The sequence below is a fragment of the Podarcis cretensis genome (assembly GCF_951804945.1).
Source record: "Podarcis cretensis genome assembly, chromosome: 16".
NCBI classification, from domain to species: domain Eukaryota; kingdom Metazoa; phylum Chordata; class Lepidosauria; order Squamata; family Lacertidae; genus Podarcis; species Podarcis cretensis.
Genome location: NC_137186.1, coordinates 14,448,825 through 14,566,192, shown reverse-complemented (window position 1 = coordinate 14,566,192; position 117,368 = coordinate 14,448,825). Strand labels below are relative to the sequence as shown.

Below are 117,368 nucleotides of genomic sequence, written 5' to 3'. Positions count from 1 at the left end.
AATGTTTTAAAATGAATGAACTCCCTGAATGAACTTTGGCTATGCAAACTCCAATCCCAAACCCTCCAGGTGTCCTTTTCATTCTGCATTCAGGTGTATTCCGCAACCTGTCATTGACACAATAATAGCGTATTGGTGGCGGATTTCGACTGGACTGTCCACTCATCGTTCCACATTATTAGCTGCTCTGCAGTGCTTCTCTGTTATTGCCGTCTGGAGGGGCACAGCATAATAAAAACTTAAACCTGAACAGTTGTGCTATGAAATATTACAGGATTTCAGCAGGGAGTTGCAAGGCATGCACTGACTAGAAATGGCGCAGCATGCCCCCCATGAAACATTTGCAGGCGCAAATAGTGTAACTGCCCTGATAACATCATGAGCACAAATAATCATGAATGCACAACGAAAAGGGCATTACGGAAATTTCCAGTGAGTTCAGAAGAGCAGGAGTCCCTCCAAGTAAATCCAAGACACATTCTACTTTCCCGATGCTTTTTGGACAGGCTCTGAGATGCACAGGTGCATGATCAAATGTGACTCAACACGCCGCAGTGGGGAGCCCGGTCTCTTGCTGCGGCTTCTAAATTGCCACTCAAACCCAAACTCCCCTTCCATTCTCCACTTCCCCCTGGGCACAAAGCACACACTCCTGTAACTGCACACACATCAGAGCCAGGCAAGGCAGCAGGTGTGTGACGGAGGGATTATTTTCCTCTCTCTAATCACTACCTCAGAGGGGCTGAAACAAGAGATATTGTTTGAAGTTCTCTTTAATCTAATCCTGGTCTGGGCGCAGGAGACATCTGATCTCTCGCTGCGGCGGCTGAGCTGGAAATACCTGTCTGGGCTCAAATCCATCCAGGCCTCCCCCCCTTTATTTTGTCAAAGTTTTAAAATATATTTCCCGGCCAAGGAATGCGTTGGAACAGGGCTCAAATTCCATTCACCCAGCCCCTCTAAGCCTTCACAAGTAGGAGCTGCTCTAGGAATCTGCATTTTACCAAATCAGACCAGGGTGCGTCTATCTCAGTATCATCTAACACAAGAGGTTCCCAACCTTTATTTTTTATTTTTTACACACACCTGTAGGGTCACTTGAAAGTTGCTGAGGATTTTGGTGGATCACTTAATTATTATTATTATTATTATTATTATTATTATTATTATTATTATTATTATATTTGCTTTCTGTTTTACAACAGAAAGCAAAAATAATAATAACTGAGTGATCCACCAAAATCCTCAGCAGATAATTGTAATGTGCTGTGCTGGGGCTTCTTTTATTTGTTATATACAGTACTGTATTTTATTGTATAGGATTCAAATTGCATAGGGATCGCTCAGTCGACAGAAGCATGAGGCTCTTAATCTCAGGGTCAGGGGTTTGAGCCCCACGTTGGGCAAAAGATTCCTGTGTTGCAAGGGGTTGGACTAAATGACCCCCCCAGGATCCCTTCCAACTCTGCAGTTCTACGATTTCAAATTGTGATACAATAGAATGCAATATAGGAAATGAAACAAGCAATAAGCGTACAATCAAAATTCAACAGGAGGTATATGCCATCTCCTGCCTTCAGCCACAAATCCACAGACATGCCATGGACCAGCTCCATGAAATTCCCAAACTCCTGGTGGTCTGCAGGCTACGGTTTGGGAACCCCTGGTCTACACAGACCGGAAGTGGCTCTCCATGCTTTTCCAGTCCCATCGATAGATGCAGGGGATTAAACCAATGACATTCTACACGCAACGCAGATGCTCTACCTCTCTTTTAACTATGAATATTGCTGTATATTCAGCCGCATTTTTGTACTATAGCTTTACTCTGCCTTTCCTCCAATGATTAGCGGCTTCGTCCTCATGACAACAACAATGCTGCAAGGGAGGAGGGGCTGGCAGAAAGAGAGAGGAAGGCTAGATCCAGGCACGTCAAAAAAGCGATTCAGTTAAACGCGTTGTAAACTCATACAGTACAGGGAAATCCGGTAGGGAAAGACAGGACTCCACAGTGCCATCTGGTGTCACAGTGTTGTATTGCATATACAACACATCTAAAATGCTTTTCCTTTACCAATCTAGCTGAGTCCAGAGAGAGAGAGAATGTTACTGGTTTATGGGAACCCAACGAGCTTCATGGCTGAACAGGGAAGCCCTTCTGCCCAGGCGAGCTCTGCTGGGTGACTACCTAGTCCTAGTCCAGCGTCCTGTGTCCTCCCCTGTCCAACCAGATGCCTCTTGGGGAGCCCACAAGTAGGGCACAGGGTCAACCCCACTGGGGTTCACCAGCAACTGGAATTCAAGTGGCACCCTGCCTCAGGCCATGGAGGTAAGACATAACTAATGGGATGTAATGGGACTAGTTGGATACAGAGGAATGGTAGGAGGAACCAACTGGGGGGCCACCAAGGGAAGAGGCTCAGAGCCTGGAGAGTGGTGGTGGGACAATGATTAGTGGTTATAGAGAGAAGAGGAAGGGGTGTCAGAAGCTGAAGTGGTAACAGAGCTTAGTGACAGGGGAGTCTCTGGCAGAAAGAAGACCAGAAACAGAGGCAGAAACAGAAGCCAGGGAAGAGGGAGGCCAAGAGAAAGAGATACGTCAGGAGGGTGTCTTCCCCTCCTGCTATGACAAGCATCCCTCGCTCCTGTCTTCCAGAACCAGAAGAGAGCTGAAAGGGGCAGAGCAGTGACAGGCTTCGCACAGGTGCAGTCTCTGATTGCTTGGGAAGAGTCCTGGAGAGGAGGGGACTTTGATGGCTGTGGGGGCTCAGCAACTGATTTATGAGGCAAGACCTACTGGAGATGAACTGCTGTGCTCATTAGGCATATAATGTCCCTGCTCCCTGATCTGCATTTCTTGCGATTTGCTACCAGGCCAAGTTCAAGGAGTTACTATTAGCATATAAAGCCTGTCACAGCCTGGGATCAGTTTACTTGTGGGATTGCTTTGCCTCGTATGTACCCACTTGACAGCTTCGATCGGCAGAACTGGCGCTGTTACAGGGGCCCCATAATACCCCTTCTGTGCTTGTAAGAAATCGATCAGCATCTACACTTTGGAACTCCCTGCCTAGTGACAGAAGGCAGGAACAATCACTGTACTCTTATTGGAGTACATTTTTGTTCAGGCAAGCCTGTTCAGAAACGTAGATGCAACCCAGTCTGATGGGCGGCATAGAATTATCAACACCATCATCTCTTTTTAGCTTCTGATGATTTTAATCTTTTAACTGTTTTTGAACACCTGTCTTTAACTGCTTTTTATTGATAATTTTAACCTTTTGCATTTTTGTTAACCGCTTAGAGCTCCTCTTATGATCCAGCGCTATATAGATTTTGTCCGTGCTTTTTTTTAAAAAAAGAAAAAAAGGTGATAGTACTCAATATGAAGTTGTTACAGTTTGTGCCACTTTTAACATTTTTTTTGGGGGGGGGAAAGATGCCAGCCCTGCGCACCCTTGAGTATCCCCAGAAAAATGCACTGGATTTTGTTAAATAAATAACAATTTTGTTAATTTAAATAACAAGAAAATCAGACCAAGGTTGCAGTATTTCTTTGCTGTAGGTTCCCATTCAAATCAGTGGGTCTCAGCGTAAGCGCTGTGTTTTTATACCCTCAGGTTCATGACTGGACTGAGATCTAGGGGGCTTCTTGGTCCATAAAGGCAGTGACCCTGTTTGGCTTTGGGCAGTCAGCGCCCCTCCAACTTTTGGCAGTGGGCGGAAAAGCCTACGTCACGCAGCCTCTGCCAGGCACCCTCTTAGCTGTGAGCTTGCTGAGGACACGGCTAAAGGTAAGAGGAGTTTAAGAGTAAATAATATTGCAGCTAAGCTGCTTTCATGTATCTCCCACAACAGCCTCAATCAATCCCTTGCAGTTTGGCAGAAGAATCTCGTGGTTCGTAGTGGAGCCAGCCTCTTTTCCTCTCCCCACAGCGGCCCCATTTGCAATAAGTCTCATCTCTCTTTCTCTCTCTGGGTCCTTCTGTGTGTTGCTCCCAGAGCTGGCGTTTTTACAAGCCTGAGCTGTCAAAATGGCAGGTAGCCGGTAATTAGCCTCTGAAAACATAGCAAATCCGGGTTCTGACAGGCTCTCTGCCCATAAACCTGCTGGCTTTTTTTGCCCTGGCTCTGCCCCCAAAATAGGGATGGGGAAGAAATTCAATCCAGTTCGCATTTAAAGGCACGTCCCGAAACAATAAATGAACCGAAAAACAGCCATCCTTTGAAATTTGCAATTCTCCAGATTCTGCGACTCAGTTCTCCAGGCAAGTAATGTATACAGAAATGCATATACAGGACTAGGGAAAGGTGTGCATGAATGCATATGCAAGTAAGAAAGAACAAAAATGCATTACAGTATGGAACTTACGTGTGTGCATGTAAATATATGGTTTGTTTGTGACAGGACTCACTAGTGCAGAATACTGGCATCTCTCTCTCTCTCTCTTTTTTTGCTCCCCATGGCAGCCATTTTGTGCTGGCACCCACGGCAGTTTTTTTTTTTTAAATTTCTTTTTATTGCGTTCTTTTTAAAACAAGAACATAAAGAGTTAAAGAACAAAAACTTACAAGCCAAGAGAAAGCAAACAAAACAACACATGCAAAGAAAAAACAGACGCAAAACAAACCAACATTGATTCATAATATAGCATTGATTGACTTCCCTCCATCTCGGTTTTGGACTATGTAACCACCATACCTTTCTGCAGTATCGTTTTACAACATCTGTACATCGCAGGTTTTATATTACACCTACTGTGATTTTAATATTTCCTAAATTTGCTTCTATGTATGTTATAAATTTATTCCAATCTTTATTAAATTTTACACCTTTTTGATACCTGATTTCTTGTGTCATCTTTGCTAATTCTATATACTCGAATAGTTTGGTTTGCCATTCTCTGACAGTTGGGATATTAGGGGTTTTCCAATTTTGCGCTTACAGAATCCTGGCGGCTACCGTTGCATATTGGAAGATTGTTTGGTCGTCTTTCTTGATCTTTCTTTCTTGATCTTGACCCATGGCAGTTTTAGCATTATACTTTGACTACCGGTATATCATAAGCATAAATGTCTCCAATAAACATTAACTTACTAGGTTGCCAAATAGACAAGTTGGTGTCACTCTTTCTGCTGATTAGGGTTGCCAACTTACTAAAAAAAATGTTTAAAAGTACAAGATGAATTTTAATCATGACACTGGAACCTCATTTTTTTTACCTTTATCTCTGCATGTATATAAACACTGTATACATCAATAAACCATGTTTTTGTCAGATAAGTAGTTTGGGAGTGTGAAAACTTCCAAAAATGATTATGCGCCACCTATGGCCTACCTCATCCTCATAGGTGGCGCTCATAACACATCAGGCTCCAATCCTGACACAAACCCTGTTTCATCCTGTTCCATTTTGGCTCTGCCCCATAGTCATCAAGTTCTACTTCAATTCCACCTTCCTTCTGCCAAAATCTTTTCTGGCTCCACCCCTCAGCCATCAAGCTCCACCCTCATCCCATACCTGCCCTGCTTCTCTCCTGAGTCTTCAGTTTCCATTCTGTCTCTGCCCTTGTTCTGTGAGTTTGCATTCGGGCTTTGCCAGGTTGGCTTCTATGGCTCCAGTACGACCCAGGAACCGGTAATGTAGAAATCACGGCTGGCAACCCTACCTAGCACTCAAAAGGGGCCCCAGAGATTCGCTCTGGTTCATATTTAAGCTCTATGCATGCAAAGATTCCCTTTCCTCCAAGCCACTTAAATGCACAACAACCCTGCAAGGGATCAGGCTGAGAGGTAATGATTTGCTTGTGGGGTATCAGGTGGGTTTAACAGCTGAACAGAACTTCACCTTAGCTCCCAAATCTGCAACTGTCACTGTTATCTGTAGAGCGGGCAACCATCTGGACCCCCAACAGTTATTTTCGTTGGCACAGAATTCACAAGGCCGTCTCCCGCTCCCACGGGTTCCGGAATTGGAACTCAGGTCTCAAAGTCACTTGCCTACTTTTGCAAAACTGGCCCCCAGGGCCTCGAGGCGAGGCAGGAGAGAAGGGAAGGGGAGGCAACGCAAAGCTTTCCAGTTCTGTGAAGGTTTCTTTAGTGGGCAAGAGTTACCTGTCTGTTTGCATTAGCTCACTGAAAGCGAGAGGTGTACAGTGATGACAGCTGGTTGATCACTTTGACAAGCCAGCGAGCCCAACGCCCGAGACCCTGGGGCAGTGCAGGTGGAGCAGCACTTTGGCCAAGCCACGCTGGGATACCATCTGTGGTTAGAGGAACCTGATTCCAGACTTGATGGTATTCTCAGTTGCTGCTGAAACCATTTGTAAAGCCAGCCAGATCATTTGGAGAAACCCTCCCGAAAGTCCCAGAGTTATCTTGTATTCATTTAGTTTCTTCTTTACTTGTTTAAGAAGTATTTTTAAATTAAAAAACTAGCAGCCTCATGCCCAGCAAAACAAAACTATTGCAGTTCTGAAAGCAGTGGGTAGAATCAGGGTGTTTATGGAAGGCCCAGTCCGCCATGTTGATTCAAAATGGCGCCCAACTTTAGATAAAGCTTGTCAACTTTAGATAAACCTGCTCCTTCATCTCATGCGAATCTCCCTTGCGTCAAGAAGGTCCTCAAATGAATCCCTGGCATCTCCAGGTGGGGCTGGAGAATACTCCTGCCTGGTACCCCGGAGAGCCACTGCTGCCAGTCAGAGTAGGAAATGCTGAGCTATATGGACCACTGGTCTGCCTTAGTATAAGGCAGTTTCCTGTGTTCTTGAAAGCCCTGAAAATTGACTAGATATTTGAAACCACTCAACCCCGGTTTTCCCAACCTCCCCTGAGACGCCTGTAGCTGGAAACTGTTCACTGAGTGGGCCTATGGAGGCAGGGGATCACCAAGCAACCAATATAATAGGCAGCTTAATAGGTTCAGGAATCATTTACAGGTAAAGGCTTAGGTTTTTTCAGTCAGCTCTGTGCATTTGTCCTCAAAGGCTGGAATACCAGAAGATGGGAGCAAGTTAAATAATAATAATAATAATAATAATAATAATAATAATAATAATATGATGCCGCCCATCTGACTGGGTTGCCCCAGCCACTCTGGGCAGCTTCCAACCAATTAAAACATCAAACACAGTAAAAAAAATAAATCAAACCGCACTGAGGTTTTTAACAATAAAGCGGTATATAAATTTTATCAAGTAAAAAAAAAAAAAATGAAGTTAGTGAGCAACCTAATACAAACAGCCTGCACCCTTTTTGTTCTATTGCATTTTTTAAAAAAAGGACTGGACACTTTTAAGAGCAAAAAACTGAAATTTCATGAAAGAGGCAAGTTGGAATATTGGGGGTAGGGGGGACTAGACTCCACAAGCCTCAGAAACTCAGTCCCCATAGCTATCATTTTGGCCCTTCTATGTTCCTCTGCACCGTCTCCTTCTCTTTATGCTCTCAGATCCCTCCCTATTGGTATTTCTTCTTTCTCCTACCATGGTTATTCTCAAGTTTGCTCGGTGCTATTTTTTTTCAAGAAAAAGAGGTGGCAGAACTCACCATGAACTTGTCCCCTTATAATGGCAATGGTGGCCCATCTGAGAGCTGCCGGAACTGAGTTTCGGCTGAAAAAAAGCCCTGAATTTGCTAATGCTCCCTGCATTAATGCTCCAGGTCCTTCTGTGTCACCACCCCTCTCTGGGAATAGAGCTGTGGGGCCAAGAGCCTCCAGACACACTTAGGCCTGCTCTGTCCTTCTGTGACGTAAGAGGAGCTCAGCCAATCAGTGCCAGAGGCTCCAGCTTCACAGCTTCATTGGGCATATTACGGCCTCAACTGTTTGTGTCCTGCTATCGTGCTGAGAACGAACATGAAGCGCTCAGGCGGCATGTCTTAAAAATTCCCGCGGGATCACTTTCCTGTGCTCATGCGTTCTCTCCAACCCCCCCCCCCAATCCAAGTTAAAAGCCAGTCTGGTGCACCTCTTATAAAACACGGGAGCAGTTGCGTAACCATCTCAGAGGGAGTTCTACAAAGTCTTCTGCAAGAGAAGAGCTCCTTGCTTCACAGCGTGAGCTTTCTGGAATGGGATCTGAAATTTCAGCCCAGCCTTCCCCCCCTCCACTGTCTCTGTGGGTTTAAAAGGACAGAAGACCTGAGAGAGAATGTTCTGGAAGAAAGCAGCAGCAGCAGGGAGAGGAGAAATGGCCCAGAGCTATTCCTCCCCACGGGCTGCCTCCCCAAGTCATTGTGGCCATTGATAGCTGCCTTCTCTGTGAATTTGCCTAAAGGTAAAGGTAAAAGGGGGGCCCTTTATGGCGCTGTGGGTAAAACCTCAGTGCCTAGGACTCGTAAGGTCGGCGGTTCGAATCCCCGCGGCGGGGTGAGCTCCCGTCGTTCGGTCCCAGCTCCTGCCAACCTAGCAGTTCAAAAGCACGTCAAAGTGCAAGTAGATAAATAGGTACCGCTTTATAGCGGGAAGGTAAACGGTCTTTCCGTGTGTGGCGCTGGTGCTGGCTCGCCAGCTGCAGCTTTGTCATGCTGGCCACGTGGGGCTCAGGAAGTGTCTTCGGACAGCGCCGGCTCCCGGCCTCTTGAGCGAGATGAGCGCGCAACCCTAGAGTTGGTCACGACTGGCCCTGACGGGCAGGGGTACCTTTACCTTTACCTTTAAAGGTAAAAGGACCCCTGACCATTAGGTCCAGTCGTGGCCGAATCTGGGGTTGCAGCGCTCAGCTCGCTTTATTGGCTGAGGGAGCTGGCATACAGCTTCCGGGTCATGTGGCCAGCATGACTAAGCCGCTTCTGGCGAACCAGAGCAGTGCACGGAAACGCTGTTTACCTTCCCACCAGAGTGGTACCTATTGATCTACTTGCATTTTGACGTGCTTTCAAACTGCTAGGCTGGCAGGAGCAGGGACCGAGCAACGGGAGCTCACCCGATCTTGGGGATTCAAACCGCCGACCTTCTGATCGGCAAGCCCTAGGCTCTGTGGTTTCGACCACAGTGCCACCCGCATCCCTCGTGAATTTGCCTAAACCTCTTTTAAAGACATCCACATTGCTGACTATCGCTGCCTCCTGCAGGAGAGTTTCACAGTTGCTAAGTATGCGCCGTGCAAAGTACAAACTTTGTCCTGCATCACCCAATGTGATCAATTCCAATGGATTTTGGAAGCCCGCAAGCAGGACCCGAGGGCAACTTTCCTCGCTTGCGATTCCCAGCAAATGGAGGGAGAATATAGCCAGTGTGACTCGTAGGCCTTAATGGCCTGACCCGCCCCTCCAACCTTCCTCTCCAGTGTCCCCTTCTCCTATCCTCCACCCACCTGTGTAAGGAATGTGTGAAGCAGATGGGAAGAGTAATCAGGAGTTATTAATAATAATAATAAACAGGTTCCAATTAGGGACGATGTTTTGTCTAAAGAGAAAAGGTAACACACAAGCTCCCCCTTCTGGTAGCTTCTAGCCAAAGCACTTCAGAGTGGAGAAACCTTGCTTGGTGTGCTATTTTCCCTTTAGAGATAAAGGTAAAAGGACCCCTGACCATTAGGTCCAGACGTGACCGACTCTGGGGTTGCAGTGCTCATCTCACTTTACAGGCTGAGGGAGCCTGCGTACAGCTTCCGGGTCATGTGGCCAGCATGACTAAGCCGCTTCTGGCGAACCAGAGCAGCACACGGAAACACTGTTTACCTTCCCGCTGGAGCGGTACCTATTTATCTACTTGCACTATAATTTTCCTTATTGTAAATGAAATGCAAAGGTGTGCCCTGGATGGAGGCATGCATGGCTATTGGTTTTTAGTATCCCTGAATTTTACAAACGCTAACTGGGTTCATTTCATTGCTATATAATAACAATCTTATTCAATCAATTATATTATTTGTTTTAAAACGTTTTGTAGACTAAAGTGACAACCCCCTCCTCCATTTAATCACCTCTCCACCCCTGCTGGCATGTGGCCCCTAGAAGGTTTCCCAGAAAGTTATGTGGCCCTTGAGCTGAAAAAATGATTCCCTAGCCCTGCGGTGAAATGGTCAGAGTGCTAGACTAGGACCTGGGAGACCAGGGTTCAAATTCCCACTCAGCCATGAAGCTCACCGGGTGACGTTGGGTCAGTCACTGTCTCTCAACCTGGCCTACCTCATAGGGTTGCTGTGGGGATAAAATGGAGAAGGGGGAACCGTGTACAACTCCTCAGAGGAAGCACTGGGGTGCGAATGTAAGAATAAATAATACAGAATAAAATGAACTGAAAGTGAATATGTACAGTTGTCACCTTTGATCGCCTTTATTTCTGGGCGGTGAAGTGTCAAGACAGGAGAATCTGCTGGCTTGTGACAGAAAAGATCACCCCATGACACTCCTTAAATGCACAGTTTGTAAAATGTCTCCTGACTGCCCATGCTGGCTGTTTCTTCCAGGGTGAAAGGGAAAACTCATTGTTTGCTGCCAACCCTTGCAATGGGGCCCTGGGGCCCTGTTCCCTGAGTATCTGAAACTCCCACAAAAAAAATCAGTCTGTACCCCAAACCAGAAGCCCCCACTAAAGAACTCAAATAATCTCTTTAAAGCATGTGCAGGGAAACATTGGCCCTCCAGATGTCACTGAACTACAACTCCCATAAGCCTTGGCAAGCAGGGCCAACAGCCAGGGGTGATGGGAGTTGTAGTTCAGCAACTCTGGAGGGCCACAGACTGCCTACACCTGCTTCAAACAAGAAAATCAACCAATCAACAAATCAACCGGCCTCTCCATTTGGCAGCCAGATAACTCTCCCCCAGCAACAGGGGTTACGGTAAAGTTAAAATCCCCCGTGGAGTCAACTCAGCAGCCAACGAGTTCCTACTACCCATCCTCATCTCTTCCTCTGGCTATTTGATACGGTGGTGGAACTGGACAACGGCCTTCTCCTGGTCGTGGGTCTCGATGGAGCCTGGCCGCAGCTTGCGGATCTCGTGGATGGCGTCGACACCAGTGATCTTCTGGGTCTTGGCGAGGTAACAGGCCAACATGGTTCCGGTTCTGCCAAATCCCAGCATACAATGCACTGCCACAGCCTGGTGAAGAGAGGGAAAGCCGCAGCGTGAAAGGGCCCCTCCGGCCCGTGAGGAAATTAACATTTGTGAAATTAAAGAGCTCCTGGCACGTCTGCACTCTACTGCCGCATGCTACCCCGACCTCCGAGCGGTGCGAGATCCCAGGAGTTCCAGGCACTTACCCAAGGTTCGTGTTTCCTTCGGAATGAGGCACAGCGGAGACTGTGGTGTATTTATGATATAGGGTTTATTTACATGTATATACAACCTGAGCCTGCATTCACACCCCAAGAGGGCATTGTTTCCTTCATAGCCACAGCCTTGGATTCAAACAGAAATCAAGAATTGCTCTGCCTCTCTCTTGCTTCTAGATCACATCACTGTAGGTTCAACCCTCACCTCTCATCTTTCTAACTACCAGCCAATTGAGGGGCCCCACCCACCTGCCGTCTCACACAGATCCACTTCCTTTGTTCCCTTAATGGCCCATCACCTAGGCCAACTTGGGTCCCCAGCAGTTTTCGGACTACAATTCCCAGCACTTTTCCCCCTAGAAAAATAGGTGCTGGTAACTTACCATGAAGTTGTTACAGTAGTGGCACATTTTTTAACAACAACAAAAAGAGGTGCCGGTACTGTGTACCCTTAAGTATCCCTTGGGGAAAAAACCACTGACAATTCCCACCATCCCTGACCATTGGTCCTGCTAGCTAGGGATGATGGGAGTTGTAGTCCAACAATAGCTGCGGACCCAAGTTTGAAAAACTCTGACCCAGGCTACCACCTCACCAGGAAGCTAGCCTGGCTTGTATTTTAACACTTGCTGGATCCAGGGGTTAGAAGGCGCTCTGCATACAGTCTACTTCTCCCCAACCTGCCCAAACTCATAACAATATATTTAAAGCACTATTATACCACTTTAAACAGGCATGGCTTCCCCCAATGCACTCTGGGAACTGTAGCTTGTTAAAACCTCTATTCCCCTCACAGAACCACTATTCCCAGAGTTTCCTGGGAATGGGGATTGATTGTTAAATCACTCTGGCAATTGTAGCTCTGTGAAGGGAATAGGAGTATCCTAATAACTCTCAGCATCCTTAAAAAAACTATGATTTCCAGGATGCTTAGCCATGATTGTTAAAGTGGTATAATAGTGCTTTAAACTTCAGGTATGGATGGGGGCGTTGCAGATCAGTGCCATTAGTTTTAAGACCTCTCTCGCACCAGTGCAAGAAATCCGCTTGTTAAAAAAGGTGGGGCGTTGTGTGTTTTTTTGGCAATTAGAGAAGCATCAGGAAAATTCACTCGAACAGGAAGACATCAGAAGCCAGGTGGGGTTTCCATCAGGTGGGTCACTGTTGCTTACCAGGAGGGAGACACGAGGTGTTGGATTGGCTCTGCTGGTGCTTTTGCACAGGCCGAACCTCTGCCACCTCCCCACTCTCCCACAGCGACCCACTTGCAGTGAAGCTAGTGAAGCTACTGAGCTGCTTCTTGAAACTACCTATTCCACGCTTTTTGAAACAATGTGCAAATGGGGGGGGGGGGGGAAACAGCCACCCATCAAAATCCGTACCTCTCCAAATTATACAAAGAAGTTTTCCAGTCAAGGAATGTGTACAAATACACAGACACACAAACAAAAGTGTAAAAATGGCACATTACAGTACACTGAAAATAACATACGCAAACACGTTGTATTCGACAAAATTGCTCATAAATTCACACCAAAATTTTCATGGGGAAAAAATTAAAATTCTTAAAATTTGTTTTTTAAAATCGCAAACTGATGTGGAAATGTGGAGACTTAAGGTTGGAAAAGAAACTCAAGGAGATAAGAATCCGGCCCGCTACTCAAAGTCCAGTTCTCCACCCCTGGCATAGAGAACACTAGACCAGCTAGAGAAATCGCCTTGATACCGCAGCGTGAAAACTGACCTCCCCCTTGGCGTTGGCATCGTCCACAATCTGCAGGAAGCGCTGGATTTGCTCAGGCGAAGGTGGGCAGAAGTCGGTGATACGCAGGCGGTGGAGCTGGATGCCGGGGCAGGTGTCGTGGTACGGCGGGCTGCGCTCCGTGAGCGACACCAGATGTCGGATGCCATGCTCGTGCATGTACCGGTAGTGTGCGGGCAGGCGGGGCATGGCCAGCCCCGCCAGCTGGCCTGGCACTACCCAGGAGAAATTGGGTGGCTTGTCGGACGCCATGGACCCTGTGAGCGAGAGGGAGAGAAAAACCAAAGGGGAGGTAGTTCACCGAAAGGCAACTCCCTTCTCCCTGCCGTGTTCTCAAAAGGCTGCTGGAGAATTGGGCGCGGTTCCCCAGCGCCACCCTCTGCGGAAAACTTCGCCTTGGTGCGGTTTGGCCGGAGCTGCCCTGAGTGCAGCCCCAGAGGATTCTGGGAACAGAGCTGCCACCGCCTATCCCTCAACACAGCCAAAGGTATTGGGTTGGGATTAAGCGTTCTTAGAACCAAAGCTGGTGTGTGTGTGGAAATCCGCTGCCCGATTTGGAAAAGAAAACAAAACACAGGATGATCGCTATGCTAACAGAAAAGGGGTGGGGAGGTGCCGGAGAGATCTCCGGCTGTTGTCTTTGCAGGTATTAAAAGCGAACAACACAGGAAAGGGAACAAAAAGGTATTAAGCAAACATTCGCATAGAGAGGCAGCCTTTCTGTGTGTACCAGCTGCTGGAAGACACACAGAGGAAAGTGCTACTGTCTTCACATCCTCTTTTTGGCAGGGCCACTCTCCCGCCTGGGCAATCTTCTGAGGGCCACATGTCAGCGATGACCGGGACCAGATGCAGAATTTCCACCAAGGTCACTGCCTACCTCTGTCTAATGGTAGGACCGGCCATGGGCAAATAGCTGGGATGATCCTGAACCAGTAATATTTGCTCGTTTTGCACCTCACTTACCTCATGGGTTATTGTTGTGAGGAGAAGCCCCTTTCGCAGAGGAGGCAAAAGAAAACTGGAGCGCTGCAAGAGAAAGAAGGAAACACAAGAGATTTTTGTTTTAATTAAGATCCTCTCGGCGGTGCTGACTAATTTACTCCAGCAACCTATTGCAGAGGAAAAACAACAGGGTCTTGGGGCACTGTGGAGACCCTGAGCTCTTCCTGCTGACCTGTTTATTGAGCATTCATCCAGATTTGCTGGTAGAAAGCTTGTGTGGAGGTTATACAATGTCCACGCTTTACTGAGCACTGGCCCTGAGGTGTTCACAGGGAGGACAGACACCATTTTGTCAATTGAAGGTTAACTCAATATTTTTGGTGCCTTCCACCATCACTTTCTTTACTTTCCTTATTTTAAAAAATAAGTTGATATGTTGCACCAGAGGAGCTTTAATTGCACCATCTTAAAGTTCTCAAATATGTGTGAATCCTTCCTGGGGAATACCGGAGGTGTCCTAACATAAAGACTAACTGGCATAAGATTATATGGAGCAAAGTAGTAGAGGAATTCATGATGGATAAAGCTCTCAATAGCTATTAGCCACCAGGACTGGGTTCTCCCCGCACTTGTCAACTAAGCTACCATAAAGAGAGAATATTCACATCAGTTGTTCCACCTGCTTTTGCCTCTAGACCCGCTGGCCATTGGCATGTGGCCCCCAGAAGGTTGCTAAGAAGGAAATGTGGCCCTCAAGCCCCAAAAGCATCTCCACCCCTGCATAAAGGGTCAAAACAGCACTGTAGATTCTGTAGGTCGTATGAGTAATAAAAATGGCCAGAGTCTCTAAACCTTCTCAGAGGTGTCATCTTGTTCTTGTCAAAGGACAAGAAAGGAGATTATTTTTTTTTTAAATCAATTAATTATGGTTTATAGAGAAAAAGAAAACGTAATATATTTCCCCTTTTTAAAAACCAAACCAAGACTTTTATCTAGATACAATAAAAAACAAAGGGGGTGGGGTGGGGGAGCGAGAAAGAAACAGAGAGAGAAAAGAGAGGGTAGAAAAGAGGTTAAAAGAGAATGATAGAAAGTAAGATTCAGAAAGTAAAGGACTTCCGATTCATCATCTGCCTGCTATGTTAATGTTTAATGCTGTATTGTTTTTAATATTCGGTTGGAAGCAGCCCAGAGTGGCTGGGGAAACCCAGCCAGATGGGCGGGGTATAAATAATAAATTATTATTATTTAAATATTATTATTATTTAAATATTATTATTATTATTATTATTATTATTATTATTATTATTATTAAAAAACAATATTCACTTAGTCCAATGAAATATAACAAGAAAGGAGATTGTGACCAAAAGTTTGGAAGACCTTTCTGAGGGGGAGAGCAGTTGGGATTCCCTCAGAAGGTGGACTCTCCTTCCATGGAGAGCAGAGATTGGCTTGGCCACCTGTCAGGGATTCTTGAGCTGAGATTCCTGCATTTTTTGCGGGGAGGGGGGGGTTGGACTAGATGACCCTTGTGCCCTTCCCAACTCTACAGTTCTAGGATTCACCAAGGAGCTCCTGACAAGCTTCCAAGGCCCGTCAAGCACAGAGGCATGATGGGAATCTCTGGCGGCGGCCCACCCTTGGCGCTTAAGAGCGATGACTCAGCGCCTCTTCCCACAGATAACAAAAGCAGGGGGGATTATCTCCTCTGAGGTCACCGGAGTCAATGAGAAAACCTGCAGGGAGGCTCTCCGGGTGGGATCATGTAATCTCTCTGCCGGTGGAACTACCCAGACCTGAAGCTTTGCAAAGCAGAAGCCAATCGCCCAGGGTGCCGCCATCTTTGTTGGCCCTCAGCCCAAGCAGATATTCCCTGGGTGGCCTCCCAGGGGAAGGGGCCTTGGCAGACCCTCCAAATGTCCCTATTTTCTAGGGACAGTCCCGGATTTGCAGAAGCCGTCCCGGTTTCTCATTTGATGCCAGAATGTCCTGCTTTTCCTTAGAAACATTCCTATTTTCATCAAAGAAATGTTGGAGGGTATGGAGTTATGCAACCCCATAGCCCAGGAGATAAGTAACTATATAACCTTTAGAAGACATCTGAGGGCAGCCCTGCATAGGGAAGTTTTTTTTAATGTTTAATGTTTTATTATGTTTTTATATATGCTGGAAACTGCTCAGAGTGGCTGGGGCAACCCACTCAGATGGGTTGAGTATAATAATAATAATAATAATAATAATAATAATAATAATAGAAAAGGACGTCCCTAGTTTCCCCGGAGAAATGTTGGCAGAAAATCTGCTTCAATCTGCTCAGTGGCAGAAAATCTGCTTCAATCCCTGGTGGCATCCGTTTTGGAGCTGTGCAGGGTCTGGTGGGGACTGCGCGAAGGATAAATATATTTAGGGCTGCAGATGTACAGGTTCACTGAGTTCAGTGGGGCTTACTCTCTGGTAAGCATGCCTAGGTTTGCAGATGCAGTTTATAATGCCCTCCAAAATGCAACCTTTGGTGTTACAGCAGCCTCTTGTGGCCATCATTGCTCTGTACAGGAGAAGCCAAAATCTTCCTTGTGAGCTTCTCAACTAGGTATCTGGTTGGCCATTGTGAGGATAGGATGCTGGACTAGAGGGGCTCCCTCCAGCCTGATCTAACAGCATTGCACTTTTCTCTGCCCCCACCTCCTGCAGCCAAGGAAATATAAATTTCCCTAGTAGTTAAAGGGTTAGTGGTGAAGGCGAGTTTAGGTGCTCACTGGGCCAAGACGGTTTGAGCATAGTACACTGATCCTGGCCTGACTGCCAATTAGTTTCAATTCAAGGTGCTGGTTGTGACCTATAAAGCCTTAAGCAGTATCTCAAGGACTGCCTCTCTCCATATGAACCTAAGCAGACGCTGCAATCATCCTTGGACTACTGCAATGCGCTCTACGTGGGGCTACCTTTGAAGGTGACCCGGAAACTACAACTAATCCAGAATGCGGCAGCTAGACTGGTGACTGGGAGTGGCCGCCGAGACAACATAACACCGGTCTTGAAAGACCTACATTGGCTCCCAGTACGTTTCCAAGCACAATTCAAAGTGTTGGTGCTGACCTTTAAAGCCCTAAACAGCCTCGGTCCTGTATACCTGAAGGAGCGTCTCCACCCCCATCGTTCAGCCCAGACACTGAGGTCCAGTGCTGAGGGCCTTCTTGCGGTTCCCTCACTGCGAGAAGCCAAGTTACAGGGAACCAGGCAGAGGGCCTTGTTGGTAGTGGCGCCCACCCTGTGGAACGCCCTCCCACCAGATGTCAAAGAGAACAACAACTACCAGACATCTGAAGGCAGCCCTGTTTAGGGAAGCTTTTAATGTTTGATGCATTACGGTATTTTAATATTTTGTTGGAAGCCACCCAGAGTGGCTGGGGAGCCCAGCCAGATGGGCACGGTATAAATAATAAATCATCATCATCATCATCTGAGGCCCTTCTTTGTGTGCCCCCTTCTTAAGAGGTCTGGAGGGTGGCAACACAAGAACGGGCCTTTTCTACAGTGGCTCCCCATTTGTGGGATGCTCTCCTGAGGGAGGCTCGCCTGGCGCCTTCATTGTACACCTTTAGGTGCCAGGCAAAAATGTTCCACTTTAGGCAGGCCTTTGGATTATTAACATCCTCTGCTCTTTTAAATGTGCTTTTGAGATGTATTCGTTTGTTTTGTTCTTTTTCTTGTTCATATTATCTTTTTTGTGAATTTCACCTTGTACTCTTATTCTGTAAACCACCCTGAGGTCTATGGAAGAAGGGTGGTATATAGATTCAATCAATAAATAACAATAATAACAACAACCTGAGCCCCAGGAAATCTGCCTCCTCCCCTCCACCCATCAACACTACATATCTGAGGATCCTTGGCTCTCTCCAAGCCAGCTTCCAAGTAGTGCATTTCCAACATTATTATTATTATTATTATTTATTAAATTTGTATGCTGTCCTTCTCCCATAGATCTAAGGGCAGTTCACAACATGAAACTGCAATATAAACAACACAAAATACATAATAAAAAACCGGGAAAAAACAAACCATCCCACCCAAGCATAGGCCTTCTATATATGTCTGTTCATCCTTTGGGAAATCACATACCATCCAAGCAAAATATTAAGAGGTGGGCTTCTTCCAATGAAGTACAAATAGAAAATAGTAATTATTATTTGTTTCATACTTTCTGGCATCCCTCTATGGGACAGTCATCCCCAAACCTCTTTCCGAAAGCATTTTATAGGATACACACACACATATATAATTTTATGTAAGGCAGCTTACACCATGGAAAGAATACGTAAGTACAACATAACAAAAGTAGTCACAAACTCCCTGTGGAATCCCCTCCAATCAGATGTCAAAGAGATACAAGAACTATACAACTTTTAGAAGACATCTGAAGGTAGCCCTGTATCTGGAAGTTTTTAATGTTTGATGCTTTTATTATGTTTTATATATACTGTAAGCTGCCCAGAGTGGTTGGGGAAACACAGCCAGATGAGCGGGGTATAAGTAATGAAATTATCATCATCATCACCATCATCATTATCATCATCAACATCAACAATAAGTAAAACATCAAGAAGTATACAACCAAACTGAAAAACTTCAACAGAAATAATGAGCTCTAAAATAAAGATACGAAAAAATAATAACAGCAACAACCACTCCACCTGCAACAAAAACAATAGCTCAGGCCAAGGCTCTGTTCAGCAGCCTCAACTTTTGTAGTTGGAGTCAGTCAGGCCCCTGCCCTCCCAGGCCAGGTGGAAAAGGCTCACAAGGCAGGGAGAAGGTATTCCAGGACTCACAGCCAAGATGGATAAGATTCTCTCTTTTGTCTAATTTCCTCCTCTTTGAAAGCCTTCAGAAGCTAGCAGTAGATAGGGGTAGGCAGCCTGTTTAAATCTCGGGGGCCACACTCCATTCTGGGAAACCTGTTGGGGGCCACATGCCAGAAATATGTGTATCCCGAGGATAAAGCGGGCAGAACATTAGCGGTGTGTCTGTTTCCACACGCATCTCTCTCCACCCTCCAGCCAGGCAAAAGCACTGAAGGGGCAGCGGGGGGAGAGGGGGGCAGGACAGAGCAGGGCCAGTAAGGGGTGAGGTTCTGGAGGATGGGGAAAGTCCTGAGGGCCAGGCAGAGAGGCCTGGAGGGCCACATTTGCCTGAGGTTCCCCATCCCAGGGCTTGTCCCTTTGACAGAGTGCATGAGAGGCAAACATTGTTCCTTCCTGCTAATCTTAATCTTGTATTTTTATAACAAAAAAAAATTCCTTCCAGTAGCACCTTAAAGACCAACTAAGTTAGTTCTTGGTATGAGCTTTCGTGTGCATGCACACTTCTTCAGATACGTGCATGCACACGAAAGCTCATACCAAGAACTAACTTAGTTGGTCTTTAAGGTGCTACTGGAAGGATTTTTTTTTGTTTTGACTATGGCAGACCAACACGGCTACCTATCTGTAACTTGTATTTTTATATTGCTGTAAGCCAGAATCATAAAACTGTAGAGTTGGAAGGGAGTGGGGTGGTTTCTTGGTTGGTTTTTGTTCTAGTCTGCATTCTCGCCCTGGCAGTTATTTTTTATGTTGTGAACTGCCCTGTAATCTTCAGATGACAGGTGGTATACAAATTTAATAAAGGAATAAAATACGTAAAACCTTGTTTGTCAACAAGCTTCGGATCTTAGGACCATCCTACAGTGCAGGAATCACAGCTGCGAACTTTGGGGAAGGGCAGGTAAGATATCCAAATGCTCCTCCAAACAGTACAGTTTTCTCATCACTCTTTTTAAATGTACAGAAAACACATTGAGGGCAGATTTAAAACCACGTACTTCATATACAAGCTGCCTGCTTGTCAGTCCTCGCCCCCCCCCCTTGCTGGACAGCCTAAAAATAACCCTTGGCAAAGAAATCTTGTCCCAGGACGACATTGAGGCTGCCCTCAAACGCCTCTCCCCCCCCATATAGTCCTATAGTGAGTCAAATCATTGGTCCATCTCGTTCAGTATTGTCGACACTGACTGGCAGCAGCTCCCAGGGATTTCAAGCGGGGACATTCTCAGCGCGACCGCAAGATGCCAAGCAGTGAACCTGGGACCTTCTACATGCCAAGCAGGTGTTCTATCACACATCCGGTCCCACCAGGATCCTGTAAAGTCTTCAACTGGTGGGTCGGGGCAAGCGGACCTGATCTAAGGTGGGTCGCAGGAGAAACACTCTCACCCTGCAAATAGATGGGGGAAATTTGCATGTTTGGGTTAAAAGTGGGTCCTGGGTCTGTAAAGATTGGGTGGCTACCAGCTTTGGAGCATCTATAGGCTCGGCATCCGTGCATGTGGATGGGCAGCGAGCCCTGGAATCAAGGCCCCCTGATCTGCTGCCGCTTCCCCCCTTTTTCTGACATTGTTTTGGGTACCCGATTTCCCGCGCAGTACCTGAAACGAAAAGCAGGGTTGCAAAACAGGAGAAAGGAGCCGGCTTGGAAGTCATACCGATGCCAAGGGGCGCACTTCCTGCCCGCACAGTGCAAGCGGAAAGGGAACCTCTGCAAATGCCCGTCCTTTGGAGAGCAGAAGAATGCAAGGGAGCCTCTCCAAATTCCCAACTTTTGCAGCAAGAATCAAGCCGGGCAGATGGAGCCTGCTTTTACGCACGTGTTTGTTATGGTGCGCCCTGTTTGCCACTTACCTCTGCGAGTTTTGCTGCATCGCCGAACACCCACCCGCCCGCGTGTTTTTTCTTCCTGAGAAGTTGCTGAGTCGCTGTGCGGAGCTGATTCCACGTAGCTGGCCCGTGGGGAGGAAAAGGGGAGGCGGACGATCTGGTGCCCCGGGGATCCCTCAAGGGAGATCTGCTGCCCCCCCCCCAATGGCCAAGACCATCATCCTCTGGCCCCTCGGGCTGCTCAGCCTCTCGGGGGTACTGGCGCAGGCAAGTAGGGGGCGGCCGTGGGGGAACGAAGTGGCTCTGTCTGCCAGCCCATAGCTCAGGGGCAGAGCCCCTGCTTGGCCTGCAGAAAGTCCCGGGCTCTGGATTACGCAGAATTAGACAAGCTAACAGGAAGGATCCGAAACCCGTGGGACCAGAGGTTTACCGAAGACTGGACTAATTTACTGAGTATCTGAAAAGTATTTGTGATGATCAGATTACGTTTGTAGGACTACAAGAAGTTCTGTGAGGAGTAATTTAAGAAATATTGTAAAAATGGAAAGGGAGAAATGATTTGTTAGAAAATGTAAAGGCAATATTAAGTTAAGAATTGCAAGATAAATAATCAAGACGGAAGGCTATCAGAGATGCTGAAGGAAGTCCAAACAAGGACATATTTATAATACTTTGTGTGGTATGTCTTTAAAATTTTTGTTAAAAATTAATAAATTTTTTTTGTTAACAATTAATAAAAAATATTATATATATAAAAAAAGAAAGTCCCGGGCTCAGTCCCCGTAGTCGTCCAAGCAGGGTGGGGGAATAGTGGCTCAGTCAATACATTGGTTCATACTGGGACTTGCTGGGACCTGAGAGGAGCTCACAGCCCTGCTCAGGCAAGGGGAGGGTTTCCTTCATCTGTCGTCTGAACCTGGTCTCCGATGGCAGGAACCTTGGGCGTAGCCAAGGGGGGGGGGAGGCAGGGAGTCAGCTCCCCCACCAGCAAGTAAATCAATAAAAATACTTAACTAACTGAGGTTCTGCCTCTCCTAACATGAAGCCCCCCCCCCAATCCTGGCTATGCCCACGTGGGGAACGGCCACTTTATCTCACACAGCAGAACATCTGCTTTGCATGCAGAAGGTCCCAGGTGGGAAAGACCCCCTTCTGCAATCCTGAACCTGCTCCTGCCAATCAGTGTAGACAACACTAGGAGGAAATGTGGGATATATCCGAGCAAGTTAGGAGGGGTGGGGAAGGTGCGGGACAAACTGAAGTGTGAAAGAGTCCTTAATGTAATAATGTTTTTGTATTTTTGTATTTTTAAATTTCTATACCGCTTTATATTTTTAATAAAAAACTCCCAAGTGGTTTACAGCATATTAAATCAATAAAACATTAGCTGGGCGATCTTCCTCCGGCCTCATGAGGAGCCTCTTCAGTAGGGCTGGTGAGTGCAGGCCCCCCTCCTAGGCCAGGCGGAAAGAGCCTTGCAGGTAGTGGCCTTCACATAATAATGAATGCATATAAAATAGGCAGGATCAGAATGCCTAAGAGATGGTTGGGTCACGGAACCTATCTGCTGTTAAGTGGGGAGCTCTTTAGCCCCTCCCCCAGTTTGTGTGCCCTTCTGGGGTCCGTGGGGGGCACGTGCCCCTGGGGATCAAAGTCAGAGGCAGGTGTGGGCCGAGCAAAGAATGGCTTGCTGGGTACAAGCAAATAGGGGTTCTGTAGTTGAGATCAGATGTTTAGATGTTGTTGGACTCTCATCTTCCAACATCGCTTAAGGAAGGGGGCGTGAGAGGCTCCTCAGAGCATATCCTCCCTCTCCACAACTGTCTTGAAAGTGTTTGTAGAACCATGAGTTAGGAAGAAACCAAACAGACTCTCTGTCGCAGGCAAAAGGTCGTTTTTTTTAATTAAACATTTGGTGAATAAAAATGCAAGATCTGCAGATTTATTGATTATTTATTTATTACATTTACTGGTATATACCACCTTTATCTTCCAAGGATATCAAGGAGGTGTACATGGTTCTCCTCCCCATTTCATCCACACAACAACCCTGTGAGGTAGGTTAGGCAAAGATAATGGTGACTGCCCAAGGTTAGTGGCTGAGTGAGTACTGTATATCCCAACAAAGCTTGTTGTTGTTTAGTCGTTTAGTCATGTCCGACTCTTCGTGACTCCATGGACCAGAGCATGCCAGGCACTCCTGTCTTCCACTGCCTCCTGCAGTTTGGTCAAACTCATGTTAGTAGCTTACTCTAAGCTTACTCTAAGCTCTAAGCTTAAAGGTAAAGGTAAAGGTAAAGGTACCCCTGCCCGTATGGGCCAGTCTTGACAGACTCTGGGGTTGTGCGCCCATCTCACTTAAGAGGCCAGGGGCCAGCGCTGTCCGGAGACACTTCCGGGTCACGTGGCCAGCGTGACATCGCTGCTCTGGCGAGCCAGAGCCGCACACGGAAACGCCGTTTACCTTCCCGCTGGTAAGCGGTCCCTATTTATCTACTTGCACTCGGAGGTGCTTTCGAACTGCTAGGTTGGCAGGCGCTGGGACCGAGCAGCGGGAGCGCACCCCGCCGCAAGGATTCGAACCGCCGACCTTTCGATCTTACTCTAAGCTAAATTGCAAGATGAGACTAAATGGGGAGAAAAAGAGATAAAGCAAAGTCTCTTGTCATCCTCCTGCCAAGGTAGGAGTGAGGAGATCTCCACCTCTAAGACAAAAGGACCAGACACAGAGTTTAAAGGAAGTCCACAACAGAGATCTGATGTGAAGAAGCTCTCTTTAGGTGAGGTGTTCAGGTGTAAATGAATTTCCTAAGCTAGAAAAAGGCTTTTGGATCTCGGAAAACAAACTAAGAAGCAAACCCTGAAGTCCACCAGGGAAGTTTCCTTGCCCCTGAGCTATGGCCCTTACCGTCCCACAAAACCTGGCTAAGAAAACTGTCCCAAAAGGCTCTTGGAATCCAAGGGTTGTGAGGAATGGTTTTGAGCTGGAAGGAGTTAAAAAGAGAAACCAGTGCTAGTTGAGGTAGTTTTGAAAGTGGGGGGAGAGGAACAGTTTTGTCAATACATTGGGGAAATCCCTAGGACGTAAGCAACAGGAAACTCAGTTCAGATATAAATGCCGAGAAAGTTTGCAAAATTTCACAATAGCAGATTGACTTTGCTGAGAACAGAAGTTCCCAACAGAAATCAAAAGCAGATTCTGGGGTCGCTTTGACCAGTTTGTTCTGTGTCCAGCCAGAATGGAGATCCTTCACTCCTCTCTCGTCATCCTGGCCTGCCTTTTAGGGTCTCTGGCAGAGGAAGGTGAGTGCCGTGTGGAGCTGTACAGTTGAAATGCCTGTAGCTCTGCACCAGAGCTAAACAGCTGGATCGTCTGCTGTGGAACCACCAGGGCAGGACTTGGGGGCGGGGGGGAATCCTGGAGGGCTCCAATCGGTTCTGCAGCGATAGAACTGCTAGCGCATTGGAGGGACATAGGGCTCTGGAACCTGGGAAGGGAGCCCACGTAGGACAAGGAAAACGCTGATTCTAAACCTCTACTGCCTTGTGGGATATCTTTGGGAGAAGAAAAGGCATGTCCTCTTTTGAGGCTTTTAATGTTGAATAGATTATTGTATTTTAATATTTTGTTGGAAGCCGCCCAGAGTGGCTGGGGAAACCCAGCCAGATGGGCGGGGTATAAATAATAAATAATAATAATTATTATATCCAGAGTGGAGTCCCTTAGGTGGTTGGATGGCACCTTGTATGCCTTCTTCCAGCCACTCCTGCTGCCAAGCTGGTGCCAAGTGTATTGCTCTGCTTTCCTTTGGACCATTTTGGTGAGGCCGAGAGGGGGGGTCTTGTCATCTGGGCAGCCCACGACCACCATACACACTGCCTAGGCTTGCCCCCCTCACTTTGGTGCAGCTAACGCAGCAGTTTGACTTCCCCCACCGGAGGCATACTCCATTGTCTTTCAAGACCAGGGGTTGGCAATCTACGGCCCATGGGCCACAAGCAGCTCATGGGGGTCCTTTAACTGGCCCATGGACCCCCACCACCTGCTCAGTTGATTCCCGTGCGATGGACTAAACTGGCGCGGCGTGGAGCAGAGCAAGGACCGCCTTCTGCAATGCTGGCCGGCTTCCCGTTGGCTGTAGGAAGCTCCTGCACCCAATGGGAAGCTGCGCCGGCAATAGCGTTGGTGCGTGTGTGCGCAGTCCGGCCCACTACGGCGTCTGCGGGATTGTGAGCCAGCGTAAGCCACAAAAACTTTGCCAACCTCTGCTCGAGACAGATGGACGCCAACAGCATTTGCAAAGCTAAGCGGGGTCCGTATTGGTTTCAAATTGGATGGGGGGTGTTGAGATTCCTGACCCTCGGAGTCCATTCCAACCCTCCAGTTCTGTGATCCTATGAATGAGCAGGAGTGGTCCGGGTTGCAGCAGGGCTGATGGTTGAACACATTTGAAGGAAGTGGAATAACACACATTGCCATCTAAAGAACTGCCCCTGACCATAAATCTAGAGTGAAAAGGGTTTTTTTTAGAGAGGAGACCATGAGGCCACCGAGTCAAGACTCGAAAATAGCCACTGTGCCGCTGTTTGTGACTCAGAGGCACTTGGAGGAAGGAGAAGATTTGCATGGGGAAGAGCTGGGGTTTCACAGGTGTGGTGAAAACAAAAACAGCTGTGAGATTACTATCTTGATTAGGCTGCGGGTTATGAACTTGGATTGCCTTTGTTTAAAGAACAGGAGTGTCTGTTGATTCATTGTTAAGAACAATGTGAAGTGCTGGTGCTCATTTTTAAGTAGTAATGAAACAAAGATTTAGTAAAGAAAAATAATAAAATAAAATCTAGTAAAGGAAAATAAAAGAAACAGTAGAGATTGGTTCTTCAGAGCAAATGAAGGTCTTGCACCTTGCACACATGTTCTTGTTCATCTGGGCAAATTACTTGAGATTTTTTTCAGACCCTTACTGTCCGCTGTGGTTCAAATATTTAACTATGCATTCTTGTGATTGTTTACTTGTTTGTTTGTTGTTGTTGTGCCTCAGGTTCTGCTTGTGTGCTTCCCCTAGATAGCTAGTTGGCCAATGTGAGGACAAGATACTTGAGGGCCCACTGGTCCGAAATAGCATCTTATGTGCTTACGCCATTTAATCCTGCTGCTTTTAAAAAAAAAAATATTGTCATTAAATTTATTGTATTTTAATTATTTTCTTCTGACTTTTGCCCATGGATCAGGCTTCCTCAACCTCGGCCCTCCAGATGCTTTGAGACTACAATTCCCATCATCGCTGACCACTGGTTCTGCTAGCTAAGGATCATGGGAGTTGTAGGCCAAAAACATCTGGAGGGCCGAGGTTGAGGAAGTCTGCCATGGATTATCTTACCAATGGCATATTGGTGGTTTATGAACGAAGTGATTCATTAACAATACCAGCACAAAACAATTTTTGCATGTGATTCTGCCAGAGTCGCAGTTCAGCCGTTGGCTAAGATTGTTGGTTTTCTGAGCTCATAATTAAAAACGGTGGAGATCCCACCCAGCCCAGTGTTCAGCCCAGTGTGAGACCCATCTTCTACAGAGGGTGTGATAAAGGTGGAGAAGCAGGGCTGACCAAGGCATTTTGCCACCTGAGGCGAGTCAGAAAATGGTGCCCTCTGCCATGTCTCACTCCTACAGAGGGTTTAATGTCACATGCACCCTCACCAAAACTGCTTCTAAGCTGCAGGGCAGGGCATGAGACAGGGTCAGTTCAATACATTTTGCTGCCTGATGCAAAGGACAAGATGGCGCCCTTCCCCAAAGTCCATACACAAGCCAACTGGACTTAATCTACTCCAATACTGGTGAAAGGACTGTATATTCCGCTGCACCTGAGGGCAGCAGGCTAACACAGGGGGTACAGAGCACTCATAGCTGTGCTTACTCCCTGCTAGGGCTGCCATACGTCTGGAATTTCCTGGACATCGCTGGGATTTGTCCGTCAAAAATGGCGTCCGAGTGAAATTTTGGAAAATACCTTGAAACGTCCGGGAAAACCCAGGCGTATGGCAGCCCATATTGGAAGTGTTGATTTGCGAATTTCCAAACACACACACACACACACACACACACAAACCCAACAACTTTAAAAAGCTCAACAACTTTGGTCAACCCCCCCCCCCAAAGTCTGGATTTTTACTTTCTGAAATATGGCAACCCTACTTCCTGCCCCCTCACCATCTGCTGCCTAAGGCAGCTGCATCCTTGTGCCACATCATAGGGCCAGCCCTTCAAAACAACAAGTCCCATAGAAGTGAAGGCATATTATCATATGACATAGCCTTCTTGCTGATACAGTCATACCTTGGTTCCCGAACAGTTTAGTTGCTGAACAAATTAGCTCCCAAATGCCGCAAACACGGAAGTAAGTGTTCTGGTTTGTGAATGTTTTTTGGAATTTTCCACTTGAGTGTGTCTTTATATGTTATTTTATGTTGTGGTATAGAAATTTAATGAAGAATAATAACAACATACCCTTCAACATTTCTCCAATGAAAACAGGCATGTTCTATTCCATAATAATAACATTTTTATTATTTATACCCTCCCATCTGACTGGGTTGCCCCAGTCACTCTGGATGGCTTCCATCATATATGAAAACACAATAAAACTTCAAACATCAAAAAAACTTCCCTATACAGGGCTACCTTCAGATGTCTTTTAAAGATTGTCATCTCCTTGGCTCGGAGGTTGCATAACTCCATACCCTCCAACATTTCTCTAATAAAAATAGGGCCGTCAAAAGGAAAAGTGGGACATTCCCGGATCAAATCAGAAGCCGGGATGGCTTCTGTAAATCCAGGACCGTTCTTGGAAAATAGGGAAGCTGAGAGGGTCTGAAACAACAACAACAACAACAGGTCTCTAGGGTTGGACCAAAAGTCAGTGAGCTACAGGATATTAAAGCAATCTCTCAGAAGCTTCCGGGTTAGCGCGATCGGATTAATGGCGGATTCCCTCCGAGCTCCGGAGGGAATCGGCTCTGCTGAAGACGGGTCTTACCGCGTCGGCGACGCGGGGACCCTTAGAAACCGCAGGCGCGGAAGCCTGCGGACTTGGTGACTCGGCGGGCACCTTTAAGCGCCTTCCCCGACCCATGAAGAGCCTTTTTAAAGGCTACGGAGAGGGTACGGGGAGCGGCGTGGTGCTGTGAGTAGACTGCTACTTCGACTGAAGGTACCTTCTTCCACCTTTGGTGGACCTGCCCAAAGATTAAGGCCTTCTGGGAAATGATTTATAATGAGATTAAGAAAGTACTTAAATGCACCTTTCATAAGAAACCAGAGGCATTTCTCTTGGGTATGGTCGGCCAGCTGGTGCCGAGGAAGGATAAAAATTTCTTTTTGTACGCTACTACGGCAGCAAGGATTCTTCTAGCAAAGTATTGGAAGACACAAGAGCTACCCACGCTGGAGGAATGGCAGGCGAAAGTGATCGACTTTATGGGACTGGCAGAAATGACCGGCAGAATCCGCGACCAAGAGAAAGAGACTGTGGAAGAAGACTGGAAGAAGTTTAAAATATATCTTAAGAGCTACTATAAAATTGAGGAGTGCTAAAATGCTAAGGGAGAGGAAGACGTAGAATTACAGCGGTAAATTTTGTTTGATTTAGGGTGAAATTGAAAAGGAGAATGAATTTATATTTAATTGGCTAAAAGGGTTGTTGAAAAATTGCTAAAAATAAAAGGATGCAAAAAGGGGAAGGTATGGGGAAGTCCGAGAAAAGAGGCTTATGGAAATAAGGTTAAGAAATTATGATTTTATGTGTTTGTTTCCATGTTGTTTTTGTTGTGTTTGTTAAAAATTGGAAAATTAATAAAAATTTTATTAAAAAAAAGAAAAGAAAAAAAGACCGCTACTTCAGTGGAGCGTAGCCGCGAGCCATGGCCGGAGAGCGCTGACTTTTTCCCCAAAATTCGGACTGGAAAATAAACAACCCGTGAGTAGATTGGAATCTGGACTTTAAAATTTATACCTTTGAATTCGGTACAATCGGGGGATGTGCTAAAGGGAAGTCCGCACCCCCCCTACCTACAAACGATCTAAAGCAAGGATTGGAGAACTAAGGTGGAGAGTATTGTTTTTGGTGTCAGATAAAAGATACTTCAATGAATTTGACAGAAGAAGTCTTTGTGCTGGAGAGAAAGTGAGGAATTTTGGAAGCTTTTGTGTAACCCCCCCCCCCCGAACCCGGGAGTGTCCTGTGCGTAAGCCGGAGGAAAAAGAATAAGGAGTTTGACAGCTGTCAAAGGAGCTGTCAAACGGGCGGTTAAAGTTAAGAACTTTGTTACTTAATAACTCTCTGAATTAAAAGTGTTGCATTTGAACTGAGGTGGTTGGAAACAACGTAGCTATAAACAATAAGTAACGGACCGTTGGAAAAGGACTGTCAAGTAATTGGAATCCCCCTAGGGGGAACTAGAGACATTACAATGGCTGCAGAGGGAAAATTACTGGCAGAGATAGAAAAAATGTTTTTTCTCGTGGGAATCCTGCAAGAGCAGAGTACGGCTATGAACAAAGAACTTATGACCTTGAATTCTAAAACAAACAACTCTGCTGAATGCATAAAGGATTTGACTAATAAGAAATCTGCAGCTGAACCAGAAGAGACATTTTTGGAACAGGTGGAGAGGAAAGAAGGAGCGGAAAAGGAAAATGCCAATCAGAAGCCTATATTGTCAGGAAATAAAGAAGAAGATCTTCGGATTACAAATCTGCGAAAGATGAGAAAGATGAAGGAGGAAGTCCCTGGAGTACCTGGAATACTGGAATTTAAAAGAATAAAGAAATATGATTGGGACTTCCTCTTTGAGTATGGGAGAGCAGCTGACCTTTTGCAGCAACTGCTTTTAAGTATTTTAAGTATTTTAAGAATTTAAACTAAATAAACAGAAAACTAAGGTGTTGGGGAAAAACCTGACAGATGTAGAGTCGGAACAGTTTCAGAGAGAAACAGAACTAACTGTGGTTAAAAAAGTAAAGTACCTAGGGGTAAACATAACAGCAAAAAATCTGAGTCTATTTAAGGATAACTATGAAAAATGTTGGTTTGAAATTAAGAGAGATTTGGATAGTTGGACAAAATTGAAGCTTTCTTTGTTAGGCCGAATTGCTGCTGTCAAGATGAATGTATTGCCAAAGATGTTGTTTTTGTTTCAAACATTGCAGATTGTGGATAAAACAGAGTGCTTCCGGAAGTGGCAGAGAGATATATCTAAATTTGTCTGGCAGGGCAAAAAGCCCAGAATTAAGTTTAAGATACTAACTGATGCGAAAGAAAGAGGGGGCTTTGCCCTGCCGGACCTAAAGTTGTACTATGAAGCCGCAGCCTTTTGCTGGCTAAAAGACTGGCTACTTCTTGAAGACACTGACGTATTGGATTTGGAAGGGTTTAACATTGCTTTTGGTTGGCATGCATACCTATGGTACGATAAGGTTAAGATCAATAAGGTCTTCAAGAACCATATTGTCAGGAAAGCAGTTTTTAATGTCTGGACAAAATACAAAGACTTATTGGAAAACAAAACTCCGAGGTGGCTTTCACCTCTGGAAGCTAAGGCCCGAAAAAGACCCAATATGGAGGCCAAATGGCCAAAATATTGGGAAATATTAGAAAAAGACGGAGACAATTGGAAATTGCAGAGTTTGGAGAAAATGAAGGATAAAGTGCGAGACTGGTTACATTACGCTCAGATTAAAGAAGTTTTTAAAAATGATAAAAAGGTAGGGTTCCAGGTGGAGAAATCGAAGTTGGAAACAGAATTGTTAGAACCAAAAACTAAGGTATTATCAAGAATGTATAACTTGCTGCTGAAATGGAATACACAAGACGAAATGGTTAAATCGGTTATGATAAAGTGGGCTCAGGATATTGGGCATAATATCATGTTTGAGGACTGGGAAAGGTTGTGGGCCACTGGGCTGAACTTCACTGCATGTAATGCTTTGAAGGAAATTGTAATGAAAATGATATATAGATGGTACATGATCCCAGTTAAACTTGCCAAAATATACCATTTGTCTGATAATAAATGTTGGAAATGTAAAGAACATGAAGGAACATTCTTTCACCTCTGGTGGACTTGCCCTAGAGTGAAGGCCTTCTGGGAAATGATATATAATGAGTTGAAAAAGGTATTTAAGTATACCTTCACTAAGAAACCAGAGGCCTTCCTTCTGGGCATTGTCGGCCAGAAGGTGTTAAAGAAGGACCGAACATTTTTTATGTATGCAACAACGGCAGCAAGGATACTTATCGCTAAGAGCTGGAAAACTCAAGATCTACCCACACTGGAAGAGTGGCAGATGCAGCTGATGGACTATATGCAACTGGCCGAGATGACTGGTAGAATTCGAGACCTGGGAGAAGAGAGGGTTGAAGAAGACTGGAAGAAATTCAAGATTTATTTACGAAAGTATTGTAATTTGGTCGAATGCTAAGAAGGATGCTAGATCATAAATAATTGCCTACCATTGAATTAGATTTGAATTTGACGATAAGTGAGATTGAGGAAAATATAAAGCTTTTGGAGATTAGATTAAATTAATTGAACAAGATTTAAGAATATAAATAAGATGATAAATTGCTGGAAAAAATTTACAATGATGTAAGTGGGAGTGGGAGACGTGAGGGAGTCCAAAGAAGTTTTGAAAAATGTGTTATGATATATGTTATATTGTTTATTATTTTTGCATTTTGTATTTTAAAAAAAATCTCAATAAATATTTATTAAAAAAAAAAAAATCTGCGAAAGATGAGAAAGATGAAGGAGGAAGTCCCTGGAGTACCTGGAATACTGGAATTTAAAAGAATAAAGAAATATGATTGGGACTTCCTCTTTGAGTATGGGAGAGCAGCTGACCTTTTGCAGCAACTGCTTTTAAGTATTTTGGATGGAAGAAAACTTGGTGTGACTGCGACTGAACTCCTTCGAGACCTGAGGACCAACAAAAAGGGTTACCAACAAAATCGGCGTAGAGAGACTGACAGAGACTTGAAGGCCTCGGATGTGAGGAATCCGGGCTAGGAACTGTTTCTGTGGACATAAGGGATGGAAACCAGGGTAGGGAGGGAGGGGAGAACAGAATTTTAAAATTTTATGATTTTTGTATTTGGCCATTATGACATATAATTAATTAAAATATAAAGGGAGAAATTTGTGGGAGAGAAATTAGGTCGACCTTAGAAAAAAGATTTAATGTTTATAAGAGAATTGGATAAGTTAAATGTGGATAAGTAAAAAGAGTTAAGTTTTAAAAATAATAATAATATGTTAAAGATGAGAGATAAGAACTTGCTGAATTAATTATTGGAATTGGGATGTATGAAGAGGGGGTGGGGGGAAGTCAAGGAAAGAGGGTAAAGAAAGTAAGAGTATGAAATTATATATGTTTTGTTTTTGTTTTTGTTTTTGTTGTGTGTGTGTGTATAAAATGTGAAAACCTAATAAAATTTTTATAAAAAAATAAAATAAAGCAATCTCTCAGACAACGTTCAAGTAACACCTGCATGCAGTTATAGGTGTGAGGAAAAAACCCTTACTCTCTTCTTTTCCTGCCTCCAGACCTTCAAACGAAGGTATTCATATTCCCAGCGAGTTCAAACACAGCCGCTGTGGTTTTGAATGCCTCGTTCCAGGATCCTTTGACCAGCGTCACAGTCTGCCTGAGAAGCTACACATTGCTGAACCGTGCCTACGGCCTCTTCTCTTATGCCACACGGAAAAGCGACAATGAGCTCCTGATCTTCAAGCTCAAACCCAACCAATACAACTTTTATGTGGGTGGCACATCGGTGACCTTCAGCGTTCCAGAAAGAATGACCTCCGGACCTCAGTGGGAGCACATCTGTATGAGCTGGGAGTCTGCCACGGGGTTGGTGGAGTTCTGGTTGGACGGGCAGCCTCTCCCCCGAATGTGCATGCAGAAGGGTTACTCTATAGGCACAGGGGGATCCCTTCTCCTGGGGCAAGATCAGGATTCCTTTGGGGGTGGCTTTGATATCAACCAGTCCTTTCTAGGAGAGCTTGCAGATGTGTACATGTGGGACCGGGTGCTGACCCCAGATGAGGTGCTTCTCGTCCGCAGTGGCAGCACCCTGTCCAAATATATTTTGAACTGGAGATCCCTGAGCTATCAAATTAAGGGGTATGTTGTAGTTAAGCCTCCCCTGATGTCCATCTACTGAACTAGGGAGCTGTCTTAAATGAAGCCCTTGCCTAAAAAGAAATGGAGTTGTCTTAAAATTATCCAGATTTTCTTCAGGGTGTTTCAGTGGTGACGGTGTTGATCTCAACTCTTTCAGCCTGTGAACAAGTTCCAGGAAATCATACATGCAACTTCTCCTATATCATTGCACTTCTAATAAAAAAAAAAGATTGCATTTTATTTCTTTTTCCTTTTAAAAAAAATGTTTGTATTGCTGAGGAGAGAATGGGACAGATGTCCAACCAGATGTGGGAATGCTGTGGATACTAGGAGAGGATATATTGATTTAATAGTATCCTTCCTCACTCATGCTTGTGAGTCAGCAGCAGCAGAGTGCATTCCCCAATATATAGCAGGAATCTAGTTGGTAGATTCATTTGAATCCCTTTACTTAAGCAATCCAATCTGGCTTTGTCCAGATTGGGTTTTGTTCCTGGGAAGTCCCCTTTTATCCCTCCTAAAGAGAATAAAAACACAACAGCCTTCTTTGTAAGGTATAAGAAGTTTACTTTCATTCAGTTCACAGCTGGATCCCTGAAGTCAGGCTTTAGCTTAGAGTTACAGAAAAGAATGTGGGTTCCACATGAGGATTTGAGGTGTGAGAGCCAGCGGACAGCAAAGTACAACAGTCTCAGCAGAAGAACAGCAAAAGAGAAAGAACGACCAGCCCTTTTTATGTGGTCAGCTAGGGTCACGCCCATCTACCTGGTCACATGCAGGGGGAGGAAGCCCCAGACCAAGTGTGACAGGAAGTCCTCCTGGCTGGAGTAACATCCCCCTGCGTGTCCACTCTGGGCAAACAGGAAGTGTTGTACTTGACTGCTTATGTTACATCCCACACCAGAATGGTCCAGGCAGGTTTTGGGAGGAAAGTCTTTGTTTTGCTTCTCCCAAAATTTGGAGATGGGGAAGTAGAGTTGTGTGCAAAATGGCCTCTTGGCACCCCCCATCCTATTTCAGAAGCAGATCACTTTGGGGTTTTTTTTGGGGGGGGGGCTTTCACAAAATTTCTCCAAGGGTAGGAGAAATCCCCCAATGTTTTCTCAGGGGTGACCTCACCTGCACCATTAGCAGCGGTAGCAGCGCAGCTACCTTCTGGACTGGAGAAAGGGAATAAAATACCGTATTTTTCGCTCTATAAGACACACTTTTCCCCTCCTAAAAAGTAAGGAGAAATGTGTGTGCATCTTATGGAGCGAATGCAGGCTGCACAGCTATCCCAGAAGTCAGAACAGCAAGAGGGATCATTGCTTTCGCTGCTCAGCAATCCCTCTTGCTGTTCTGGCTTCTGGGATTCAGAATCCCCCCCCCTTGTTTTCCTCCTCCAAAAACTAGGTGCATCTTATAGAGCAAAAAAATACGGTAACTGTTTCCACAGATGCATAAAATTGCTTTTACCTCAGTGGGGATATTTAGCAATTTATAGATCTGTATCAAATGGGAACTTCACAGCCAGAACATATTGACAGTAAGAGCAGTTTAACAATAAAAACAATTAAGTAGAGCAGTGGTGGGGAACTTTTCTGGCTCCTCCCAGGCCAACATTGACAGTAGGTTAGTTTTTCTGTACATACTCACAAGCCATTCAATCTTGCATCCAAGCAAGTAAAAGACATCACCACACTTCAAGGACTCATTCTGGCCAAGCAAAGAAGGGGGGTGCAGGGCATATTGCAGATATTAATATTGCGCAGCTTGAAGCAGTAGAATAAAAACTCTTGGAATAAAAATGGTCCAGACCCATCAATATAATTCGAAAGCTTTACTCGAACTTTCTTCAAACAGACTTAAAACAATAAAGAGACATTCAAGTGGTTGCATAATTTAAATGCTTGTCCAAGCATAGGTTCAGCTTCTTTAAAACATAATGCAACTCCAAACAGACCAGAAATTAAAAGTCTTCCTCTCCACACAGACTCCATTAAAGTCTGGAGCTGTTTTCTCCCCAGGCGAGACCCGATTAGTACATATCTCTACTTGGGTGGTTTTTGGACCCACACAAAGTTGTGATTTGCAACCCTCCCGTATATGTCTCTCGAATTGAAAGGGATGGGGATTCAGTCCTTTACAACAGACCACCAACCCTCAGAGTGCTTCACTCCCGATCCAGAATATTCCGCGTCTCGTGCTAAGCCTACAGGTGACCTTTTTTTTTGAAGTAGCAAAGAAGACAATGCACAGTGTGATAAGTCAAGCTCCAGCTCAGGTGGTGGCCACTGGGGGAATTTCCAGACACCCAGCAGTGTTTCAGAGGGCTTTAAACAGAAGAAACACATCTTTGTTTCAGGTAACAGGCACCCTTTGTTTCCAATAAGAGACATTGTTTTGGCCAAGGAGAGCCCTGACAGAGTGGAATCTTGTTCAGACCTCATGTTTCCCCGTTGCCAAATCATGGCTCTGAAATCAGGAGAGGACTTGAACTCCCTCCTTTCTGCTTTTGTCCCTTAATGTAAGGTTACCAGATTTTTTTCAATGAATCCGGGGACACTTTTCAACTTCAATGGATTTTGTATGGGGATTGATTTGTAAATCCGGAGACTGTTCCTGGGAAACGGGGACGTCTGGTAACCTTACGTGGAGTTTTGTCTTCAACACAACTGGAGACCAAACAACCTAAAACTGATAATTTAGTCTAGGAATGGTGGAAGAAATTTGATTTCGTTCACCTTTAAAGGCAAAAGCAATGTATGCAGTGCTTTCCAAAGCAATACGTGAACTGAAACACAGTTTCTGAATTTTGCAATGCCATTCTACGGCCAAGTAATGTGAACAAGAATGCACACTCCTTGGATAGGAGTGGGCATAAACTTGTGCATATTAGTTAATAACATACAAAAATGCATTATATTTGAAAAAATTGCTGTGCAGAACATTGTATGTTAGCCATAATCTTATATAAATGATGGGAAATGGAAATGGACAGATTTGCCCCTCCCCAACACCTCCACAGTGATAAGCAAGAGGCATCATTATAGATCAAGGATATATTCTAGTCAGGTGGGAGACCAGGATAAGCATGGTGAGAAGATTAAAATAATTCACACAAAAAAGTATCAAATGAAGCAGAACTGCAGTGTGCACACCGGCAAGTCACCAGATATCTCTGTTTCTCAAAGAGTGACGTATTTTTGCAATGAAATTTCCCCTAACATAACGCATTCCTGTATTTATTTATTTTTAACTAATAAATGCATTTACATACAGACTTTACCCTAGAGCAGGTGTGGGGAAACTTTGGCCCTTCGCTTGTTTCTGAACTACAATTTCCATTATCCTTAGCAAGTATGGCCAATGGCTAGGCATGATGGGAGCTGTAGTTCAGCAACATCTGGAGGGCTAAAGGTTCCCCACACACGCCTTAGTACACGCCACACAGGACGTGGCAGGATAACTGCATTGCAAAATTCAGAGTACAAATTTCAAAGGATGTTTGGGTTTGGGTTCACATATAGTTTAGGAAAGCGGAAATTAATTATGTTTGTCTTTAAATGTGAACTGAATTGGATTTCTGTCCCTTCGCTAAGTTGGAGGGTGAATGTAGGGAACTTCCCACAGTCTTGGAGGCTTCCTGCACATTTCAGGTTTTCCAGAGAGGCAAAGCCACCTGGTTTGCTCAGAAGGAAGGTGTTAAACCAAGCAAAAGTCCGGTGAAGACTAAGAAACTTGCCTGGGGAGAATCCAAGGGCCAGATAGAGATTCCTGGGGGCCCACATCTGGTCCTTGGGCCTGAGACTTCCCACCCCTGCCCTAGGATCCAAAGAGGAGAACATCAACATAAAAGCACAGAAGTAAATGCCAGAGGTGCTGTTGTGGATTAACGGGGCAGTAATCTTGATTGTTCTGTAAGATTATCCCTAGGATAGGAAATACACTTTAATAAACTTGCCTCTAATCTTTTCAGCAGCCTTGGCAGGCATAAAAAGCCACCTGAGAAGCAACATTTGCCAGAATGGGATAATAGGCAACCTACCTTCTGGACATGTGCTTCTTAAGAACAGGTGCCAGGTAGAAATCAGCAGCCAAGAAGATGGAGTCCCAAGGAGGTTGCCAACAAACACCCTGGAAGGAGACATGAGAGACAAGTGGTGGTGGTCCTATTAAACATATAATTTGTGCTCATATTAAACATAGAAGATTTGCCAAAAACCCTACCTAATTGTGTAACTATGGTGGGTTTGAATTAACATCTAAGAGGGAAGTATCATTCAATCTCCTGGGCATATGAAAAGCTGTGTTCCATGGCTCACCAGCCAAGAACGATGGGAAAATTTTCCCTCCTTGCTCAGAGCACCTTGGGTAGGCGAAGCCAATATGTTCACCCAGACCCATTGACCAGGATTCACCAAGATGCGCATGGCAGGTCCGAAGGACACCCCAAGCTGAAGGCTGTAGAAGGTGGCAGGTTCAAGACTCAAAACCAGTAAAAAGCTGGAGAAAACAAATTTCAACATTTTGTGCCAAATAGCTCACAACGTATGGGAAATAATATAACAATTCAACAAACAGATTCACAAACAATCACACCATATTGATAATAAAAAATGTATCCTTGTGTCCATTAAAAAGCCGAAAGTGCCCCCCATTTTTTCAAGCAAAGAACTGAATCACAAAATTCTGAGAGTTCAGATACATTATTTCATTCAGTGTGATTTCTCCAATGAGAAAGACATTTTGAATTTTGCAGAAAACACATTTCTACCTGAAAATTCTGTATCCTACAAGGTTGTCTGGAAAGCCTCCCGACGTTTGTGTGGGCTAAGAGGGATCGTTTTCATACTGGCAGGGTTTTGCTTTTTAAAAAACCCAGCTGACAACTGATACCACGTTTGGGATGGGAAAAATATTTCCATCTATTTCATGGATTATCCCCCTGCAAATCCCTTGCTGTGCACCTATAAATACCAGAGAGACTCTCCAGTAGCTCCAAATCGGTGACCAGCTTCAACCAGGAAGGAAGTCTCCAAGGCAGATCTGACCATTTCAGAGATCCTTTTCATCCTCCTGGGCAGCCAGCAGCATGGAGATCTTCCATCCCTTTCTCCTCATCCTTGCTGGCCTGTTGGGATCTCTTGCCCAGGAAGGTGGGTACCGCGTTCAGCTGTAAAAGCAACCCAGGGGCATGAGCTGGAAGGCTGGGGCACATTTGTGAAAGTGGCTTTAGAGGAGATAAGACAAATTCATAGAGTAGGATGGGTCTATCAAGGGCTGTTAGGCATGACATCTGGAAACAAAATATTGCAGCAAGGAGTGCAGCTTTTCACAGTTCCAACTCCTTCTTTCGACCCTTTCCACCGTCTCTTTTTTAAAAAAAATCTTTTCTGTTTCTGAGTTGTTCTGTGTTCTGTTCTGCTTCCATCTGTGATTCCCCATAATTTTTTACTGGGAACATAAAAGCAACTATCACTCCCCTGCTCTTTTGACAGAAGCAGATGGAATTTGCAGGTAATCGTTCTAGGCAATACTTTCTACAATTTGAAATACAGTGGTACCTCGGGTTACATACGCTTCAGGTTACAGACTCCACTAACCCAGAAATATTACCTTGGGTTAAGAACTTCGCTTCAGGATGAGAACAGAAATTGTGTGGCGGCAGCGGGAGGCCCCATTAGCTAAAGTGGTGCTTCAGGTTAAGAACAGTTTCAGGTTAAGAACGGACCTCCAGAATGAATTAAGTTCTTAACCCGAGACACCATTGTATAGATATTTTCAAAACTTGTGCTGTCTCTTAATTGGAATCAGTTTGTCTCCCTTTTCTATGATATTCTCTCGACTGGATATATTCACACCAGAATAGAAAATCACCACCTACTGTTTTATTTCTTCTTATGACTGGAAAAAAGTCATCATATACCTAATTAAACTATGGAATTTGCTGGCAGAATCCGGGACCAGGGAAAAGAGACGGCGGAAGAAGAATGGAAGAAATTTAAGGACTATCTTAGGAAAAACTGTAAAATTAATGAGTGCTAGAATGACGTGGGTTCAGAAATTAAGTGGTTTTCAGCGGTATCGATTAAGAAAAAAGAAAGGAAAAGTGAAAATTACTTTGAAAATAAGGGAGAGGATTTGTTGAATTGATAATACAGAAATTGGAATACAGAAAGGGGAGATATGAGGAGGTCGGGGAAGTTAGGTATATGAAAATAAGGGATTGAAATTATACTTGTTTGTTTTTTATCGATGTGTTTTCTTTTTGTGTAATATTTGAAAATATCTTTAAAAAAAAAATAAACTATGGAATTTGCTCCCACGAGAAGTAATGATGACTTCCAGCAGCAGCAGCAGCAGCAGCAGCAGCAACAACAACAACAGTTTTCTTATTTATACCACACCCATCTGGCTGGGTTTTCAGGAGGGCTTTAAAAAAGAAGTAGATGAACTCATGAAGAATGGCTATTGTCAGGGGCCGGCCTGAGGAGGAATGGTGGGAACCGAGAAGAGGAGGACAGTATAGATTTAGAACGGTGGTTTGCAGAAGGTCATAGTTCAGAGGCTGCAGGGGAGAGGAGCTGGGAAATATTGGGACAGACAGCTAACAGACTCAGTGTCTCTTGAAAGCATTCCCAATCCCCCCTCTCCCAGAACCAGGTGTGCCTTGAGGGCAGTAGAACAGAAAGCTCAGAGGCAGAAAGCACAGATAAGCTGGCACAGGAGTGACGTAGAATAGGTGGGACTAAGGGGTGGGACTTTACCTGGAGCAACATCATTATCTAAGAGAGATCGCATCCCTTCGTCTCTCTCTGTGAATGTTGAATAAACTACCCGGTAATAACTCTTCTGGTTTTTCTGCTTCTTGGCATCCCACCGTGAGAGAGATAGGATTCCCTGAACCCTTGACAGCTATCAATGGTTACAAACCATGATGGCTTTGTCCTAACTCCACTGGATGGCTGTATTTTAATATTTTGTTGGGAGCCGTCCAGAGTGGCTGGGGAAGCCCAGCCAGATGGGTAGGGAATGAATGAATGAATGAATGAATAATAGGAGGTAGTCTGCCTTTGAATGCCAGTTGCTGGGAATCACAAGTACAGAGAATGTCATTGAGCTCATGACATGCGTGTGAATTTCTCATTGGTTGGCCACTGCAAGTACATGATGCTGAACTGGATAGACGATGTGACCAACATCCAGACTTCCTTCAGATGAGGCACACGGAGAAACAGAGCCTAACATAATAATGGCACCGTCTTGGTGCCATACTAATCCTTGGGAAAAAATGTCTGCTCCTTTTAAACTGTTCTCTTCCTCCACCCCCCAGATCTTGAAAGGAAGGTCTTCATATTCCCAGAATCATCAGACACCAGCCACGTGGTTTTGAAGGCCACCTCACAGCAGCCTTTGACCAGCTTCACCATCTGCCTGAGATCCTACACGGACATGACCCGGGCTCACACCCTATTCTCTTACGCAACCAAGACGAGTGACAACGAGATCGTGGTCTTCAAATCCAAAACCAACGAGTACAGCCTTTATGTGGGGACTGCAGATGTGATTTTCTTCTTCCCAGAAAAGCTGGTTTCAGAACCTAGCTGGGAGCAGATCTGTATGAGTTGGGAATCTGACACAGGATTAGTGGAGTTCTGGCTTGATGGGCAACCTTTTCCCCGAAATGGTATGATGAAAGGTCATGTTATAAGTCCAGAGGCATCGATTGTCCTGGGGCAAGATCAGGATACCTTTGGGGGTGGCTTTGATATCAACCAGTCCTTTGTAGGGGAGCTCACAGATGTGTACATGTGGGACCGGGTGCTGTCTGGGGACGAAATGTGCCTTGTCTGGGACAACCATGTTCCTTCCAACCCAATAATTAACTGGAGATCGTTAAATTATGTCATGAGAGGCTACACTGTTCTTAAGCCCTACGTGTTTTCCAACTGTAGAGCTGAGTAGGCTTTGCAAACAGACGGAGAGTCTTTAAAAAAACACATTACAGAGGGGTGGACTAAATAATCCTTAGGGTCCCTTCCAACTTTACGATTCTATGCTTCTTTGATTGAAGCCTCCAACAGGGCTTAAAGTTAGGATTGTGGTGGTAGTCCTTAAAAGATCTAGACTTTTGCATGGCAATAGACACTGTTAGTTGCATTGATTTCAGTTCTTTCTGCTGGAATGAGGAGTTCTGTGAAACCCACAAGCTGTCATTTCCATCTATTCCTCCAATAAAAGATTAACTCTTACGTCTGATGTATTATTCAGCAGCGTCTGCCTTCAACAACAACCTTCAGTGGGGAGACTTGAGTTTGTTTCTTCCAAAGTCTGGGGGTGGGATGGGCTTTTAAAACTGATTCTATCTGATTCACACTTTCCAAAACAATGCCTGAACTGTCACACAGCCATCCTCCAAAATCCACACTACTCTGAACCTTGCAATGCCATGTCATGTGTACAGCCAACATATGCAGATACTGGGGTGAAGTGTGCATACAAATGTGTATATTAGTGAAAATCAGCTTACAAAATGCATTATTTCTATTAGGGAAAATTCTTTTTGCCAAATTGTGCATATTAGGCAAAATTGCCTAGCAAAGTGTGTCTATGAGGAGAAATTTGCACTAAAATGCTGATAGATTTGAGTGATAAACCATAATAATAATAATAATAAAGCAAATGAGCGTGTGAAGAACTGAAGTTAAGAATGGAAAAAGGAGAAAATATGAGAAATCAATACACTGGCAGATTTACCCGTCTCTAGAGACATGAGGCTGTGATGGTGGGGGGTGGGGGTGCTGATTAAACTGGGGGCATTTCATTGCCCTTGTAGTTTGACTCGGGGAAGGGAAACAACAACTCAATTCATCTTATTTGGCCCCAGCACAGAATGGCTATGCATCTCTACCATAAACCACCTGCCATCATTTTATGCGTTCACAAATATTTGGACAGTAATCTAAAGACTGTAAAGCTGGGCCTGCAGGGTTGTCATCCCATCCTCCTCAAAGGTTTTATTCAGGAAGCTGAACTTGCTGGCATAAATAAGAAACATAAACCACGTTGTCTCAAGTTTGAAATCAATGCCTTTCTGAAAATGTTCTTGCTTTTGAACTCCTTTGTGAAAAACTTCCCCCTTTGGACTCCTTTGTGAAAAACTGAAAGCAAGGAAACGCTGGTTGCCAGTTCTGAGGTAATCTTTCCCCAAGAGCATTTCCCGAAACATTTCCCTTCATGCCCCTCAAGCGCATATTTGGGACAGAGTTTGAAGCTCTCAGTTGAGAACTGATCTCTTGAAGAGCCTGTTATCTTGACACCCTCTCGCCTCTCTTCGTTCTGCAGTCAGGCAAGATGGAGAAGGCCTTCCTCTCCCTTCTTGTCCTTGTGAGGGTCTTGGGGTCTTTTGGCCAGCAAGGTGGGTGACAACCTCAGCTGCATTGTTGTGTGTGTGTGTGTGTGTGTGTGTGTGTGTAGAAGTGGGTGGGTGACTTCTGTAGCACAGTCTTGCACATACAAAAGCCCCCCCCCTTTTAATTATTTTAGATTTCTGACACAACATCTTCATTCTTTGTTTATTTAAAGGGGTGGGTTGAATCTAGAAGAGGAAGTTGTTTTTTTTAAAAAAGGAAGAAATCAGTGGCGGTTGATGCTTCCACTGCAAAATTCTGTTGCTTCAACTGTCTTGGGGCCAGGGGCGGAGGAAGCTGCTCAGGCGCCTGGTGGGGTGCATCGGGGGGGGGGGGGCAAGCCACCCATGGGGCAGGGCACACCGTGGGGCCTTTGGAGTCTGCCTGCCTCCTCTCCCACTCAGCTGGTCAGCTGGGGGGGGGGAGACAGCAGGGGGACCATTAGGGCATTGTGGAGCCTGTGCGAACCCAAGCCACTGTGTCTCTCCCAGGCCCCACGGTGAGTGCTGCCTGGCATTTTGTCACCCCCCTCAGTGGTGACACCGGTGGGGGGGACTGCACCCCCCTTTCTCTGCCCCTGCTTGGAGCTACCTTCCTCACCGAGCTGAAGACAAGGAAAGGAGATGAAGACTTCTGCAAAGGAGGCATGGCTGGTGGTGGTGGCAGCAAGTTTTGGGGGGACTCTTAGGAAAGGCAGCCTCAAGGGCTTGAAGAACCTAGAACAGGTGAGATGCAGAGAGGGACAAGTATCTCATGCTGCCTTTGATGCAAAGGAAGGCAAAAAGTTTTGATAAGAAAGTTGTGACATTTTCTCTCTTCCTCTGTTTGGGACTATTGCAGATATTGATATTGCACAGCATGAAGCAATTGGATGCATAAAAGCTGGCTCCTTTCGGAATAAAAATTGCCCAGGCTCATAATTAAGATTCAAAGCTTTACTAACCAGAACTTCTTCAAAAACAGGCACAAAACTATCAACAACACATTCTAGAAAGCTGTATAAAGTACATGTATACCCAAGCATAGGTTCTTCTTAAATATATAACTTAATTATGATCAGAGCGGAAATCAGTGCTTTGCCTCTTCCATAGCCTGCATCCAGCCTAAGGCCATGCAGTTCCAGGGAATACCTCTTATCACATCCTTCTTTCACTGTGCCAGGGAACAAAAGGCAAAGGCGGCTTCCTTTCAAAATGGAGAATTTGCAATTGAACACTTTAATCTAAGGTTAAACACTCATGTGAAGGATAATGGTTTAATTTCCTGAAATGGGAATGTTTACTTACGTTGGGTTACTGTGCCTTTTTAATATGGGTTTTTTAAATCTGGCAGAGGCTTTCATGTGATTGGCTGACTGTGAGTCACATGAAAGAGGCATTCCATTCTGTTGTGACTGTTATGCCTGTAACTGTCATTTTTAACCGTTTTTCTACTTCTCTCTCTCTCTCTGAGAGAGGCTACTCAGGATAATGCTGTGGGCAGTGTGTGTGCTGGTGTGATCTATCTGAAGTGAAACAGACAGAGGAAGATCCCTAAATGTTAATAAGGATAAACATGTGCAGGGGCTAGATTGTAAATATATTCTTCTCAACTATATGTTTATGAAAGGAAAGTTCTTTTTGAATATAGTCTGGGCACTGTCTTTACAAAGAAGTTTTCAACTACTCAGAATAGTTATTTAGCTTCCTAGCTGTAAGCTACTTTGCATGTTATCAAAATTTACACACACACACACACACACACACACACACACACACACACACAGGCTAGCAGAGAACATCAGTAGTTAATTATCAACAGGTTAGAACGTTTCAGCTCCCGAGTGATTGAAAACCAGAAGTAAGTGTTCTGGTTTTTGAACATTCTCTCAGAAGCTGAACATCTGACGGGGCTTCCACGGCTTCCAATCAGAAGCTGCACTTTGGTTTTCAAGCGTTTTGGAAGTCGAGCGGAGTTCCGGAACGGAATTCTGTTCGACTTCTGAGGTACGACTGTATGCTTCAGAGGAATTTTTCAACGTGAAACCCTTAGCAACATACATGCAGGCATTCTCCATTTCAGTGTGCAATTAAACAATTATATTTACGGTAACATGTGGCACCCTTAATTCTCCTCCTCTTACCTCAGGTTTGGGCCTCTCTGGGAAGCAGCTCATTTTCCCACAGGCATCAAACTCTGCCCACGTGGTTCTGAAGGCCACCCCAAAGCGGCCCTTGACCAGCTTCACCCTCTGCTTGGCCCATTTCACAGACCTCAACCGCCCCCACACCTTCTTCTCTTACGCCACCCGGGGAAGTTTCAACGAGATCATCCTCCTCAAAGAAAAAAACAACGTGTACAGATTTGCAGTAGGGAATGAAGCAGTGACCTTCACGGATCCAGAAAAAAAATCGCTCGGCATGGAGACCTTGTGCACGACTTGGGATTCTACCACCGGTTTAGCAGAGTTGTGGGTGAATTCGAAGCGCATGCCCCGCAAGGGCCTGAGGAAAGGGTACTCCATAAGTGGGGAGCCATCTATTGTGCTCGGTCAAGAGCAAGACACGATGGGGGGTGGCTTTGACATAACCGATTGCTTTGTGGGGGAGCTCCAGGATGTGAGAATGTGGGACCGGGTGCTCACCAACCCAGAACTGGAACTTGCTTTCCTCAACCAAGACGTTCCTGGCGATTACGTGTTTGACTGGAAAACAGTCAATTATGAAATCAAGGGTTATGTTATTGTTAACCCCGTGGCCTACTGAGGCAGGGGTTACCTGAAACCCAAGATGCTGGTCTAAGAAAAGGTCTCTCTGTGTGTGACTTGTATTTACTTAGCAATTCCTGTGTTGATCTCTGAAGCTTGCTGCATTTTTTTTTTTGGGGGGGGGGGTGTTGCAAAATTCAAGGAAATGTTCATTTCAAATGATACCTGCATCTTGGTTCCCGAATTGTTCTGTGAAGTGCAGTTAGGGTAATACAAACCAAACTGAATTTCAAACTCCATCTGAAGTATCCTCTTGGGACAAGAAGGGTGTGGAAGGAGGTTTCGGGGAGGTCTTTTCCTGGGAAACATTGCGTAACAATTGGCAGCTGGGGGCGTTTCTAAAAGAAACTTGACCAAAACAGAAAAAGGTCGTAAAAATCAGATGTAATCTTTTATGGAGAAAGAAAAATTGACAAGAGGTTCGCACTCCTTATATTACCACTTTTGTGGAGATTGTGGAGATTTTGCAGCCCCTGGACTTCTCCTGAGCATGCTGGGTGCCTCATAAATAAGAAGATGTAGGGGAAAGAATGTGAGATGTGATACACAAGTAGCAGTCAAGTACAACATTCCTTGTTTTCCTAGAGTGGACATGCGAGGGAATGTTTGGTCCAATTGGTTGAAAACTTCCTGTTTCCTCCTGACTGGGACATACCGTATTTTTTGCACCATAACACTCACTTTTTCCCTCCTAAAAAGTAAGGGGAAATGTCTATGCGTGTTATGGAGGGAATGCCTACGGGTGGCATACCTACGGATTTTCCTCCTCTAAAAACTACGTGCATGTTATGGTTGGGTGCGTGTTATAGAGCGAAAAATACAGTACTTCCTTTTGCATGTGACTAGAGGGGTGTGTGACCTTACCTGCCCAGGTAAGAAAAGGGCAAGGCACGCAGCACACTCTCTTCTTTGCCTCTCTTCTCCATCTTGCTTTCATCTTGTGAGCTGCATTGACTGCCAGTCTGCAGTCACTGGGACTACTCCCCCCCCCCCAATATGGGGTCGATCCACATGTATATACTTTGTAACTAAGTCTGCCTTCAGGGATCCAACTGTGAACTGATGGTGAGTAAACTTCTTTGACATACTTTACACAAGATTGTGGCGTGCTTATTCTTTTAAGGGGACTTACCAGGAACCTAATATTGAGAGGCTCACACGAGCCTGCAACCAGCTATCTGCTGTGCATTTAAAGGGGAATATAAACTCTGCTAAGTAAAGGAACTTGCTAGCGCAAGTTAAGAAGGATATCAATAAACAATATATCCTCTCCCGCCTCCCTGAGCATTCCCACAAAGAAATTACAGCTGCCAATGCTCCATTGTTTTTCTTGAAGGTGCCCCCAGCTCTGTAGACAGGCAACAGGACAGGTGTGAGGCGCACTTTACCTTTGGACTCCGAATATGGCCATTCCCTACTACAACTCTGTGAGGTAGGCCAGGCTCTGAGTGGTTGGCCTGAGGTCACATGGTGAGCTTCATGGTAGAATGGCAGTTTTAACCCTATTCTCCATCCCACACTCTCAAAAATAAGGCGAGGAAGGGAATAACCTCTGGAAGCAAAATGGATGAATAAAACCAGACTCTTCTTGAAATTAAAAATTGTCCAGTCCAAACATATGGTTCAAAGGCTTTACTTACAGAACGTGCTTCGAAACAAACAAAAACCATTTTTTTTTACATTCAGACAATTGCATAATATCATGTGCTGATCTCATGACAGGTCTGATTATGTCACAACAGGTCATGCCATGTCACGACAAGACAAGGCATGACAAGACAAGAATGTTGAAGTGCAGTTTTCTAGCAAAGTAATTTGTGCAAAAATACACTGCATTGATTCATGAAAATGCAGTATTTTCCCATGTATAACACGCCCCCATGTATATGACGGCCCCTAGTTTGGGGGACTCCAAATTGAGAAAAACGGATTGTATCTGTGTATAAGACGAACCACAATTCTGAACATAATTTTTAAATTTAAAAAACCTAGTCTTATACACAGAAAGGTACAGTAACTTGCAAGAAGGCATTAGATTCGGGAAACCATTTTGCGGAAGTGTGTATATCAGACAAAAGCACCTATATTCACCCTAAGATGCTGACGAACTTTCACAAGTACTAAGAAAAAAATTGCAACTGCAAACCGAAGCAGAAATGTAGAGAACGGAAGACTGTAAAAACGAGAAATGGAGAGTAACCGAAACTGACAGATCCATCCTCCTTCATCGGAAGAAGATTGGCGTAGGGCAGGTGGGGGAGGGGAACCTTTGGACCACCCAGAGGCTCCAGAAACTAGATCTCCCATCGTTGTTGGGAGTTGTAGTTGAGCAAAATACAGAGGGCCACCCCTCCCCCCAAATCACACAGAAATCTGAATAGGCTGGAAAGGGATGAGCTCAACAGAGCAGTTCCTTGCTGAGCCAGCAAGAGACTCTCTTTTTAATATATATATTTTTATTAGTTTTCCAATGTAAAACTATACAAAACAAACCATCCAGTTTATCCCCAACATCTTTTTACTTCCATCAACATGTCTGATAATTCTTCGTCTTAATCACTTCTTACACATTTCTTAATTTAATATTGCACTACAATAATATCCTAATTTACCTTATTTTTAAAAAACAATATTTCTACCGTACATTTTCACAGAGCTTCCTGCCAGAAAGAGACTCTCAGAGCGCCACCCTCCTCCAGCAGCAGGGCAACGCTTGCAAAGGGCACTCGCAAGCCGCTCGGCTAACTGGCAAGAGGGTGTGCGTGAGTAAGACGTTGCCCTTGATCTTGTAAGCCAAGGACCCCCAGTTGATCACGGAGTTGGCCGGGATCCGCTTGTCCCCCACGCGACACATTTCCTGGGGGCTCAAGACCCGTTCCCACATGTAGATGTCGGTGAGCTCGCCTACAAAGGACTGCATCAAGTCGAAGCCGCTCCCCATGGCATCCTGGTCTTGCCCCAGGATGATGGAGGCCTGGGGGGCGACGGCATAGCCTGGCTTCACCGCCTTCCGGGGCAGAGGGTTGCCGTCCAGCCAAAACTGCACCACCCCACTGGCGGAGTCCCAAGCCAGGCAGATGTGCTCCCATGCCGGCAGTGGGGCCGCCCTCTCTGCGATGTTCAGCTTTACCGCATCACCCCCAATGTACAGCCTGTACTGGGAGCGGCTCAGTCGGTCGACGGCGATGTCATTGGGCTCGGCCTCGGTGGCGTAAGAGAACAGGGTCTGGGCCCGAGCGACGTCCGTGTAGAGCCTCATGCAAACCGTGAAGCTGCTCAAAGGCCGCTCCAGCCTGGTTTTCACGACCACGTGAGCAGTGTTGGTTGGCTGCGGGAAAAGGAAGACCTTCCTCTGGAGATCTGTGGAACCATAGAAGTGTAGAGGTGGAAAGGGAGTCCCCCAAGAGTCATCTATACCTGAAGAAGCATCTCCACCCCCAACATTCAACCCAGACACAGGTCCAGCGCGAGGGCCTTCTGGCGGTTCCCTCACTGCGAGAAGTGAGGTTACAGGGAATCAGGCAGAGGGCCTTCTTGGTAGTGGCACCTGCCCTGTGGAACCCTTCAGATGTCAAGGAAATAAACAACTATCTGTCTTTTAGACAGATAGTTGTTTATTTCCTTGACATCTGAACAGATAAAGACAGATAAACTATCTGTCTTTTAGAAGACATCTGAAGGCTGTTTTGGGAAGTTTTAAATGTTTGATGTTTGTCGTGTTTTTAATACAGTGGTACCTCGGGTTAAGAACTAAATTTGTTCTGGAGGTCCGTTCTTAACCTGAAACTGTTCTTAACCTGAAGCACCACTAATGGGGTCTCCCGCTGCTGCCGCACCGCCGGAGCCCGATTTCTGTTCTCATCCTGAAGCAAAGTTCTTAACCCAAGGTACTATTTCTGGGTTAGCAGAGTCTGTAACCTGAAACGTCTGTAACATGAAGCGTCTGTAACCTGAGGTACCACTGTATTCTGTTGGGAGCCATCCAGAGTGGCTGGGGAAAGTCAGCCAGATGGGTGGGGTATAATTTATTTTTATTATTATTATTATTATTATTATTATTATTATTATTATTATTTCCAATCCCAGACAGGCAAAAGCACTCAAGGAGGATGTGAAGCAGGGCTTCTGTGGCACATGGCCTGGGAAGAGTACTAAGGGCCAGAAATATAAGCATGGAAGGCCGCATCTTGTTCCTAATGGATTCCCCACCCCGCCCCGCCCCCCTTAGTCTTTGAAGAAGATGCTCTTACGGCTGTCTGAAAGACTGATCAGCGCTTCATTGGGTTTACTGGGGGAGGGGGCAAAACATGCTTGCAACTCTTCCACTTGCCCCATCCACTCACCTCAATCACTCAAGGCCCCCCCCCCCACTATTTGCCAACTATCCTGTTCTCCCTTTTTCTAGATGACAGCTCTGTGCCATAAGATGGACCTGCAACGGTTCTTTGGTGCTCATGCGCCACCTGGCGGCCGATTCAGATAGTGCATGCATGTGTCATTATAGCAGATTCCATCCTAAAGGTAAAGGTAAAGGTAAAGGGACCCCTGACCATTAGGTCCAGTCGTGACTGACTCTGGGGTTGCGGCGCTCATCTCGCTTTATTGGCCGAGGGAGCCAGCGTACAGTTTCGGGGTCATGTGGCCAGCATGACTAAGCCGCTTCTGGCGAACCAGAGCAGCGCACGGAAACACCGTTTACCTTCCCGCCGGAGCGGTACCTATTTGTCTACTTGCACTTTAAGGTGCTTTTGAACTGCTAGGTTGGCAGGAGCAGGGACCGAGCAACGGGAGCTCACCCCGTTGCGGGGATTTGAACCGCCGACCTTCTGATCTGCAAGTCCTAGGCTCTGTGGTTTAACCCACAGTGCCACCCACGTCCCAAGATTCCATCCTATTCGCTTTAAAATATGGCAGGGGGGGGGCACAGCTCAGCTTTAAGCGCATGGTATGCTGCACAAGCCTAAAGTCCCAGAGTGGAGACAATACTGGGTTGGCTGGAGGAACAGACTGATCTGCTCTGAGGCAGCTTTTTGCGTATCGTTGATCCCTTTTAATTCTGCATTTAAGCCTGTGGTTACGTCTCTTGTTCAAATCAGTGGGGCTCCGCAGCGCTTAATTCTGGGTTGTGTGTTCAGCCACACAGACTCTGTAAGTAATCAGGCATTACTGGCCAACGAGACTCTGTTGTTTAAGCCCCAGAGTGGGAGGGAATGGAAATTCTGACATGCAATTTGAGAATTTGGGGTTGTTTTTGTTTTTTTGCTGTCAATTTGACATTTGAGAGTTGTATTTGACACCACTCCTGCCTTTCCACGTTTCACACATAGGAAGCTAATATGCAGATCTGACCACAGGTCCAGCTAGCTCAGTACAGTGGTACCTCGGGTTACAGATGCTTCGGGTTACAAACTCCGCTAACCAGGAAGTGGTTGATCCAGGTTAAGAACTTTGGCCCAGGATAAGAATTGAAATCGCGCGCCAGTGGTGCAGCAGCAGCAGGAGGCCCCATTAGCTAAAGTGGTGCTTCAGGTTAAGAACAGTTTCAGGTTAAGAACGGACCCCTGGAACGAATTAAGTCCTTAACCCGAGGTACCACTGTACTGTCTCCTGACAGGAGCTCTGTAGTGTTACAGAGTCATAGAATTGTAGAGTAGGAAGGGACCCTAAGGGTCATCTAGTCCAACCCGCTGCAGTGCAGGACCTTTCATGCAAGCAACCTTCCCAGTCCTACCTGGAGATGCTGGGAATTGAGCCTGGGAAACTGCTGTACACAAAGAATGTGTGCTCCCTTCCCTAAATATAAAGTAAGATTCCAGTCCTCATTGTTCTTAATAAAGGGCTGATTAAAATAGGCACAGTATTGTCCACCCTGACTGGCAGTGGCTGTTTAGAGGTTTCAGACAGAGGGGTCCTTCCCAGAGCCACCTGGAGATGCCGGGGTTTGAACCTGGGACTTCATTGCAAAGCAGTTCCTCTACCCGCTCAGCTACAGCCCTTCCCTTTGGCTCTAATTGAAACCCAACCAGAAACAGGGATACCTCCATGTCTGCCCTCACAATGCAGCCAGTCAGTCCATGCACACAGCAACCCCCAAATAACTCATTGCATCTGATCAGAGCACCCACCTTCCTGGGCAAGAGACCCCAACAGTCCGGCCAGGATGAGGAGGAAGATATGAAGGAACCCCATGCCGTCTGTCTGCAGAATAAACTTGGCAGGTGGTTGAAATGGATCCTGGACCTGTCTGGATCTGCTCAGCCTGTCCTGGAGGAAACCAAGCCCTGGCTGTGAAGTCCTCTCTGGATCTTATCCCTGGGCTGGAAGGGGCGGGTACCTCCACTCTCAGAGCAGTTCCATAGGGCACAGATTAAAAATCAACAAATGCTTTCCATTCGCCTCCCCTGGTCTTATCTGCCTGTTGGTTAAATTTCCATTCCTTTCAGAAGGAACCTGCCTTTTTCAAACTCTGAGTGCCAAGAACCTCTCCAGATCATTTTGCTAGGCAAGGAACGCATAGATGCCCACATTTTATGGATCATGATTGTTCACAGTCTGATTTTCACACAAAGGATCACAAGGGTTGCCATATTTCAAAAAGTGACTATCTGGAAACAAAAGTTGTTGAGCTTCTTCTTCTTCTTCTTCTTCTTCTTCTTCTTCTTCTTCTTCTTCTTCTTCTTCTTCTTCCTTCCCCTTCTTCTTCTTCTTCCTCCTCCTCCTCCTCCTCCTCCCAAAGTTGTTGAGCTTTTTCGGCAAAAATAACAAAGAAAAATTGGGGGAACGGCAAAAACGACACTGCCGGCATGTCATACATTTTGCTTCAGGCTGCAGCATTCCGGATATGTCTGGCAACCCTAGACGGGATCACATACCCTCCAACATTTCTGTGATGAAAATAGGGGTGTCCAATATAATAATAATAATAATAATAATAATAATAATAATAATAATAATAATAATAATACCCCACCCAACAGACTGGGTTTCCCCAGCCACTCTGGGCAGCTTCCAACATATGCAGAAACATAATAAATCTTTAAATATTTTTAAAACTTCCCTATGCAGGGCTGCCTTCATGTTTCTTCTAAAGGGGGCATAGTTACTTATCTCCTTGGTTCAGGGGTCAGATAGCTCCATACCCTCCAACATTTCACCAATGAAAAGAGGGCTGGCCTAAGGAAAAGCGGGACATTCCGGGATGAAATCAGAAACCGTGATGGCTTTTGTAAATCCAGGACTATCCCTGGAAAATAGGGACACTTGGAGTGTCTGGATCACTGCGAGGGCCTTTTCACCCATCCTGCCAACACACACATTTACGTATTAGAGAGAGCTCTCCATTGCCGCAACAGAACACACCCAAAAAAGAAAGGAAAGAAAGAAAAAGGCATTTGCAGTGGAGCGGCCGGTTTAAGAGATTGGAAGGAGCTGCTGATTTTAAAAGCTGTCAGCAGGAACTTGACATTTCTTTTCTTCTCTTTACAGTTTTGAGTAATTACATTTTGCTAATGTTTTGTCTTGTGGTTGTGGAGCAATGAGCAGATTTTGCAGCTTCCATTGGGAGGGGTTCAACCCTTGCCTGTTATCTGCGAGGGTCAAGCCGAGATCAGAGTGACCTATGCAGAACTGAGATGACAGAACATTCCCTGCCAGGGACAACGCAAGCGTCCCAAAGGCCAGGAAAATGACGAATCTCACGGGTGCCAAGCTATTAGCTGAAGAAGGCTCACCTTTAGAAGTGGCAGAATTAGGGGGCTTATAATCGTGGGACCTTTGAGTTTGTTGGCTTGCCTTCACGAAAGAAGAATCTTTTCTAAGCCACTTAGAAGTCCTTTGTTTAAGTGGCATATCAATTTTGTTCAATAAATAAAATAAAGGTGCACAGGAATTTTCCATCCTGCACTCATCTCTCACCTGTGGCTCCTAGAAGCTGCGACAGTGGCTACACCCCATGAAATGGCCTAGACTGGCCAGCTAAACCAGGTGAGACAATGTGTGAGTTAGGGACTTCCCCTACATGTGAAGACAGGCTCTAGCAGATTGAGCGGACGAGGCAAATAGTGGGTCCAACGGTCAAGAAGGCGGTTTCTGCATTTGCTGTAGAAGTATTATTATTATTATTATTATTAATATTGTTGTTGTTTAGTCGTGTCCGACTCTTTGTGACCCCATGGACCAGGGCACGCCAGGCACTTCTGACTTCCACTGCCTCCCGCAGTTTGGTCAAACTCATGCTGGCAGATTTGAGAACTCTGTCCAACCATCTCTTCCTCTGTCGTCCCCTTCTCCTTGTGCCCTCCATCTTTCCCAACATCAGGGTCTTTTCCAGGGAGTTGTTGTTGTTGTTGTTGTTGTTATTATTATTATATACCCTGTCCATCTGAGTGGGTTGCCCCAGCCACTCTGGGCAGCTTCCAACATATATAAAAGCATAATAAAACATTTAACATTAAAAAACTTCCCTATGCAGGGCTGCCTTCAGATGTCTTCTAAGTCAGATACATAGTTGTTTATTTCCTTGACATCTGATGGGAGGGCATTTCACAGGGTGGGCGCCACTACCGAGAAAGCTCTCTTCCTGGTTCCTTATAACCTCACTTTTTGCAGTGAGGGAACTGCCAGAAGGCTCTCGGAGCTGAATCATCATGCCCCAGCTGAACAATAGGGATGGAGACACTCCTTCATGTATACTGGGCCATTTAGGGCTTGAAAGGTCAGCACCAACGTTTTGAATTGTGCTTGGAAAGCGAGGAGCAGATGGGGCTCATCAACCTGGAAAGGTGGAAGGAGAAGGAAAACTGATCCTAAAAGCGCTACTTTTCAGTGATGGCTCTGACCTGTCCCGTGACACTAGGGCCCTTCAGGATTTAAACTCCTTTTGTTGGGCTATTCCGCCTGGCCTTTTACTTGAATTCAGCTTGATCTTTTATTTCCCTCCCCTCCCCTCCCCTTTTATGAAGATCTCCCACTCTGAGACCCCACAGCTAATTCTCCCACGGCCTCTCCTTCCTTGGAGGTTTCTAAGCAGAGGTTGGATGGCTGCCTGTCATGGATGCTTTACTTGAGATTCCTGCATTGTAGAGAGTTGGACTGGATGGCCCCTGGGGTTCCCTTCCAACTCTACAATTCTATGATTCTACAATTCAAGGGTCAAATGACCCAGGACTGTCTTCTGCATACACTACAAATGGGAACTAGAGTCCAGTTCCCACAGGACGCACACTACCTCTGAACGTGGAGACAAGAGCATATGGCCCACTTTCTGCATGCTAGGCATAATTTTATAAACTACTACGTGATTCCATTGTTCTGTGCCGTCTTTTGTTTGCCTTTTCTCTACAGTATAGAGCCCCAAACGTAGCCCAAAGACATCTCAGTGCTGCTGCTGCTGCTGCTGACCAAACACATTGGAACGATTTGTGATATATTGAACGCCATGACCTTGTTTGCTTTCTGTGACCCAAACAAAGAGGACAATCACCTCTAAGGTTTTCTGGGGTCAACCAGCTGACACAATCATCTTGTCTGAGGGAAAATTTAACCACCCAGCAGCAGCCAACACAATTGTAGTCCCATAGGTTGTCACACATCACAGAAAGTTAGGCTGCCTACCCATATTAGACTGACGCTACCAAGTGGCCAAGGACCCCTTTTGTGCTAGATTGTGTGTGTGTGTGTGTGTAGGATTGGGCGGAGGGGTCCCCCCCACTAATCTCTCCTGGCTCAGCTGGCCTCCTGCTGGCTGCTGTAACTTTTTCATTTCAAAGTTCCTAAGTTTATTGTTCTAGCCAAAGGTCATGACAAACTTGTAGCTGTATTTGTAAAATAATACAGAACATACGTCCCTAATATAAGCCAACAAGCTGCAGAAACTGAAGGTGGGCACATTACTGTCAAGGAGGTGTAACTCAATAACCTTTAGAAGACATCTGAAGGCAGCCTGGAGGTTTTTAATGTTTAATGTTTAATGATGTTTTTATATATGTTGGAAGTTGCCCAGAGTGGCAAATAAATAATAAATAATAATAATAACTGCCACCACTACTACTACTATAACTGCCATGGCTGCTCCCTCAAAGGATCCCAGGAATGGTCACTGCCTATCTTAGAAAGCAGCAGAATTGTCTTCTTGTTCAGGCAAGTGAGAAATTCTCATGCAGAGGACAGACAAGATCCCTTCTGAGCACTTTTTGCTAAGGGTATTTCTCTCTTTGCACTCCCCTCCTTTGACCAGAGGATGGCAGTGGTGAGCTGCTAAATTAGAGTCAGCCAAAACTGACAATTACAGTGGTACCTCAGGTTACAGACACTTCAGGTTACAGACTCAGCTAACCCAGAAATAGTACCTCAGGTTAAGAATTTTGTTTCAGGATAAGAACAGAAATTGCGTGGCCGCAGCGGGAGCCCCATTAGCTAAAGTGGTGCTTCAGGTTAAGAACAGTTTCAGGTTAAGAACGGACCTCTGGAACGAATTAAGTTCTTAACCCGAGGTACCACTGTATAGGTTCTCTCCTCCTTTCCCCCCATTTTAGGTTACATTCACTCCATTTCTGCATCAGCAATTAACACATGTGTTTTTGTAAGAAGTTTCTCCCAACATAGCACAAGTTTGTACATTATTTTCACTCAACAGACACATTTATGGCACATAATTTTTGGCTGGACGATTTGCAACTTTGAAATTGATGGAAAAGTGTAAATCTTGAAGGAGAGAGCTCTGTTTCTGTTTGCATATTGGTTCACAAATTACAAATTGGAAAGGTTTGTGTTCGAATCAAACTGAAATTATTTCTCCCATCAGGCTTACCTTTCATGCACCTCAGGTCCCATGAGCTGCTCTCAGTGCTAGTTTTTAGATTTGGGGGAGTTAGTCTAGCTGTATCTGGCAAACACACATTTGGAATGACCTTCTGTTTGAAATGCACCAGGTTGGTGGGGCACCTGTAGTCTTCCCAAATGTTGCTGGTCTACAACTCCCATCACCTCTGACCATTAGTCCTGCTGGCTGGGGCTGATGGGAGTTGAAGTCCAGCAAAACCTGGAGGGCCATATGTCCCTAGCTCCCCAAACACGTAATGACCAATCATTGCCGGCCTTTGGATTGACTCTAAGGTCTTATTGGTTTGCAAAGCGCTCCTCTTCAATAAGAATTTTCTTGCAGCACCGTCTATATAATGTTTCTGCCATTTAGGACTCTTTTATTTAATTTTATGGCAATCTGCAAACATTTTAAATAAATAAACTTCCCTGGAACACTCCATGCCATATCAGGCAGGCACTTCAGTTGCACTGTTTTCAATGTGTGCTAAAAAAAAATGTTTTTGTTTGTTCAGGAGACCCTACCCAGACAAGGAATCTCATTTTATATTGGTTTATTAAATGAAAACATATCAGAAAGGAGGTGGGAGAGAACATTACATTGCAATTAGAACCACACCAAATCCAGAGAAGAGACCCAGCAAAGCAGCAACAGAACACCTCAGCGGCAAAACGTCATCCGGCAAATCATCATGCGGATGGCACCGAGAGCAGATTTGTAAACACACGCTTGCCTGGTCGCCTTTGGCGAGCGAGATGTGCTTCCAGGCGACCAGGAGGGTGGTGGTGGTGGGAAGCTGCAATAAACCAAGTGGATGAGTGGAAGTTCAGAGCTTGTTTTTTGTTTTCCAAAATGCTCAGTGTGCCACACAACAGCTCGGTGGCCAGGTGGGTTAGAATTTGGGACAGAAAAGGCCGGTTACTCCGCTTGGGAGACTGGATTTCCCTCGTTTCCTTTACCTCAGCCTGCCCTTCACCACCACGTCTCCCTTGATCTCATAGTGCAGGTTCTTCCAGCCCAGAGCACATCGGGGCAGCTGCAGATCCTGGTAGGCCGCCCGCATCTTGTGAGGAGACAGGAGGAAATCCCACATGTAGACGTCCGTCAGTTCTCCAGAGAAGGAGTTGTAGGAGTCGTAGGTGCCCCCAAAGCGGTCTTGCTCTTGGCCCAACAGGATGAAGGCCCCGGAGCCAACCATGTAGCCTTTCTTCAAGCCTTTGCGTGGCCAAGGCTTGCCGTTCATCCAGAACTCAGCGATGCCGGTGGCCGATTCCCACCCGAAACAGACGTGCTCCCAGTCTAGGGTGTCCTCTGGGACTTTGAAGGACAGGTACTCTCCACCGATGTACACCCGGTATTCTCCCCGCTTGGGCTTGAAGATCAGGATTTCGTTGTCCTCAGACTCAGTGGCGTAGGAGAAGAGGCCATAGGGCCGAGTCAAGTCCGTGTAGGACCTCAGGCAGACGGTGAGGTTCTGCAGCGGCTCCTTGGGCAGAGGCTTGAGGATGATGTAGGCCTCACTAGGCTCCGTGCGGAAGACAAAGACTTTTCTGGTTAGGTCTGTGAGGAGACAAGGAAAGAGAGAGACACAGGGGAGAAAGGTTGGGACCATTTCCTCCCTGACAAGGCTCCTGAGCTTTCCCCAGCAGCACCGTTGAAAGGGGTGGGTTCTAATGCACAAAAGAAGTAAAATAATAATAATAATAATAAATAATAATGCCGTCCACCTGACTGATTTGCCCCAGCCACTCTAGGCAGCTTCCCACAGAATATAAAAACACAGTAAAACATCAAACATTTCCCCTAAACAGGGCTGCCTTCAGACGTCTTCTGAATGTCATATAGTTGTTTATCTCCTTGACATCCGAAGGGAGGGTGTTCCACAGGGAGGGTCCCACTACCTAGAAGACCTCCGTAGATTTTATCAGGTTCTCCACACACAATTACAAATCCAGTTGTGGCTCCTGGTGAGCTGTGATTTAAGGTAAGGCGTTCAGGCCGATATGCGGCACAAACAAACATAGAATCATAGAATTGTAGAGTTGGAAGGAACCCGAGGGTAATCTAGTTCAACATCCTGCAATACAGGAGCCACAGCTAAAGAACAGACATAATAAAGCTGTCACAATTATAATTATGATAATTAGTATCACAATATTATTCATGAAAACGGCTACAATTGCAATGGTTTCATTACTATCATCATCATCATCATCATCCTCAAAGTAAAGCCATTCATGAACATGACTAACTTTGGTCCATTAATTTCAGTGGGTACTCTGAGCAGGACTAATGTTGGCTACAAGCCCATCTTCATCATAATTTTAATTGTCAGAAGGAGATGTCATAAGATGACCACAAAGGATAAGCTGAATAAGCTACTAACCTTCCTGGGCAGCAGCCTCTGACAAACCTGCAAGGATGAGGAGACAGACCCAGCGGGAGTCCATCTTCAGGGCTATCCAAAAATGGGATTTTAGAAAAAGTGCAAGCAGAACCTGATCGCGGGAGGGAGAAGCTGCAGCCTCTGCAATCATCAGTGACCATCTGCAAATCACAGAAACTTTGAGGGCCATGTCTAAATTTATCCCTGCACTGAGACAGGCGGAAGAAAACAGCCCGCCAAAGGCTGACTCTGCAATCGAGCAACCCCTTCTCAGCTTCCAGAAGTTGCAGAAGAGAGGCGGGAGGCTGCTTGACTCCTTAAGAAGGAAAGAAATAGCTCAGCTGCTGGATCAGGCCAAAGGCTACCCATCTAGCATAACCCCCATAAAACCATTGAATTGTAGAGTTGGAAGGGACCCTGAGGATCATCTAGTCCAACCCCTGCAATGCAGGACTATGCAACTGCCCCATACAGGGATCAAACCTGCAACCTTGGCATCATCAGCACCACACTCTAACCAACTGGGATATCCAGGTTGCATTCCTCCAATGAAAATAGGGACGACCTATTCAACAACAACAACAATTTTATTATTTACACCCCACCCAATATTTGGGCCAATATGGTATATACATATACCCTCCAACATTATGAAAATAGGGATGGCCTCTTCTTCTTCTTCCACCACCCATCTGACTGAATTGCCCCAGTCACTCTGGGTGGCTTCCAACATATATAGAAACAAAACAAAGCTTTAAACATAAAAAAAAAACCTTCCGCATACAAGGCTGCCTTTAGAAGTCTTCTAAAGGTTGTATATTTACTTATCTCCTTGGCTCAGAGGTTGGATAACTCCATACCTTCCAACATTTCTCCAGTGAATATAGGGATGTCCTAAGGAAAAGTGGGACATTCCGGGCGCAAATAAGAAACCAGGACGGCTTCTGTAAATCCAGGACTGTCCCTGGAAAATAGGGGCACTTGGAGGGTCTGCCTTCCCACTCTACAGTTCTATGATAGTTTGAAAACACCCCATTCTATGATCTAGTGGGAGCAAAGTGTCCCCTTAGCTATAGTAAACCTAGCCCACAGAAGCACACCAAGCTGTTTCTCTTTCCAGGCTTTTAGGAGGCTGGCGATATTAATTTTGCAAAGCTTTTGCAGGGGCTGGCTAATTGCTGATGCTATCAACCTGTTCTCCCTGGCTTTGATTGGCTTTTGATTAGTGGTTTTAATTGGATGTTTTAATGGGGCTCCTTGATTGTAACTTGCTCCCTCCCAGCAATTGGCTTTGGGGAACCTTGTCAAGGTAAAGTAGAAAAGGGAGAAATTAAGTGAGGAATTAAGTTAATAAGGAAAAGGCAGCTACTTTATCCTCTGCACAGAGTTAGTTCCACAACCAGCATGCTAGGGCCCTGAAAGGCCCAACTGAACTCGAGAGCTGAGGGCAGCAGCTACTGTTTCGGGGTCACAAAGGTCTGGGAGATGTTTTTCATCCCAGGGGGTCCCTTCTTTTCTGGCCCCCCTTTCGGAATCTGCAAGTCCTTGAAGGGTGAGGCAAAAGTGGGCAGAGCAACAATTGCAAATTTTGTGGTGTTTTTTGTACAATAGGCTAAAGATTTCCCCCTCCAGATCAACAAGTGGCGTTATAAGAGTTCAAGGTCAAAGTCCAGCCAGGCAGAAACACCCAAGAGAGCCAGAGAGCGATGCTGTCATGGGCTGGCTGGACACAGAGAACCAGCGGGAGGCACCAGCTAGGGAACACCCAAGGGGAGAAGGCTCAGAGCTGGGGAGTTGGTGGTGGGACAAAGATGTGTGGTCAGAGGGAGTAGACTACCCATTGACATTAGAGGGAGGAGGAGCCAGAGTGGTTGAGCTTTTTTGGGGGAAATACCACAACTGACATCAACAAATGCCAAATTTGTTTGGCACTTTACGAGGAACAGAGAGAGGGGGTAGGGGGTCAGAAACATTCATTCCCCCGTGATTTTAACCCCATGAACGATAAGGGTCTATTGGCAAAACCTATTGGTGTTTCGCAACTTCCTGACTAGTTGCAGGACCTTAGCCAGACCTAGCAGAGTAAACGCAGAGTTCTCGAAAGCAATTGGCAACTTGGCTGCAGACAGGATGGACGAAGCAGGAACCAGGAACTTGTAGTTAGGTGTTTATTATATACAGTGGACTATTTATAGGAACAGAACACAGATCTTTGACTTGCTCTCTCTGACATGACTCACAACTCTCTCAACCTCCAACTCCTACACTGACACACTGAACCACTGAATTAACAGTTAGTAGGCCATTAATTATCACTCCCTTGAGAGAGCTTGACCAATCATGGAGCTGTCTCCATGCCTCTGTATCACCAGGCAGACTTACTCCTTCACATGACCTTTTGGCTGTTTGCCAAACCTTAACTGACCCTGTGTGAGTAGCTGCACATATTCAGATTCCCAATAGGGTCCCGCGATCTACCAGGAGCACCCAGAGATCTACTGATTGATCGTGGTTGACCGGTTGAACATGTCTGCCATAGAGGTATGAAGAAAGTGGAGCAAATATAGACCAGGCAAAGAATTCTCAGGTTGCTTGAGAAGGACCTGGGGAAGGAGCAGCCTTAGAGAGCTGTAGGAAGGCAGAGACCTTCCACCCTCGCAACAGCCTCATTGGGCCAAGGCTTACGGGGAAGGGCTGCTGTGACCACTAGGCCTGCACTGTTTTGGTTTTATTGCTGACCAGCTCCTGACTCCCGCTCCTGACAGGGCTGTATTTAGCTCCTGTATCTGAGGTTCCCCATCCCTGGCCCAACAGAACAACAGAGCTGAGAGCATCCTCAGGAAACAATGTTGTCGTGGCAATGAGATGGCTTTAGAAGATGATGGATTCAGGTTATCAGTGGCCACTAGCCATGATAAAGGTAAAGGTAAAGGGACCCCTGACCATTAGGTCCAGTCGTGATGGACTCTGGGGTTGCGGCGCTCATCTCGCTTTATTGGTCGAGGGAGCCAGCGTTCAGCTTCCAGGTCATGTGGCCAGCATGACTAAGCGGCTTCTGGCAAACCAGAGCAGTGCATGGAAATGCCATTTACCTTCCCGCCAGAGCGATATCTATTTATCTACTGATGTGCTTTCAAACTGCTAGGTTGGCAGGAGCAGGGACCGAGCAACGGGAGCTAACCCCATCGCTGGGATTTGAACCGTTGACCTTCTGATTGGCAAGTCCTAGGCTCTGTGGTTTAACCCACAGCGCCACCCACATCCCACACTAGTGAAGCTCTAACTCCGCTGTCAGAGGCAGAGATGTGTCTTTGAATACCAGTCTCTGTGAATCACAAGTGGGGAGAGTTGCTGTTGTATCCAGTCCTATTTGAGGACTTCCCAGGGTTCTGGCCACCGAGAAGGGCTGATCTGATGTTCTTGGATGTCTCCAGCTTTTCAAGGAAGCTATTTTTGCCCAGACACAGAGATGTTTCTTTTGTGTGTGTGTTGGGGGGTGGGGGGTGGGAACCACAGAATTCAGCTCGCCTTCCTTCTTTCTTGCAAGAGCTGCAGGGTCACACACACCACTGCTGTGTGTGATTCACCCACATCACGGCCAAAAAGAGGAAGGGATGACCCAGAAAGCTGACCATCTCAGATTTCTCCACCTCCTCAAAGGGGATGAGATGGCTAAATGAATTTGCTTCAGCATTTCACAGATAGAAACAGAAACACTATCACCTTCTTGTGACCAGGGATGGAAGGGTATGGGGTGGGGGGTGGGGAGTGGGGAGGAATTTGACCCAGTTCACATTGAAAGGCAAACCCATCTCAAACTACAGCAAGTTTGGGATGTTGCTTCTGTGCCAGTTATCATGGGCTGAGCTTTAAATAAGGCTGCAGCTCAGCCTGGGACCCATCTGCACTACAGCCGTACCTTGCTTCTCAAACAGAATGCATTCTGGGAGTCCATTCGACTTCCGGAACTGTTCAAAAACCAAGACATGGATTCTGATTGGCTGCAGGAGCGTCCTGCAACCTATCAGAAGCCGCGGAAGCCACGCTGGTTGTTCAGCTTCCGGAAATCGTTTGAAAACCGGAAAACTCACTTCTACTTTTTGATCGTTCGGGAGCCGAAACATACGAGTTCCAAGGCGTTCAGCAACCAAGGTACGACTGTATATGTATATGATTGTTCCACTTTGAACAATCATGGCTTCCCTGAAAGAATCCTGGGAGTTGTAGTTTGTTAAGGGTTCAGGGCAAAGGTAGCCCTGTTTTGAGGCAAAATGGGAAGTACGGTAGCTGACCTGCATAAGTGCTGCCTGCCCCTGCTCCCCATCCCGCCATTTAAGCTTCGCTTACTGGGCTCACTTGGGTTCTGGTGCAATTGTGCAAGGCCTCTGCAGGCCTCCACGTGATTTTGTGGGGCTCTTGTGTGAGACCTCACCGGAAGCTGCCACTTCTCCTTGCTTCTCTGGCGACGGGCTGTGTGCCCAGGGAGCAAACCTTCAGAAGCGGCCTTTGGGTTCTGCCGCCTGAGGCAGCTGCCTCAGTCTGCCTCATGGATGCACCGGCCCTGGTGCAAAGAGGAGGCCCCAATTTCCCGCACAGAGCGACAATTGGCTGAGCCATGACTGTTTAAAGTGTTCTGATACTGCTTTAAAAGTATAGTGCAGATGGGGCCCGGCCTACCTATGAGTTGGCCAGAGCTGGTGCACAGTTTCAGCTTCCCTCATTACTCCTCTTTCCTTTTGCAGAGAACAACGGCGCTTTTCGCCCCAAGCCCCTCCGCATGCGTGCATCTTCCAGACGAGGCCTGGGATGCCACCCTCCTAATCGGAATAAATGAGGGCTGTTTAGAGCCCTCTGCTGCTTGATTTAAGGCTCTACATTTCCTCCGACCCCCCTCCCCCACTAATAGCCTGGGGAACGTCTCCAAAGTTATTAACTTTCCACCCGAATTTGGAAGCACGGGGGAAGCGTATGGCTCCCATTGCCCATCAATGCTCCCTTGGGGAGCTTTAATCGCCTCGGTGACAGGAGGGGATGGATTGGAGAGCTGTAATGAGAGTCCCTTTGGCGAAGGGATGGGGCTCACTGGTAGAATGTGCTTGCATGGGGAGTGGGGAGAAATGCCCTCGGATTGTGTGGCTGCGTTTTCCAAGTAGCTCACGAGCTTGTTAGAGAACAGCCGGGCTTGCATCATCGCAAGACCCTCTCTAGGAGATGAATTGCATGCGCTGGCAAATTACGGGGCCATCGTAAACACAGCAGAAAGTGTTCATTGCCACCCCATGGAAAATGAAGAAGGTTCATTTCTATTAGAGTGCAGGGGCAGAGAAGCCTTTTCTCAGCCAGGATGGAGGAGGAGCCCTCCTGCAAAGGCAACCAATTGGGGGCCATGTGCTGCTGGTGGGTGTGGCCAGAGGTAAAAAGTGGGCGGAGTAACATACCTGACTCTTGCACATAATTCAGAGGTACACACACACACACACACACACACACACACACACACACACACCCTCTGCCCAGGCAAGTAAGAGAATACCAGAAGGTGAGCATTCTGGATCAGGTCATTATATTGTTATAAGTTCAGGGGTGTGAGACTCCCCTAAAATTCTGGGTCTAGTAAAGGTTTAGAATTTAATCAAGCTTCCTGAACGCCTGGATCCATCAAGGATTAAGATATAAGTCAGGCCAGCTTCCTCAGGCGATCGCCTGGGAGATGGGCCATTAAAGGAGAACAAAGGGAAGGTCATTAACAAATGGAAGACTCAGGCAACTGAGGTGTGGGGCGCCTCTCTGAGCTCTGAGATAGTTAGCAGAAACAAAGCAGAGTGGGGTTTTAGGACTGCAGTTGGGGTCTGGAGTGGGGGGAGAATGGTTATAGGCTGTGAAAGTCAGCAAGCTTCAGAGAGTGGGTGCCATGGCTGGTGCCTGTTTGAATCCAGGGCTGTGGCTATGGCAGAAGCAAGAACCACTTGGGGGGTGAATGCTGTGAGCCCCTCCATCGTAGGCTCAGGTTGTATATATGTGTAAAAACACCATATATCCTAAAGATACCACAACCTCATTTCCAAAGGAACCCTCAGCAAGTGCCTGGAAAGCCTGGAATTTCACACCGCTCAGAGATTGGGACAGCGTGCAGCAATATTAAGGAAGGCTGCTCTCAGAAAAATGTGTGTATGAGGAAAAATTTCATACTGAAATGTATGTATGTGGAGAAATTAGCACCAAAATGCTGAATTTTCATAATGGATTGTTATTGTTATTATTATTGGTCAAGCTGATCTGGAAATGTGGAGAACCAAGTTGAAGATTGGCAAAATGAGAAACCGGGACTACATTTACACCAGACATTTAAAGCAGCACGATACAGTGGTACCTCGGCTTAAGAACTTAATTCGTTCCGGAGGTCCGTTCTTAACCTGAAACTGTTCTTAACCTGAGGTACCACTTTAGCTAATGGGGCCTCCCACTGCCGCTGCGCCGGCGCCACCCGATTTCTGTTCTCATCCTGAAGCAACGTTCTTAACCCAAGGTACTATTTCTTGGTTAGTGGAGTCTGTAACCTGAAGCGTCTGTAACCTAAAGCGCCTGTAACCCGAGGTACCACTGTACTTAGAACACTCACGGCTTCCCCCAAAGGATTCTGGGAGCTATAGTTTGTCAGTAGTGCAGAGAGGAGACCCCTATTGCCCCCACCCACTCAGAGTTACAATTCCAAGAGTTACCTTTGAAGAACCATTGGCTGTTAAATGACTCTGGGAATTGTAGCGCTGGGAGGGCAATAGTGGTCCTGTAACTACTCTCAGCATCCCCAACAAACTACACTTCCCAGAATTCTTTTTTTTTTTGGAGGGGGAAGCAATGGTGGTTTTTAAAGTGTCATCACAGTGCTTTAAATCTATTGTGTAAATGTCGCCGGGGAGAAACCGGAACTGACTGATTTGCCTGTCCCTGCTGATTATGGGATGGCAACAATGAGGCGGATAGAGAAATAAATCAAGTGCAGCCAAATCTCTTCCCTGGCTTTGACAATTCTGTCCCTACCAGCCACCCACCAACCCACCGGTTCTCTGTTGCCGAAGTTTCCCCTCCTCTCCCTGCTCCCCGGTTTGATTGCTGGCACATCTCATAACCATTTGCTATTTCACGGCCGACAGGGCAGCTGACAAGTTATTAAAAGAGGAAGGCATGTCATCCACCAGTTCGGCCTTCCTCGTCGCCTGCCCTTTTCAGTTAGCTGTCATTAAACGTTGCTTCGGTCCCCGGGAAGAGGAAGTGACACATGGGGGATATTGGCCATAATCCTCCGCCGGCTCAGCCTGTGACATGACGTTTATCTTCCCTCCTCAGCGAGAGAGTGAATCTTCTCTCTCCCTTCTCCTCTTTCACTTCATTTGCTGAGATAAACGGCTGAGCGGTACTCACTCCCCGCTGCGGCCACCTCAATTCCTCCTTTAAAGAATACGATTCCGAAGGTAATTTGGACCAGAGTTGGGCAAGGTTTATTTTGAAGGAGGTTTTTTATTATTACTAAGGATAAAGAGCTATAACAAATATAGCAACATCATCAGTGCAGGAGGGCCTTTTTCTTTATTAACTTTATTGCAAAACAATTTACATATAACAACACAAACAAAGACAATATCTCAATGACAACTAAACATTAACTAACAACACATCATCTAACATCACACACACTTTTGACTTCTGATTCTCCTCATTGTGCTTTCTACATATTTTTAACCGTTACACATTTCTTGTTATATCTGTTACATATCCAGAAATTTTATCTACCTTTATAGTTTTCCTTAATACTCAAGATTCCTTCTAGACCTGTCAGGGGATTTGCATTTTCACAATATTGTTTTAGATATTCTTTAAATGTTACCCGTTCTTCACACACTTTCTGGTTTGAGTTTCCTCTTGTTCTCCCAGTCATTTTCACAAGTTCCAAGTATTCTCTCATCTTCACCTGCCAGTCAAGCTTTGTAGGGAAGAGGGCCTTTTTCAGCTGGAGGGCCACATTTCCTACAGGGAAACATTCCAGGGGCCACAAGTGGGCTGGGACAGAGGTGAAAGTGGGCAGAGAAATCAGAGAATCATAGAAATGTACAGCTGGAGTATAGCTGAAGTACAATCTCGGGGCATGGTTCTACAATATCTGGGATGTGACTATTTCAGAGCAACTAACTGGGCTTAGAAGGGTCACTAAAGGTGTTATAAAGAGAGACACACCTTTGATGAAACCTACCCCCCATTCTTTTAATATGTAAGATAGCAAATTTCTCCCACCAATTTCACAAATGTCTGTGGAGAGCCTACATGGACCATTAATGTTTTGAGATTATGTAAAATGAGGCTGTAAATTCAATTCTTTATTTATTTGTTTTGCAGAGACCGTATTAAATTTTCTTTAATCAATAATTTTTTTTTTTGAAAAAATGAACGATGGAGCTGGAAGGGTCCCCACAGGGTCATTTAGTTCAACCCTCTGCAATGCAGGTGTCACAGCTAATGAATGTAAATTTTGTACTGGTAAATTTCTCTCTCTCTCTCTCTCTCTCTCTCTCTCTGTCTCTGTCTCTGTCTCTCATGTCTTCCGTCCAGGCGAGCAAGAGGTATTATCAGAGGACATGTTCCAGCAAAAATGCAGAGGGTAACAATTAGTGGCAGAAAAGGGGTGTGGCCTATGGAGACGCCCAAGGGCCAGACAAAGTAAAATACTTGGGAATATGGCTAACCCCCCAAAATATTGATTTGTTTCAGAACAACTATATACCGGTGTGGAACAGAATTAAGAAAGATTTGGAGGTGTGGGGAAGGTTGAAACTATCCTTTTGGGGTAGAATCTCAACAATTAAGATGTGTGTACTCCCAAAGATGTTATTTTTATTTCAGACGATCCCGATACTTAAAGGGACAATTATTTTTAAAGAGTGGCAAAGAGTGATTTCAAGATATATCTGGCAGGGCAAAAAGCCAAGAATTCAATATAAGTTATTAACAGATGCAAAAGAAAGAGGAGGCTTTGCTCTGCCAGACTTGAAACTCTATTATGAAGCATCATGTCTCTGTTGGTTAAAAGAATGGATAAAACTAAAGAATACAAAATTGTTGGATTTAGAAGGATTTGATGACAGATTTGGGTGGCACGCATATTTATGGTTGGAGAAGAAGAAGAGTCATAAAGCTTTTGAAAACCACATCTTCCGAAGATCGTTAATTGAAGTATGGGATAGATACAAAAGTTTACTGGAACCAGGAGTTCCACACTGGTTGTCCCCACTAGAGGTTATGAGTGTTAAGAAAACTAATATGAGAGGGAATTGGATTACATATGGGGAATTGGTGGTTAAAGAAGAAGAGAAATGGAAAATGAAGCCATATGAACAAGTAATAGAAAATGTATTTGATTGGTTGCACTACTATCAGATAAATGATATGTTTAAAAAAGATGTGAAAGAGAAGGGTTATATAGAAAAAGATTCAAAATTCCAAACAGAAATAGTAAATAATGATTGTAAGGTAATCTCAAAAATGTACAAAATGTTATTGGGATGGTATACGATGGACGAGGAAGTTAAGTCGGTAATGATTCACTGGGCCAGAGTTTTTGGTTATAATATATACTTTGAAGATTGGGTTAAAGTATGGAATGATAACTTGAAATTTACAGCATGTACCACCTTAAAGGAAAATGGTATGAAAATGGTATATAGATGGTACATTACACCAGTTAAATTAGCAAAAATGTTTAAAACTTGTAATAAGTGTTGGAAATGTAAAGAGAAAGAAGGAACATTTTTTCACATGTGGTGGGAATGTAAGAAAGTGAAGGGGTTCTGGGAGAAGATATATAATGAGTTAAAGAAGATGTTGAAATATAATTTTGTAAAGAAACCAGAAGCCTTTCTTTTAGGAATAACAAGAAATGAAATAACAAGAAATGAAATAAATAGAAAGGACCTTTCAGTATGCAACAACTGCAGCGAGAATATTAATGGCCCAAAAATGGAAGCAGGAAGAAGTACCAACTCTTGAGGAATGGAGAATGAAGTTAACGGACTATGCAGAACTGGACAAACTAACTGGAAAAATAAGATACCAACGAGATCACAAGTTCATTGAGGACTGGGGAAAATTTTCTGAGTATTTGAAGAGTGTATGTGATGAGCAAACAACGCTATTGGTTTTTAAAGAAGCTTTGTGAAAGAATAAGGAATATTGCAAAAATGCAAATATGTTGGTAAAGGTATTTTAAAGGCGATATAAATTTTGGAAAATGCGTAGATAATAAATTTAAATACGGATGATTGTCAGAGAAGCTGAGGGAAGTCCAAAAGATGAAAATATGTCAATTGGGAAATTGTTAATTGGAGATATTTGTGTAAAACTTAATAAAAATTTATTATCCAAGGGCCAGACAAAGAGGGCCGGGGGCCGCCTTCAGATCCTGGGCTGAGTTTGCCCATCCTTTCTGGAGCATTTCACAGATGGAAATGGGGATATGCTTCTGTCATGTCAGTCTTTCCTGGCACAGCATGTTCCTTTGAGATACCCAACTTCTCTCATCCTCCGCAGCGGAGAGGTCAGCCTTCTCTCTCGCCGAGCCTGAACATGCAAGCTGAGAGAGGCTTGCTGCCTAAGCAGGGGAGCTGGGCCATTCTGACAGCAGTTAACATGTTGACAGCCCCATCACTCAGCTTCCCAGAGATGTTAAGCTCACTTCCCTCAGGAACACAGTGCGCATATGAATGCAGACATTAGCAAAAAATAACATCCGCAAATGGCATTATTTTAGGAGAAACACATTTGCACAAATGTGTTTATTGGGCAAAATGGCACTCTGACATGTGTATATTGGGAGAAGCCTACTCAAATGCTGATAATTAAGGAACAAAAGATCTCCCAAGTTGCTGAGCTTGTCACCCACCAAGCCATAGATAGCCAACACATAGACAGGGAAGTTCAAACTGAGTCTTGTGACCAGTGCATAGCCCTGAGCTTGAGCCTTTATTGAACCCTTTGGGTCACTAGGAGCTGTCCTTAGTGCTGCAGATGCTGGCCCACCTTGCTGCATTCCTCCGCCATCTGCCTCACTGTCATGCAAGGGACGCACTGGAACATCGCATTATCAACTTGTCAAAATACCTCTCAGCTGTCGCAATATACGAAGCGGGAGGCCATGCGCCGCACTGCACCTTGCGTGCACACATGGATTAATGTGCATATGCTCATATGTGGCAGGTGCCCCCATTCCATACCTGTCCACACTTTCACTTCTCGGAAGCCTGGGGGGGGGGGGAGAGGGGAGCCCTGGAGAAGGATGATGCCAGCAACTCACACTGGCCAGAAAACATTTCCACAACCTTTGAAAGGCTAGGAAGTCGATTGTGGGATCCCTTTGCAAGGATCCCTGTCATAATGTTGAGAGTGCAAAAGTAGTTGTCAGGGACTGTGCTGAGGAGGACAGCACGGAGGAGGGCTTGTGGGAGCCTCCGTCTCCCCCTGATTCGGATCCTGAATCTTCCCAGGAGCAGGAGGGCAGTATAGATTTGGAATAGTGGTTTGCAGAGGGGCATAGTTCAGAAGGCAGAAGCTGGGAAATACTGGATGGGGAACAGCTAGCAGAAAAATACTGGGAGAGAGAGGGTTAACAGATTCACAGTCTCTGGAAAGCATTCCTCTGCTCTCCCCAAGGTCAAGAAGAGCTCAGAAAGTGGCAGAGCAGAAAGCATGCAAAACACAGAGGGAACAAGCTCAGATTACAAGACGTAGAAGTGATGTAGATCAATAGGGACATAAGGGGGTGGAATCCTTAATTGGGAGCACCGCCATTCTAGGAGATGGGTTCTTTGTTTACTCACTGTAATTATTAAAGTTTCTAACTGGTAAGAGAGGGACGCAGGTGGCGCTGTGGGTTAAAGCCTCAGCGCCTAGGACTTGCCGATCGAAAGGTCGGCGGTTCGAATCCCTGCGGCGGGGTGCGCTCCCGCTGCTCGGTCCCAGCGCCTGCCAACCTAGCAGTTCGAAAGCACCTCCGGGTGCAAGTAGATAAATAGGGACCGCTTACCAGCGGGAAGGTAAACGGCGTTTCCGTGTGCGACTCTGGCTCGCCAGATGCAGCTTTCTCACGCTGGCCACGTGACCCGGAAGTGTCTCCGGACAGCGCTGGCCCCTGGCCTCTTAAGTGAGATGGGCGCACAACCCCAGAGTCTGTCAAGACTGGCCCGTACGGGAAGGGGTACCTTTACCTTTACCTTAACTGGTAAGAAGACTCCTTTCTCTTTGTTCTGCTTATCTACTGTCATGGGGGGAGGAAGCTGATTCCCTGAAGCCTGACAGCAGTTGGTCAAAGAAACCCATTGGAACCTTTAATGTGATCCCGTAAGTGCAGGAAGAGAGCCTGCTTGGCTCAGATATAAGGTCCAGCGAGTCTGTCTTTCAGCTTCCTACAGTGACCAATCAGGAGTAGTTAATGTGCACAATAACAAAAAGGGAATTGTGCACATTTCCCAGTCAGTATGCCTAATCCCCAGCAAGCTTTGAGGACTGTGCATCTCTTGGCTGAATTCTGTACACTCCCCAGCTATTATGCATGATCTCCAACAGGTCTTGAGAAATGTGCATTTTATTTATTTATTTATTTATTTATTTATTTCTAGCCTTATTTGTATACCAGCCTTCAGCCAACGTCCACAGGGAAGTTCACAACATAAAAATACAATTCTGTGCATTCTGCAGGCAATGTGCACATTCTCCATTCGGTATGCAGAGTCTCCAAGAAACATGCTTTCCCCCTATTCCTTAACCACAACTTATCATTTCCAAATCGGGTGGAGGCTGCTTTGAGCGGAAAATGCATCAAACAACAGTAATTCTCAGGATACCTATAGATTGTGGCAAATTCCATTTCACCCATGCCACAATAGAAAGTATTTCAGAGGAGCTCTGGTTTGTTCACAACATTGCCACAAACTGGGGAAAATAAGCCTTCAGCAAAAGAACAGGGTCTCCCAATTGTTCTGTTTCCCCTCCCTGTGTCCAGGCCTTCTCAACTACACTGCTGTTGCTTTCTTCTGATGACAGACCTGTGATCTAGTTTGGAGATACTAGATACTTGGCTCCTCTTTGTGGCTGACCTTGTCCCCTCTCTCCCCAAATGCTGACACATTATGCCTGGGAGAAAGCTCTCGAAAACAGAGTAGGCCTCAGTGCTATTTTCCTAAACTCACCATGAACGCCTTCCTTGTTCTCTTATAACGGCAATGGGGCCCACCTGAGAGATTCCGGAAGTGAGTTCCAGTGAGTTCCGGCTGGGGGGGAAAAAGCCCTCACCGGTCTTATTTAGTTTTTATTATTATATTTTTATCCTCTAAAGAATATGGCTCCCTACAAAAATCCTGCAAGACAATTTGGGCTGAGAGCTAGTGACTGACCCAAGGTCACCCAGTGAGCTCCATGGCCAAATGTGTGTTTATTTTAATGTGTTATACATTTGATGTTAGCCGCTCTGAGCCCGGTTTTGGCTGGGGAGGGCAGGGTACAAATAAAAATTATTATTATTATTATTATTATTATTATTATTATTATTATTATCATTAAAGTATGCCTTTTACAGTCGTACCTTGGGTTACCGACGCTTCAGGTTACAGACTCTAAAGGTAAAGGTAAAGGTACCCCTGCCCATACGGGCCAGTCTTGACAGACTCTGGGGTTGTGCGCCCATCTCACTTAAGAGGCCAGGGGCCAGCGCTGTCCGGAGACACTTCCGGGTCACGTGGCCAGCGTGACATCGCTGCTCTGGCCAGAGCCAGAGCCAGAGCCAGAGCCGCACACGGAAACGCCGTTTACCTTCCCGCTGGTAAGCGGTCCCTATTTATCTACTTGCACCCGGAGGTGCTTTCGAACTGCTAGGTTGGCAGGCGCTGGGACCGAGCAGCGGGAGCGCACCCCGCCGCAGGGATTCGAACCGCCGACCTTTCGATCGGCAAGTCCTAGGCGCTGAGGCTTTAACCCACAGCGCCACCTGCGTCCCTATTACAGACTCTGCTAACCCATAAATAGTATAGTACCTCGGGTTAAGAACTTTACCTCAGGATGAGAACAGAAATCGCGCGGCAGCGGGAGGCCCCATTAGCTAAAGTGGTACCTCAGGTTAAGAACAGTTTCAGGTTAAGAATGGACCTCCAGAACGAATTAACTTCTTAACCCGAGGTACCACTGTATGCTCTAAAAGCAGCAAACTAAATGTTAGTTTGATAAGGAGGTAAGTATTGCCTGTATTTCAATCTTTCCCAAAGGTTTCCAGTGTGTGTGTGTGTGTGTGAAGTAAATGGTGATAAACATCCCCCCTGGGCCATTTCTGAACATGTTACATCTCTAGAATTGATTCTCACAAACATGAAAACCACGCTGTTCTGTCTTGGTTAGGCCCTGCCTGGAGTATTGTGCGCAGTTCTGAGCATCACAATTTAAGAAGCATATTGACAAGCTGGAATATATGCGGGGGGGGGGGGGTGTGTGTGACCAGGATGATCAAGGGTTTGGAAACCAAGCCTCGTGGGGAGCGGTTGAGGGAATTGGGTATGTTTAGCCAAGTAAAGAGAAGATGGAGAAGAGCAATATGATAGCTACCTTCGAATATCTAAAGGGCTGTCACATGGAAGATGGAGCAAGATGGTTTTTTTTCCTGCTCCAGAAGCCAGGACCCAAGCCAATGGCTTTGTTACAAGAAAGGAGATTCTGACTAAGCATCAGGAAGAAGGTTCTGGTGGCAAGAATTGTTCAGCTGTGGAATGGACTACCTTAGATGGTGGTGGACTCATCTTCATTGAAGGCTTAAAAGCAGAGGTTGGAAGGCGGTCTGCCATGGATGCTCCAGCTGAGATTCCTGCATTGCAGGAGGCTGGGCTAGATGACCCCCCAGGATCCCTTCCAACTCTACAATTCCATGTTTCTCAATGTTCCTGTGCTATGTTCCTAGGAATCTCAGGTAAACTGGACTGCGGAAGACCCTGCTTTTCACGAGGTCTTGGAGAGTCGCTTTGAGAAGTTGGGGAGAACTCAGAGATGGAGAGTTACTCCATATTAGCCTGGGAATAAAAGAATCCACTGACCAGAGGCCAAGCAGAAGGTTGTAGGTTCAACCCCCAACATCTTTATGTGTCAGGTGGCAGAGGAACCAATCCCCATGGCAGGTTGCCAGGAATGGACAAGGAAAAGAAAGTGCTTACCATCTGCTTTTTATTCAATATTCACAGAGAGAGGCTTGGGAATGCCGCCTCTTGGAATAATGGCGTTGTCCTGAGTGAGTGTCCACCCCCTCCGTCTCTCCCACTCCCTCATGCGTCATCGCTTTGGGGGCTGAAAAGTGCCCTCTGCCTTTGAGCTCTTTGCTCTCCTACTTTCAATGCTCTCTGGGTTCTGGGGGAGGGGGGGTCTGGAATGCTTTCTAAAGACAGTGCATCATCTGTCACTCTTCTTCCTCTTCCTCTTCTTCTTCCTCCTCCTCCTCCTCCTCCCCCCCATTATTTCCCAGCTTCCCCCCTCATCTGCCTCTGAGCTGTGATCTCCCTCAAACCTCTGCTGTAATTCTGAACTGTCTTCTTCTTCTCCAGAAGGATCAGGCATGGGGGGGGGGTCAGTCTCCATCATTCCTCCTCCCTGACATTAGGTAGGGCTGATAAAGACCCCTGACTGAAACCCTGGACAGCCACTGTCATTCCGTGTGAATCAGGGGCGTGTACCCTTTTTTGCACCCATGTGGGGACAGCACAGGTGTTGAGTGTAGATGATGCCACACATAGGCAGACACAATTGGTTGGCCACTATGACTAGAGGTAGCCTTTGGCCTGATCCATATGGAGTCAGTTCCTGTCCACTGTCCATTCTGGGTGGGGCTGATGGGAATCTTCATCTTTACAGCCTCTTTTTTTTTTCTTTTGGCCTTGCTCCTTCTAAGCCAGGCATGTCCAAAGTCTGTTTTGGGGGCCTAATCCGGCCCACTGCTTGGTTTAATCTGGCCCCTGTGGCATCTTATTTCCTGGGGTAAAATTTTATAAAAAAAAACCTCAACAACTCTGGTTGGCCCTTTGGTCAGCCCTCATGGCCCTTCACTTCATCAAATGTGGCCCTCTTTGAAAAAAGTTTGGACTAAGCGAAAGTACACACTCAGGATCACTTAATGCACATTAGCTTAGCCTCCACTGCTCAGAGAGCCTTCCACATTTTAGACACATCAGGGCATCCAGAATCCTAGTACAGTAGTACCTTGGTTTATGAACTTAGTCCGTTCTTAAACCAAAACAGTTCTTAATCCGAGGCGTTCTTACCCTAATGAGGCCCCTCGCCACTGGTGCCCTTCCACTGTTCGGCTTCCATTCTTAGACTGAATTAAAGTTCGCAAACCAGGACACTATTTCTGGTTTTGCAGAGTTCGTAAACTGAATCGTACTTAAACAGGACTGTTCTTAAACTGAGGTACCACTGTAAATAAATGCCCGCCCTGCAAGTCTGGAGACGTCAGCCTATCTCCATCTCAGTATATGTTCCGCAGCGCTCATCCCAGCCAGCAGAGGGCAGTCTGAATCCAAGAATGCCGACATCCAGGAAGAGCATTTTCCTCTGCCCCGGGTTTTGATAAGTGCATTTAATTTGATGTGTATTTAAGTCCCAATGAACAATAGTTAATGAAAGCATGTAAGGAGCAAAGGGTACAGGATGTTTTAGAGCTTGCATTCCAGTTAGAGAGCGTGCGGCGGGATTAATATGCAGCCTTGTAAAATGTTCTGCAGATGGGCAAATCAATCCTTGGTTTAGGAGGACAGCAGTTGTGTATGTGTGCTGAGAGCTCTGATCAAATAATGGTTCACTAAGTGCACTGTTGTGCCAGGGGAGAAGCCACATGGGGCAAGAGGGTACTTGGGACCGTGAGGGGGGAGGGGGAGAGTGTTGGCCCTGAGGAAAGGATCCATTCCTCCTATTGCTTTCTGTACAATAGAGCTGCGGCACAAGTTTGAAAATTTGAAAGGTTGGCCCGAAGACTGTGCCATGGGATGGTTGGCTGAGCGACTGGGTGTGTGGGATCAGGGTTGTGTTGGAAGCAAGAACCATCCCGGTGCACCACCCTCCCTGTGTAAATTGCACAAGAGTAAAATAATGAGTAAGGACGCGGGTGGCGCTGTGGGTTAAACAACAGAGCCTAGGACTTGCCGATCAGAAGGTCGGCGGTTCGAATCCCCGCAACAGGGTGAGCTCCCGTTGCTCGGTCCCTGCTCCTGCCAACCTAGAGTTTGAAAGCACCTCAAAGTGCAAGTAGATAAATAGATACCGCTCCAGCGGGAAGGTAAACGGCATTTCCGTGTGCTGCTCTGGTTCACCAGAAGTGGCTTAGTCATGCTGGCCACATGACCCGGAAGCTGGACGCCGGCTCCCTCGGCCAATAAAGCGAGATGAGCGCCGCGACCCCAGAGTCGGCCATGACTGGACCTAATGGTCAGGGGTCCCTTTACCTTTACCTTTAAAATCATGAGTGTGTTGTCAGGTGATCAGAAGAGCCCAGTGGCTGGGTCAGGCCAGAGGCTCACCTCATAGAGCATCATGTTCCCAAAGTGAACAACAGGGATCCCAACTTGAATAAAATATGGCGGCGAGGACGGATAGACACAATTGATCACAAGACGTGGCACATGAACACCATTTGAATGGCAAAGCTCATCAACATTGGGGGAGGGGTTTCCCTCAAATATTTTAAGGGAGGGGGGAAGAGACCTTCGCCCCTGTGGTGGTCTGGTCAACCAGATGCCTCAGTGGGAAAACCACAAGCAGGAACTGGACACAACAGCAGCTCTTCCTCGATTGTGATTCCCAGCTAGCTGCCATGGGTTTTGCCATGTCCTCTTTTAAAGCTATCCAAGCCAATAACCATCACTATGTCCTGTGGCAGTGAATTCTGCTTTCCTTTCGCCTGCGCAGAATCTTTGAGCATCCAGCCTAGTTGGATGGCTCTGAGTTCTACTATTAAACACCACAGAAGCGTCTCAGAATAAAACAGAACATCTCATTTTCTTGAGTGAGAACTCGGCAGTCATTTTGGGTGCTGGGATCTGGCGTGATTCTGCGCTGAGATCTTGCCCCCAAAAGTGCTTCCCCGAAGAAAGTACTTTCAGGGCCGCAATGTCGCATGCCCCCTCCCCAAAGCGCTTATTTTGGGCTCCATGATCTCATGTGGGTCACACGACTTGCACACAGTACAGGCCGGAAGACCTGGGTCCTGGTTTTGGGACTTGAGATGTTGGAGGGCAGAGCTTTTTTTCTGGGGTAACGCAGGGGTACACATATCCCTAAACATTTTGTGAATCTAACGGGAGAATAAACTATTTTTAAAAAATTATTTTAGTTTCTTCTCTAGCACAGTGAATTGTGAGTTCCATTGCTACCCCTGATGGCGGCCTCATTTCCTGTCACAGTGTTTCCTGAGTCTCAGGCGGAAGCGAGCGTTTAATGTGTGAAGTAGGAGCTGGAATCTAGCACGGTGATTGGTCAGTTTCATTGTTACCGCCTCCGACGGCAGCTTTATTTCCATTCCCAGTGTTTCCTGAGTCTTGGACAGAAGCGAGCGTTTAATGTGTGAAGCAGTGTGGAATGTGTATTTGTGGTGCTTTACTGATGAAAGTTTTGCCTCACTGAGGGGCAGTATTTTAATATGAGTAGGAAATTTACTAACTATTTTATATCATCATGAGGTAATGCAAGTTCTTTGTACTTTTGTCCATTTACTGTATTTATTTTTCCTGATTTGAACTATAAAATGGTGGTTTTCTTTAGTCAAAATGAGAGTACCCCTAAACATTTTTTAAAGAAAGAAAGCACTGCTGGAAGGTATGGTATTACGAGAGTGGCAGAGAAAAACTTCCATAAATTGAGTTTGTTGTTGCTGTAGAGAGGCTGTAAATTGAACTGGGGACAAGTGCTCCAACGCTGCACTGATGTGTCTCCCCTCAACTCTGTGAGGCAGTTCCAGTCCAAGCATCACAACAAATTTGGGTGAGCATCTTCTGTCCCAAGGCCTGGGAGCAGGAAGAGAGTCTGCCTGCCTTGCAGTCCTACTGCCAGCCTTAATGGAGCAAGCAATTCTGCTACCCGCTAGTAAACAGAAATAGGCCCCAGGGTGCCCTCCTATCGTGCCTTGAGTCAAATGGCCCGTTGGCAGGTGGGGGGGGGGAGAGTCACATTTCAGCCGGAATCTCTCCAGCAAAACATACTGCATCTTCATGGGGGAGGCGGGAGGAGAAGGAGGGAAGAAGGATCCATTTTTTGCTGCTTCCATGCAGCCTCTCTCTGCCCACAGCGCTGGCACCGATCCTCAGAGATGGAAGAAGAATGATGGTCCCGAGAGGCATTCTGGGAGAGACGCCAGGAGAGAAGGAAGCCAGGGCTTTATTCTCCTGCCGAAGAAGAGGCAATCTGTGTCTTAAGATGAGATGCTCCAATGTGGTGTGAGGCAAATATATATTCTCAGGTAGAATGGTCACAGAGTTTCTCTCCCAGGTGGTAGTGGTGGGGGAGGAAACGCCCTCCCATCAGATGTCAAGGAGATAAACAACTACCTGACATTTAGAAAACACCTGAAGGAAGCCCTGTTTAGGGTAGTTTTTAATGTGTGGCATTTTAATGTATTTTTAATCTTTGTTGGAAGCTGCCCAGAGTGGCTGTGGAAACCCAGCTGGATGGGCTGGGTATAAATAAATAAATAAATAAATAAATAAATAAATAAATAAATAATAATAAATTATTAAATGGCAGGTTTCTTACCCAAAGTCACTTCCCTCATCTCTCCCTCATTTGCCTATTATTTGGCAGGTTGAATTCACTCTAGAGCATCGGTCTTCAACTGATGGGCCAGCACTGGAGCTGAGCGATATATTGGCACATTGTCTGAAAACAGTATGGTGCCAGCCCAGAGATGGATGGAAGGAATGACCCCGACTAAAGAAGAATGGTAAACCAAGTTGACGGACTATGCCGAAATGGCAAAATTAACCGGGAAGCTCAGAAATCAAGAAGACAAGAACTGGAAAAAAAAAAAGAATGGGAAAAGTTTATGGTTTATTTATGAGACCATTGTATTAGCAGGATTTTAATCACACTTGCAAAAGTAATGGAAAGTTTGGAAGTAAAAAAAAATTTGGACAAGTATTGATATGCAGTTTGTAAATATTATTATTTGGACCCATGGAAGGTATGCGGTGAGGGAGGGGGGTCAGGAGATTAAGAGCAATCTTGATATTTGGATTTTGATTTTTTTAAAAAATGTATGTTTATTTCTTTATTTTTAAAAATCAAATAAATAAATAAATGAAAATAAATGAAAACAGTATGGTGCTCAGATCGTGATACTGGTTCCAGACATTTTGAGCTGGCAATACATCGCGCCAGCTCAAATTGCCTGCGGATGGCAAAGGCGCAGGCAGGCAGGCAGGCAGGCAGACAGAGTCTGAGAAAGGTTCTGGGTGAGCGCCTTCTGGGGCTCCATCTCTTTCCTTGTGTGTGCCTTTGAGGAAGCCCCTCCCCCTCTGGCTCACACAAGCTGGAGCGGTATGGGGGCTCACTCAGCTGGGGGGGGGGGGAGGCTTCCTGCTGAGGAATTTTAACGAAGTGGGAGCTTGGGTTTGGTGATGTATCTCGGTTGCTCCTCCCTCCCCTAAGGTGGGGAGGAAGAAGCAGCCAAGATACATTCCAGATATTGTGATATATCAGTATATCATGGTATTTAGCTGCAGATATATCACGATATTGAAAACCAGATATCGGCCAGGACAACTAGTAGGCCACAGCCTGATCCAAGGTGGGTCCACGTGGCTTGAAAAGGTTGGGTCTACTAGACCCAAATTGAGTCACACAACTTGAAAACTACATGGCATAGGAAATTTTTATTCACACCAGTGACTTGGGACATGTGAGATAGCCCAGTACAGCGATTTTAATCAAAATATGAGATGTAGCATTTTTTTTTTTTTTTACAATAACAGTGGTTACCCAGACCTTGTTGCTGGTTGCAAAGTGGCCCTCATAACATTTAAAGTTTCAGGGCTCCCAAAATGTAGGTCTGTCAATGGCTGAAAGGGTGTCTGAATAACACACTTGCGGTATATGGCATATGCTTCATTACCCCTGCACAATGTGGCCTCACTTCAATTTTCAGAGGCGGAATAGCCCATTTTTGCAGAATTCACGTCGCAGAATCCACCATTTCTGGAAGCAGAATTGGGATTGCCTGACTGCAGAACTTTATTTATTTAGCAAGCTTGGCTACTAGGAAATTCTAAGGAAGTCCTCCGCCCTCCAGGCTTTGTTGCAGAGGAAGAAGCAGATACAAAATGATCTGTAGATTAAAGCTCTGTTGATTGTAGTTGGACACCCTCCCCTCCTGAATTTATTGCTTGCCTCACTGGGCAGCCCTTCGGTGACGGATGACCATCCCTAGAACTAAGAAGGGGCACAGAATGCAGTGCAGGACCCCCAGCCCCTCGGATAGCCCCAGGAAGTAGCTGAGATGCTCTTGCAAGCTGCAAGTATGGGTGAGCAAGTTCATCTGCAGCAGCTTGTCCAGGATCAGGGCCACTCCATACGGCGCCCAGAGAAGGTAGAAGAGCCAAGTGACGACCGCGGGCGGGTGCCACCCGGCCCTCTCCCACTTCAGCGCCACCTTGGCCAGAGCAACCCCCACTGGGAGGATGTAGAAAACAGCTATCCAGAAGATGATGTGAGTCAGAGACCACGAGAGCAGCTCCGGTTTCTGTCTCAGGGCACATATTGCTTCCCCGTCTTTACCCGTGCCATGGATCACGGCTACGGGGATTGCAAGCAGGAAGCCTGTGACCCAGAGAATGAGAGGCAAGAGGCAGCCAGGAAGGGCGGCCTTGGGCGTTGGACACACACAGGCAGCCACCAAGAGCCCCTGGGCAAACAAGCACCCATACTTCATGGCCTGTGCCGCCTGGCAGAGCCCGTTCCCAAAGGTCCAGCCCCAGCTGATCCCCGCTGCAAAAAACGGCAAGATGGTGGCAAAGAGGGCAATTGAGAGCGTTGTGAGAATGAGGCCGGTTTGCTCCCAGAGCCGGAAGCACATGACCAAGGCGATGGCCAGGGCGAGACTGCCGAGGATGCCCAAAGTGCCGGCTACCACCAGGAACGTCAGGATGACGCCGCCGACCGAGGAGCAAAATGTGCTGTAACACGGCGCAGGGAGAGCCCTGTCAGCGAGTGTGGTGTCTTCGTAGGGATAATACTCGGTCCAGGAGACCAGCAGGTCTGCAAAGTCAGCAGATTCCAGGACATGGCTTGGGCTCCTGTCCTGAAAAAAGGGCAAGACACAACACAGAGGTTTAGAGAGCACCCTTAAAAAAAAAATAAATAAGCAGAACTATTTCAACCAAATGCAAATGCATGGATGATGTCACCAGAAGCAGTTGCACAGGGAAGGTCTGTAGCTGGCTCAGGGGCATAGCTGTCAAGTGTCCCTTATTTGAAGGGACAGTCCCTTATTCCAGCGCCATGTACCGCTGCTGTCCCTTATTGATGAATGTCCCTTAAATGTCCCTTAAATGATGTCCCTTAAATTTCAAAGGAAGCAGCTCCTCTCCCTCCCTCCCTGCTTGCCAGGGAGGAGGGAGGCTCCAACTGTGTTGCTGGGCTGGGTTGCTCTCCCAATAAGAAGTCTAAGAACGACTGGGGGGTGGAGCTTGCATGCCTTGTGTGGGGCTAGTTAATGCAAGCTGAGGGGGTTTTTGAATGCTGGACGCCATATTGTTGCATGTGCTGCTGCAAACTTTGCAGTGCAAAGCCAGGCCAGGGAGCCATCTTAAGTTGAGGCTGCATAGGCCTTGTGGTGCATGTGATTCAGATTCTATTCAGTTGAACCTCTGGTTACAAAGTTGGTTGGACAGTGTTCTCGAAGCTACCAGCATGAGTTTGACCAGACTGCAGGAGGACAGGAAGACTGGAGTGCCTGGAACAGGTGAGGCTGCAGGTCCCTTATTTTGGCTGCTGGTCCCTTATTTTCAAGGCTGCTGGTCCCTTATTTTCAAAACTGTAAGTTGACAGCTATGCTCAGGGGTGGAGCATCTGCTTTGCATATGGAAGGATCCAAGCTCAATCCCAAATGGCGTCTCTAGGTGGGGGGAGACGCCTACCAGAAGCCCCAGGGAGCGGATGCCAGTTAGGGTTGGCAATACTGTACCCGGACCAGCGGCTTGACTCAGTGTAAGACAGCTTCCTATGTTCCTTTGCTGCCTCTCTTGAGAGCCAACGAACAACACAAGCAACATGAAGACCAGTGTACTAGATAGCACTGCAATTCTTATTGCATAATATACAACAAAAACAAATTGTGTACACTTGTAAATTCTCTAATATATTTGAAATCAAATGATCACACGTCTGTCAATCTTTGAAAGTCTGTAGAAGTATAATAAGTCTATAGTTGAAACACTGTCTATCTGGTTTCTGGTTGCTCCGCAGAGACCTCTGGTGTCACATTTTAATAATGCAAATGCATTACGAACGTTAAAAACCATGAGTGTAGATCTGCCTCCAGTGTGGTGTGGTGGTTAGAGTGTTGGACTAGGGCCTAGAAGACCAGGGTTCAAACCCCTACTTGGCCATGAAGCTCCCTGGGTGACCTTGGGCCAATCACTGCCTTTCCGTCTAACCTACCTCACTGGGCTATTTTATTTTATTTTATTTGTTTTATTCTATTCTATTTGTATACCACCTTTCATCTATAGATCTCTGGATAGTTCACAACATAAAAATACAAGATATAAAACCACAAAATACATAATAAAATTAAGGACAACAACAAACCAATAACCTCCTCCCATCCCACAAGGGCTTGACATGTCAATCAGCCAAAGGCCTGTTTGAAGAGGAATGTTTTTGCCTGGTGCCTAAAGGTGTATAATGAAGGCACCAGGTGAACCTCCCTGGGGAGAGAATTCCACAACTGAGGAGCCACTGCAGAGAAGGCCCTGTTCTCGTGTTGCCACCCTCCGGACCTCTTGCGAAGGGGGCACACAAAGAAGGGCCTCAGAGGATGATTGCAGAGTCTGGGTTGGTTCATATGGAGAGAGGTAGGGATTAAATGAGATGGGGGGATGGGACACACCATGTACACCACCTTGAGCTTCTTGCAGAAATAAGATGGGATAGAATTGCAACCAACCAACCAACAAAATCTTAGTGGTGGCTGGTGCCCATTGGCAGGGTGGGAGGCAGGGTGTCAAAAATTAGGTGGAGGTAGAGCAGAGCCAATGGGAGGCAGAGCCATTCCAATTCCATTCCCTTCTTCCTCCATCTTCCTGCTGTGTTCTAGAAAGGCATCATTGAGTCTAAGGAGGAGGGAGCTGGGCAGAAGAGCCTGGTTGGGGGAAAAAGGAAGCAGGCAGGTGGTGGCTGGTCAAGGGAAAACCATGGTTGGTCCCATTTGAACCAGCCTCCACTGCCTGGTCTGCTGCCTGAGCCAAGTGGCTTCCTTTGGCTTTTGGAAAGAATGGCCTTGGGAGCCGCCTTGCTGAAGCAAAGCAGTTCTGGACCTGGTCCCTGCTGGCCTTGGGGAACAACTCAGGGATGCCGTCTTGAGGTCCGCCAAATGAAGTTTGTTTCCTCCTGCAGACCCGTACTTCGAACGCTTCCCTGTTTCTCCAGACTTAAGATAACATAAACATTCGAGGTCAATTTCTGTCTGGAGGATCAGGGAGGGAGAGCCATAAACCACCCTGAGCTGGATTTATTGGCTGTTGATGGGAAGCTAGGCATCCATTTTTTGCTTGTCATATTCACCCAAAGTAATTGCATTTGGGAAGGGACGCCTGCTACCTGGGCTTGAAAGGCAGGGCCACAATTTTCTCTGCTCGTAGCTTTTGACTTAACTTCTCTTTGTTTCCGTTCTGAGAAGGATGGGCTTTGCAGCTGAGACCACCTCTTATATCTGTCGGGCCCTGACTAACTGTAGGCTTGTGCAGTGATGTATGGTGCCCCATTGGGACCCGTGGGGCAGAAGGCAGGGAGCCCAACAGGAAGTGGAACCAGAGCCACTGATAGGTGGAGCCAGAACCAATGGCAGGCAGAGGCAAATAATTCTAGTTATTATCCCCATCTTCCTCCTCCCTGCTGAGTTTTACAAAGGAGTACCCTCCAACACTTTGGAGCCTAATTCTGGGACTCCATCATCATGAGAGCATGGCAGCCATTTTGGTTGCTGTGACCTGGTGTGATTTTCTGCCATGCCCCCTACCCAAAGCACCTTTTCAGGCATGGCACCCCAAAACACGCGCTTTGGGGCGCCACACAAAATTGCAGCCCTGAAAAAGACGCTTTTTCACAGGGTAGGGTGGGGTGGGGTTATCGCCGTAAAAAAGCATGAGATCACAACAACCAAAATGGCCGCCGTTCTCTTGTGATAGAAAATGGGATGTCCCCTTTTTTCCAGTATACTTGCAGGGTATGCAAAGGGCAATACTGAGACTAAGGAGGGGGAGGACATTGGCAGGCAGGAGTGCTCCTTCTTCTGGTGTCAAATAAAGGTCTGGGACCTTCGAGTAGAGGGCGGTAATAATAATAATAATAATAATAATAATAATAATAATAATAATTTTTTAAAAATATGAGTTAGCTGTTTGCATCCCTTACACAAACTAAGCCTTTGAAAGACTGATCAGGCATTCTTGGATGTAAGGAAGTGTTTTGTGGGGAAAGGTGTAGGAAAATGTGTGTGTGTGCGCATGTGTGCACATGTGAACGCACGCGTGCACACACACACACACACACGCACACACACACACACGTGACTTGAAGATCTCAAGGAGCAGTAGATCTATTTGGTCCAAAAAGTCATCACTGAAGGACACACTCAGCTAGCATGTAAATGAGCCTCCCTCCTTCATATTTGCTTTGATAACTTTATGCCTCTCCTGTCAGGCAGCAGCTCTGAATTAATGGAAATTTATTTCCCACCTTAGCCTTTTCTTAAACAAGCAAATTGCCTGGGAGTTCTGTTTGTTGCATACTAGGTGGCCTGGGGAAAGAGGAGAGCAAAGTTTTGGAGACTGGCTCAACTTGCAGAAGGGGGGGGGGGTGTGAACCCTGGATCAGAAGACCAGGAGGAACAAAGATGGGTGAGCCACATTTCCACACCAGTTTGCAGGTTTTGTTTTGTTTTGTTTAAGTCCCCGTGGAAATCATCAGCATCTAAGTGCAAACTTCTCTGGATGTGCACATTTCTGTATGCAGTCTTGCCTAACATACATGTTTGCAAAGCAATTCTCCTTAATGCAATGCATTATTTTCACCAACAGGCTGCCTATTGAACACTATGCAGTTTCTTTCCCCCTTTTTTTGGCCGGTGAACTACATTGCAAAATTCAGGCAAGCACAAATTTCAAGGGATGGCTGTGTTTCAGTTCTCAGATTGTTTTGGAAACTCCGGATTAGGAGAAGCCTGCCTTTTGGAGGCAAACTGAATCCATTTTCATCTCTAGCGAGTAGCAGGAAATATAAAGTGTGGGCAAAGCAGTCTGTCAGCTGGCTAACCTTTGACAAAATGGATGCTTTAGCTGAGATTCCCCGGTTGGACCAGATGACCCTCAGGATTCCTTCCAACTCTACCATTCTATGAAAATGGAAACTTGAGTTTTGGCAATGATGTCAGTGCAACAGGCCTGAAAGATAGCCTGAAAGCTTCTGTCAGGCTTATGACTTTGCATCAGACCTCTGCACAATCTCAGTACAGCCATGCCCTCCCTGGGCCTCAAATGGACCCATTTCACTACACCAAGGAACTTTCCTAAAGGGTCCCAGTGTAACTTAGGTCCACCTATGTAAATCACCAAAAAAGAGAAAACACCAGTTGGTGGCTGGTTCCCTTTAGGACTGATAGAATGGAAGGCAGGAAGCCCGACAGGAGGTGGAACCAGCGTAAGTGGCAGGGAAATCTAGGGATGGCCTGTCCCGTTTCGCTGCCTGAAGTGAGGTGGAGAGAGGCTGTGCCCTCCGCCAAGGCCTTGCTCGCTGTGGTTGTGTGGCGGCGGCTGGCGGTGAGATCTCACCAGAAGTTGTAGCATGGGATTCCACTACCCAAGATGGCTGCTTCAGTCCACCTCATGGGCTGCCCAGCCCTCAGCAGAACCAACTCATTTCCGTTTGGTCCCCATTCTCCTCCCTCCTCATTTGTACAAAGGCAAGACTGAGACAAGGAAGGGGAGGAAGCTGACATGATTGGGATGGGTATTCCCTGGGTTGGCCCAGATCCGGTATTTTCCAGTTCTAAGCTAAATTGCCGCCCCCCCCATCTTCTGGCAAGTGAATTCCTTATGTTATGTGTTTGGACGCCGACAAGACACACAGCCTTAGGAGGAAAGGCCTCCTCTAATCACAGAATCCACACCAGACTCTCCAGGAACAAAACAAATTATTTCTGTTTTGACGGTAATTAACAGTCGAGAACAATGGCCTGGCAGGACCAGTCTCCCCTGTGACTCCACAATGCAAACAAACTCAGAGATTGTCCTAGGAAAGCTGCCAATTTTGCCCTGTCTGGATTTGCGTTCTCATGAAAACACTTTCCATTGGGGGGTGGGAGAGAGAGAGAGACGTCCAGCACATGCCAGTTGCATTAACATAGGAACTGGGTTCATCGTTTCAGAGGCTGTTGCCACCTTTATCTTCTTTTAAGCATTTAGACTCTTTCTTTTGATCGTACTAACGCCCTTTGTGCAACCCAAGGGCAGTTTGCAACAGGCAAATGGGGGGGGGGGAATAAATAAAATAAAAACAGCAGAATCCTTTAAAACAGGCATCTCCAATCTGTGGCCCTCTAGGTTTTTGGCCTACAACTCCCATGATCCCTAACAGGACAAGTGGTCAGGGATGATGGGAATTGTAGTCCAAAACATATGGAGGGCTGAAGGTTGGGGTGCCTGCTTTAAAACATACATAGCAACAAGTCACCAAACAACGGTGGTTATTACTGCTACTAGAGACAGCGGTTGGGTCTCTTTTCCTGAAAACACCCTGCTGGAAAAGGTTTGTCCTAATAGGCCACCTGAAAGTATAAAGAGATGAAGCCAGAGAGGGCGCTCCAAATATGAGGAGCCACCACTGAGAAGGCCCTTTCCCGGCCTCTGTGCCACACTCCTCAAACTGAGGAAGGACCATCAGGACCACCCATCTTCTGGCTTTAGAGCACAGGCAGCTCAACGCAGTGTGGAATAACATTTCCTTCTTTGGCTTAAAATGTCTAAGAAAGCACCTTGAATTGGGCCCAGAAAACAACCGACGACCAGTTTAGTTGCTTTAAGAGATTTAGCAACACAGGGCAGGACAATTATTTGGAGTACCTTGAGGTATTGCCGGGGCAGGATTGCAGTGAATAAGAGACAGGAAGATGTTCCACCAGCTCAAGCACGAGGAAAAGAGTCAGGGGATATATTTCAGGGTCTGGTAGTGCTCGGGGGCTCTATGCAATTAGGGGAGGGAAGTTTTGGCAGAGCGGATGGAGACAGCGATCAGCTATTTAAAAGCGTGTCCAAGAGGAGAGGAATAGTTCTGTTGATGTGTGAAGTGAAATGTAGTTATCTTTGGATAATGGAAAGGTATTTCTCTCCGTGTTCCCAAGTTCAGGGTCTGGCAGTTCTGTTATCATCCCTGGATGAAAGCACACCTTTCTTTTGCATTTCATAACAACTGGAATATAAACATGTGTTTCTTGCTTGCAAAGCACTGTGTATGAAACTTCTGTTTTAAAAACTGATCCACGTATCCATTTTTATTTTTAGAACGTTGCTTAAAAACAACAACGGAAGCAGAAGACGACAGTAGGTCAGTAATATTTGCACATCGCAAATACAATACAATACAGTAATGGGCATTTGAATTTAGGAATTCCAAATTTTGTGAATTCTGATGTGGGCTGGCCTGATTTGCATCTCTTGGACAAATGTGTGGATCAGAATGAAATTACTTTTTGGATTTCATACTTGTCTGAATTTTGTGATGCAGTTCTTGGTTCACCCAAACATAGCAGAATGCAGTATTGGGGCTGCAGAACAAGGCAAATTGGTGTCTCTGTGTGTGTAATTTTACCCTTCCCAAGTCAACCCACAATATCAATAGAGCATCTGGGTCATATTTGGCCCCCCACAAAGCCTTGTATTGCTCTGCACTTTTCTGTCCCCTGTCTCTCTATGCTTCCCTATGTCTTTGAGTTTCTCTACTCTAGGAGTAGGCTGTCTTGAATGCTGCCTGTGGAGCACTGAAGAGTTCTGGATTTGTTTATTTATTTTACTAAAGCAGAGCAGTGGATAGTAGTTGTTTTAAGTTGTATACTTCATTTAACTTTTAAAAAACCAATATGCTGCTCTACTTGAAACCATCGCCATCATCATTGTAGAGCTCTTCAGCATCCTGCAGGCACCATTCAAGACAGCTTCACCTTGAAAGTTGAGCTGGGCAATGGATTTTGGAGTTTTAGTTAACCTAAGAAAGTCACTGCCCTAACTTGGATTATTACCATAGAGTTACCATAGTTTTCCATGTACAACACAATGGTTTTTTTTATTATAAAATAATGTTAAAACTTGGGGGTCGTCTTATACATGGATAGTGCAGAGGGGGGACGGGCGATTGGTTGCAGCCGTGAGCAGGAGATTGTCAGCGGCGATTGGATGGGTGATTGGTGGCTGCAACAAGGGCTGTTGTCGATTGGCTGCCACTGCACCAATTGGGCGGGCGATTGGTGGCTTCGGTGATGCGTGTGATTGGCAGCGTTGGTCTGGCGGGTGAGCTATTTTTGGCAATCTGCTCAAAAGAGCTCAACAACTCTGGGCAATCTCCCTCCATTTTCTTAATTTGGAGTCCCCCAAAATAGGGGCCATCTTATACATGGGGGTGTGTTATACACGGAAAAATACGGTAATCCCTTTTTAACCTCATCTACTTCAAGGGACGCAGGTGGAGCTGTGGGTTAAAGCCTCAGCGCCTAGGGCTTGCCGATCGAAAGGTCGGCGGTTCGAATCCCTGCGGCGGGGTGCGCTCCCGCTGCTCGGTCCCAGCGCCTGCCAACCTAGCAGTTTGAAAGCACCTCCGGGTGCAAGTAGATAAATAGGGACCGCTTACCAGCGGGAAGGTAAACGGCGTTTCCGTGTGCGGCTCTGGCTCTGGCCAGAGCAGCGATGTCACGCTGGCCACGTGACCCGGAAGTGTCTCCGGACAGCGCTGGCTCCTGGCCTCTTAAGTGAGATGGGCGCACAACCCCAGAGTCTGTCAAGACTGGCCCGTACGGGCAGGGGTACCTTTACCTTTACCTTACTTCAAGGCTCCTGAACCTATTTGCCTGCAATTTGGCTGGAGTAATCCACTGGGGAGCGGAGCTCCTGTACCTGCAAATTTCATCTGTTTATACCAAAAGAAAGAAAGCATAGATAGTTTTAGATCTGCCATAAGAACGAGTGAGGAACATAGAACTTATATTATAAATTATATAGATATAATATAATATTATATTCTATATTCTATATTCTATAGAGAGTGATTCGGAACTTAAATCACAGATCAAGGAGAAAACAGAGTGCCTCAGAAATAGATTGGATTTTATTATTATTTAAAAACACAGATTCAAGGCAAATCTTAGGCCCTTGCACACCCCTAGTAAATACATATTTTGCAATACTCATTTTCATGCATTTTTTATAAAAAAACTAACAAATGCAGAAATGGAACAGGATTGACTTAATATATAAGACATCAAAATTGACATGGAGCACATGGTAGGCTGCTGCTATTTTCCTCATATGACAGATGTGGTGAGGGGGAGAACTGAGGTTTGACCAAGGCTACCTACTGGGTGCTTGGCAGAGACAAGATTCAAACTAAAACACTCCTAGATTAGGGATTCCCAAATAAACCAACAAGAGATTCATTCACAGAGTGGACTCCGCTACACAGGTCAATTACCGTATTTTTTGCACCATAACACTCACTTTTTTCCTCCTAGGTAAGGGGAAATGTCTGTGCGTGTTATGGAGCGAATGCCTACGGATGGTGGGGGGATCTGCTGCAATCGTGAGCAGAGGATCCATGGTTCCTCTTCCCTCCTCTGTGGCTCGCTTTGAAACAGCAAAGCGGGAGAAGAGCCGCTGAGTGTGGAGGAGAGAGGGACAGGGAGCCTGCTTGCTTTAAAGGAGCAAAGCGGGAGAGGAGAGGATCCTTCTCCTCTTATACCCCTCTTCTGCATTATTAGCAGCATCCTTCTCCACACACCCCTCACGTGCTCCTTGTCCCTTGAGCGCTTTTCCTTCCCTCCCCACCCAAAACATGGTTACAAAGCACGGATCCACATGGATCCTCAGGGTTTTTGCACTGGGTCACCCCAAATTCACCATCAGATCACATAGCATGTCCATGGCTACAGCTTGCACCCAAAAAATCACGCACCCACTGTTGCCTGGGGCTGCAGTGGTGCAAAAATGTGGTTACAAAGCATGGATCCACAAGGATCCTCAGGATTTTTGCATTGGGCTACCCCAAACTCACCATCAGATCACATGTCTGTGGCCACAGCATGAACCACAAAAATCATACATCCACTGTTTTGTTATAATATTTTTTTTCTTGTTTTCCTCTTCTAAAAACTATGTGTGTGTTATGGTCGGGTGCGTGTTATAGAGCGAAAAATACGGGTATAACATTATAAATGTGTTATAGAAATGTGACACCAGATGGCGCTGTAGAGCAGCGATCCGAAGTCAATGGTAAATTGCACTGGGAGCTATATTTTTTCATAGCGGTTCTTTTCATAGCAGTTTTTAAAAAATATCTGTGTAGATCCAGCCTCAGTCTGTGAATTTGTGGTAGTAGATGGGAGATAGCACACCTATCAGATTAAATATTCATATTGATTTTTAATTGCATTTTCATTGCTTCTTCCATTTATTGTACTTTATTGTGTTAGTTTGAATCCACACTGAAATGCAAAACAAAAAATAGTTATAGTTAACTAAACCTTTACTTGGAGTAGACCCATTGGAAATTAATAGATCTACATTAGCCATAGTTATTCATTTCAGTGGGTCTACTCTGAGTAAACATTAGTTGACTATAGCCTAAAAGGAGCAATAAAATACTATTATAAATCACCCAGCACAGTCCATTACAATTGCTACAATGGGCAGATAAACCATTAAGTGGTCCTCTAAGACCCTCGGTAATTTTCAAGTGGTCGCGGGGCGGGGGGAGTTTGGAAACCCTTGCGTTAGATCATTCTCTTACAGTGCAAATTACACATGTCTTTTGAGATTAGTGGCTACAGGCTTGCAGCCTTAGCCTTTGTGCTTCTTTCTTTTTTTAAATAGTATGCTTTAGAAAGTGCTCAACCCTATTAAGTCAGAGCTGAACAAAGCAGAATGCATTTTTTTCTCATTGCTAATACACAGTTTTCCTCTCTAAAGAGACTCTGGTGATCAGAGACTGGAGGTTTCCAGACAAACTGAAGGCCTGTTATTTCTAATTTGTAGAAATTAAGCGCTGATTTAGGTCTGCATACTGGTTGCTGAATGAAAATGGTTTCATTTATATTCCCCCCAATCGCCTCAGCGTGTGAAGAGTGGCTATTTTATAAATATAATAATCTTCCTTCCTGCACCCTTGGGATCTCCTTCCTAGTGTGAACGAAGATGGAACAATTTTTCACTAGGTCTCCTGAGATTCAGATAAGATTGCAGGGTTGAATTGAAATGAGATGCCTAGCTGGTCTCATCCAACTATTCCTCAACCAGACTTTGGTTAAATCTAGCCTAAGTCTGTTTCTTTCTTTCTTTCTTTCTTTCTTTCTTTCTTTCTTTCTTTCTTTCTTTCTTTCTTTCTTTCTTTCTTTCTCCCTCCCTCCCTCCCTCCCTCCTTCCTTCCTTCCTTCCTTCCTTCCTTCCTTCCTTCCTAGAATCATAGAGTTGGAAGAGACCACAAGGGCCATCGAGTCCAACCCCCTGCCAAGCAGGAAACACCATCAGAGCACTCCTGACATATGGTTGTCAAGCCTCTGCTTAAAGACCTCCAAAGAAGGAGACTCCACCACACTCCTTGGCAGCAAATTCCACTGCCGAACAGCTCTTACTGTCAGGAAGTTCTTCCTAATGTTTAGGTGGAATCTTTTTTCTTGTAGCTTCTCTGGAGCAGCAGAAAACAACCTTTCTTCTGGAGCAGCAGAAAACAACCTTCCTTCCTTCCCCTCCCTCCCTCCCTCCCTCCCTCCCTCCTTCCTTCCTTCCTTCCTTCCTTTCCCTCCCTCCCTCCCTCCCTCCCTCCTTCCTGCCTTCCTCTCTCTCTCTCTCTCTCTCTCTCTCTCTCTCTCTCTCTCTCTCTCTCTCTCTCTCTCTCCATACAAATGCAAGATTTTCTTCCCCCGCCAGATGCAGATGAGAAGCCCTGAGTGCAACATCAGCTCTCCCCACTGCTGATTGTCAGAAACTGCCATTCAGAGACATATTGCCTTCGACACAGGACAGAGCGCATGTCCATCATGACAGGTTGATAGCTGAATACTCCATGGGTTTTATCTAACCCTTATCCACCCAAGTTCATGGCTATTGCTGCCTCTTATGGGAGCAGATTCCATACTTGAACTATTCACTGTGTGAAGTAGTATTTTCTTTGGTCTGTCTTGGATAGATCAGTTGGTTAGAACGTGGTGCTGATAACACCAAGGTTGCAGGTTTGAGCCCCGTACGGGATAACTGCATATTCCGGCATTGCAGGGGTTGGATTAGATGGTCCAATGTCTATGATTCTATGTAATGTCTACAATTCTAGGAAGCTTCTGAGGATGTTCCTGAATTCTTGTGCTTTGGAAAAGGAAGAAAACATCTTGTCTGTGCTCTCTTCCCACACCTCTTGTGTTTCCCCCTCCAGCTTGCCTTTTCTTCTATGCTAAAAAGCCCAATATGTTGTAACTTGCCTTCATCCAACCCCTTGATTATTTATCTTGCTCTTTTCTGAACCTTGCCCCCATCGCCACAGCATACTTTTCGACCTGTACAGAGTATTCCATGTGTGGCGTCACCATAGATTTGTACAAAGGCATTGTGATATTGGCAGCTTAATTTTCAATTTCTTTCCTAATGATCCCTTGCATGGAATTCGCTTTTTTCCCCACAGCTGCTGCACAGCCAACACCTTCATCAAGTACTGCGTCCAGTTCTGGACACCGCAGTTTAAGAAAACATTGACAAGCTGGAGTGTGTGCAGAGGAGGGTGGAAGGGTCTGGAAGCCAAGCCTTATGAGGAATGGTTGAGGGAGTCGGGTATATTTAGCCTGGAGAAGAGAAGACTGAGAGGTGGTACAATAGCCACCTTCAAATAGCTAAAAGGCTCTCACATGGAAGAGGGGGGCAAGCTTGTTTTCTGCTACTCCAGAGGGTAGGATCTGAATCAACGGATTCAAATTCCAAGAAAGCAGATTCTGACTAAACATCGGGAAGAACTTTCTGAGGGTAAGAGCTGTTCAACGGTGAAATGGACTCCCTCAGATGGTTGGGGTTTTTAAAGAAGAGGTTGGATAGCCATCTGCAAGGGCCCAGCTCTGAGGGCCTTCTGGCGGTTCCCTCACTGCGAGAAGTGAGGTTACAGGGAACTAGGCAGAGGGCCTTCTTGGTAGTGGCGCCTGCCCTGTGGAATGCCCTTTCATCAGATGTCAAGGAAATAAACAACTATTTGACTTTTAGAAGACACCTGAAGGCAGCCCTGTTTAGGGAAGTTTTTAATGTTTAATGTTTTATCATGTTTTAATATTCTGTTGGGAGTTGCCCAGAGTGGCTGGGGAAACCCAGCCAGATGGGCGGGGTATAAATAATAAATTATTTAATAATAATAATAATAATAATAATAATAATAATAATTTATTTAGCTGTGGTTCTTGCATTACAGGAAGTTGAACTAGATTACCCTTGTGAATTCTATGATTGTGAGCTGTCCAGTATGACCCTCAAGGTCTTGTTCCTGGTCAATCACTGCAGTTCAGACCCCATGAGTGCATATGTAAAACTAGGGAGTGATTGACCGAACGACTGCTCATCTGAAAGCAGCACATTTTCTTATGGCTGCTGAGAGTTGTTAGGAGCCCCTTGGTTCCCCCCACAGAGTGAAAATTCCAGGAATGGTGCAACAATTGTTCCCTCTCCCCAGGAACTCTGTGTGCTGTAGTCCTGTGAGGGGAATGTGGGTGGGGTCTCCTCAGGACCCTCAGCACCCTTTACGAACTACAGTCCCCAAGATTCTTTCTTCTTTAAATAGCATAACCGTGCTTACACTGTACCTTGAGTGGTACCTCGGGTTAAGAACTTAATTTGTTCTGGAGGTCTGTTCTTAATCTGAGGTACCACTTTAGCTAATAGGGCCTCCCGCTGCCTCAGCCACGTGATTTCTGTTCTCATCCTGAAGCAAAGTTCTTAACCCGAGGTCCTATTTCTGGGTTAGCGGAGTCTGTAACCTGAAGCATCTGTAACCTGAAGCGTCTGTAACCCGAGGTACCACTGTAATAGAGAAGAGGCTTCTGCCACATACTGGCAGATTCAGGTTGCCAAAGTTAAAGTGGATTTGGCTCTGAACAAATCCACTTTCCCCAAAGACCAGACTCCTTGCAATAAGGAAATTCACTGGGAAGGTGTGGCATAGTGATAGTGTGATGATACGACGTTGCATAACTTCCCCACAGGCAAATGCTCTGACGTCATCTAATCTCCCGGGCAAATAAATCAGGATGAATGCGCTCTTCCTCTTTCTTCCTTTGCACCCCCAATTCCTACTCCTTCCTTCCTTCCCTCTGATTTTATTCATTCAAAACATTGCAAACTCCCATCTTTTCGTTTTTGAAAAGATTTCAAGCTGGCTCCCAAAGGATTTCAAAGGGTGGGATCGTTAAAAGACAGTACAATGGCTAAATTGCAAACTCAATAAAATCAGTGAAATACAGAGGACAGCATAAAGCAAGGAGGCGCATTGTAATAAAGACTCAGAAGCAGCCCTGGAGCAATTAGACCAGCAAACGAGCCTGGCTCGTTCTAGACCAAAGATCAACACTATTCCTGTGTGCTGTTTTGCACAGCGACCAGTCAGGTGCCCCCCCCCCCCCAGGGAAGCCCACGAGCAACAGGCCTCCCCCACCGGTAATTGGAGGTAAACTTCCTCTGAAGATGGAGGAAGAGAGAGGAAGGCCATCGCTCAGTGGCAGATCAGCTGCTTTGTATGCAGAAGGTCTCTGTTCAGTCCCCAGTGGCAACTCCAGGTAGGGCTGAAAGACACTCTCTGTTTGAAACCCTGGAGAGCTGCTGCCAGTCAGTGAAGGCAGCACTGAGGTAAAGTTAAAGGGACCCCTGACCATTAGGTCCAGTCGTGGCCGACTCTGGGGTTGTGGCGCTCATCTCGCTTTATTGGCCGAGGGAGCCGGCGTACAGCTTCCGGGTCATGTGGCCAGCATGACTAAGCCGCTTCTGGTGAACCAGAGCAGCGCACGGAAACGCCGTTTACCTTCCTGCCGGAGCGGTACCTATTTATCTACTTGCATTCTGACGTGCTTTCAAACTCTAGGTTGGCAGGAGCAGGGACCGAGCAACGGGAGCTCATCCTGTCGCGGGGATTTGAACCGCCGACCTCCTGGTCGGCAAGTCCTAGATTCTGTGGTTTAGCCCACAGCGCCACCCGCGTCCCTATAGTACTGAGGTAGCTGGACCAATAGTCTGACTCCATGTAAGGCATCTCCTTATGTTGTACTTAGAAAACATTGATAGACTTATTCTCTGAGAATTTGTCTAGCAAACCTCCTTTTACCCTATAGGCTGATGACTGCTATAGCTCCGTTGGTTAGACTAAGCCTGGTGCTGATAACAACAAGGTCACAGGTTCGATTCCCATAAGGGACAGCTAGATATTCCTGCATCACAGGGGGTTGGACTAGATGACCCTCAGAGTCCCTCCCAACTCTTATGATTCTATGGTTCTATGAGTCTATGAACAGCGTGTCTTATAACAACAAATTTCGCAAGCGGATTATGCAGTGTGTCAAAGACTTTCCAGGGGGTTGGGCTAGATGACCCTTGGGCTCCCTCCCAAAGCTACAGTTCTGCGATCCTCGAGACAAAAACCCGAACCCTGCCAGAGCAGCCCAGCTGTTGTACCCAAAGTGGCTTTACTTGCAAATTTAGCTGCAGAAATTAAGGAGGGTGTCGTCAAGAGCGATGCAGTTTGCTGCCTTGAACGATGTTGTATAACAGGGTCATTTTCTATATTGATATTTCAGTGCTTATGGATTGATTGCTCAGCCTCTTTCTCTGGCTTTCTTGTATATATTGTTATTTCCAGAGCAGGGGGTGGGGGCTCAGCCAGACGTTTTTCCTCCTTCCATCTTTCTCTCTCATGGCACGTAAAAGATCCTCTTAAAACCCAATTTAAAAGCACTAAATCACCCAATATACTACAATCTTGAACAAATATATCTGCTTTATACTGAGTCTGCTTTGCACTGAAGGTGGCTTCTGCTGTGGAGAGGGAAGTGAGGGGCAGATGGGGCTTGTCAACCTGTCAATCAAGGAGAAGGAAAACTCCATAGCTAAACCTCTGCTGCCTTGTGCCTACGTTCATTCGGGAGAGTAAACCATGAATAAAAATCTGTACCTGCTGCCTTGTGGGTCATCTTTGGGGGAAGAATAGGCTAAGGAGCAAGCCCTACACAAACATGGAGTTTGCCTCCTTCTGGCAACTCCTGCAGCCAAACTGGTGTCAAACATATTGCTCTGCTTTCCTTTGGACCACATCAGCAAGGAAAGAGGGGGCTTGTCTTGTCATTTGGGCAGCCCAGGACGTTCATGCACACTGCCCAGACTTGCACCCCTGAGAGGTTTTGCTAACGCAGCAAAAACAACACAGGAGGCAGCTGTTACGAGTTACACCTGCAGCCACAGCAGCTGCTGTGATTCTCCAGTGGTTTGACTTTGCCCCCGGAGGCGCACTCCATTGTCCCTTGAGACAGACCGATGCCAACAACAACCCTGAGTCCCATCCCTGGCCCCACTCTCTCCAGCATGGTGCTGCCTGTTTTGATTGGCAGAGGCAGCTAACTGGGGCCTGATTTCATTGGATCCTTTATCTGTCAGTTGAATGTGTCCTTAACTCTGAGGACACCTCTTGCTTTCCTTCTACGCAGGATAGAGAGGGTTGTGGAGGTGCATGTTGAACCTAGCCTACTTTACTGCGGTGGAAATTACCATTTTCCCTGCCCTCTTTCTCTTCCATCTCCAGCCACCACCGGGAAGGTTGCCCAGAAAGACCCTCAAGCTGGGGAAAAAGTTCCCCGCCCTGTCCCAGAATACCATTACCCCCTGGCACAAATAGGAAGGCTGTTTCAGCCTCTCTTTTGCTGATGACCTCTCATCCACCCCAAAGTCAAGCCTAAAACTTTTCTTTTTTTCTTTAGAACCTTTCAGCTCAGCATTAGTAGGAAGACCCTGAAATGGTGCTGTCAGTGCAGGGCTTACGGTTGGACGTCTAGGACCCCAGACACAGCAGAAACAAGAGGGCCACATTTTTGAAGTGACTGAAATCAGACTCAGTCCCATTTAATGGTCTTATCAGTGGACCCCCTATTTAAAGGGGAATGGTTCTAGAGTCTAGACTTCCATAAGAGCGACAACAGGGAAACACACACTGCCCTGTGAGCGCTCCAGTTGGAGAACAGCCCTTACCAAAGGTGTCATTGACTTTGAAGATGCTCAGGATGAAAGGGAGAAATGTGCTAAGAGGAAGGCACGCTTGGCAAACCCTCACCGTGATCAACTCCTGCCTGGAAACCTATGTCCCCACTGTGGAAGGATGTATGGATCCAGAATTGGCCTCCACAGTCACTTATGGACTCACTCTTAAAACCGTGTTTATGGAATACAATCTTACTTGGCTACGAGTGATCACAGAAGAAGAAGAAGAAGAAGAAGAAGAAGAAGAAGGGCAGCACTGAGACGCAGGACTCACCATATTCACACAATTGCCCATGGTTGTGATGCAGAGCCAGGCTGTGTCTTGTGAGGGCGATGCTGTTGTTGACCCGACTGCCTGTGAGAGGCGAACGAATGTTCTTATAAGATAAGGAAGGTGGAAAGAAAAACAAGAAATGTGTGCTCATCTTCTCCTTTCCTCAGCAGGAGAGAGGAAGCAACGGACTTGTCATGCCAGCGACTTGCCGGGAACTTTGAAAGCCGGAGACAGTTGCCAGGGTGTAAATAATGGGGAAGTGATGGTGGGAAATGAGGATGTGGACATCCTGACATGAGCCCTATGGGGCAGTCAGGGCTGGCGACCTTTGGAACTGGCAGGGCGGATGAAAGGAAGGCCAGTGAGAGAGGTGGAGCCAGAATCAGTGACAGGCAGAGGCAACCAAGTCTAGGTTTGTCCCCGATCCTTCTCTTCCTCCCTTCTGAGTTCTGCAAGGGGCAACACTGAGGAGGAGGCAGGTGGACCGGCAGGACCACCCGCTGGGATTATTGCAAATAAGAACATAGGCAGGTGGGGGGCGGTCATTGACTGACCCATTCACTGTAATGGACCACCCTAGAGTGAACGGGTGTCACTGAAACACTTTTGTATGAATTTGCCAGTGTTTCGAATGAAGGTCTTTTGTGGAATTTTTAATTTTTTTTTTAAATACTACAGTCAAATGAAACTGCGGGCAGGATTTGAGATAAGAGCAACAGAAGGAAAATGATATAATAACTGTAATAGAAAAGCTTTTGGTAATAGATACAAATATAAAGGTTTAAGTAGGAGTGGGGGTGGGAAGTCAATTTATGAAACAATGTCTATTTGAGGTGAAGATTATTGTGAAAACGGTTGAATAATTTAATAAAAAAAAATTATACTACAAAAAAAAGAAAGAATTTGCTGGCATCTTGATTTCCTCCTTGCCCTGTATTCTCAGATCGCTTGGAAGGTTTTAGGCATAGCTGAGGAAACCCTCACCACTCCTTCTGGTGAAACAACGATGGTGAGATCCTAGCAGGTCTACCAGGCTTGGGCCAGCCACGCTCCTAAACAGGGTTGGGAGCAGGAACAGTTTACACTAGCGTAATTTACCGCCTCCCTCCTCCCCGATGTAAATTATGCCGGGATAGCTCTGCCTGTATTTAATTTAGACAGTGCCTAGGACAATATTAGGAATCATTAGTTTAAGATAAATAGATGAAAGCTTTTTTAAAAAAAATCAGATTGGACATGTCTGAAAATCCCCAGGTCACGGTGGGTTTAAATCATGCGCGCAGTTCAGAGGTAATTGGCTGTGTTGCAAATCCCTCCTCGACTCAGCCTCCGAAGGGGCACCTTTCTGCTGGCGAATTCCTCCGCCGTTTAGTAATTACTGAGGATCTGAATTATTCAGCAATAATTTTGTATAACAAACGAAGTTTCACACGCTTTAATTACAGCGGGGAAGCGCCTGTGCCGGCGCGCGTGTGTTTGGGTGTGCGTGTGTGCACGCTAAATTATTCACCACTTATCATCTCCACGAGCGACTATTAAGACGGATTACTCCTGGGACAAACCAACCTGTTTGGAATGTGTTGAATTATTGATCCCGACCGATTTACCTCTATTGGAGGAATGACAACATATATCTGCCCATCTTGTTTCCCCACCTCCCTTTCCTTTCCCCGGCCCCCCTCTTTCCAGTAAGAAGAAATTCGCATAAGAAGACCCTCTGCAAATAAGCAAGCATAATATGTAACCTCTTTTGCCATGACACAGATGCATGGAGACCAAACAAAATCGCACCCCATCAAAAATTAAGCCTTGCAGGCAAAGTGTTAGGTATGCAAAGCATTGTCGCTGGAAGTTAAGGAAAAAGAAGGGGAACAACAATTTCTGTGTCGCTCCTAGAGATAGAAGTTCTCAGCATGATCGATTCCAGGGCGCAGAAGCAGAACATCTTTTCAGGGCAAGACTTGCTGGATCTGTGTGTGGCTGCAAATCCCTGAAAAGCCAGTGGCAGACTTTTCAGCCTCCGGGTCCTCGACTGACTCCACCCACCTCGACTGGACCTAGAATCAAAGAATCGTAGAGTTGGAAGGGACCTGAGAAAATATTATAGCCAAATGAAATGGTAGGCAGGCCTTGAAATATAAGTGAATGCACGAGAATGATAAAGGAATCCAATGTAGGGTATATGTTTTAGAGAAATGTTCCATTTATGACAGGAGATAAATGATTTGAATTAGAAGCATCATGGAAATAAGGATGAGACTTCAATTGGGTTTAAAATTAAGGGTGGAATAGAGAAAGAGGATAAATTTATATTTAATTGGGCAAGATAGGTTGCTGAATAATGGTACTAAACCAAGGATGCAAAAAGGGAAAGGTATGGGGAAGTCCGGGAAAAGAGGGCTATGAAAATAAGGTTATGAAAATATGAGTTTTTTGTTTGTCTGTTTCTTTTGTTGTTTTTTGTTTCTGTTAAAAAATTGGAAATTAATAAAAATCTTTAAGAGACTTCAGGTACTGGATTGAAATTGAATGGAATTGGTTAAATTGTCTGAAAACGAACAAAAATTTATGGGGGGTGAAAAAAACACGTGTTGAAACTATCCTACTGCACAAGGGCAAAAAATCCATTCATTTCCCCACCCACTTTTGCTTCCGGCTTCACCAGGCCCTGGCATGAGGCCCTCGGAAAGTTGCCCTGAAGACAAAGCGGCCCTGGAGCAGGAAAAGTTCTCTCCACTCCACCCCCCGTCCCCCACTGCTGTTGTACGAAATGGATCCTTCTCCCTCTTACAAGACTATTCTTAGGTACTGTGTCCAAGCCAGGTGTGAGAGCTAATTGCTCAACTTCCTTTCATTGTGCATGCAAAACATATTTGGATTTCTTCATTAAAAAAGCAGAAAGAAAAGTGTTCAAGCCAATACTGGTTTCGAAACTCTCCGGGGTGAAAGCGTGCGCATCTTTCTGCTAACACAGCCACCATTGCATGCGTGCAACCTCCTCCTATTTCAGGTGTGTTTGGGGCAAAAGCTTCTGCACATCTGGAACAGAGAAGCCTTAAGGGAGGCTCTGCCAAAACAGCTGGCCCTCTGCCCAGCTCTGAGTTAGGGCCTGGGCTGCCGTGTACATCGGACACTAGGTGGCAGAATGGAGCCACCGTTACGCAGAGACACTCCCTGTACTGTGTATGTATATAATTCGCCGTCTGTGTAGTTAATGCCTTGGAAATTTGGGTCAGCTCTCTTTGTCTTTCGTTCTCTACTTAACCCAAGAAAACAAAGCAGCAACCATCTACATACCGGCACCTGCACATCCCTGACATCTTAGCCCCCTGTTTCTAGCCCCTGATCTAAGAGTCCCAGGATCTAGAGATTCTTCCTTCCCTATTTTGTTCAGGTGGCCTTGAAGCCTGGACTTATTTAATTACCAACCCCCACCCCCGTCTACTAATAACAGAAGCAATCATAATTAGGAGGTATAAATATTCTGTGTGGGCTGTTCTGTTCTGCAGCCGCGTTATGAAAACCCTGTACGGTTCTGATTGCCCAATCTCCCCCCAAAATTAAAAAATAAGTACCATAACATGAAGCAGGAAGGGTTGCGGAAGAGGACGGTTTCAGGCAGCCCAAGGGATGGAGAAACACCTTCCCCAGAAGGAATGGCTGGAATGTTTTGGGCTTCTTGTGATCAAAGGCAAAGGTTTATGGGCAACTTCCTGTAGGGGAAGGAGAAAAAGGAGAATGGAATAGATAGGGCACCCTGTGGGCCAAACGGCAACATTTTGTTGCAGTTTTTTTTAGAATAAAATAAAATAAAAGCTAGAATTCAGAAAAAGCTAGACTTATTTGATATGCCAAGGAAAGAGAGCATATCTCTATGTTGCTTTATTTATAAAAGTATTTATAACCACCCTTTCATAAACTGTCAGGGCTGTGCAGAGCGATATAAAAAAATATTTTAGCAAAGAAAAAGGTAAAGGTAAAGGTACCCCTGCCCGTACGGGCCAGTCTTGACAGACTCTGGGGTTGTGCGCCCATCTCACTTAAGAGGCCAGGGGCCAGCGCTGTCCGGAGACACTTCCGGGTCACGTGGCCAGCGTGACATCGCTGCTCTGGCGAGCCAGAGCCGCACACGGAAACGCCGTTTACCTTCCCGCTGGTAAGCGGTCCCTATTTATCTACTTGCACCCGGAGGTGCTTTCGAACTGCTAGGTTGGCAGGCGCTGGGACCGAGCAGCGGGAGCGCACCCCGCCGCAGGGATTCGAACCGCCGACCTTTCGATCGGCAAGCCCTAGGCGCTGAGGCTTTAACCCACAGCGCCAAGAAAGCATTAAAAGCAGGACAGAACAATTCTCCCAGTGACTGGCTGCTCAAGGGGAAAAAAATCAACAACTGCATAGGTCTGTAATCATATAAGAAAAGCTGCGAAGAGACTTCTAGTTGAAGCCAGCCAGGTCTTTGTAACATGGGGAACAACTAGCAGTGTTCCTCTGAATCAGCGGTTCTCAGCGTGGGTCCCCAGATGTTGTTGGACTACGACTCTCATCATCCCTGACCACTGATCATGCTGGCTAGGAATGAAGGGAGTCATAGTCCAACAAGATCTGGGCACCCACAGGTTGAGAAACACTGGAATGATCTCAGTGACCAGGCTAGGATGTAAGGACCCTCAAGTGGTCTTTAGGGTATCCAAGGTGTTGGCCTGGTAGCATTTGGGCAGCAGGTGTTGATGTTTTAGCATGAGTGTCACATGTTGTCATCCAGGCTAGCTGCTGCATTCTGCCCCAGCTGGAGTTTTCAGACCTGGTTGGAAGGTGTGGTGAATTTATGGAACTCACTGCCACAAGCTGTGATGGAAGAAGAAGAAGGAAAGAGCCTGTCAGATCCATGGAGGAGGATGCCAGGTCTATCACGGGTTCCTGTATATCTGAGCTGAACAGGAACCTACATGTGGCCATTCAGCTTCTGCTTCAAATTCTCTGGCAAAGGAGATTTTCACCAGCAGCTGGGACAGTCTGTTTCACTGACAAGCTGCTCATACTGTCAGGAACATCCTCTTAAGGTTGAGTGAAAACCCCCTTTCCTGCAATTGGGATTCATTGGTCTGGGTCCGACCCTAAAGGGCGGCAGAAAACAATGTCACTCCATCATCTTTGTGACAGCCCTTCAAATATTTAATGGTGGTTATTATGTCATCTCTCAGGATAAACAAACCCAACTCCCTTAGACTTTCTTTCAAGGCAGCCTTCAACCTTTGTTCAGAAAACCGTGGGTTGGCAGGCAGTCAGATTTTTAAGATAATAATAATTAGGGCTGTTCCAAGACATTTTGGTACCTGAGGCAAACCACAACATGGCGTCTCTCTCCCCCCCACCCCACTTCCAGGGAAGAAGGGGTGAGTGAAGATCTAGATTGCGGTGGGGGGGTGGGAATAAAGATCTACAATGGGAACAAAGGGCTTTGTGAAGATCTACATAGGGAACTTGGGGACAGGGGAATCAAATCATCCTTCCGTGACAGCTGAACTGGGAATCAGAGACTGTTGTGGGAGAAAAGGGTCTGTTCTGAATCATGTCAGGTGGATGCAGAGCCCAGGAGACCACATAGGGCAGCCTCCCATTTCCTCCCTAGAGGTGAGAGGAGACCAGCAGTGCTTCACATTCGCCAAGAGGCCACTGTAGAGGTGGCAGTGCCAAAGAGGCATGCTGCCAAGGAGGCAGTGCCAAGAAATGTACAGCAACCATCGCAGCTGCAGTGGCAGTGGGAGCAGGCAATGCAATTTTTGGAGGCCACATTTGTTGCCCCTGTGGATCCTGCCGCCCGAGGTTGTTGCCTCGCTTTGCATCATGGGTGGGCTAGCCTTGACAACAACAACAACAACAACAACAACAGTCTGGCTGCCCCCTCTCTGGAAAACTTTATGTGTTATATCGTTTGATCTGCTTCTCAAAACTGCAACTCAGGTGCTTTGGCAGAAAGGTTGCAATGAATTAATGGATGTCGTTCCTGGCCCTCCAGACCCTGTTTGGCCTGATCCAGCATGGTTCTTCTTATGTTCCTTTTCACCCAGGTATCTGATGGAATTTAAGGAGCTTTCAGGCAGCTTGCAACCCTGTGTAGAGACTCCCTTGTGCTGGGCAACTAATACATTAAATCCATCCATCAGGAATGCTGCTGACATGCCCCTGTCCCATAAGAGCAAACGAGCTGCTGTGTTTGGTCAAGATCATGGGTAGGCAAACTAAGGCCTGGGGGCCAGATCAGGCCCAATTGCCTTCTAAATCCGGCCCACGGACGGTCCGGAAATCAGTGTGCTTTTACATGAGTAGAATGATTCTTTTTATTTAAAATGCATCTCTGGGTTATTTGTGGGGCATAGGAATTTGCCCCCCCAATATAGTCCGCCCCCCACAAGGTCTGAGGGACAGTGGACTGGCCCCCTGCTGAAAATGTTTGCTGACCTCTAGTCAAGATCAAAGGTCCACCTACCCCAGTGAGGCATCTAATCATAAGCCTGCATTTTTATCAAGCTTATATTTTGATCAGGGCCTGTATCTTAAAATGAGCTTAAAGATTTTCAAATGTTCATGCCAGGCAGAAGAGCAGCTGCCTAAGAACCTTGGCAATGTTTTTCCTCCTAGACAAGGGGCCCCCCTGATTTATAGCAGAAAACAATTCTCAAAGTCAAAGGGAATTACAGGCTGACAGCCAAGGTTACACTGACCCTACATATTACAGAAGATAAAAAAAGCAGAGATAAACATAATTAAGAGTGGGTAAATAGTAAAATAAAACCATGTGCCTCCCATTAAACTTGAGCCATATTTTCCTAAGGTTCAAAGGTCAAGAGCAATGGAAAAGCATCTAGCTGGCAGAAAGGAAGAGAGTATTTTGGGAAGTCTTTTTCTAAAGTTGTTTCTTTCTTAACCTGAGATCCTTTTAAGATTTCTTTTCCTTTTAAAAGGTTATCTATGTTATGTATTAAATATATTGGCTTAAATGTAATATGCAAAGGATTTAAGAAATGTTAAATCCTTATGCTAGATTCTTATTTCATGTAGTTGGAGGAGATCACAGGGGCCATTAGCCACCAGCCCGGCCCCCCTGCCGGGCGGGAGACATCGTTAGAGCACACATATGGTTGTCAGGCCTTTGTTTAAAAGACCTTCAAGAGAAGGAGATCTTTCAATGATGATCCTTGACATCTGTTTAAGATAAAAATTTAAGATTAAACCATTTGTTTTGGAGGGCAATAGGGCGAGGTGAGCTGGTAATTAAGGTTCCTTGTTGAGACACATGTAAGATATATTACTACTTATTTGTCATTTATAGATAGAAGAATATATAACTTTTTGCTTCCCATAAAAGGACAAGAGGAAATGGGTGTATCTTTTGTGATTGGTTCTAGCAAACAGCCAATAGGAATTTCAACCAGGCTGATTGGACAGAGGCAGCCACAGGAGGAGCAAGGGGGCTGGGTTAAGGAAATATAAGTGCTGGCCAGAATGGCAGGAGGGCAGGCCAGAGCTTGGTAACCATATACCACTGTGCCTCATATTTATTTGTCTGACAAATAAATTATTATTTTAATTTCTCTATTGCTGCGTTGAATATTTCATTCCAGCTAAGCGTTAACCACAAGCAGGGTGCTGCACCAGTGTCCTGTTTCCAACTGCGGCTAGGCCACTGTAATAATGCCACTGTATTCTGCTCTGGTCAGACCTCACCTGGAGTACTGTGTCCAGTTCTGGGCACCACAGTTCAAGAAGGACACTGACAAACTGGAACGTGTCCAGAGGAGGGCAACCAAAATGATCAAAGGCCTGGAAATGATGCCTTATGAGGAACGGCTAAGGGAGCTGGGCATGTTTAGCCTGGAGAAGAGGAAGTTAAGGGGTGATATGATAGCCATGTTCAAATATATAAAAGGATGTCACATAGAGGAGGGAGAAAGGTTGTTTTCTGCTGCTCCAGAGAAGCGGACACGGAGCAATGGTTCCAAACTACAAGAAAGAAGATTCCACCTAAACATTAGGAAGAACTTCCTGACAGTAAGAGCTTTTCGACAGTGGAATTTGCTGCCAAAGAGTGTGGTGGAGTCTCCTTCTTTGGAGGTCTTTAAGCAGAGGCTTGACAACCATATGTCAGGAGTGCTCTGATGGTGTTTCCTGCTTGGCAGGGGGTTGGACTCGATGGCCCTTGTGGTCTCTTCCAACTGTATGATTCTATGATTCTATGATGTTTCTGGAAAACCCCACAACCAAGTCTACATATGCTCCTCGCCCATGGCCTATTCTCCAGCACAGTGGCATAGCACCGAAGGGGGGGCGCAGGGGCAGTCGCCCCAGGCGCAAAATTGTTAGGGGCACAAAATGTCAATACAGCTGTACGCTTCTGTCGCTGGGCTCTGTTGAAAACATCTTCGCCGTGCGAAGCAGGAAGTGACCTCTCCAAACAATGAAGTGACTCTTCTTTTCCTATCTCTGCGGCTATGATCTGGGTGAGGAGGACTCCATTAGGCAGCTGAATGCATATGCATATTCTGTCTGTTTCCCTCCCTCTGTGTGCGCCCGGGGGCTGGCAACCCTTGCTACGCCCCTGCTCCAGCATCTGGTATTTAGCTATTGTGATGACTGCCCTTGAACATGGAAGTTCTATGTAGTTGTTGCGGCCATCATCACAGCTGCTGTGTCTCTCTCCTCAGCCCCTCCTGCAACCTGCGTTGGTACAATCCGGCATTCTGCCCCCTCCTTCTGTATCAGGTGGAGGCTGGTCCTTCCCAAGTCAAGGTGAGGGGGATGTGTGTGTGGTACATGCAAACTGTGTGAATATCTCTGCATTTCTATAGCAACTGAGCCTTCGCGCTCTTTGAAGAGGCAACTTAAAGTTGTGTTTCGCTCCACCCTCCTGTCGGGTTGATGGCCACAATTGGGAATATATCACTGCGATCATGGACGGTAATTAGCCCATTTGTCTTTGCGGCCAGCTTCCTCCGTGCTCCCCCCAGCAGCAAGCGTGCTGCGATATTATCCATACTATGGATCGGCTTCCTGGTTAAGAGGACGATGCTCAGCGATTATAAGGGTAAGGACTTTATCCTCCTCGTGTCTTTTAGAGCCATCCATCTACAGGCTTTTCATGCTGCAATGAGAGCAGGCAATTGCCCTTGCCACCTCCCGTCCTGATCTTGCCTTCTTCTCCGCTTGCGTGACACCAGGAAAAAAGCCCAGTAGCTCCCTGGAGGAGCATCTGGGTCCTGGGTTCAAATCCCGCAATCCCAAGATAGAGCTGGGAGAGACTGCCACCCACATCTGAAAGCCAGTGTGGTATAGTGGTTAGAGTGTTGGACTAAGCCCTGGGAGACAAGGGTTTGAGTCCCCACTCAGCCATGAAGCTCAATGGGTGTCAGGAGGCAGAGTCAGGCAATAAAACAGGAGCAATAAAACATGAGGCATCCATGAAGTTCACTCTTTTTTCAAAGAGACCAACACAGCGCAGACCTTGTGATCACAGCAACTCTTCCCAGTAGCTCTTGCCCCAATGAGGCAGTTGCAAGGACTTCCCGCAGCTCTCTAAGTCTCCTTCCCAAGCAATTTCAGGCTCTTTAGTCTCTCGTTGCCCTGCCCTCTTCATTCCTCTCCATCTATGTGCCTTATTTTGATGTGCCTGTGCATAACCATTCTTCCCCGTTGTGTTGCTGCCTCAGCCCTTCACTAGACGAGCCCAGCAAATCAGGGATCACATCAGCGAATTTGATGGTAACACTGGGAATACGTAGCCAATCAGATCCAGCGATGCAGTGACATTGCAGAGAGCAAGCAAAGGCAACTCGGAGTGATGGTGCGGCCGCCTGGGTCCATGCTGCCCTCACTCTGAATGGGGAAATGCTTTAGGGCCCAATTTGGAGCTGAGTGGGGTGGCTTTTCCAGGGGTGCTGCAAATATTCCCCCCCCCCTTCCAACACCTTCCCCTTTAGCAATTCCAGGGAAAATGCTCCAGTCTCCTGTCCACCTCGGCTAGGCTTTGGTTGCACCTCCTTTTTTGTTTACTTGCCTCCGACTCCACCGGCATCCTCCGTCGTTTTTATAGCCAGGAATAAAAGTTATAGCATCTTTACGGAGTGATCCGCTGCTATTTATTCCTTTATTAAACCTCCATTCCTGTTTTATTATGGAGAATGACAGATGGGCCCCCTGCAGGTCAGGGAAACAGTAAGCATTTCAAGCCCGGTGACTGATGGGTAGCTGCACACAGCGTCCAGGGGGAGAAAAGTGGAAGGGGGGGGGTCATCAATCAACAAGGTAACGGAAAATCTCCAGTGGGGATGAGGCTCTTTATGGCTTTACTTTATTATGATGATTATTTTTTAACAGGAAAACATGGATTTTGTTCCACTTCCCCAGGAAGTCACCTAGGGAGGAATTAAAGCTGTAGCGAGGAGCCAGGCAGGCTGATCTGCTTTCAAAATGGCAGCCAGCTACAGAGTCGGCTGGCTAGAGTGACGACTCCTCCTCTTAGGAGGAAAAAGGAAGAGGAGCGGGTGGGAAAACCTAGGACTGGGGGACAAAGGAGGTCCTCCAGTCCTCTGTCTAGGCCACACCCCTTCATAGGCCACACCCACTTCCCCAAGCCACACCTTTGCAGAGCACCTTTACCTGGCTGGAATGTGCCCTTGGGCTGTGACCATGCCTCTTGCTGGCCTCCAAGGAGGATGAAGTAGTTGTGTATGAAAACCACTAACTTGTGTGTGAGTGAAAATTCAGGAATTAAGCCAACCACAAGCTGAGAGGCCATTGTGCTGTTACATCTGCTCTTAAAATGTATGCATTTTAAAATGTATTGTATCAGACCCTCCAAGTGTCCCTGTTTTCCAGGGACAGTCTTGGATTTAGAGAAGCTGTCCCAGTTTCTGATTTGATCCTGGAATGTCCTCTTTTCCTTAGGACATGCCTCTTTTCATCGGAGAAATGTTGGAGGGTATGGACATCTGAAGGCAGCCCTGTATAAGGATTTTTTAAATGTTTAATGATTGATTATGTTTCTATATATTTGGAAGCTGCCCAGAGTGGCTGAGGCAACCCAGTCAGATGAGCAGGGTATAAATGATATTATTATTATTATACCAGTTATTATTATTATTATTATTATTATTGACTTTCCTATTTTCATCGGAGAAACACTGGAGAGTATGTTTACTGAAATTTCCGAAAGGCAGTGCTTTGTCCTGGAGTCAACTGAAAAATCGTGTTTCTTGGCATTTTTGTAAAAAAAAGAAAAGTGAAAAGGAAAAAAGAAAAGCTTAGCAACTTTGGGGTTTGTTTAAAAAAAACCTCAACCATTTGGGGGTCTTCCTAAAAAAAAGCTGAACAACTTTTGGGGTGTCCTGGCTTTTTGAAATATGGCAACCCTAAGTATGTTGTATGTCTATTTCTCTCTGTGTTTGTGTATTTGCACACACGCTTTGCTTGTAAACTGGGACTTGAATGGGAAGCGATGTATAAATTTAATCCACCTAAACCTGAGACAAAGGAGTTGTTGGCGAATAGATCACCTGAGCTGCCTGTTGGGAAGAGGACTGTGCTGCCGCCCCCCCCAGCTTTTCAACCTCCACAACTTGACGGAGGCAAGCAAATCTTCTGCGTTGGCACCCGCAACTCCAAATGAGAAATGTCCTCTCTCTGACCTTCCTTCGGCTGAAAGTCAAAAGAGCAGAGCTGCTCATAGAAGGGAGGGATGGGGGAGTTTGAAATGTGAGCCATGATTAATGCACCAGTTTGTGCCTGTGCGCTGCTTAAAAGTTCAGCCCTGCCCCCAGGAGATGGCAAGCAGGAGGAATGGTTTTGAAATACTGCTGGTCCTGCTACTCAGAATCAAGGGGAGGGGAAACCTTTTGCAGGGTGAGGGCCACACGCCCTTCTGCGCAACCTCATGAGGGCCTTTGTACAGTAGGTAGTAGTAGTAGTAGTAATAATAATAATAATAATAATAATAATGACTCACACAGTCGGAGGGATCCAAGGGTCATCTAGTCCAACCCCCTGCATTGCAGGAATCCTGCCCATAGCCATCCCTGGGTGGACTCAAACCACCAACCTTCTGGTTAACAGCCAGGCACACACTGAGTCATTGTTTTTTTATTATTATTATTAATAATAATAATATGCCTATCTTATTGGGTTCCCCTAGCCACTCTGGGCGGCTTCCAAGTATTTATAACACAGCAAAACCTCAAACATTAAAAACCTTAAACATTAAAAAATACAGGGTTGCCTTCAGATGTCTTCTAAAAGTCAGGTAGTTGTTTATTTCCTTGACATCTGATGGGAGGGCGTTCCACAGGGCGGGCGCCACTACTGAGAAGGCCCTCTGCCTGGTTCCCTGTAACCTCACTTCTTGCAGTGAGGGAATCACCAGAAGGCCCTCAGAGCTGGACCTCAGTGTCCAGGTTGAATGTTAGGGGAGCAGACGCTAGTTTCTAGACACCCTCACACACCCTTCTCTATCCTCCAGGCAAGCATGATCAGAGAGTTCAAGGACATATTCCAGCCAGGCAAAAACACTCCTGGTGTGTAGCAGGGTCTGTAAGGTTATGTAGAGAGCCTGAAGGGCTGCATTTATACCCTGGGCCTGAAGTTCTCCACCCTGCTCTGAAAAGTTCGTTTTTGTGTTTATGGAATTGCCAAGATGATAAAAAAAAAACCTGTTGGGTTTTTGTGGTGGGGGAGGTATGTTGGGGGAAAGGAAGAGAATTGTAGAACAGTAGAATTGGAAGAGACCACAAGGGTCATCTGGTACAACCCAATGCAATGCAGGAAACCTTGGCCAACATGGGACATCTTTTGGATGGGCACTGGTCATGAGATTTGACTCATTTCTGAATCTGTAGCATTGGAAACCAGCCTGATCCATTTATTCCATTCTCAGTTCAATGTGATAAAAATGATGCTATGTTCTTTCCCATTCACTGTAATGGGGAATCTAAGCATGTTTATAATGTTTTTCCCTTTTCACAGAAGTGGATGCACTTTGCAGGCAGGTCAACCCCTCCAGGGTGGATTAAGTTTGCCAAATTGCAGGTGCAAGTAGCCAGGGTTTCATGCAGTTTTTAAGGATTAGGTTTAAATTTTGTTGGCTTGCTTTTTTTAAAAGGGTTTTTTTTTTTTTCATTTTCTGCCCAAACTGAATGGAATTTGCAGACATAGTCACCATTCTGAGGTGACGAAGCCGGTTGCCAAATTTCAGAATGATAGCTGCAAGTGGTTCTCCCACAAGGGCAGATTTTATTATTTGGGGGTTGGTTCAATAGGAATCATTGGGGGGTGGGAGTGGGGGCTGGGAAGCATGAATCTCCAGGAAATATAGGGGGGAATGAATGTCATGAGGGGCCACTGAAGTCAATGGAAAGTGAGAGCATGAAGATGTAGCTAGCCGAGGACCTAAATGGCGGTATTGTTTATGGTCTCTAATCGCCTCAGGATTACTTTGGTGCTGAGTGGACTCTAAATGCATCCAATTTTAAGGCTTGATCCCTGCTCTGGCAGAGTAATGCTACACTGACTCCGGGGTCCATAAAGCAAGACCCAACCTTCAAGAAGAAATTGACGAAGCCTTCTCTGAGGACTCCGCAGATGCAGAGATGGCCGAGGGAGGAATGAAAGCAATGGAGGAAGACAGAGAATCAGATGGCTAAGTAAACAAGACAAGGGAAGCTCTAGCCTCATATTGGACAGGGACCCTGGACCCTTTTGAACAGAAGTTTGGAATGCGAGGGGATGCGGGTGGTGCTGTGGTCTAAACCACTGAGCCTAGGGCTTGCCGATCAGAAGGTCGGCGGTTTGAGTCTCCGCGACCGGGTGAGCTCCGGTTGCTCGGTCCCTGCTCCTGCCCACCTAGCAGTTCGAAAGCACGTCAAAGTGCAAGTAGATAAATAGGTATCTACCTTTCCAGCGGGAAGGTAAATGGCATTTCCGTGTGCTGCTCTGGTTCACCAGAAGCAGCTTAGTCATGCTGGCCACATGACCTGGAAGCTGTCTGTAGACAAACGCCAGCTCCCTTGGCCAGTAAAGCGAGATAAGCGCCGCAACCCCAGAGTCGTTCATGACTGGACTTAACTATCAGGGGTCCCTTTCTTTACCTTTACCTTTTGGAATGCGAGAGCATGCAAGGGCAGTGCAACCAGGGCAGCTAACATGATGCTCTCCATTGATGGTGGTCAGGGATGATGGGTGATGGAGTCCAACAGCATCTGTATGGCGTTGGCTACACCAAAATATGTGGGATATTTAAAAAGCATTAAACCAACATGCGGGTTTTGCTAGAGAGGCACATGACAGGAGCTGAAGCTCACAGACTATTTCCTGTTAAGTTTGCTAGAGAGGACTCCGTGAGAGACACTCCCACTGTAACCCAACAGGGCGAGGGAATAGCTACCGGTATATATTCTCCTACCTGCCTGGATACACTCTCTTACTTCTTTCCCCATCTCCTTCCATCCCCTCAGCAATGTGAGAACGTCTGCCTGTCTGAGTTCCTATCTCAGACTGCATTTTAAACTAGGCCTAAGTATGTCCCTGTAGCTGAATTACCATTTTAAGTCTGCCTGAACAAAGCTGCTGCATCTGTTACTCTTCAACAAGTATTTTGAGTGAGGAAATGTTATTTTTACTTTTTCCAAGACGGATTGCGTGATTATTTATTCCCGCCAAGTGGGAGGGGTATAAAAAAGAAAATTGTTGTTTTTTTAAGGGGGAGAAAAGGGGGAAATATTGGGAAAATCCAGTCTGCCTTAAGACAACCTGGATTGCTTAAAGTAAAAGGCTAAAACTAAGTTTCCCTTTTAATACACAAAGGGATGCACTCTGCTGAGCTCACAAACACGAGGAAGGAAATATAATATCTAATAAATATATCCTCTCCTAGCATTCCAACAAAATAGACATTTTGGGGAGGGGTGGGGAAAATTGGGAGAAAAAGGGAGGGAAGTTTTTGAAGCTGCTAGAAACTATTGCAATTTGTGTGTTTGGTCGAGCCGGCTGGGTCCCACACCCGGCTCTGGGAGAAGCCTTTTGTGTGGCTCCCCTGCCATCCCAGCCGGCTCCCTTCTCCAGACCAGGGAGGGATGCAGCCAACCCGCCATGCACGCCCCACGGGTGGCGTTTTCTCTCTGTTTGCAGTCACAACGTGCAGCCGGAGCCCCCGTGGCTGATTTATAATCCCAGAGTGTTATTGCGGCTCGCTCTCCTCCCCCGAATACTAACGGCCTCGGTGGCAGCTGTTTGAATGGAACTTAATTAAAAAACAATCGCGGCCCATTTGGAGGCGAGTGCTAATTCGGAGAGATCAAAGAGCCGCTATCGGGGAGCGGCGGCTGCTCCTGGCGGGCTCCAGGCTCTTTCGGAACCTCGTCACACAGAGAGCCGGGACGTGGCTGTCGCCTCGGCGTGGAGCCCGTGGCGGAGCGCGTGTGACGAGGGGAGGAGATGACACGCGGGAGGGAAGGAGGGCAGCCGGGAAGGAGCGCCGCCCAACCCAGTATCCCGTCTCTGTCAAGGGAGGCATTAAACAGCCCTCTTAACTCAGTATATCGCCTCTTTCATGGGAGGACTGAATCACTCTCCTCTAACCCAGTAGGCTGCCTCTGTCAGTTAGGGATTAAATAGAGCCCTCTGAACCAGACAGTATATATTATCTCTGTCAAGGGGAGGCTGAATCGCTCTCCTCCAACCCAGTATACTGCCTCTGTCAAGGGAGGAACAGCCCTTTAACTCAGTATCAAAGGAGGATGGAGGGATTAAATAGCCCTCCTAACCCAGTACACTTCATCTGCTGAAAATGACTGCAGCCAGTGGCATAACATAGGTTGCCAGCACCCAGGGCCTAACGGTGTCCGTGTCATCCAGGAGACCGCAGCTGCAGAGATAAGAAAAGAAGAGTCGTTCTGTTGTCTGGAAAGGTAACTTCCTGGTTCACATGGAGAAGCCATTTTCAACAAAGCCCAGTGACCGAAGCGTGCAGCTGTATTGAGGTTGAGGTAGTACGGAGCCTGCGGGCGCCCAAGCCACCACGTCACTCCCAGGAGAGACGCATGGCTCAGGCACACTGCAGGCCCCTTGGTAAGTGCCAGCCCCTACGGTGTGGCTCCCAGTGCCAGCTGCATTTTGTTACATTTGTTGACTGAACTAAAAAGTTTCGTGAGCCCAATCTTTTAAAAAAATCCTTTTTTAAACTCATATTTTTGTCATTTTGTCACCACCCTCTCAGCGATGACAACCGGGATGGCCTGCACACCCTGCACCTCTGCCACTGCACCAAGCACCTCCTGCTCCTGAACTGTGCTGGCTGGTCATTACAGGAACAATTGTTTAGAAACTGGTGCCTGAGTTTTTGGTTTTCCTCTTCCCACCCTCTCCCTTTCCCCTTGTAAGTTGTCCCTTTTTTAGATTGTAAGCCTGTAGACAGGGACTGCCTTGTTTTAACTGATTGTCAGGGAACTGCCATCAGGGCCAGAGGGAGAGAACGGGCTCCAGAGGGATTCCAGAGAGCGTCCAGGGATGGGGAGAGGCAGCCCATCTTCTGGGGAAGGGAATCAGCGTAGCACCAGTGGAGAAGGGGGGCAGATGGGGGAATCGGCGAGGCGGTCCCATGACTCCTCACCGGGGACCAGCAGGGAGAGTAAGGGTCCTCCGCTGCCCACACCCTCCTTGCGCAGAAGGCTTCCGCGCAGGGAGAGTAGGCGGAGACTAGGTGTCAAAGAGCTTCTTTGCTGGAAGAAGTTCAAGAAACGCCCACTGACGGATTCTGCCAGCAATTGAGACAGCCACGGGTGAGTGGCTGTCCGGACAGAAAAGGTTCACTCAGGCAACTCAGCCAGGTGTGGTGCCGGTTTACACACGAGCAACCCCTAGAACCATTACACTGATCATATGCAAGCCGTTCTGGGCAGTGGCGTAGCGTGGGTTGTCAGCACCTGGGGCAAGGCAAGTAATTTGCGCCCCCTAACCCATGGATTTGCGCCCCCTAACCCCCAGATGTTGCGCCCGGTGCGGCCGGCCCCCCCTGCACCCCCACGCTACGCCACTGGTTCTGGGAGCCTTTATGGCTGGTGAGAGGTGCTACAAAAGTTCTAGATAAAGAAATAACATTTGCATAGCTTTCACTGCATGATAGTGTGTTGTTTTTCCTGGTTTATGAGTCCTCTTCTTCTTTATTAAATTTGTATACCGCCCTATACCCGCAGGTGTCAGGTCAGTTCACAGGATAAAATAACCATATAAAAACACAAAATACATAATAAAAACCAGAACAACCCAATAACGCTCCCTGCAAAAAACCCACATTTTTAAAGGGCATTGAATGTCAGTCAACTAAAGGCTTGGTTAAAGAGGAATGTTTTTGCCTGGTGCCTAAAGGTGTATCATGAAGGTTGAAGGTGGCATATACACCTTATGTTGAAAGCACAGTTAAAGTGCATGGCTCCTCCCCCCCCCAAAAAAAAGAAACTTGGGAACTGTAGTTTGTTAAGGGTCCTGAGAATTGTAGATTTGTGAGGGGTAAACTGCATTCCCCAGAATTCTTTGCAGGAAGACATGTGCTTCAATGTTCTTTAAACGCACAGTGTGTGTGCAGTCATAGGAGACTCTCACCCTGCTCGCTTGCAAATCTTATCCAACCATCTCACTCTGTACCTAGTGTGAAGTTTGGGCTCCATGGTGGCTGGTGCCCACTGGCAGGGCAGAAAAGTGAGGAGGAGACCAAAAGGAGGTAAAACCACCAGATCCAATAACAGGTAGCATTAGCCCCTGATCGATCAATTGATTGGCAGGTAGTTAGGTAAGAAGGTAAGTGAGGCTGCAGTTGGTGGGGCAGTGCCACAATGAATCAGCCTCCGGTTGCACAACTTAGTGGTGCATAATCTGGTCCAGTGGTGGCTTCTCTCTGTTTGCAACCACATTCAGGAGAATCACAGTTTCGAAGCCTGCCAATCAGCTGCCTGCTACCAGATACAAATCTCCTGGAAAGGCAGAGCAGATCAATGTGTGTGTGCATGGATTAATTGGGCTTCTCAAGCACTTTCACAGTCCCTTTCTCACCCCCCTTTCCCCATGTTTTAAAGACTACTCCAGCTTTGCAAATAATTTCCCAAGGCCCGTCTGCCTGCACCCTCAACTTCGCTCCATCTGCTTCCACTTTCACGCTCTCTCTTTTCCCCTTCCCTAAATTCCATCTATCCATCTGCTTAAGGGAGGTGGAGGGAGGAAGCTGCAGGAGGGATGTCACGAATGAATGGATATTATATGTAGGGAAGGGCCGCTGCTCAGTTGTACAGCATCTCCTTTGCATGCAGAAGGTCGCAATTCCCAGCATCTCCCGGAAGGGATCAGAAAGTCCCCTGCCTGATTCTCTGAAGAACGGCTGCCAGTCAGTGTAAACCAGGGATGGAGGACCTCTGGCCCACAGGCTGATTTTGGGGTGCCAGGGGAGTCCAAGCTAGCTTATGAGGCCATTTCCCCCAAACCACACCCACCCACTGACTGACATCACTTGTGATGTCATCGGACAGGCAGATGGGCAGGGTTAAATTCTGATGCCTTGGCTACCCATAGCTATTTCCTAGCAGGGGAACAGGGGCTGGATTTAACCCCCAATCGTCAGCTGATGAGTGGGGGTTAAATCCTGCTTAGTTCAGACAGATTCCGTACAAATCCTTTCCTGATTCAGGAGCCAGTTTGCAAGGGAAACCCTTTTAACATATATTGTCAGGTCAGAAATTATGAAAACGATATCGCAATATGAACTTCAAACCAGTTTTGGACGATATATCAATATATTGCCTAACCCTAGGAGGCATTTATCACAAATCATGATGAATGTGTGTGTGCCATGCAGAAATCACAATGTGAGAATAACCTTGAAGCCAGCCGAGCCGATGCTTCTCTCGATTCCTGCAGCCCCTGTTAACTCTGCTGGCGCAGGTCTCTCCTGCGTCACGCAGGGGGGCAGCGAATCACAAGATCAGGTGCCAGCAAAAAACACGATGCAGGAAAAACAGTGAAGTCAGCTAGTGCCTCTATGTAGCTCCATCTTTATTTCAGACATCGTGATATATCTGTATATCGCGATGTTTATCTGGTGGAATATATGATATCATGGTGTTGAAAATCAGATATCGTCCAGCCCTAAACCCCCTCCCCCCATTTTAGCAGAGGATTGTTCTGAGTTTGTGTGCACCAGACTCCTATAATCCCTGGATCCAGCAAGTGTTAGAATTTAAGTTAAGGCTTGGGGGTGCTAAACTGTGCACCAGACACTTCCAATCCTTGGATCCAGCAAGTGTTAAAAGCAAATTAAGCCAGGCTAGTTTCCTGTGTTGAGGTGATTGCCTGGCCAAGAAGAGGACAAAGGATCAGGAGGGCTGTGCCAGATGGGTGTGGCCCTCCTCCCTCAACAGAAAAAGTGAAGGTTTATAGTAGTGAGGTTATGACTGTGATGTGAACTAGAAGCAAAGGCTGCAGATTGGAAAGACTCAGAGAGCGAGAGAGAGAGAGAGGTCAAATTTCTGCTGGGATCGAAGGCTGTGGCTATGGGAGAAGCAATGCCTTCTTAAGATGTTAATGCTGGGAGTTCCTTCATCACAGGCTCAGGTTGTATATACAGTGGTACCTCGAGTTAAGTACTTCATTCGTTCTGGAGGTCCGTTCTTAACCTGAAACTGTTCTTAACCTGAAGCACCACTTTAGCTAATGGGGCCTCCTGCTGCCGCCGCGCTGCCAGAGCCCGATTTCTGTTCTTATCCTGAAGCAAAGTTCTTAACCCAAGGTACTATTTCTGGGTTAGCGGAGTCTGTAACCTGAAGCGTATGTAACCTGAGGTACCACTGTAGGTGTAAATAAACCACATATCCTAAAGATAGCAGAGTCTCCACTGTCCCTCATTCCAAAGGGTAAACGCCTGGAACCCCTGGAATCTCACACCACTCAGAGATTGGGGTGGCATGCAACAGTATATAGTACCCCCAAGATGTAGTGGTTAAGAATATTAAGCTGGGACCTGGGAGACCAGAGTTCGAATCCCTGCTTGGCCATGAAGCTCACTGGGCCAGCCACTGCCTCTCGGCCTAACCTACCTCACAGGGTTGTTGTGG

The 117,368-nt window shown here is 46.2% G+C and overlaps 7 protein-coding genes and 1 long non-coding RNA gene across 12 annotated transcripts; 4 read left to right on the top strand and 4 right to left on the bottom strand.

The window, feature by feature from the left end:
- Window positions 1-10,262: 10,262 nt before the first annotated feature.
- DUSP23 (dual specificity phosphatase 23) lies at window positions 10,263-36,927 on the bottom strand. Of its 5 annotated transcripts, none has more exons than XM_079957673.1 (4): window positions 36,855-36,927; window positions 13,958-14,020; window positions 12,974-13,248; window positions 10,263-11,056 (listed from the first exon to the last, which is right to left on the bottom strand). In XM_079957673.1, exons 3-4 carry the CDS (start codon window positions 13,241-13,243, stop codon window positions 10,871-10,873), a joined length of 456 nt encoding a protein of 151 aa, XP_079813799.1. In that variant the 5' UTR covers window positions 13,244-13,248; window positions 13,958-14,020; window positions 36,855-36,927; the 3' UTR covers window positions 10,263-10,870. The 5 variants fall into 5 exon arrangements, with proteins under 5 accessions (XP_079813799.1, XP_079813797.1, XP_079813800.1 ...); XM_079957671.1 differs by lacking the exon at window positions 36,855-36,927 and adding an exon at window positions 20,406-20,524; XM_079957674.1 differs by lacking the exon at window positions 36,855-36,927 and adding an exon at window positions 20,463-20,485.
- Window positions 23,760-33,067, top strand: LOC307205360 (serum amyloid P-component-like). Its single transcript, XM_079957661.1, has 2 exons — window positions 23,760-23,937; window positions 32,242-33,067. The coding sequence occupies exons 1-2, from the start codon at window positions 23,874-23,876 to the stop codon at window positions 32,862-32,864; spliced, it is 687 nt and encodes a 228-aa protein (XP_079813787.1). The 5' UTR covers window positions 23,760-23,873; the 3' UTR covers window positions 32,865-33,067.
- Window positions 36,928-37,886: 959 nt separating the features above from the next.
- Window positions 37,887-41,085, top strand: LOC307205358 (serum amyloid P-component-like). The gene is made up of 2 exons (XM_079957659.1): window positions 37,887-37,965; window positions 40,143-41,085. Exons 1-2 carry the CDS (start codon window positions 37,902-37,904, stop codon window positions 40,772-40,774), a joined length of 696 nt encoding a protein of 231 aa, XP_079813785.1. The 5' UTR covers window positions 37,887-37,901; the 3' UTR covers window positions 40,775-41,085.
- An 815-nt stretch (window positions 41,086-41,900) lies between these two features.
- On the top strand, window positions 41,901-46,062 carry LOC307205361 (mucosal pentraxin-like). Its single transcript, XM_079957662.1, has 2 exons — window positions 41,901-42,227; window positions 44,347-46,062. Exons 1-2 carry the CDS (start codon window positions 42,164-42,166, stop codon window positions 44,961-44,963), a joined length of 681 nt encoding a protein of 226 aa, XP_079813788.1. The 5' UTR covers window positions 41,901-42,163; the 3' UTR covers window positions 44,964-46,062.
- Window positions 46,063-47,633: 1,571 nt separating this feature from the next.
- LOC307205355 (serum amyloid P-component-like) lies at window positions 47,634-51,563 on the bottom strand. Its single transcript, XM_079957653.1, has 2 exons — window positions 51,091-51,563; window positions 47,634-48,325 (listed from the first exon to the last, which is right to left on the bottom strand). Exons 1-2 carry the CDS (start codon window positions 51,152-51,154, stop codon window positions 47,643-47,645), a joined length of 747 nt encoding a protein of 248 aa, XP_079813779.1. The 5' UTR covers window positions 51,155-51,563; the 3' UTR covers window positions 47,634-47,642.
- Window positions 51,564-56,320: 4,757 nt separating this feature from the next.
- LOC307205354 (serum amyloid P-component-like) lies at window positions 56,321-58,452 on the bottom strand. Its single transcript, XM_079957652.1, has 2 exons — window positions 58,171-58,452; window positions 56,321-57,344 (listed from the first exon to the last, which is right to left on the bottom strand). The coding sequence occupies exons 1-2, from the start codon at window positions 58,358-58,360 to the stop codon at window positions 56,740-56,742; spliced, it is 795 nt and encodes a 264-aa protein (XP_079813778.1). The 5' UTR covers window positions 58,361-58,452; the 3' UTR covers window positions 56,321-56,739.
- A 3,834-nt stretch (window positions 58,453-62,286) lies between these two features.
- LOC307205381 lies at window positions 62,287-66,874 on the top strand. Its single transcript, XR_013833994.1, has 3 exons — window positions 62,287-62,322; window positions 65,515-65,639; window positions 66,772-66,874. It is a non-coding gene; the product is annotated as an uncharacterized lncRNA (long non-coding RNA).
- Window positions 66,875-78,256: 11,382 nt separating this feature from the next.
- On the bottom strand, window positions 78,257-98,838 carry ACKR1 (atypical chemokine receptor 1 (Duffy blood group)). Its single transcript, XM_079957646.1, has 3 exons — window positions 98,797-98,838; window positions 97,231-97,311; window positions 78,257-80,521 (listed from the first exon to the last, which is right to left on the bottom strand). Exons 2-3 carry the CDS (start codon window positions 97,249-97,251, stop codon window positions 79,613-79,615), a joined length of 930 nt encoding a protein of 309 aa, XP_079813772.1. The 5' UTR covers window positions 97,252-97,311; window positions 98,797-98,838; the 3' UTR covers window positions 78,257-79,612.
- Window positions 98,839-117,368: the final 18,530 nt, after the last annotated feature.

Excerpts from the sequence above, each read along its gene's own strand:
- DUSP23 (XM_079957670.1), bottom strand. The coding sequence starts at position 20,460 with ATGACTTCCAAGCCGGCTCCTTTCTCCTGTTTTGCAACCCTGCTTTTC. Across the intron at positions 13,249-20,405 it reads AACCCTGCTTTTCGTTTCAG|GGTCCATGGCGTCCGACAAG; the intron begins GTACTGCGCGGG and ends TCTCGCTCACAG. Across the intron at positions 11,057-12,973 it reads ATGCCAACGCCAAGGGGGAG|GCTGTGGCAGTGCATTGTAT; the intron begins GTCAGTTTTCAC and ends TCTCTTCACCAG.
- LOC307205360 (XM_079957661.1), top strand. The coding sequence starts at position 23,874 with ATGGAGATCCTTCACTCCTCTCTCGTCATCCTGGCCTGCCTTTTAGGG. Across the intron at positions 23,938-32,241 it reads AGGGTCTCTGGCAGAGGAAG|ACCTTCAAACGAAGGTATTC; the intron begins GTGAGTGCCGTG and ends TCCTGCCTCCAG.
- LOC307205358 (XM_079957659.1), top strand. The coding sequence starts at position 37,902 with ATGGAGATCTTCCATCCCTTTCTCCTCATCCTTGCTGGCCTGTTGGGA. Across the intron at positions 37,966-40,142 it reads GGGATCTCTTGCCCAGGAAG|ATCTTGAAAGGAAGGTCTTC; the intron begins GTGGGTACCGCG and ends TCCACCCCCCAG.
- LOC307205361 (XM_079957662.1), top strand. The coding sequence starts at position 42,164 with ATGGAGAAGGCCTTCCTCTCCCTTCTTGTCCTTGTGAGGGTCTTGGGG. Across the intron at positions 42,228-44,346 it reads GGGGTCTTTTGGCCAGCAAG|GTTTGGGCCTCTCTGGGAAG; the intron begins GTGGGTGACAAC and ends CTCTTACCTCAG.
- LOC307205355 (XM_079957653.1), bottom strand. The coding sequence starts at position 51,154 with ATGGGGTTCCTTCATATCTTCCTCCTCATCCTGGCCGGACTGTTGGGG. Across the intron at positions 48,326-51,090 it reads GGGGTCTCTTGCCCAGGAAG|ATCTCCAGAGGAAGGTCTTC; the intron begins GTGGGTGCTCTG and ends ATGGTTCCACAG.
- LOC307205354 (XM_079957652.1), bottom strand. The coding sequence starts at position 58,360 with ATGGCCCTCAAAGTTTCTGTGATTTGCAGATGGTCACTGATGATTGCA. Across the intron at positions 57,345-58,170 it reads AGAGGCTGCTGCCCAGGAAG|ACCTAACCAGAAAAGTCTTT; the intron begins GTTAGTAGCTTA and ends GTCTCCTCACAG.
- ACKR1 (XM_079957646.1), bottom strand. The coding sequence starts at position 97,251 with ATGGGCAATTGTGTGAATATG. Across the intron at positions 80,522-97,230 it reads TGGGCAATTGTGTGAATATG|GACAGGAGCCCAAGCCATGT; the intron begins GTGAGTCCTGCG and ends CCCTTTTTTCAG.